At 43.3% G+C, this 113303-nt stretch overlaps 2 protein-coding genes across 3 annotated transcripts; one reads left to right on the top strand and one right to left on the bottom strand.

Annotated features, from left to right (window-relative positions):
• Positions 1-42674: 42674 nt before the first annotated feature.
• LOC147453887 (uncharacterized) lies at positions 42675-102345 on the bottom strand. Of its 2 annotated transcripts, XM_086515952.1 has the most exons (15): positions 101899-102345; positions 100715-101525; positions 100519-100635; positions 99525-99623; positions 99377-99438; positions 99124-99211; positions 98892-99053; positions 98715-98783; positions 78299-78484; positions 49774-49850; positions 49588-49663; positions 49411-49509; positions 43671-43770; positions 43511-43595; positions 42679-43411 (listed from the first exon to the last, which is right to left on the bottom strand). In XM_086515952.1, exons 1-15 carry the CDS (start codon positions 102252-102254, stop codon positions 43213-43215), a joined length of 2586 nt encoding a protein of 861 aa, XP_086372078.1. In that variant the 5' UTR covers positions 102255-102345; the 3' UTR covers positions 42679-43212. The 2 variants fall into 2 exon arrangements, with proteins under 2 accessions (XP_086372080.1, XP_086372078.1); XM_086515954.1 differs by lacking the exon at positions 78299-78484 and having other exon boundaries at positions 42675-43411.
• LOC147453888 (uncharacterized) lies at positions 79388-80275 on the top strand. Its single transcript, XM_086516905.1, has 2 exons — positions 79388-80083; positions 80195-80275. The coding sequence occupies exons 1-2, from the start codon at positions 79388-79390 to the stop codon at positions 80273-80275; spliced, it is 777 nt and encodes a 258-aa protein (XP_086373031.1).
• Positions 102346-113303: the final 10958 nt, after the last annotated feature.

Raw genomic sequence — 113303 nt, forward strand, 5'->3', positions numbered from 1 at the left:
TCTTGGAATTGCAAATAGACATGATTTTTAGACCAATCGTGAACCATTTGTGCTTCCCTCATGAATGGTCGTCCTAAAATCATTTCATATGACATAAGGTGTTTAGAGAAATCCATTACAATGAACATATGTCGTACCTTGTGTCCTAGAACTTTGATCTTAAGATCCTTGAGCATCCCCATAGGTTTGGCTATGGTACCATTTGCCATCTTTACCACAATGTTAGTAACACTGAGGCGGGGTTTTCCCATGGATTCCCAACAATCTTTTGTAACGATGCTAACTCCCGCACCACCATCAAGAATTCCCTTTATAGTTAATCCCTTGGTAGTGATGGGTAGGGTCGCATTAGACTCGTCGCCTTCAAAATACTGCCCTAATTCGTTAATGGGTACCTCGATCACAGACTCGTGTCCATCTAAGTCAAGTGATTGCACATGATTTTCCTCATCAATCATAATCGAGTCAGGCCTATTTGGTTGCGCAAACTGCGGTAATCCCGTTCGTAGCTCTCCGTTAAGGAATGCTCGAAGTGCAAGGAATAACTCAGGATCTCCATACAGCTTTGCTATGATCGTGGTTCGGACCTCAGAAGACATGAAGTCCACTAGTTTGGCAACATTCATTGGCGTTTTGCAGGGTGTAGGTCCTTCACTAGGAACTGGTGAGGATGGAATCTCATATTCCTCAATGGGATCAGGTATTCCTTCGTTAAACATCCTTTCCAACAAGAAGGGTGTATGCTCACTTTCTGATGTCCTGTCCTCACTCCCTTCTTGGATGATACTAGATATGGCTAACGGTCTATGGTTCATGTGAGGTGGATGAACTTGCGTGGGAAACACTGTGTCATGAATTTTGACCTGCATGGGTTCTGGTTCTAGTTTCCTTTGAGTCTCCTCCACTAAACCTCTTAGATGTTTCACCTGCTTCATCTCGTCTACAGGGTTTGGGTACGTCCCAATATTCTTTTTACGATTCTTCCCTTTTTGCCCCTGCGGTTTATCTTGGGGGTCTTGGATTGGATTTGGAAACACTTGTGGTGTTTTCAGAGGCTCTTTATGGTTTTCTCTTATTCGGTTTTCATTTGGTTCCATGTTACGGTTTTCTTTGTCGGTCTTTCCCTTTGTGGTATTGGTTCTAGTCTCCATTGTCTCGACTGAATCTGAATCATCCTCGAGGTCATTCATATACACGGGGTCATCTCCTGTTCCTATGTTTGTTTTGGAACTTGGCTTTGAATTTTCCGTATTCTGCGACTTCTTCCTTCGTGTCTTCTTTTTCTTTGCTTGGATAATTGATGCGGTATCTCTCTCTTCGAGGATATGTCCTGGCTCTTGAAGCATGGACCGTGTAATCGCATAAGCAGGTGCGACGGGTGGTATTGGCGATGTCACACTAGCAATTTCGACCAAATTTAGGGGTGTGATTTTAGGCGCATTTGGGTTATAGGGGCATTGGGCAATCAAGTGATCTATGCCACAACGATTACATGTGAGTATTGGCATTGCAGACGTGCTCCCTTGATTCACTTGCATCTGTGCAGCATTCTTTTGCAGCCTAATAGGGCACTCCGCTACTCGATGTGGTCCACCACACTCGTAGCATTGAAGAGGTGGCCTCCTAGCCTGGGTGTTGATATTTTGACCTCTGGATGCGAGAGCAGCAGCTTGATAAACCGGCTTGACTTGTCCCCAACAATCTTCCATGTAGTATATAGGACACTCTTCCAATGTATCAAGTCCGTAGGCAATACTAGTGTCTATTTCCTCCTCACAGCCATCTGCATAAGCATTAGATGGCTCGCAACCCACTTGGTTCATAGGGGCGACTCTTGGATGCGGGGGCTGCGGTCCTAGCACAGGAGGTGGTAGCGGTGTAGCTTGTACAACATTTTGAGGTCTAGGGACCATGTGTTGCGGTAGTTGCTCAACAGGTGGAGTAGGCATCAATACAGGAGCTCGAGGCGCATCCGTCCAGGCTACAGGTGGTCTATTTGCCATCATACGTTTGATCATTAAACAATCCTTAGCTTGGTGACCATACCTACCACATGCGTTGCAAGTTTCATTAAATTTTACTCTAAACGTAGGGCACTCACTAGTGCTATGTGGACCTAAGCAAATGGAACACCATTGTTGCTCCCTTCTTGGATACATGTGACTATTTTGAGGGGGTCGATTATCCTTAAGAGAATCTTGGATTGCCTTGGTGAGGTCTGTCAAGAATGTCTCAAATACCTTTGGCTCATTGGCAATGGGCTTTGCAGTCATGGGTTCATACTCAATGGCTTGTGAGCTAGTGGATCTCGTGTCAGTAGACACCCTCATGCCTGCTATCATCAAGTTGTCCTCTAGTTGGATTGCATTGGCAGTGACATCTTCCCAGGTTGTGATACCTCTAATCACTAGTCCATTATAGATTCCTTCATTCCTCAACCCTCGAATGAATCGATCAAGCAGTTGGTTATTGTTGAAGCGCTCATTTACAGGGCAGCGAGAGTTTAAGTGCTTTAGACGACTAATGAAGTCCCTTACTGACTCTCCTTCCTTACGTTCGGCCTTCTGTAGCTGAGATGCTACACCCCAAAGCACACCTTCTCGTATGTACTCCTTTAGAAACAACCTTCGAAGGGTAGGGTAGATTGTTTTCTCGTCCACCCTTAGGGTCCTATACCAATCTCCAGCCTTCCCACTTAATGTCAAGCTTAAGGCATTGCACTTATGTAGTTCGTTGCGTTCCCCTAAGGAATCACATACTTGTTCAAACACTTCAATGTGTTTCCTAGCATCTTCGTCCCCATTGAATTTTTGCGTGAGTTTGGCAATTTGTACTGCCTTACTTCTAGGCTCTCTATCAGATGCATGACGCATATTTTCCGCGATAGATCGACCTATGGTTTGAGCAAACGCTGCCAAGTCACCTATGTGAGGAGGTAGGGCCGGTGGAGGTACTCTTGGAATCATATGTGGGAGAGGGACGGGTACCGGTCTTGGCATATGTATAGATGATGCAGGATATAGAACATAACCGGGCATAGGTCCACTCGGATAAGAGCTAGGGAGCGGCACTCGAGGAGCATAAGCAAGTGGTACAATTGGAGGTGTGGGGGCCATGTGTGCATAAGGGGCTAGAGGCACATATGGTCGAGGCCCCATATTAGGTACTACGACACTAGGTAGTGGCACTGCGCTAACCGTATATGTCATCGGTACATTCTCTGTCAGGCTTATCCCTGGAGTGAGCACTGTGTTTTCCTTAATAGAGGGTTGAGCCAAGTTAGGGAAGCTAAAGTTTTCGCTCGGAGGCTCAGATTGCATAGAGACCCCAGGTGAAATGACGTAAGATGGGTCCATGGGGCTCATTAGAGGAGTCTCCATTTGTGATAGAGTAGGCTGTTGAGCCTTGCTCGTATCCAGAAATCTCATGGGGCCAGTTGAGAGTATATTTACCCCTCGGTTTTGCCTTTTCGATTGAATAATGCCATGGATAACATTACAGATCATTTTCTGTTGATCTTCGATGCTCGTGGCACTAGAGGTGGATTGTACAATCTCTATCCATCCTACATGGTAGGCGTGGCCAGAGTGTAGATCCGTCAACACCTCAGTGTGGAGGTCATATGTCCAATGATCATTAATGAACAATCCTTCTAGAGTCGACGTGTTAATGGTTTCTTGTGAGGTAGAAGCAATGTTGCTCCCCGTGGTTTTACTTGTCACCAACGGTACTCTAGAGGGAACTTCTGAAGGAGGCAGCTCAACAAGGCCTTCTTGGTAAGAAGTTGGTAGGATATCCACATGGACACTCTTTGGGGGTGTGGGGTCCTCGTGCGATGTGAAAGGAGATTCCACTTCCCCACCCCCTCGCGTGCTTCATCTGCATCAGGTTCCGAGCGAGTAGCTCTACCTAATGTTTCCATGAAACGGCTAAACATACTAGTACTAGGCTGTGGAGCTTCGGGAGGTGCATGGCCTTCTCTCTCAGTGTTTTGGGTATGGTATGCTTCCATGATTTCTGAGTCGGAGGAGGAATCACTAGCGGCTATTTTAGGGTCTTGGGTGGTGCTACCTTGTGTCCCCGCTGAGGGTCTATAGCTTATCGTGGATGGGTAATGGGTGTCCGTATGACCAGAGGCACCCTCAATATGCTCGTGTTCTAGCACCCGCCCAGAGCGTAAGTGCATGTGCTTTTGATACCCTAAGGTGTCAAAAAGCTGCTTTAGGAGGCCTTGTGACTAGTTTTTAGCGTGTTTTTTGTTTGTTTTTTTGCTAGATTTTTTAGAGCGTGTCGTGGAATGGGCCGTGTGATAGCTCAAAACGAGCGTATCGGTCAGAGGGTCGTGCCGTGCTTTACAGCCCTCCGTTTGGTCACTCTATGCCCTCGAAATCCCTAAAACTGTCAATTTCCAGTAGGGAACTAGGCCTAAACTAGAAAGTCTAAGGGTGCAAGTGGGAAGAGAAAGGAGGAGAGTGGAGGACTTGTCCCACATGCTCTCATTCTCTCTTGAGGGAGTAGGGTATATATATAAGAGTGAGTTTAGTATATATCAGAGGACTGAGGACTGAGGCCTGGGCCTGGGCCTGGGCTTGGGCTTGGGCTTGGGCTTGGGCTTGGGCAAATGATCCCGATCCCGATCTATCTTTTATACAAACCAACCCGTTTTTTATTTTCGAAAAATTTCGCCGCCCGCTCACTCGCGTTTTTTTCCCAATTATTTTTTTTATTTTTTTTTTGTTGATGCAGAAAATACAGAAATTGAAAAAAATGCACAAATTGCAGAAATTGCAGAAAAAACGCAGAAATTGCAGCAAATTGACAGAAATGCAGAAAATTGCAGAAATTGAAAACGCCGAACTTGAAAATGCAGAAATTGCAGAAATTGAAAAAACGCAGACAATAGCAGAAATTGAAACTTGACAGCAATTGCAGAAAACGCAAAAAACAGAAATCTTCCACCCACTCCTTCCCTGCCTTTCCTATGATAGAAATTGCACCACAAGGAAGCGTAAAGTGCTAACCGAGCTTAGTGTAGGGCATATCCCCGGCAGCGGCGCCAAAAATGTGCGCTCCTTGCCGCACTGTCGAAGCAAGGGACTTGCCAATACACCGTATGCGAGCCACAAACGGCTCCAAGCACACAACAAGCCTAAACTAGCAAGCTCAAGAAAACAAAGGGTGTGTCACTCACCGCTCTACGCTCGCCTTCGTGGTGGATTCCTCGCCGCGATGAAGAAGAAGCTGCAGTCGTGCCGCGCTCAACCGCTTCGCCGCCGTCGTGCCTTCGTAATGCTCGATCGCACACACACTCTCCCTCTCTCTCTCTCTCACACACACACACACACACACAAGGAGGTGAAGAAGAAGAAGATAGAGATGGAGCAAGAGCACTCTTCAATTGCACAAATGAGAGAATGAGTAAAAATTAGGTTTAGTTGGCTTTTATAGGAGCTCACCCCATTCACACTTGGGCGCCCATGCTTAACCAACTAATCCCTTGAATGTCCAAGTTAAAGTGCGCCTCTCATCGGCGATCACTCTACCTTTCCCTATTGGTCCGACAAGCCCGGTACCTGACTCTACCAAATACATAATACGCGTCCATCGTAGGTGATGGGTGTCCGTGAGCCGTGAGGGTTAACAATTGCGTAAACACATCACGGTATTTCGCAGCTTTTGGCGTCACCGACCCGCGGCCTAATTTCATCATAACTAGAAATTTACACTTTCAAATCAAAAACTAAGCATAGGGGGGTATTGGGGCATCATTGCTAAGCATTTAGATGCATTCTGGGTCAAAAACAACTAGGTCAAAAATCCACTGCTGTTAATAATCACGATTTTGGAACTTGACCTAAAGTGTTTGAGACCATAAGCATGTGTGCTTAGGTCTTATAAACATGTCCTAGAAGTTTCTTTATGTTTGGATGCCATTTGATGTTGTAACGGATGTGATTTGTTTGTCGATGAGCGATTGGCTTTTGGTGAATTCAGTCACTTGAGTGTAGCTTGAGTTAGATGCAAGTTGTTAGTTGTTTTTCGAGAGATTGACAACCTCTTCTAGTCTCTATGCACTAGTCGAGTCAGTTTCATCCCATGGATTGACAATTTAATTGTGGTTCTCGCTAATATTGCAATAAGATAGGATGGTGAGGTTAGACATGCATCCCACACCTTTTCTGCCTTTGTTTCCTCTCTTCTCTTTTGGAGTGACGAGGAGAAGGACTGTGTGTTGACCATTTCCTCATGGGACGAGTTGGTGATCGTCTAGACCGCCGTCTTCATGGAGCCACATCTTCAGAGGAACTTAGGGATTCATTACTTTCTTGTTCTTTGGATTCCTCCTCTCGTATGGGAGAGAATCTTGTTTTGGGGGTCTCATGAAGAGGCTTCCTAAGCTCTCTCTCCTCTTGGAGAGAAAGGGAAATCCCATAAGCACGAAGTTATTTAGTAACTTCGGCTTGCAAAGAAGGGTTGCCCATATCTTGATGCAACCTAGTAACAAAATAATTGATAAACATGGGGACATCATCATTAGCACCTTCATGTGCTAAATCAAAGTTATCAATGTTCATTCGACTCTCTTGGTTATTGTCAGCCATGCTAATTATACTTATGTGTTTACTTTGGCAATTCAAAACCTTAGTTGCTACTCCTCTTAGCCTTTGAAAATAAACACTTAAGTATCTACATCCATGGCTCGAATTGGTTAATTATAGAGAGTAGTGTGATGGGTCTAGCATAGAATTATCGAGGGATAGCTCCTTTCAGATTTCTTATGGCTCAATAATGGTAAAGCCATAGGCAAGTCTATAAAGACCCCATTGTTAAGACCGAAGCTTGGTGTGCACAATATCCCACATAGTGGGCTCATCAAAATCGATAATAGATCCCAGTCCCACTTACCCTAATATAATTAAAAAAATGAACCATTAATAGGCTACTTAAGGACCTCTCTTCTTAAGCAAGAAAAGAGAAACCAAATTCTCTGATACCAATGTAATGGAACTGGCCTATGAACTTTGAGAATAGCGGAATTAAGAGAATTACAGTGAGCGATTACTTTGAGAACATAGAGGGTTAACTTAATTGATGGTAGCAACATGAACATAGTACTTAATTAACTTGGCATGAACAATACTTTTGCAAGAGAGAGTATTAGAGAACATGACAATAGTTGAGGACCGGATTTACTTGAAGTGTTTGTATTATAGATTCTCCCATCAAGAGAGACTTGTTACAATACAATATTTGTGCTCCTTGTGACCTTGATGATGCTATGAAGATGGAAAGCTTCATGCAGCAGGAGCATAACATAAACTTTGCAAAAAGCATTAACTATCCCAAGCCTCAGTCCCAAGGCCTCAAACACCTTCGAAGGTGGATAGAGCTAGCGGGGAATGAGGGTAGGGAAGAGGAAGAAGAATCATCCATAGGAAAAAGAAATAGTTCCTCACTTATCATCACTCTTCTTGCTTAGCATAGCATAATAACATAGTAATGAAGATGAAAAAGATGGCAAGATGAAGCATTGAAGCATGGCTCTTGGTTGGATTTGCATTCCATAGCCAAGAGTGTTGGTGTAGGCTCTCCACTTCTCAACAAGCTTGGAGAAGGAGATGGAGCTCTTGCACTTTGCACTCCACACAATGAGAGAATGTGTGTGTGTGTGTGTGTGTGTGTGTGTGTGTGTGTGTGTGTGTGTGTGTGTGTATGTGTGTGTGGGGGAGAGTATACCCCCCTCTCATGCTTGGTCCACACCTCTCTCTCTCTCTCTCTCTCTCTCTCTCTCTCGTATCATTTAATTATTTCATTTGAACACATGTCCTCTTTTCCTCTTTGAGAGAAAGAACTTAATTATTTACTTTTTTGTATCTAAATACTCATTGGTTTACCCCTTTAAAACCTATCCAGTACGCATGCAATGAGTCAATGGTATGAACTTGGTCCAATCTGAGCTAAAAGTTAATAATCGTGATTATTAACTTCAGACTTGAAATGAACGGTTTTTTGCAATTTTTTCAAAGACAGTCTTTACATGAGCTATTTTAAGCCTTTGAATCAAGTCAAAACTTAATTTGGCCTAAAATGTCAAGAAAAAATAAATAATCTGAGTTTTGGCCAACTCTTGAAATTTTTACCTCAAAGTGTCCTTGAGCTTACCAACTGGTTCAGACAACTTTTAAGCTTACTCTCCAGTCGGATTGAGTGGTTTCGAGTCTTTTCTTGCTATTTCTAGCCGTAGACCTAAAATTCTGCAACTTCCAGTAACAACTCACAATGATTCTTTGAGACAGAGCAATCTTGTGAATTCTCGGATCCTACTTACCCTACTCCTAGATTCTCATACAATGGAGTTGTGGAAAGTGTCCGCAAACACTCATTTTCTTGTCTTTTATGGTTTTCAATGCATTGATCTTAAGACTTGTCTTGTCTATCAATCATCCTCAAAGTCCTAATCTATTTCTACAATCCTACAATCCTAAAGGCACTCAGCAAGTAGGATTACTTCCAAGCTACCTCTACACAACAAGACGACAATCTTAAGCTATGTGGTTTCTAAAAGAAAGTTTTAAACTTTAGGTGATCCTAGAGGAAGTTAAAGGATAACTTCACAAAACGCTCATGTTTTTCCCTAGTTTAGGTCTCTTCGATCCCCGGTAGCGGCGCTAAATGTGGGACGCATGTCTAACCTCACTATCCTATCTTATTACAGTATTAGTGAGAACCACGATTAAATTGTCAATCCGTGGGATGAAGTTGACTTGACGAGTGCATAGAGGCTACAAGAGGTTGTCAATCTCTCGAAAAACAACTAACAATTTGCATTTAACTCAAGCTACACTCTAGTGACTAAATTCACCAAAAGCCAATCGCTCATCGACAAACAAATCACATCCTTACAGCATCAAATGATATCCAAACGTAACGAAACTTCTAGGACATGTTTATAAGACCTAAGCACACATGCTTATGGTCTCAAACCCCACTTTAGGTCAAGTTCCAAAATCGCAATTATTAACAGCAGTGGATTTTTGACTTAGTCATTTTCGATCCAGAATGCATTCAATTTTGTAGCAATGATGTCCCAATACCCCGCCTATGCTTAGTTTTTGATTTGAAAGTGTCAATTCCTAGTTATGATGAAATTAGGCCGTAGGTCGGGACGCCAAAAGCTACAAAATACCGTGATGTGTTTACATCAATGCGTAGAGCTCTTACTTGCAATGCAACCAATCGCGACTGCAATGTGACAACGAGGGAGGGAGTAGGAAGCGCGAGAAGGAGAGGAGTGAGCGTCGTTAGCTCACGCTGTGTATTTCATTATCCAAAACTTAAAAATAACTTACAAAAATTGGCTTTTATACCTTAGCCAAGGTTTTTGGTGGTCAAAACTAATAATCCGGAAGTTCTACCAAAGATGGGTAATGACAGGTTGATACAATCTGGAAGCTTGTAGCCCCGGCACATTAATTACAGAGTTTATCCAAGAAAATAAGAGTTACAATATTTCCGATTTATCAAAATAATATTTTTTTGACAATGAGAACTCCGAAAAATGGTATCCATGTTAGCTTGCTACTAACAAAAGGTCAAGAAAGAAGTCACCCTCTTCTCCTTCTTCTTCACCTTCTTCCTCTCCCGACGAAAGCTATGGCTATTCTCCTACAGAATACAAGAGGGGAGGACATCGCAAATCATACCTTGCATGGCGAAGATCACAAAAGCTTAAGAAGTTCAAAGAGGGAAGAAAGAGTACCTCTTTTCTCACATATGATGGCACCTTTGGTGCCACCGACAAAGTATTGGCCTTCATCCAGCAATTTGATGTGGCCTTTGGAGACGAGGGCTTCACAGAGTCCTCCAAGCTACACCATGTAGCTATGCACTTCCAAAATTTGGCTCGTCAATGGTGGGCTAGCCTTTGTGGCAACGGTGAAGCCCAAAAGACATGGAAAATACTACGAGTTTCCATCATGAAGCAATTCCTTGCAAGCGATGCAAAGGAAAAAGTACTTACCGAATGGTGCATTTTGAAGCTTCTCTCACATGAGTCTATTCACAAATGTGGACAAGTTTTGGGATTTACATCTCAAGGCTACTGTCTTCCAAAAGATAGAGTTTGCCGAGCAAAAGCAACAATTTTGGGCGGGATTACCTAAAGAAATGGCCGATTATGTCAACTCCCAACGGCCTGGTTCTATCACCAAAGTAATCCACCACACCATGGTTTATTCCCACACCAATTTCCAACAAGGGGCTAGACGGAATATCAAACCCATGGAAAACAAAGACAAAAATGATGCAAAGGGGAAAACCAATGCCCAAAATTCTTTCCAAGGCACTTCCTACAACAACAACAATAGGTCCAATGAGAAGGGAGTTTTACAAAGGTAAAAACAAACTCTCTCATGAAGAGCTTGAAGATTTTTTCAAGGACCATAAGTGTTTCAAGTGTGGGGAGCAAGGACATGGCTATCGTTCTTGTCCCAAGAAAAATGCTCGCAATGAGACTCCTAGGGCTTCCACCATCGAAGCTCCAAAAGAGGATGCTCATTGCAAAGGATCATCCCTCTCCTATGCTTGGGGAAAGGTAGAAAGCATGATACCTTCATCTTGTTTGACCCTGGCTCTACTCACAACTTCACATCAACGGAGTTAACCACCAAGCTGGGCATTCAAGATTTTGAGATGGGAGATATTGTAACGACTGACACAACTTTCAAGGGACAACAGGCCTCCATTACTCCCTTGATTGGGAAGTTGAGGCTTCATGTCCAAAGCTATGTCGACAAAGAAGGCTTTTTCATCTCTCCTCTCTAACATGAGGATGTGATCCTAGGGGCGCCATGGTTTGATCGCATGGCTGCCAACATGAAGTTCCCTGAAAGGAGAATCTACTTTACCTACAGGGGGAAGAACATGTATATAGATACTAATGAGTCTGGTCCTACTATACCACTTGTAAACTCACCAGCTTTTGATAAGTCAATGAAAAACTTGATTTCTATGTACATGATTTTTGTCAAAGAATCCACTAATGATGCTCATGGTTTATCAAATGAAAATGGTGGGAATCAAGAAGAGTTAGACTTGTCTACTTTTCTAAATGGATTCCAAGATGTTTTTATCGATGATATCCCTATGGACTTACCTCCAAAACGAGGGGATGATGACCATCGAATTGAGCTCCTACCGGGAAACTCACCGCCTACCAATCCTCCTTATCGAGTTTCCCAAGCTCAACAAGAGGAGATCATGAGGCAAGTACAAGAATTGGTAGACAAAGGGATGGTGAGGCCTACCTCCTCTCCCATTTGTTCTCCAGTCTTTTTAGTGCAAAAGAAAGATGGTACATACCGTATGTGTGTGGACTATCGAGCACTAAACCATATCACTATCAAAAACAAATTTCATGTGCCTCGGGTAGGTCTGTTTGATAAGCTACAAGGCTCTACCTACTTCAGTAGGATTGACCTAAAAATGGCTATCATCAAATAAGGATAGTGGATAACGATATCCTAAAGACCACGTTTCGTACAATGTTTGGTCTTTATGAATATCTAGTCATGCCTTTTCGCTTGACCAATGCACTAGCCACATTTAATCGTTTGATGGAGAAAATATTGAGACACTACCGCAAGTTCACTGGAGTATTCTTTGATGATATGATCATCTACTCCAAGTCCTTGGAGGAACACAAACAACATCTCCAAGTGATTTTTCAAGCATTGAGGGAGAACAAGCTTTTTCTCAACCAAAAGAAAAATGAGTTTTTCCTTCGAGAGATTCAATACTTAGGTCATATTATCTCTCAAGATGGTATCCGTATGGATCCATCAAAGTTAGAGGTAATAAAAGCATGGCCTAATCCAAGGAATCTACATGAGATAAGAAGCTTTATTGGTATGTGTGCATACTATAGACGGTTCATAGCAAAATTTTCTCAAATAGCAAGACCATTACATGACTTAACAAAGAATGTTAAGTATTCATGGACTGTTAAGGAGAAAAAATCTTTTGACAAGCTCAAAGAGAATCTTACCTCTCAACCAGTCCTCATACTTTTCGGATCTCTAGAAAGAGCTTTTAGTTGTTCTACATGTCCTAGACACATGGAAGCACTATTTATTGGGGAGTCCATTCAAAGTTTTACGAACAGACCACCAAAGTCTCAAGTATTTCATGACGCAAACCAAGCTTTCTGACAAACAAATGAGGTGGGCAAATTTTCTTTCGCAATTTTATTTTCATATTGCTCACATTGCCTGCTAACATTGCCGGTAAGCACAATCAAGTGGCCGATGCACTTTCACGACGACCAAAAGTCAATGCGGTGTCTATAACAACTAACAATGATCTATCTTCTATGATAGATGAGTATGCTATTGACCCTGACTTTAAATATGTAATGTTAGCCCTTGCTTTAGGGAAGAAAAAGGAACCATTCACCTTGTAGGATGGTTATCTTCTCCATGGAAATAGGCTATGTGTTACCCACTCCTTTCGTGAGAAAGTCATGTATGAATCCCATGCTCCTCCCCCTATGCGGGGCATAGAGGCATTCAACCTACTCTTCGAGGAGTAGAGATGTACTTCTATTGGCCTACCATGAAAATGGACATACAAGAGTATGTTTCAAAATGTGTGGTATGCCAAAAAGACTAAGTATGATAGAGGGAAGAAACCTAGATTACTCCAGCCATTGACCATCCCTAATTCACCATGGGAGAGTATATCCATGGATTTTATCTTTGGATTACCCAAGTAAATATGGACAATAGTCGAGAGGTTTAGCAAGCAAGCACACTATATTCCTGTCAAAAAGACTGTTAAGGCACACCAAATGGCAACCATCTTCATATCTCAGATTTTCAAACACCGTGGATTACCAACATCCATCGTGTCAAATAGAGATCCTAGAATGAGCAGTAAGTTTTGGAAAGGTCTCTTTGAAAATCTAGGTACAAGATTGAATTTCTCTTCGGCCTACCACCCACAAACGGATGGCCAAAGTGAAATAGCCAATCTTATGATACTCACTCTAATAAAGACTTATGTTATAGAAGTAGATCAACGATCACAATGGGAGAAGTACTTACCCATTATAGAGTATGGGTACAATAATATTGTCCATCCTACTATAGGAAAAGCACCCTTTGAAATCATAGAGGGAAGACCGAAAAGTCCCTTGCTACTTAAAGTACATGGGAAGATCTTCGTTGCTGATGAGCATAGCCATGACCTACAAGAATCTTTTCAAAAGGTTAAGGAAGCTGTATCTATCTCTCAACAAAGGCAAAAAGCTGTTGATAACAAGCACAAAAGGGCCTTAACATTCAAAGGAAATGATTGGGTCTTACTTAAGTTTCCCAAGGCTCGATTGAGGCAAACGACGAGCAAAAATCCTACGGGCCATCAAAATTATTATGTTAAATTAGCAAAAAGATACTATGGTCCTTTTCAAATCTTGAAGCCAATCAATGACATGGCTTATCAACTCAAGTTGCCCAACCATTTTTGGCTCATACATGATGCTTTTCATGTGAGCCTACTTAAGCCCTACAAAGGAGAGCCACCAATAGAACCAATTATTGAAGACCCTCCAGAAATCAAAGACCAAGAAGAGGTGCTACAATCCGAAGCATCCTTCGGCATGAAGACAAGGTACTATGGCATGGTAAGATTATCTGGCGATATCTTATTAAGTTAAAAAATTATCCATTTGAAGATGCTAGATGGATGCAAGGAATACATCTTAAGGATAGTATGAACCTTGTCAATGCTTACAATGTTACACTAGAGTAAGCAAATTTCTTTCAAAATGAACAATGTTTTTTTCTTATAAAACTAATCCTCTTTTGTGCACAAATTTAAATAGTATGCATGCTTAAAATCATGTTTGTGATGACGAAGTCACTCAAACACCAAGTAGAATTTGTCACTCTACTTTGGGAGTATGATATGGACTAAAGAGCAGACATGCTTGCGACAGCTACATCTCCCAAGCACCAAATGGACTAGTCATCTATTCTAGAATGATGTCGCATGGTGAAAAGGGATCCTCTACCCGCTAAGAAATGTAGACTAATGGACTAAGACTTTATTTCTTCTACCTCATAGTCGAGGAAGACTATGATTTCAAAAGAGATGTAATGTCATAAAATCTAATATCTAACCAACCCAAATGATTTTCTAATATTAAATTGATCATTTAATGTGGGAGAATAAACGGGAACAAGGGTTAGAATATAGACATGTGCTTATGGATCTGTCTCAACACGGAGCCAAGGTTAAAGGGGTCCAAATGAGAGATGGTATGTTAAAGAGCAAGGCTACCTAATGTAGCTTAAAGACCTTAGGGTTATCTTCATTAAAGACCTCCAAAAGTTAGCGTTAAAAAGTCCTTTGATTTTAGGCAAGCTAGGGCAAACCTTGAGGTGGGAATCCTACCCAAGCATGTGGTGCTTATCGGCTTGCTAAGTGTTAGTGGGAACCTTGCTCAAAATCTTAAGGTGCTTCTCACATGCTTAAATAACTAAGGTTCTTGAAGTGTTCAATTCAAAGATAAACTCTCAAGAGGCATCAAAGTTTCCATGCTTGATTGACTAAGTGCTTGAAGTATTCAATTCAAACCAAATGACTTAATAAGCATAAAAGACACATGTTCAAATGATCCTCCACATATGGCCCTCATGATGTGCTTGAATGCTATTGGATAGGTTTTAAACGGGTCCAATGAGAATTTAGATACATAAAAATAAATAATTAAGTTCTTTCTCTCAAAGAGGATAAAGAGGACACATATCCAAATGAAATAATTAAATAATACGAGAGAGAGAGAGAGAGAGAGAGAGAGAGAGAGAGAGAGAGAGAAAGAGAGAGAGAGAGGTGGACCAAGCATGAGAGGGAGGTATACTCTCTCACACACACATACATTCTCTCATTGTGTTCTCCTTCTCCAAGTTTGTTGAGAATTGGAGAGCCTACTCCAACTCTCTTGGCAATGGAATGCAAATCCAACCAACAACCATGCTTCAATGCTTAAGCTTGCCATCTTCTTCATCTTGATTACTATGCTATTATGCTATGCTAATCAAGAAGAGTGATGATAAGTGAGGAAATATTTCTTTCTTCTATGGATGATTCTTCTTCCTCTTCCCCGCTAGCTCTCTCCACCTTCAAAGGTGTTTGAGGCCTTGGGACTGAGGCTTGGGATAGTTAATGCTTTTTGCAAAGTTTATGTTATTCTCCTGATGCATAAAACTTTCCATCTTCATAGCATCACCAAGTTCACAAGGAGCACAAAGATTATATTGTAACAAGTCTCTCTTTAAGGGAGAATCTATAATACAAACGGCTTTTGCAGGGGGGACCAGCTCCAAGTAAATCCGGTCCTCAACTATTGTCATGTTCTCTAATACTCTCTCTCTCTTGAAAAAGTATTGTTCATGCCAAGTTAATTAAGTACCATGTTCATGTTGCTACCATCAATTAAGTTCATCCTCTATGTTCTCAAAGTAATCTCACAAAAATGCTCACTCTAATTCTATTAATTCTGTCATTCTCAAAGTTCATAGGCCATTTCCATTACAGAATTCATGATCTTAGACAAACTTTGAATGCAGTCAAGGTGCTACAAAAAAGTCTAACACTAGAGGATAAAGCCTATAAATGGTGGATGTCACTTAAGGAGAAGGGCATCATACCACATACATGGGAGGCCTTTGAGGATGTGTTTAGAAAAGAATGCATGAGACAAATGCTCTATGCGTGAGCATAAGAGACTGGGTGTATATGTCTTCTAGTAGATGTGTGGGTTCATCGATGGGTTAACACTAGAGCGAAGCACGTCAAAACTCAAGATCCCAGGAAGGTGGAGGAAGCTATAGTGAAAGCACATATCCATAGTGATATGGCTTATAAAATTTCTTTGCCTGTGCACTCTCGTATTCATCCGGTTTTTCATGTAAGTCATTTATGTAAACGCTTGCATAGGGACCACAATGTCATTGCTCGACATATTTTTGTTGATTTCATCGAACCTCCAACCCAGATGCATGAGCTTGAGTGCATTTTAGACTATCATGATTTACGTACTCATCATCAGGTGCATCATCAAGTGCTAGTTAAGTGGAAGACCGACATGAGGAAGGTGACACTTGGAAAACATTGGTGTTCTTAAGAAGAAATATCCCACTTTTGGCTTAAGAAAAAAAACACTTCTCCAAGGGGGAAGTATTGTAAGGACATGGGCTAGTGTGAAGCTAGCTATAGAGGCATATGTTGTTGGGTTTTTATGCCATGATTGTTGTGTCTGACCGTGTGGGAAACACACCTATCGTAGAAACAATTGTAGACCACCCTTTTTTGTGGATTTTTGCATGGTAGAAAGGGTGACTAATAATGTTCGCCATTCTCTATAGTCAAATATAGCGTGTAGTCCTTTTGATCAAAATATTCTCTCGTTGCTTTCCTCTCTGCTTTGCATGCTCTTACCATGGTCTTACTCTGTCACCAATCCCATAGGCACCATCATCCAAAAATGGTATTAGAGCACCAATTCTAAAACTCAATCAAATTTGGTGGCTATCATTGTCTTGCCATGTGGTTTGGAACAACCTCTCAAAATATTGTCGTTTGTGCTCATTGTCAGCAAGTGTTCCATGTGTAGCAACAACATTTTAAAATGCTATCGAAGGTAATCTTCTATGGCACAAACACAATCAGCAAGGTCTCCTAGTTAAGGCATTTAAAAACACTGCCCTTAGAGTACTCCTGCATAGAGCATATTGGAATGCTACCTCCTAGGTGGTAAAGATCTCTTTGCACCTGCGCTTCTAAAACACTGCTAGGAAATGGTGGGCAATAGTTCAACAACGTAGGTTTCTAAATTTCCAATGCAAGTTGGAAATATGTATTGCAGACTCATGACATCGAGTGATGGCATACATGAAGTCTAGAGGCTTGCTAACAAGTGGTGTGACTCTCAACAAGCATGTACTTTCACCTTCTAATAAACAATTCTATCATCATTATGTGAAGCCACATGGTTTGGACCTAGACTTGTTAAAGATTTGGTATAATGAGCGTGAAGCTATGGGCAAAGAGGATGGTTTGAATTTCATCCTGGATTATTCAATGAAGGCTGAAACAATAGAGGCCACAAAACTAAGGTTTATGGCTACATGTACCAAAATCCAAGAAACCCAATGAAGATCAAGAAGGTGATAGTATCATTTATACGGTTATGCATGAAAAATTGATCATGTTCTGGGCCTACAAACTATTCAAGAACAATGAAGGTTTGCTACAACAAGGAGATACATCAGTACATGCAATTTTTCAAAAATTTGTTGTCAACACGATCATCTATTTTATGTCAATGTCTTGTTTTGGCTTACCAATAAATTTGTATGGATATAGACATTGCTACATGAAGAGTGGTAAGACCTCTCAAGTCATTTGTTTTGGTTTCACTTCTAGTTGTTCCCACTCTAATTGTTGTCAGAGTGAAGTACACACACCATGGTGTTGTTGTCATGCGGGGGGGGGGCTTATACTCATTGTTTCAGGTGGTTGAACTCTTCCATGGTTTGTTCTCAGCCCATTTTCAATGGTTTGAGCTTGAGGGGAGATTGTTGGGTTTTCAAGCCCTAGTCATTGTGTCTACCTGTGTGGGAAACACACCCTTGGTAGAAACGTTTGTAGACCACCCTTTTTGTGGAGTTATGCATGGTAGAAAGGGTGGCTAATATTGGTCACAGTTCTCTATATACATGTAAGAGTTTTTAATCAAATATAGCGTGTATATAGTCCCTTTGGTCAAAGTTTGCTCTCTCATTGGTTTCCTTTCTACTTTGCACACTCTCACCATGGTCTTGCTTCGTCCGCATAAGGTGATCCAATTTTAAGTATGCTACACACACTAAGGAGTACTCTGCTAGTCTCTCAAGTTTACTATGAAAGCATGGCCTATGGCAAAGCCTTAAACTTCTGCAAACACTTTGCAGATGATGATGACCATGCACATGAGATGGAAACGATATAGGAGCCTTCCCTCGCAGGACCATTCTCAGAATCAAATGCAACATACATCAGAGCAAATGAAGATGCAAGAGCTAATGTACAGGCAGCACAAGTAGAGAAGGATGACTCCCATCCTCCAACATGGGCTCTATTCTAGTCACGCTCTTCCTGGTGTTTATTCTCCTTTGTACCCGCCCTTTTCCCACGTTATGTTCAATGCAAAATGTTTGACTAAAATAGCGCAGAGAAGGATGACTCCCATCCTCCAACGTGGGCTCTGTTCTAGTCACGCTCTTCCTGGTGTTTATTCTCCTTTGTACCCGCCTTTTTCCCACGTTATGTTCAATGCAAAATTTTTGACTAAAATAGCGGAGAGAGAGAGAGAGAGAGAGAGAGAGAGAGAGAGAGAGAGAGAGAGAGAGAGAGAGAGAGAGAGAGAGAGAGAGAGAGAGAGAGAGCATTCCAAAACAAGGGGAGGTCTCACGATGACCTATTTTGCCCTGTTTTTGCTCATGGGATTCACTTGTTCTTATTGGGAGGATGTCACTTGGATGCAACCATACAAGAAAAACCCCTTATCTACAAACCCCGTAGCACCAACTAACCCCCTATCTACAAATTTTAAGGAAGTCATATACCCCCCTTTCTATAATCGACTTCACCCCCTCTAGAATTTATATACGAGGTGTAGATATTTTCATTATTAAAAATTTTGACCAACTTTCCTCTATATGTTGGCTCTAGTGTCAAAATATTATCAAATAACCATGCCTTCTACGCATTAGTAGGATTCCCACAGAGGACTTAATGCTTCCAAAACTAAAATAAAAACCCAACCTCTACATGCATAAATTGCAAAATATATAAATACTAAGTTCACTTAACAATGCAATTAAGCTCGAAGTTGTATGCTAGTTTTTTTTAAAGGTAAGAGAAGTGAGATGAATCTAATGTGCAACAAAAGGTGATAACTCAAGATTAGTGCTCAGTGCATACGCAAGGTTCCTTTTACTTCATGACAGAGATGTGCAATAGACTAGAGAGATAATGTGAATGAAGGTTCTATGAGTGATAGACAAACAAAGAAGAATTAAACCGGATGGGTCCCAAACCCCCTCCAAGGACCCCCTATCTTATTGCAAGAGAGGTATTTTCTTTAGATTGCACAATTGTTGATATCATGAATCTAGAAGCTGAGATAACAATGGGATCTTGCAGTAGATACTTGGATCTACTATGAGACTAAGGGCTAAAAGTTCAAAACAATACGCTGTCTAAGTTAGATCTACAACTTTGATGAGGCTATAGACTAATCTACTATGGCCAATGTCAAGGATGTTGATGATGGTGAGGAAGTCTAAAAACACTAGCTCGTCTGCAAGATTGGTGTAAATCTAAAAATGTTGGGTTGATCCTTGCGGTGGGTTAGGGTGTTGATACAAAAACTATGGTGCTAGTTGTGGGAAATGCTAGAGAGCTAAGGTGGTTGATGTAGAACTGCAAGGGTGCTTAATGGTACTACGGCATGAAGTGCTCAAAAGGTTCTTATACTGCTATATGATGTCTTAATGGTGACATTCAAGCAAAGAGAATAGCAAGGATTATTCTACATCTTATGGCGAGCAGACAGATTTTGATGAATCTGTGTTGGTAAAAATGAAACAGACTTGTAGTATCTCTGAAGGTATGATCATTGGTAGGGTAAACGAACGGCAAGGGAAGGCATTAGAGCTTGTGAATGGAGAATGCAAGTGAGGCTTCTATGTGGTACCATGCTAATGACTATTCTTGTTAGGGTTACGATAGAATGTGCTACAATGGTGCAACAGGTGCGGAGCTCTTCCTGGAAGGATAGAGTAGCCTTGGCTATGGGAGGAAGTAGGTAGACAAAGTGGTGGTTACTACCGATATACTTTGTGGCTACAGAAAAGTGGACCCTTGTTCAAGTTTAGTGGAGATGGATAGCAATGAGGTGGGGCAAGGTGAGTATACATGCTCCTACGAGGAGAGGGATTTTGTCGATGCTATGCTCTAGGGTGATGCGGTATGGAATGAATCTCTTTCTTCTTTGTATGAGGATGTGGCAGCAGGATAGGTACTTGAAGAACAAGCATGAAGTGGACCTGCATGGTTGGGAGGGAGGGCCAGATATGCACGTGGAACAGGATAGCGGGCATTATGATGCTTGGTTGGACGCCGATTGGGTGCAAGGTGATGCTTGGAGTTGTATGAGGTTCTTGTGTGCCTTTTATATGCATGGGCTGATGTAAGCAAATAGACTTGAAGTTCTTGAATTGTGGTGCATACCCGTCTTTTGGATTGCCAATTGAAGCTTGGATGGCCAAGTTATGGGCAGGTGAAGTTTTTGAAGTGCACGAGCCGGAGCGTGTGTGAGTGTGTGCACCGATGGAGAAGAGAGAAGACCTTGTGTTCGCAGGGGCTAAAACTCACTCTCTACATGTGAGCCCCCTTATTCTATCATGTACATAATGAATAAGTATAGTGGGCGGGCACCTGGCCTAGCCGGCCACATAGGGCTTTACCCCAACAACCTCCCACGTAAAGGCCAATGTGGTCATGAGAGAGAAAAGAAAACTATACAAAACCTGTACAAGGCCATTACACGTATGACCTCACCCAACGCCCACTGGCTCACTGAATGTGTCTACATCCAGCTCTAAGCGTAGAGAAAGTATAGAGTTATCGACACCATACTCCTCACCAAAGCCACACACAACCTGCAGGTATCTCACCATACGCTGCAAGGTATCCCTATGCTCAAGGCCAACGTTAGTCACCACTGAAAATGCACCTACTACAAATGCAATCTTGGGTCTCGAGATCAATATCTTGTACATGAGACTCCCGAATGCTGATGCAATCCTAGCAATATCTGCTTATTTGACCACCTCAGTCAAATCTGGCTCAGAACTCCACTCATGGAAATCACCCTGACACTTGAACTCCGATCCTTGGAATCCATCCTCGTGTCCATCGCATGTCACATGCGCACCAAGATCATCTATCTATCTTGAATCCTATGTGGTAAGAGCAATGCCTAGCTCTAACTCACACGCATCAGCCTATGGCCTAAGCATATCCATGAATGACTGAATCACTGCTGAATCCTCAACACTCAAGTCATCCATATACATCATCCTAGAGCATAGCATCGACATACTCAACATGCTCACAAACTGGAGCATCTGGCATCCACTGTCTCGTAACTGACTCACAGAGATCAAGCTTTGCGTCAAACCTGGCACATGGCGTACATCTCGCAACACATATGATGTACCACTCGGCAACAATAGTCTGACATCTCCTGCAGCAACTATGTCATGCATTGAACCATCAGGTAGACACACATGTCCAAGCATACCACTAGAATATATGCTAAACCACTCACGACTCAGCGTGACATGAAATCTAACATTCACATCTAGTATCCAATGCGAAGGTAACGTGTCGTCTAAAACCAAGATAAGAAAGTCAAGAGTAAACATGGAAGCAAAGGCGACATCTCCATCATGCGTAGCCACATACGCTACATCTGCTCCCATGACATCCAAAGTGATAGCATCCCTCTTGTGTTGTCTCCTACGTTGTCTCATCCGTCGAAAACAATGCCTTCGTACATGCCCTGTATGACCACAATGCCAACACACAACATCTCTATGTTTGCGAGATCGTCCTTTGACTATAGGCATCTCTCTAGACTCATTTGTGCCAAAAGCATTGCACAATCTTTGCCATAACTCTCTAGTTGTACATGCATCCAAACCAATGCGATAGATAGACTCACCAAGGTGTAACATGATCGTCGAACGTGCAAGCTCATCCAAGTCCTCCCACTCATCGTCTATCATAGACGCTGGCCTAGCATCCATGCCCTGTAGTGGCAACACTTAGCCCAACTGAGTCAATGCATCATGCATACCTGCTTTGCAATGCTCAAAGTTTGAACCATCAAACTTTGTATGGAAAAGCACAAACCCTGACAATGATGTACATGCCAAATCCATGGTGATAACCTGTGAACAAGACCGAGCAGAAATCGATCAATTGACAATAGTCAAAGCCTGGCTAACTCATACACCAAATACTGTCAAAATACAACATAAGCTGGCATAAGCTGTCTAAGAGAAGTGTCAACAAATATGGCGATCAATGTAACGAACAAATCAGCAAAACCGCTCAAATGATGCCAAAACACCCGCTCTAATCCAAGAGCACTATGTGGTAATCGATGAAACTATCATCAACAATCTCCCTCCTGAAGAGATTACCACATGTATGTCAAATGACATAATCCGGTGAGCAAACACTCTCACAATGCGATGCCAAACCATTATGGCAAAGCAACCACTGAGTGCCAAATGCAATCAAAACATGATTGCAAACCATGCGCATAAACAAATAAACTCGCAAGAAAAATCCACAAAGTTTCGACAATATTTGGCTATCTAACCATAATAACCATACATGCCAAAACATGCTCAAAACCATGAGCAAATCATGCGCAAAATCTGCACTCAAGCATACATGAGCTACCCCAAAGTCTCAACTCCTTGATCATCAAACACATAAGGCATACATCGTATCCTTTCACTTGTGAGAAAACTTGCAGCCATTACCATTCTCACATCCGAGAGCAAACCATGTGTGGAATCCTCAACACACACAATAAAAAGCTGCTGTTGTAGAAAATTCAAAGGTCAAAATCAATCCAAATGGACATCACCATTGCATTCGGAGTGTACTCTAACCTTGCATAAATCGCATTCCGTATGCAAAAGTTATGCAAAAAACACCGTTTTGGAACCCGAAAAATGACCTGCGGAAATGAAAATCTGCATTCTTCCTGCAAGTATGATTACAAAAAAGCATACACACTTGCAATACACCCTTCTCTCAAGCTTAGGAATGTCCCTCAAGCTTCCATGAGCATAGATCTGGTGGTTGCTCACGGATCTCAAGCTTCCACCGAAAGGGAGCTCACCATAGCCGAAAGCTCACTTCTTTGTAGCACTCCATTTGTCGCGAAGCCAAAGCTCTGAGTGGGAGCGTGTGTGAGTATGTGCAGCAATGGAGAAGAGAGGAGAAGAGGAGACCTTGTGTTTGCAGGGGCTAAAACTCACTCTCTACATGTGAGCCCCCTTATTCTATTATGCACGTTATGAATAAGTATAGTGGGCAGGCACCTCGCCTAACTGGCCACATGGGGCTTTACCCCAACAGTTTTCAAGGGGGCCAGTTCTTGCGTGTTTTGACCACCTCTGTAGGCATGTCGTCAAGAAGCTATTTGGACTTGCCAAGGTTCTCAAAGATATCATGTAGTGTATGGGGCTAGCTGAAATTGATTGCTTGTCAATCGGGATAGTGGGCACGGAGACACCTCCAATCAAAGCTGAGAGCAATTGCTGGAGAAATGGGAGCAGGTATCTTTTGCAAAACTGGTGCTCATTGTTTGAGGTCATGGAGAAGTCGGCATGTCAAACAGGTAATAAGGAGTTGGAGTCCGGGTTGTTAGATTTTGATGGCAATTAACAACCCGAGCATTGGATCACTGAGCACGAAATAGAAGTACCCTAAAGTGGATGGAAAATATTTTTTTTTTGGAAGTTTTATGACAAATTTTCAAGCCCCTATGGGTCCAGTAGCCTTGGTTTCACCACGTGGTAACAAACATTAACCCACATATGCTTGGCAAGCGACAAAAGTCGCACTATATGTATAATACTAAGTCCCCCTCATTTGGTGTCTCAAGGGAGAGAGAGCTCTCTGGCAATGGCTTCTCTTCCCCGTCTCGCGAGTGCTTGCACAAATGGCCTGTTTGCGGTCCGCGCACGGACCTGTGGGCAGTCCTATGGGTGTTGCATGGCGTTTGTGGACGGCCACTCGACAATCTTGGTGGTGTGCTAGCCCTTGCTGGCAGTTAGGTGTTGGTGCTCGTGGGGCGCTTTCATACGATGGGGCCACTAGGCCTCCTCCCAAATTTTTTCATTGAGGATAAGTACTCAAGCACTAATGCTAGCGCTAGTTCCCCTGGCCTCATGAGGATGAGGGAGGGTGTGTTCAAATGTAAAAGAGAAAGACAGAAGTCGACATCAGCTTACCACAGAGGTAGTTTCCAAGCAAAAGCTGCAAATTAATGGCCAGTGATGATGCCATTAATTGGTATCATGTATGGGAGGAGAAACAGGTTAAGGCTTATGTGGACGCCCATTCATAGACATATGGGGATGTCCACACATTGTCTTACATTTGGGGGGATTTCCAGCCTAGTCTCCAATCTTGCTTCATGCCTTTGCAAGGTCAAGTTTGACAGGCATAGGGCACCAGGTCTACTACAACCTCTACCCATACCTTCTCGACCATAGGAAAGCATAGCAATAGACTTTTTTTTTAATCTACCCAAGACTTTGAGTGGGAATGATCGCATTCGGTTGGGCTTGGTGAAAAGAATGCTTGGTGAGTACTAAGTGTGTAGTGATCTACTCACTACCACCTTTTGCAAAGCATTTGGAAATGCTACTTGAGAGGGCTTGGTGAGTACTAATCCACTCACCAAAAAAACATTAACCATTAAAAATTGTGCACATCATTAACCATCAACCATTAACCATTGTAAAAGTGCATACCATTAGCCAGCAATCATAAAACCTTGTCCATTCCTCACATCACAAAACTTCATCATTCACTACAACAACCATCATCAATTGGTTTATAGGATTATGTGCTTCCATCATCTTGCCACCAATTGCATTGACCATTGTATTCCAGCCCGCGTTTAGATTGTGTGGCAACACAACCATTTGTGTCACCATTGACTTTTATAATACAATAGCATTCACTATTGTTGATGTTGCTATCCCGACATTTTTCCTTCCCCAAACCCTTATTGGTCCCTAGCTCCAAACATCCTCCCTTCCCCAAACCCCTCTCCAGCACTAGCCTCCCCCTCTCCACCTTCTATCCCTCTTTTCCTTGTCCAAGGTCTCAGATTGAGCAAATGACTACCAAATAAGTACCTCTTTGGAAAAAACATGTATATTCAAGCATGCATGAAATACCCACAAACATAAATACATGCTATCTTACTATCATCAATAGAACACCATATTAGTGAATTTGGAAGTTTCCCAATTCCCACTTTTAAAAAGAGCTTAAGATTTGACCACAAAGTTGCTTTCTATTTTTTGGCTAAAAATAGAGTTTTGATTTATTGGCATGTCCAAATTGAAAAAAACCAGAAGTTGATTTACAGAGATAGTGAGTAGGCTATGGTGTTATACAATATTTTGAGGATGGAGAACTATAGACTAACATACCTAGAAAAGAACAACTATTCTAAGAATGTGTTATTTGAGGGAATCACAAAGAAGTATCAATATATATTATACGGTGCACCAAACTTCTTAAGGAGCAAAAATAACAATCTTGCCAATCTGAATTTATATCATACAAAGAGTCCGCTTGATCTGCACAAGGATCCCATCCCGATAAGATCATGTTTTGAGTTTGAATCTTGCAAAGAGGGAACTTCTCCAAAAAAACTCTTCTGGCTTCATTGAGCCGGCCATAGTTTTTGGTGCTCGTGATGTTGTATAAGTTTTTTTAAAAGCAAGAGGAAGCCTATATTGCCTAGTTTGGCTCTCTCCCCTTCCCCCTCTCTTTCCCCTGCTCTCATTTGTTTCTGCGATGTTGGTAGTGGATGTGTGTGCCCTCAAACCAACGGTGTTTGTGGGTTGTGTGCATGTTGAGAGGCTTGAGACATACGGTGATGGTGTGTGGGTGCAATGTGGTGATCTTGCTAGACGTGTGTGTGTTGGAGTGTATGAAAATAGTGGTTTGTTAGTGTGATTTGGTTATTTTCAAAGGTGTTTTTTGAGAGGACAAGGGTGTTGTGAATAGTGATTCACTCTGTGTGCGTTTCGGGTGTGTTTCCATTCTCCCTCTCCAACGTCATCATGACATTAAAAAATAATTTCTCTATCTCCTTCACACCTGGTACTCTACTTAAGATACAAGTCATCCCCAATCAATTGGTAAGGTGTGACCTTCTTAACTAGTTTATGTCTTTGTACCTTATTTAAGTGTTTGGAGCACTCACCTGTTTGTAGGAAGACACATCTTGGGTATTGCTATCAAAGAAAATTCCCATCGATCTCTTAGCAGTGGCTAACACAGGCTACACCAATTATGCATCAAGCGGGAGATATGTTATGGATGTGACTAATGTTTCCTACTCACTTTGTATAAGGTCTTGGGCTCATTGGGAGTTTCAAATTTGTATATGCTAGCTAGAGGGGTCAAACATAAACCCATACAAGAAGGGATTGTGGTGCAATCCTTTATAAGGAAGCCTTTATGCAAGGAGGCTTCATTCTTGAGTATCCACGCTTGAGGATCCACTTTTGAGAGCTCTCTCTCTCTTGAGTGTTCACTCTATGGACGGCCTATCCTTGAGCTTAATGCCCATGCTTAAGAGGCTAGTGCTAATCCATTGTAATTAGAAAAGCTTTCTTAATCTAATCTCCATTTTCTCATTCGTTTCAATTGTTCTATTCCATTATGTCATGAAGTAGTTTCACCTTTCTCGTTTTCTAGCTTAGAGTATGTGTGATGACTTCTTACTTATTAACCACTCTTGTCCTTCTATGAGCATTTGATTTGTGATATTTAACATCACTAATTAGGTTGATTAAGTTGGTTCTTAATCTTGTAATTAGTGTGTGTGTCCTATTGTTTGCTTGTGTGTGAATAGGTTTTATGAAACTCTAGCACCATTCACCTTGTGTGTGTAGCTTTTGATGAAGTGCCTTGATTGGCATGTGGTGATTGGAGAGGCCAACACCAATGCAATTAGTATGTGCTTAATTAGTGTGCTTAGAGATTCTAGTCTATGGTAAGTCGAACTTTGGTGGGTTTAACGTGTGTAGGTGATGCTTGATTGATGATGTGATTAGAGTTAGTGATTAACGACTAATCTCTATTGCATTGGATGAGCATACTCTTGAATCCTCTCATTCGATACATCCGATGCTCGTGCTTCCATGCCCTAGCCGGGTTGCCAATCCTAGGATTGATAATTTTGTTGGTCTTGGGTTGATTAGGCTATGATGCGATTGCTCCCAACATTTGGCGCCACTGTCGGGGATCGATAACCTAAGCTAGTGAGTATAGGATGTTTACAATAGATTAATTTCACTACTAATTTCATTGTTTTTTGAGTGTGTGTAAGTCAATTTTGGTTTTAGTTAATTGAAGCTAATTGTAAAGTTATACCCCAAACCCCCAATTGAAGCAAGTAATTGAAGCTAATTGTTAAGTTATGTATATCCCAAACCCCCAATTCACTAATTCCATACTAACCATTCCTAATTTTGCTTCATTTCCATGTTAATTGTACTAATTTCATGCTAATTTTTACTAATTTTTGACTAATTTTGCTAACATTTGATGTGTAATGTATGTTCAATCCCCTTATAAGAGGTGGAATCAACACTTTTATCAAGTTAATTGTGCTAATCCATGCTTAATTTTATGATTTGAGTGTTTGATTTTTGGCCTATAATGGTCAATTTTGGAGCCGATTTGATTGTGCACTGCGTGTGCAATGATGCGTCTTTGTGTGGATAAAAGTAATAGCTTGGAGTGTGATTACGATGTAAGTGCACTCACTTGCTCATGTCAATTCTTGATTGATTAATGTGATTCAATGTGTGCTAATTATTTGCTAAAATTAGGTGTGTAAATCAATTGACCTACACTTTGGACCTAATTTGATTCACTTGGAATGAAATTGATGGTCAAATTTTGATTAATGAACTTTGTGTGTATCAAGATAATGCTTAATTCTCATCAAGAATTCATGTGTGTGCATAAAAATCATTGTGTATGTAATGCACCAAAGAGGGAAAAAACTGCCAAAAAATTCAAGTGTGTGTGTGCACCCAATCTTGAGTGTGTGTGTGCACCCAATCTTGAGTGTGTGCATGCATAGAAATTGATGGAATTTATTGGATATGAGTATGCAATCATGTAATTGATATGTATATTAGGCTAATTCAATCATTCGATAAGCCTAAAAGCCAAAAGATTGGGCAAAAATTGAGTGTGTGTGCCTATCCCAGACCACTTGATTTTCAATGAGTGATGGTCAATTGGGGCACCCAAATGATTTTTGATCATGGAATGTTCATGAAAAGTGTGTGCAATCATTAGGTGTAAGCCTAAATGCATTGCCAAATGAGCCAAATTTGATCATTTGTGCTTTTTTTAGTGTGTACATTGCTTGATTGGGTAAACATAGTGCTCGTTTTTCAGAAATTAAGCATGCATGCATTCACTTATGCTTGATTGAATTTGCAATTTGAGCATTACAATGTGAAATTAATGGAATATTTGCATAAAGGTTTGGCCTAAATTTGGGTGTGTGTGCCTACTCAATGGCATGTGTAATCCAAGGTGTTTGAATGAATAATTGGTATGTTTACCAATTATGATGATTAATTTGGCCGAATAGTTGATGTGAGTGTCACAATTGGCTTTGAAAATTGACATAGATCACTCCACTGGTGCTCATTGTGAAGATTATTAGTGTATTGCTATGCTAATGATGGATCCATTTGATGAACATGGCAAAAATGCATTAGTGTGTGTGCCTAGGCAATGGCATTATCTATACAATTTAACGATGAATGATTGGTGTCCCGTCACTAATCATGATGATTGCAAGACTCAAGAGATTGGTTAGTACATCACTTGGGAATCAATGTAGATTACTCAAGTGATATGCAATGGGGGATGATTATATATGTATTACCATTGAAGTATAGCCAGTTTGATTGGATGTGGTAAGAAACTTTGTGTATTTGCAATTCCATAATAATGACCATATGTAACATTGCGAACCAAATGACAAGTCAAATGGGGTTTGGATGATTTTAAACAACGGAATTGAGCAACTCATATTGCAAAGATTGTTGGACTTGGCAATAAAAGGAGTCCATTAGATCTGCACGCATTGCTGAATTAAAAGAATTTTGAGTCACATTCAAACTTGAATGCGAGTAATGAGCATACATACATTTTAGTTGAAGCAATTCCTAAGAGAGAATGATTGAATATGTAGTGATGCTAGCCTATTTTTTTGATAGCGAATGCCTCATTACATGGAGAGTATGCATGATCGATTGTGTTAAGAATGTATTCAAATGTTCGAAATTATCAAAAAGAGATTGCTTTGTGTGCTGCATGGAAATTGGTTACTCTTTTGACCCCATGAGAGCATCCCCTTAGGAAGAATTTGTTTTAAAAAAAAGCATTAGCTGATTTGTTGATATAACTGTTGTTAGCGACCCCAATGATTGGCCCCACCTTCTAGCCCACACACACACACTATGGGAGTTGAATTGCACCGCTCTCTATCAACCATCTGATTTTTTAGCTCTTGTTGTCCCTACCCACAGACGAAGGCTCACCTTGGCACAATACACACACACACACACACCGTTCTGCTTGGCTCACAGCAGGTGCTCACTCACAGACCCGTCTTCAACTAGCACTGACCCGCCACGACACATACAAGCACCTTGCCCTGTCGTTATGGTGCCTTGGTCTTCAGACCCCACACACACACACTCACTCTTGCACTCTGCTCCACTCCCTCAATTCCTATCTTTGTCAGCTGCAGCAAGCCCTTCAAGGCTTTAGGGATTCACGCATAAAGACTCACAACACACACACATCTACAAATTCCGCAGGCCTGCAACGGCCCGGTATGCTCGCTAAATTGTTGGCCACACCACACACACACACATCCTCCCACATTGCTCTCCCACATCTTCCCACTCTCTCCGCTCTCCCTCGGGCCTCAGTGTGCCGCCACAGTTTTGCCAGCAAAAAATTTAAACAACAAAATAAATATATATATATATATATATATATATAAAGCTTGGCGTTTTTTGAAATTGGAGAGAGTTCCCACTCACAACCCGTACACACATTTCACCACACCATTGCCGAGGCATTCATCTAGCCTCATGATTAAAATAAATGAATGAAAAAAGCATTGCTATTTTACAAGTAGCAATCATTTGAGTGAGTATAGATCAAAGCCCTCTTTTCAAGATGAGGCTATTTTGTTATGTATGCTAAACGATGCATGAGGGAAGGAGCTAATCATTTGGGTGAATGTTTTACCAATGCCACTTTGTCTCTCTTTTCTTGCCTTCGATGTCAAAACTGCTACATAAGAGCATGAGAATTTCCATTGTGATGATTGTTTGTATGGAATTCATAAACAACATGGGGTTTGTTAGTCATGACATTTTTAATACATATTTTGAATGCCAAATGCCTTTATCACTAATGATTGAGCTCTATTTTGAAGGAGTACGGCAAATGGCCTTGCTTGAGCAATTGAGAGAGATAAATGAGTCACTTCATCAATTGATATGTATGCCATATTTTCTACTTAAAGAGCACATATGTTTGCTATGATTGTGTGTGCATCCATTGCGTGATTAAAATTTTTGCAGGGGATGCATTGAAAAGGTTGAGATTGTGAATGAGCATGAGCATGAGCATTAAGGCTTGATCGAAAGTTTGTGCTTAAACTAAGCATTGCTTTTGCAATTTAGTGCTTGATTTTAAGTAAAATCATTGCATAGCACTAAATTGAGCTTCTTGAATGGCCATGAGATAGCATTGAACATGATTTTTAGTGCTTGTATTGTGTTGACCATATGAATATATAGCAGTAATGATTTGAGTTGTTTTGAAGGGATGTGGCAAGGTTAAACTTTCATTGATCCAAGAAGGGGTCATCATTGCAATATATTGCAAAACTTGGCTAATTAGAGCCATTCCAATTCTTTGGATTAAAAGTTGTATACATGCTAGCTCATAGCTTGGTCGAAAATGCAAATGTTTTCATTTGAGTTAGTGTTTACCCAACTTTTTTGAGAGCTTTCAACTACAAAATTTAGCTATTGAGAGTCATTCATTTTCATTTCATCATGTTGCAATCATCTCTAGCTCATAGCTTGGTCAAAAGAGAATTTTTTCATTTGGGCTAGTGTTAGCCAACTTTTTGGAGAGCTTTATATTGTAAAATTTGGCTTTCAAGAGCCACTTCATTTCATCAAAGTGCATTATTCTAGCTCTTGGCTTGTTTTTAATTCCATATTTCATTGAACTAGAAACTAATCAACTTTTTGAATCATGCATGAGAGACTTTAAATTGCAAAATTTGCTTATTTAGAAGCATTTTATCTCTCATTGTTGTTGTGTATGCATAGACTTGCTACTAAAGAGCATCATGTGCATAACCAAAGGCACTATTTCCCTTGGGTTTTTTCCCTTTGGAAAATTCAAGTATGCAATACTTGAATTTTTTCCTTTGGAAAATTCAAGTATGCATAGACTTGCTACTAAAGAGCATCATGTGCATAACCAAAGGCACTATTTCCCTTGGGTTTTTTCCCTTTGGAAAATTCAAGTATGCAATACCCTAGCTTTAGGATTTCAGTAATGTTTTTTGTGTGCTTTTTGGATTTCAATAAAAGGCCTTTGAAGCTTGTGTTTACACTTAGCTTCAATCAGCTTGGATTGTAATAAAAAGATCAAGAGACTTCTCTACCAAGTGGATGCTTGCTCAAGGATTCTCAAAGAGCATGAATAGGTGTAATCCTTCCATGATTTTTCTCTTTTGTTTATCTCTCCATTCTCTATGCTTGGCTTAAGTAATTTTTTGCTTCTAAGCTATGGTTCTTTCATGTTCGAAAGCTAGGCATACTAAATTTTCAACACTTTGCTTTGTGTATATTAACTCATCAAAAAATTTAGTTTTATGTGTGTTAGGTAATTGGCCTTGAGCTTAGGTTAATGTAGGTTCATTTCTCATTAGTCCTAAACTCTTAGTGATAGCCTTAATACTCCATTCATTTTTGACATGACCTACGGCTATGATTAGGCTTTAGTCCTTTAGTCCAATTGCCATTAGCATCTCATATTGGAAGAAATAAAAAAGTGCTAAAAAAATGAAACAATGAAGCAAAAAAGTGTCAAGAAAAAGTAGCAAAAATGCTACTAGACACATGAAAAGAAAGTTTCTATGTTATGTTGTGTCTATGTGCGGCCTAGCGCCTTATTGGCACTTGGTAGACGAGGGGAATCACCTTGGCTCACTTGGTCAAGACCCTAAACCGATGCCCTGGGTTGATAGGGGTTAGCCATTGCCTTGGTAGGCTAGTAGCCTTTTGGAACACCTTCTTGAGGGTTCAAGGAGCCGAGAGTCGTACCTAGACTTGCCTTGGGGTGGTAGCCTTGTATTGTGCTTTACTTTTTTCTATGAATGACAAAATCAAAACTTCCATGAGCTTCAAAAAACACGTGACAATGTACTAATAGATTAGGAGCTTCTTTATAGCCCATAGACATGCTAGACTTGAATGCTTTATTAAGGATTTATCACATAGTTTTTAGGCTAGTAGATTTATGACCTTGCATTAGCCTAGGGTCTTAACTGATTGCTTGTGTTTCATGCATAAAGCTAAAATTTCAAGTGGTTTAATCTTCATGATAATTTGAGTTTTTTTTTTGCTTTATGTTGTTTAGTTTTTTACTATGATTCATCCATGTACTAATAGATTAGGAGCTTCTTTATAGCCCATAGACATGCTAGACTTGAATGCTTTATTAAGGATTTATCACATAGTTTTTAGGCTAGTAGATTTATGACCTTGCATTAGCCTAGGGTCTTAACTGATTGCTTGTGTTTCATGCATAAAGCTAAAATTTCAAGTGGTTTAATCTTCATGATAATTTGAGTTTTTTTTTTGCTTTATGTTGTTTAGTTTTTTACTATGATTCATCCATATTTTAGAGCAAAAAATTCACTTTGAATGATTGTTCATTGTACTTCATTGTTGGCCTTTGATGCTCATTACTTGTTCTTATCTTTTGCAGCTCAACATTTCTTCCATGGACTTGCTTTCTACCATGTCTTCGTGTTTTGCTTCACCAACACACAAGGACGTGCGCCAAATTAGGAAGGGGGGAATGTTAGCAGTGGCTAACACAAGCTACACCGATTATGCATCAAGCGGGAGATATGCTATGGATGTGACTAATGTTTCCCACTCAGTTCGTATAAGGTATTGGGTTCATTGGGAGTTCCAAAGTTGTATATGCTAGCTAGAGGGCTCAAACTTAAACCCATTGTAGAAGAGATTGTGGTGCAAGCCTTTATAAGGAAGCCTTTATGCAAGGAGGCTTCGTTCTTGAGTATCCACTCTTGAGGATCCACTTTTGAGAGCTCTCTCTCTCTCTCTTGAGTGTTCATTCTATGGATGGCTTAGCCTTGAGCTTAATGCCCATGCTTAAGAGGCTAGTCTTAATCCATTGTAATTAGAGAAGCTTTCTTAATCTAATCTCTACTTTCTCATTAGTCTCAATTCTTCTATTCCATTATGTCATGAAGTAGTTTCACCTTTCTCATTATTCTAGATTTGAGTAGGTGTGATGACTTCTTACTTATTAACCACTCTTATCCTTCTATAAGCATTCGATTTGTGATATTTAACATCACTAATTAGGTTGATTAAGTTGGTTCTTAATCTTGTAATTAGTGTGTGTGTCCTATTGTTTGCTTGTGTGTGGATAGGTTTTATGAAAGTCTAGCACCATTCACCTTGTGTATGTAGCTTTTGATGCAGTGCCTTGATTGGCATGTGGTGATTGGAGACGCCAACATCAATGCAATTAGTGTGTGCTTGTCATGAGCGTGCTTAGAGATTCTAGTCTATGGTAAGTCGAACTTTGGTGGGCTTAATGTGTGTATTTGATGCTTGATTGATGGTGTGATTAAAGTTAGTGACTAATGACTAATCTCTATTGCATTGGATGAGCATACTCTTGAATCCTCTCATTTGATACATCCGATGCTTGTGCTTCCATGCCCTTGCCGCCGATCCTAGGATTGATAATTTTGTTAGTCTTGGGTTGATTAGGCTATGCTACGATTGCCCCCAACACCATCACCTCAAAAGAAGACTCCTCTTTAGTGGTTGATGCACTAGTTGATGCTTCCTCAACACTTGTGTAAGGACTCTCCTCACTCTCTTCATCTACCTTAGTTTTGTAGTTGATATTTAGTTGGTTTCCATCTCCAAGCCCTCCCTAGGATAGTGGGATAACCCTCCCCCTTAGTTGACATGACATACATATCCACCTATGCATCTATGTTACATACAAAGACTTTTACATTTTCAATGATCCCCAAACACTTCACACTTGAATTGTTGGCTAGCCTACTTTTTAGAGGACTTTGTAATTTCAAGCCCTAATCTACTAATAGCCTTCTCCGTGATCACATGCATTTGGACTCCATCATCAACATATACATTACACACCTTTTTACCCCTTAGTGTAAGCATCCACAATGAGTTTGACACCTTTCTGTAGCTTTGACGCCACAATCTTAATGGAAACATTTGCTTCCTTCTTTGGAATTTTTGTACTTACCAATTTTGGCCACTGTGCCTTCTGACTTTGGCTGATAGATGTAGAAGTAACAGCCACAAAATTTTGGGCTTTTGGATTTGTAGATCCTTCAAGATGTTGTAGGACTCTAGCTCCTCTCCCAATGGGAAGTCATTGACACCGATTTCCCTTTGCTTTAATCTTTTCTTCTTGTTATTCTTAGCTTCTTCCGTCTTTGACTTCTTCTTCTTCTTCTCCCTCCTAGCCAAATTTGTTCCTTCTTTTCTCATGTCTTCATCCTTATTATGTGCTCTTGTGCGTTTTTCTACCGACATAACATCAAAGTTTAGAGTACTCTCGTTAGTTACCTCCTCTAGCTTTAGGATGTTGACTCCTCTTTCTTCGTCTTCATGTGGGACAGGGGGTATGTTTGGTGGTGGTGGTGGTGGTGGTGGTGGTTGACAAAGAATTTGTGAAGCTTGAGCAAGTTCTTATTGTGCGGTGAGAGGAGGGGCTATAGGGTGGTACATGTCTCCGGGGAGTTGCCTTTGATGTGGGAAATTGTACATGCCGTGGCCCATTTCATTGCAGTTCCAGCATCCCAACTCTTGAGCTTGCCATCGTTGGTTGTCATTCCCTTCTCTTGGATGTCATTGTTCAGGTAGTCCCTGCACTAGATTCAAGGTCATGTTCTCAAACTGTTGAGTTATCCTTTGTAGGAACTCTTGTTGAGAACTATCTCCTATTTGTGAAGATTGTGCAAGAAGGGCCCTAGTTGGTGCTTTCGTGGTTTGTAAAGGCTCCCTCTCAGCCACTTCATTCATGTCCTTTTCTCTATGTGCTTGAAAGTGCAACTTTTATAAACTTGATGATGGCTACCTCACGTTCTTTTTAGAAGGTGGATGCGAATTTTAACTTTACTTTAGCCTTTATAAGTGGATACAAACCAACCATGAATCTTTTCTTTTTTTAAGTTAGGTGCACCACCATGGTATTCTAGTGTAGCCTCCCACCTATCCCATATATTGACAAAGGTTGTCTCATACAAGGGATAGTCCTCAAGTGATACCTGCTTATGTCCAATTAGACATTTGCAAAGTCCTTCTGAAGTATCATCACCTTGCCCAAACTTGGAGAGGAAGGTTGCTTACAATCTCTCATACCATTCTTTAACCTCTGCTTTGAGAACAAGTGGGAAGGCTCGTAGATTCACTTCCTCTTCCTCCCTCCTTGATATGAGATGTGTCATCTCCAAGTTGTTAAGAACTCATGAGCATCTTCTCCATTTCTTGCATAAAAAATGAAAAAAAGCATTATGGTTTGAAACCTAAACTTATTGTAATGATTATGTGAATAAATTGACGAACAATAGTCCTAAAAGGTTCAGGGTTTGAGCTTGATTCATGTGCTACACTTCCTTGTCATTTTGAAGACCTCATTTGCTCTTGAGCACCCCTTCACCATTCCTTGTTCCTGCCATCAAAACAAAGTGAACACGTGAACATCAAAGAAATTTCTATAATCAATGAGTTGGAAGTATGATTGGATTTGGTGATGCCAATATTTTCCTAAGTTTTTATGCACCAAACATTAAAACAATGCTTTTATCGTAACTTTTGACTCGTAGCTCATAATCAAGTGCTATAAAAGGAAAATTTGACCTTCTTAAAGTTATTTATCTAATTTTGGAGTCTTCTACAAGTTTGGTTTGGAGAGTCCAAAATAGCCTAAAACACCTTTTGCCACCACGTCTTCTCGTGGGGGGCCCTTTTAGTATGCATCCAAGGTATATCATACTTTTCAAAAGAGAAGCAAAGCTTAAAAGAAGGAGTGGGGTCTAATAAAAGTTTATTTTCACACAAGATATACATTTGGAGTTTTATGAATTTCTCAACAAAGTAAACAATATATGCAGATTCTAGAAAATATTGGGTCACATGCTTGGAAGGGGTGGCCACAAGGCATATATAGATTATTTTTTGCTAATTAATTACAAGAGGAGGTGTGGTAAGAAGGTGGGAGGCTAGATACTTTTTGACTATATTTCTAATATTACTAAGAGAGGTATGATAAGAAAGAGATATAATATATACAAATATACAAGAAAGGATTTTTTAGGAGAAAAGGTCTATGTATACTAGAAAGGGCTAAAAGAAAGGAAGAGAAGTGCCCTAGATGAACATGTAGGGTGCAAAATATGCATTTGAGAAATAAAATTTTACAAAAAATGGTTACCATTTAACATCACTCAATAATATTCACAATAACAACTTTCTTTTTTATTCGACCAATACGTAAGTTGACTATAGATAGTAAAGATTTTCAAAGATTTTATTCGACCAATACGTAAGTTGACTATAGATAGTAAAGATTTTCATATTTTTGCAGTTGATATTTTAGTTTGTATTCTCTCTCCTCAAAATCGCTTTACTGGATTTCTTGGTAGGCTCAAGGCTAAGCTAAGAAATATTTCTCACACACTTTTTGGTGCATTGATGTGACATGTCACTAGTTTTAGCAAAGGGAATGCATCATCTCAATTATAGGAGGGATACCGTCTCTTAGTCCTTATCAAGGATTGACAAAGGCACTGGGTGTTTAGGTAAAGATTGTGTATGCCATCAAATATTTCTTCATATGTATAAAAGGTAAAGCAATGCAACTTTATTAGCTAGGTGAGCATAAACAAATGTATTTATGCTTCTTGATATTTTGGATTTAGAATACCCCTTTTATAAATTTACTTCTATTGGTATTTATGCCCCTAATGTATAATAAATTATGTAAGGCTCTGGCAAATTTAATACCCTTCCGTTCTTGGGGGGGTCACTATGTATAAATTATGTATATCGTGTGTGTTCAAGGACTATTTCTAAAACTTCTTATCATTAAATTTTTTACAAATAAAACAAACACTTTTCCTATTCAATCTATAAAAATTTTGTCCAATTTCATTTTATGGTACCCTTCTCTCACTGTGAAAATGTGAGAAAAAGTTTAATTTAATAACCCCTTCTTCTGCACTCACGTGATACTCACATAATTGTTAGGTGACCCCCCCCAAGCTTCCGTTCAACCCACATGCTCTCTTACATATTCAATCATGGACACCCAGGGTAGATTCATCATCGGTCTTTACAACCATATAGCATCCATTGTAGTGTTTAAGATTATTTTTTTTTGTTTCTTTAATATATTCACTCACCTATTTTGGTGAGTTTTGCATGAAAAAATCATTGCATGATTCTTAGGCTCCCAAGTAAAGATGATGCTATTTGTTTTTTTTTCATAAGCTATTATATACATGCATTGGTTAGTAGAAAGCAATTACCACTACTAGAAAGCCTATTCAATCGAGTCTCTAATGCTCATAATTGTGGATTTTTTGTTGAAGCGTACAAAAAATAGGTTTCTTATTTTATTGATGTACCCAAACATTCTTTTACCAGCTTTCCAATGGTTGGTGTCTCGCTTCTTCATATACTTGCCATATTAGGAAACTTGATATTGTAAGTCACGCTTTCATAAAGGTATAGACAACATCCAATGGCTCGTTATATTTGCAAGAGTGAAATGGATCTTTGGGGTTTGCTTTCAATTAGTTTTCCCTAAGCCTCCTTTTGGGATCCTAATATGTTTAGCCTTCTCTATGCTCAATCTCTTAAGGATGTTGTGAATATGTTTGGTTTAAAGAAGATATACTCTGACCTGTGTTTACTTGAGCAATCCCAAATTCATGATGTCAAATTTTCCTTTGAGATTGGATCATCATTTGTGATAAGTAGATCATCTACAAAAGTACTGAAATATATTAGAGTTTTCTACCTTGGATATGTATAGCGTCGACTCCAAAGGAATCGACCGTGGAAACTTTATCAAACCACGTACATGCAAACATTGGAGTTGTCTACCTTGGATATGTATAGGGTAGACTCTAAAGGAATTGACTGTGGAAAATTTATCAAAGCACATACATGAAGGGAAGGAGTTTTTTTGGATAATGCATAAGGGTACAAGTTAGGGGTAGACCCTCATTAGATGTCCTTATGAGTTTAAAAATTGGGGAGGGGGTAGGGTATAAAGTTCTAAAAAGAGAAGGAAAATAGGGGAAGAGGGAAGAAGGAAAAACACATATGTGTAATAGAGTTGTTAAATTGTCTAATGCACTCACATTTTTTACTACTAACATGGATGAGGACATCATGGATGGTAATGGTAAAGAATGCTACATATGAAAGCTATAAATGTGCAATGAAACACAATTAAATTGATTCATGTCTTCTTAATGTCACCAATGGAGAGAAGGTAGTGATTGAGGCTAATATTTATGTGTAATACAAGAGGCACTTTGATTTCTTTGCTCTTTGTCATTGCATGGCATAAATAGGAATAAATTTAAAGAAAATGGTTTGTTTCTTGGAAGCATGTACCCTTTATGGATGATAACTGTCTTATTGAAACCATCACAAAACCTTACATCTAAGATAGGGATCAACTAATTTCGCTGCCTCATTGGTCATCTAAGTGAAAAAAGGGTGGTCAGAAATACCTTGTACATGTGATAAATTGGGGTTTTTTCAAGACTCTCTACTCGCACATGGTATGTCTTCTCCTTTGAAGAATGAATGCCCTAGGCTAGAAACTATGTGACTTTTCTTGAATTTTTTGTAGATAAGATAGGTGTGTATCTTATGATACTAACCCTTGGGGGCTTGTTTGAAACCATGGAATGTCTTTTTTATTGTACATATTGTTTTCTTACTTCAAGAAAAATTTTAACATTAATTTTGGTAATTTATGTGATTTTGGGAAACTTGTTAAAATTTGTGATATATTTATGACCGCACTTTACTCTTAATTGTGTGGATTTTTTTATAATTAGTGGCTAATTTTGTACTTTTGACTAATTATTATGCTAAATTATTGATTAGTTAATTGAATTGATTGGTATGCTTTAAGAGAATCGAGTCATAACCTCTCCCACTTGCTCATTTATTGCCACTCCTGCACTCATTCACCCGTTGACATGTATAAGCACACACTACTAACAAGTCTACCATTGCTTTCACACCTACTGCCACTGACACCCTCTTCACCTGCACCAATTCACTCTCTTGTGCACACACACTAGTTTTGTTACCTCTCTATTTTGCAATTTCATTTCCTCTCTCCACTGTGTGTGTGTGTGTGTGTGTGTGTGTGTGTGTGTGTGTGTGTCCATCCAAAGTAATGACATCAAATAAGATCCAAAAAATGTTATCCATTTAGGACAAGGTTGGTCTTTAATCCCACTTTTACAAATGGAAAAGTCCAAGTGTATAAAATGGTCTTTTTTGGGGGACATCCAATAATCATGATCCTAGGGAATATTAGGGCAAAATTACTTTTTGTCGCTTCTTCTGCCCTTTTTCCCATTGTAACAATGAACCTCACCCATCTTTCAATCTAGCCAACTATCTATCTATCTATCTCTCATCCACAGCACGCTTCCTGTGTTTGTGGAATTCTCTAGCCAACTTTGTTATTCCACCCCATGACCTCAAGTTCAGGCCTCCAACCAACACACCCCTATATCAACAAGATACACACACACAAATCCTCATGCAAAAACGAGGATCTCCTCTTATATTTGCCTCCCACTCTCGTTCATTTCCTAACACCAACATGTGGACCCACCAACTACCATGGTGCATTATCTCCTTCTCCTCTCTCTCTCTCTCTCTCTCTCTCTCTCTCTCTCTCTCTCTCTCTCTCTCTCTCTATATATATATATATGTAGTGCTTGCAGGCGGGGAGGTTAGCTTAAGTCTTTGTCTCCCCCCTTGCTAGCACATTCTACACTCCACAACCCGTCATCATTCTTCGTTGGTAGCCCTCTATCCATAGAATCTTGCCCCCAAGTGCACACCTCATAGCTCGGCCATCAAGATTCGTCTTTGTAGAGGCAGGTTATATATGTGCAGGCTTATTAAAATATAAAAATTGTTGGGTTTTCTTGTGTGTCGATCTCTCGATCTCTCTCTCTCCGCTCTTCTGCTCTCACCCTCTCGCATGGCTCACCTCCATCTGCACCCACCATAGCTCCGATCTCAATAATGATATCAGAGTTGAGGGCGTAGTCCTTGGAAGCAAGAAGAAGAGGTTCCCGGTGCTAGGTCCTCCAACCCGTGAGCATCTTGAGAAGCTGTTGTTTGTGCTATTGTTCACATTATTGACGGACCTCTATAAGACATCATTTCACGCAAGCTCTGTGTGCCCTACCTAGTGCCTTGTTTATTTTCTGAAAATGCTGCTAACTCCGCCTACAACATAGGACGAAAGAGCATCTCAAAATGCAGCTCACCACGCACACTAATAGCTCTGTTTGAGAGCGTCTCAAGACGCTACCAGCCGAGTACTATTGATGAATGCGACGCATGCACTAAGAAGAAAACGCACAAAAGTATTGCACATTCTAGAAAAATAAAACAAATGTAAAGGTACATGTGCGGCTTTAAGCAACGGAACCAATTACTAAACACATGCACAAAACAAATCCTTTTAACAAACTCAAGATATTCCTAACAAAATGCTTATTTTCATAGGGTGTTAGTTATTTGGGTTTGGCACATGGAAATCAAGCTCTTTTTGCTTTGATGGAACGGTCATGGCCAAGCAACTCATCCTGTACTAACCATGAACATGACTCCACCTTCTTCCAAGGGATGAAGTGGACTTTTCATCCACCTCTATCTACAAAGAAAACCATCAAACCTTTAACTCCATGGATGTCATTTATTACAAGTTATCTATAGTCGTTTCAATCACACTCTTGGACGACGAATAATCTTAAATAGTTTGCCTTAGAGGGATAAAAGACTTGCAATAGGCAAATGCTCCATCTTCCAACCTTAACACTAGTTTTGTAATCGAAAACTCAAGTGTCTCGAGACACTTATGTGTCCTATTTTTTCAACTTGTCATAATTAGTTTTTTTTAACAAAGTATACATCACATTCATACCTTGAGTGAGTTGTGAGATGAATAACATAACCAAATTTTAATTTTTTTTCAAAATTATTACCAAATTCACATTATGAGGTGATAATTTTTAAGATAGAAAATTTCATAAAAATATAATCCAATTGTAATAAAATTTCCATAAATTGAATATAACTTCTCATTAAAATAAAGTTTTGCTTAGATTTTAGAGTGTATGGATGAGAAAACCCTTATTATAGCAAAAAATAGAGTTGCATACCTTATATATAAGACTAGAAATATGTTATAATCAAAAAACCAAAATCTTAAAACTGCTTACAAAAGAAAATTCTAACCTTTCAAGTCTTTTTTTATTAACATGATGAAGTTATGGGACACAATTTAAAGTCTATAATATATCTACAACTAAGCATTTTTCAAGCTTTCAAACTCACAAGTATCTAACTCATTCAAGAAAAATTTTCGTAGGTTATTTCTTGCAAAAAAAACATTGCTCTAAAAAAAATATTGAAAGTGTATATAAATTCCCCAACTGTGTCCACATCAAGTATTTGTATACAAATAAGTGAAATGAATGAAAAAATACCAAAGTGGACTTTATTTTAAGACTAATCTTTAATAAATAAAGACATAAAATTACATGCATTGCTTTGAGAATGACAAATCACTAGACGTGGCTTGCATAACCATCAAATAGTATCACCTTAAGTAACGGAGTTGTAAGATCTAGTGTATATGCATTATAGGACATTGCCAATATACATGAATTAAATGTTTTGTGGTCGTTAATTAGATTCGTAAACATTGCATATTTGACCAATCACTTTCTACACATAATTCTAGTAACAACGGTTTTTTTTCGCATTAAAATTACAAAAATAATAAACACATAAATAATTTGTTACCAAGGATTATTGCACCCCTATTTTAAAAAAAAAAACTAAAATACGAATTTTAGTGAAACATCTACTACTCTTTTGTTCAAGTGCTTTTCATGGGTGTAGTTTCCATAACTATTGTGTACAAAAGTGACGGATTGAACTACATAGTGACCAATCAAGACAGAGAGCCATGCTAGATCAAGTACTAACTAGGTGGTTGATACACTAAATCAAAATACTTTTGAGACGGTTAAGCTTCTTCAAAAAGAAACTCAAATTGTTCATACAATGCATAACATCAGGAGCTTCTGCTCGAGAGGCACCGCATACCTAGCTAGGTACGATTGGGGGCAAGGTCCCCGCCCTCAATCGTACCTAGCTAGGTATGCAGTGCCTCCCTCACAAAAGCTCATAATGTTGAGGTAAGTCAGAATGTTGGGAATTATTGTGAGAATTTGTCCAAAACTTCTTGTGAATTAAAGGGATTTCCGACTAAAAGTGAGAGCAGCAAGTTTACATCTGAAATTTAGCTTCAGCAACTATCACTATCACTTGTTAAACAAGATGCCTACACTGGTTTTCTTTACTTCAATGAGACAAAACGTCTGAAGGGCATATATGTGTACCTAAACCAAACTGCCGTTTGAACGGTTCAATTAAAAATTAAACCGTTGGAAAGATGGATTTTTGTTGTCACACTCTGATAGCTCATGAGAGTAGAACTCATCAGGCAATCCTCATGTTCTACAACTGGGAGTGCAGCCATTATAACACATGCTCTATTTCGCATCCCATAGTCTTGTTGTGTTTCCAAACACAACAAGTCTCAGTCTAACACATGCTCTATTTCACATCCCATGGTCTGTTCAACGTAGCTACAAATTCTGGCTAACCTTCCCAAGCCTCGCTGTATCTTGCCGATTCTCGACACCATGTCCCTTCGAGTGATGCTACTCTCGCTTTCCGCCAAACCATAAGTTTGAATTTGCACATCAGCAGGATTTTTGTCAAAAGGATAACCACCCCTGCCAACACCACAGTTATACAGAGACATAGCATCTCAATGAGCTCCTTTCACCAACTCTGTAAAATAGAAAGACATGCATTCCTTTCCTTGCACTCACCCTCGCGCACACGCCATGTCGAACATTAGCCTCACACTTATTCCATTTTGGCATTGAAGAAAGGTCACACTTAGCAGGGTGTTGCCTACACATTGCAACACTAATGAGGAAAGCAAGCTCAACATTCAACTCATTTCTTCAGGAGCGCAGCTTGATTTACCATTCACAACTTGAAACTTGCAAGTTATTCCAAAATTGCGTCGACAGAACTTGATCTCCTTAAGCACATCCATCCAGCAACCGGAGATATAATTGCTTCGCTGCATGAAGCCACCCAACTCTCTCTCTCTCTCTCTCTCTCTCTCTCTCTCTCTCTCTCTCTCTCTCTCTCTCTCTCGCGGACCTGCTGCTGTGCTGCTGTGCTACACCAGCGCGCGGACCTGCTGCTGTGCTACATCTCTCGCGGACCTGCTGCTGTGCTGCACCAGCACGCGGACCTGCTGCACCAGCGCCCTCCTCCTGCTCCAGGCACATTACTGCTGTACAGCGCGCTGCTGTGTCACCCCAGCTGCTCAGCGCGCCCACCCCACCTGCACAGCACCCCCAGTACCCGCCTGTTGCTGCCGCTGTTATACCAACCTGCTGCTGCTGCTGAACTGCCCCCCTCCAGCCTCCCCCTCACGCAGCCCCTCCTCGCTCCCGATCACACAGCCATCTCTCTCTCTCTCTCTCTCTCTCTCACACACACACACACGGATACATACCCACACACACACTACACACATACACGCATACACACACGTACTCCCCTTCTCCCCTCTTCTTCACAATATGAAGAGAGGGTAGCTCCGAATACAACTATGTCTTCCCCCATCATCAAGACGCCGAAATCGACAATGAAGACAACCTTCATGCTCACGAACAAGAGGCTTGCACAATTGGAGAAGGACATGAAAAAATGGTGGATGGAGAGAGAGATATGGAGGGAGGAGAAAGCCACCTTCATCAAGCTATGGAACGAAGAAAAAGAGGACATGAGAGCGGAAATCCAAAACCTCAAAGAGGAGAAGGAGAGAAGGGCACGGGAGAACGAGAAGGAGAGGGAGAGATGGAGGAAAGAGCAAGAAGAGATGAAGGCACAAATCGACCTCCTTCATGCTTCCATCACATCCCTCACCCCCGAGGAAGGAGAGATTAAAGAGGAGGCTAAGGAAGCCCTCAAGGAGGAGATCACCAAAGCCCTCACCGCAAGCATTGAGGACAAATTAGAAGCCACCACAGAAGGATGGGTCGAAGTGGTCAAAAAGAATATCAAGAAGGTAGCAAGAGAGGAAGCCCAAAAAGATGAGGTACTCATCGTACACACAACCATCGAGGAGGAGAAAATGCGACAAGCTCGCCGTCTCAATGTGCGAGTGACCGGCATCAAAGAAGAAGAAGGGTCCACACCCGAGAGCGATGGGAAAGCCTTATGCAAGAAAGTGGGATACAAGGAAGAAGAGATCCCTTTCTCCAAAGTTTGGAGAGTCGGCAAAGATCCAAAGAAGAGAGCTCTCATCCTCCAATTCGCCTCCGAGGAGTCTCGAACTTCTTTCCTCCGAAAGAGGGTCATCTTGAGAGGGCTAGAAGGCCCCCCGATTTATCTTGATGATGACCTCACAAAGATGCAACAAGATCACCGCCGCACGTGCATGCCTAGAGTCCACCAAGCCCGCAAAGAAGGGAAGAAGGCAGTATATCGAGATGGTAGGGTTATCATTGATGGCAAGACCATCGCATAGGGACTCGCGGCCTGTGGGACACACGAGGAGATTCATGTCACGGTTTGGAATTGCAATGGAGACCTATGGACACACCCAGAGAGACTTGAGGAGGTGATGAGAGGTCGAGACATCATTCTACTTACAGAGACACACGAGAGCCCAGAGAGAGGGTTACCACGGATACATGGTTTCCAATGGGAGTCTCTACATCGGGGATGTATGCGCCAGCACACCACTCGCGGTTCAGGAGGAGTGGCCATACTCTTTAGACAGGGGCTTCACAGCAGACTACAGATTGTTGCCCGGGACCCACATGCCCGATACATGTGGATTCGCCTCGAGCTCTCACGAGACAGGATCGTCTACATTGCCCTTTGCTACTTTGCTCCCACAGGCTCCAGATTCGCCCCTATTGAGCAGGAGTCACCGTACGCATGCCTCACGGAGGAGATTATGGAGTACTCCACACTGGGTGAAGTCTTCCTTATGGGAGACTTCAATGCTCGTACGCGCAGTGAGCAGTGTGAGGCATATGACCACAACGACCCAGAGGCACTACACACTCTAGATGAGGAGGCTGCTATGAGAGATACAGCAGAAGGAGCTCCAGTCACAGCCTACGGACGACACCTACTTCGACTTGGCTCCCAGCACTGTCTCGTTATTTATAACGGAATGGCCCAGTGGCCCACCTCAGGGCGCCTGACTTGTATGCCACATGGAGTTACAGAGGGAGGGGGGAGTACAGTCGACTATATTCTGGGACCCAGGGAGGCTACACACCTTATCACATCCTTCACCATTCCACCCATACCCATCGGAGCCGACCACACATAACTCTCTTTCTCCATCACCGGAGATACCATCCCACACAGCTCCACAGCACACACTCCACACACCACCATCCATTTCACACATGAGCTAGCCTCTCTTTACTCAGCCGAGGTCGAGCATGGCCTATGCCTCCTCCACCCATCCACACCACTCTCAGTTCTCACATCACATATCTCTTCCGTTCTCCACACTTCAGCTATTAGCTCTTTTCCACACACCACTCACACAGGACGCACTCCCCCCCCCCGGGACTATGCCTCAGAACCGCTGGTATGATGATGAGTGCAGAGAGTTATACCGACGCCTCCGTGCACGGCAAGCCTTAGGAGAGATCACAGAGAGAGAGGCCAGACAAGATATGAAGACGCTGACACGCCAAAAGCGGCGAGCATTCGAAGAGGCACAGGAGCTTGAGCTATACCGCCTATTCATGAGCATAGATAGCGCGACGGCATGGCGCACCCTGCGCGAGCCACGTCCGACCACAGCTATTGAGGATCCACAGATATGGCATGATTATGCAGAGCGCCTCTATGAGGTGCCAGGGCAGCCTCCTATCCCACAGCCACATGAGCCACGCCCCACGTGCTCCTCCTTCTTTACAGCAGAGATGGTAGAGAGGGCCATACGCCGCATGCAGCACAGACGATCAGCTGACCACACTGGATTACAGAGTGAGCACATCATTTATGCGGCCTCCACTATAGCCCCGTTGATTGCACATGTCTTCAACCGGGCTATACGGGAGGGCTTCCCAGAGGAGTGGACACAACACACCATAGTGCCTATCCACAAATCTGGCGACACCGTGGACCCAGGGAACTACAGGACTATCATGATTGGCCACACGATGGCCAAGCTATATGGAGCAGTACTTGAGGCACAGCTCAACTGCTACGCAAAGACCGAGGGTTTACGAGCTCCAGGCCAGGCAGGTTTCAGACGAGCTTTCTCCACCACTGACCACATCTTCGTTCTGCGCTGCCTCATTGATGGGGCAAAGGCGCGGAAGAAGAGGCTTTACTGCTGCTTTGTGGATTTCCGCAAGGCCTTTGACACAGTCCCACGCGAGAGACTCTTCCAGCGCCTTCACAGCATTGGGGTACCGACAGAGATGATTTGGGCCATATATACTCTCTACGAGAGGGTGACGGGTCGAGTTCGTTGCCCAGGCAGCTTTTCAGAGACCATTGCTAGCACCATTGGTGTTAAGCAAGGATGCCCACTCTCCCCGACACTCTTTGGGCTCTACATCGACGAGATCTCCAACTACATACTACGAGCAGGGGGAGAGGGGAGCGACTTGGCAGGTACTCCGGTCCACATCATGTTATATGCTGATGATATTGTGTTGACTTCAGAGTCACCCGAGGGCTTGCAACGCCATCTTGAGGCCTTGGACGAATTCAGCACACACAAGGGGTTGACTGTGAACCTTGGCAAAACCAAGGTCATGATCTTTCACACATCCAGTGCAGTGAGGAGCGCTGCCACCTTCACAGCAGCAGGAGGACAGGTTGATGTAGTCACCTCCTATGTCTACCTTGGCATCACATTCACCAGCCTACCAGGACCCTTCACTATGAGGCAGGCTGCTGCTGACAGGCTCACCCGAGGATATGCAGCTCTGACCATGCTAGAGCGGAGATGCCACCAGGCACACTTTCAGGAGCCCCGCACGAAGGGGTGGCTTTTCGACACCTTAGTCACCCCGGCCCTGATGTACTCGGCGGCAGTATGGGCACCAGGATTGACAGCTGACCAGTGGACACAGCTTGAGAGGCCACAGGTATGTATGATCTCACGCTTGCTCCGCAGCAAGAAGACAGTGCCACATGACATTATTAGAGCCGAGCTCACCACACCACCTATGGTTGTAGAGGCATTATTCCAGACAGTCTGCTTCATCCAGAGGATGAGAGAGCTACCTCCTGACAGACTTACTCGTAGAGCATTTGAGGCAGCTATACAGCTATCAGAGAGTGGGCATGAGAGAGCTTGGTACTCACAGGTCAGAGCATGGTTTGAGGGACACGGTCTTGACATGGAGAGCCTACCACCATTCCAGTACGACCCCCACTCACCATCTGTTCACCTCTCTCGCAGTGAGAGAAACTTGGTATTGAGACAGGATCTGTGGCAGCTATACACTAGGAGAGTCTGGGAGTCACCTGGCTTGGGGACGAGGATGTCAGATTACAGAGACCAGTTTCTCACCATATTGTCTGGGGGGTTCATACAGAGACCACGCTATATGGACACATATATGCCACATAGCTCACGGGTGGCGATTGGTCAGCTGAGAGTGGCTTCACACAGGTTAGAGATTGAGATCGGGAGACATACTGGTGTTCCCAGGGAGGAGCGAGTTTGCAGAGCCTGCACAGAGGAGGTGGAGAGTGAGGAGCACTTTGTATGTAGATGCAGAGCATACACTGAGATCAGAGGCAGGTATGAGGCCTTACTCAGAGGACAACCCACTCTCCGAGAGATCATGGACTCTCGAGATCAGAGACAGCTCGGACGTTTCTTACTAGAGATACAGAGCCATCGGGACACACTACTACAGCCACGCACAGCTACACAGACAGAGGGGAGACAGTCGCAACTCACAGACTTCTTTCAGAGGATTGCCACCCCTACCTCACCAGATACTCAAAGAGGAGTGACACTCCCACAGGCGGAGGTGAACCGAGCTAGACGACGACCACGAGTCACAGGCTACAGGGGCGTGAGCTCCCACCACCGACAGATCGAGGAGATCCGAGCCCGGGAGCACCGTGCCACTGAGGAGCGAGTAGCTCAGATGAGGGCCGACCCGACAGCTTTCATCCGGGTAGCCTTGGCACCAGCCCCCCCCATGTACCACATCTTACATCCCCCCATTTGTACAGGATGGAGCTAGATAGCTTGATACATTCTCATGATTGTACTACCTTGAGCATATAGACATGCATATACCCCTAGAGATAGAGCTCCATCCCTCCTCAGATACTCCATTACCTACATTCAGTTCAGTTTTGTATCAGTTTTGTTTCATTTGTCTTTCCGATAGACGGATGACATACACACCATGTACATTTGATTTGTCTCATAGGCCGATTTCGGCCTGACATAGACGTTAAAAATCTTTCTTTCTTTCTTTCTTTCTTTCTTTCTCTCTCTCTCTCTCAAACTCTCAAACTCTCCAGGGCGAACTTCTTGCAGCAAAAAGTGGGCGGATCGAAGAAGGAGAAATTTAACCATTCATGATGGAAGAATTGAATACCATGAGAGAAGAGCTAACCGTAATGACAAACTCTACCGAAATTCTATGGAATCATGCATCCTCTTAAAAGCAGTGACAAAAATTGGAAAGCTTACTTGAATAATTCTGTAGAGGTGTTGAAGTTCCATACAGCCCCAGCAATGATCACTACTCGAGTATTGAAAGAACAAAAAAGCCTCCACGCATGGGAAGGCCTAGAAATAAGGAGGCCACAGAATTGGTTACAAGACCAGTATGGCAATTAGAAATCTTTAGTGTATTCATAAATATACCTTCTCTATTTCCTCTGGGTGCAAGCTTTTAGAAATTTGAACTTTAGCCGACGGATTATCACCTTCAAACTGGAAGCTGATGGAATCAGTCAAAACACATAAGCACCTAAAAGCAAGGTAACACCCAGAATACAAGATGCATACAACCTTTAGACTAACAAATACAGAAAGAAAAAAAATGTTCACCTTAGCAAATACATTCCTCTCAATGACAGATCAATCACTGAATATCTTCCACTATTTTTGGCCTTCAAGTGCATGACCTACAAAAGGGAAAGTCTACTTTAAAGCAAGAATTTGATAGGATCAGAGAGCATGAAGATTAGGATGATTAACTATCCTTTAATCACAAATCACCACCTTTTCCATGGTTACATTGGCATTCAATACATATTACATTGACATTCGATACACATATATCCATCACATATCTAAATTATTTCAAACAGGAAAAGTTAAAGATTGATAAATCTGTACATAGAAGAGTAAAACAAGGGAAATTGGCCTCCAATAATGCTTAAAATAAAATTTCTCTTAGACTGTCTTGACTGAATTGAACCGAGGACTTGAACAAAGGTCCTGATAGCTACACAGAAGGTGACACCAATACATGTACAGGCAGCAGAACACCAAGGACAGCGCAGTTAAGCTATACCAAAACAAAGCAATTGCACAAGAGGATTAAGGTGGCAAGTTTGTGTGTCAGGCTCAAGATGCACTTGAAAGCAGGCTACAGGAAAACACTTTATATCCTGATTTCATACGAGCAAGGAGAAAATTCTAGGATCAAATATGATCGGACGTGTGCAAAAATCTATACTATAATTTAAGTGGATCTGGAGGGGAGTATAAAACAACTTGCAAGCAGAAGTCTATGCAACATTTAAAAGGGAATATGCAGACCCTTTTGAGAACAAAGATAAATGTATTAGAGACTGCTTTATAATAGAAAGGATAAGACACTTGCCGGCCTTAAATCATGGAAAGCTAGAGTGGACAAATGTGTGGCAGATCTCCAACATTCCGGAATAACGGGCCACATGTACAAGGAACTTGACACAAAGAATATAGCTCCAGACAGTAGAATCAGGCAGTGGATCAGAAAATAAAAGACCTAAGATCACAGCTAGTGAAAGAAATGCAATCATTTTGCTGATGTTGCCAACAAGAAGATAAAAATTGTAGAACTAATGGAGCAAAATGCCTACTGGATCGAGATGGTCAAAAAGTTCAAATGGTGCTGGAAAATTAAGTTGAGATTATGAGCACAACGCTTGAATAAAAAGCCAAACAAAAATTCCCTTGTTTCCGTTTCATGTAGTGGGTTGATTGAAGAGGGAAGCCCACAAGAAGATACCTCAGCCTTGATTACAAAGATGGAATGAAAGAAGTGCCCATTTTGAATGCTTGAAGAATTGAAAACGGAACCCATAAGAGGGCGCACTCTATAGCTGAAATAAGAGGAAATGGAGAAGAAAAAAGGCTTTCCTTGTAAAACATGGAGCTCTCATAAGAAAGAAAATGTTCCTCGATGAAGACCTCACACCGGCACAACTGGAACAAATGAAGGCTAGCATGTCAAAGGTATTGGAGGCATGCTTGGAGGAGGAAATATGCAGTCTACAGAAATGGTAGGGCAGTCATTGCAGGAGTGGACCATGGATAGCAGTATGTGGCCTATGAGACACTCAAATCCAAGTATGGAATTGCAATGGGGCACTTTGTTTGGCTGATGAGTACTGTGACGATTGCTTCAGAATGTTCATATAGCCACGTACACATAAGCACACACAGCAATGCAAGGGGTGCAGACTGCAACAGGTGCGACAATACAGATTAGGGAGTGCATTTGGTCCATACGCCAAGAGGCCAAGACTCGAAATGCACTACCTGGTTTTCTGGCCGTATTTTTTTGGGAGAGATGTAGTTAGGGATGTTGTACATCTGATGGACAAAAAAGATGATTCACTATATATGTCGGTCAGAATACATACAGAAATGAAATGAAATGAAATGATATATTAACGTCTACAAGAGGCCAAAATGACCTATGAGACCAACAGATTACAATGATGAGTCTAGTACCAAGTCTGGGTACAAACAAGAAAACTACAAACAAAGAAATGATAGGAGTGCTACCGACTCCTATGGGTGGCTGGTAGGCTGAGCAATGGTATCACTATAAAGGTACAAAGTGGGGATAAGTGTCACCATGATACAATATAGCAGTAGCATGAAGCCTATCCCCATCGACATTCTGGGTGTCGTGCTAGAATCCTGTGGATCCTCTGCCGCAATCTCCGCCGGTGCTGCGTGGCTCCCCTCCTCAGTCGCGGTCGTCTCGATCTCCCTAACTCTGTAGCTCGATCAATGAGAGTACCGCTGATGTGTGTATGGGTGGGAACCGAGCTCTCTGGTGGTGGTGTCCCCTCTGACTCTGTGGTACTCAGACTGAAGAAATCTAAGATGCGTCTCTAGGACTGTCTCTGTCTTTGCCCATTCAATAGAGCGTCTCTATGTCTCTGAATCTCAAGTAGGAATAATCCGAGACATCTTTGATCCTGATATCTCATGACTCTGTCTAACGAGTCAAAACCATCTCTGAATAGACAATGAAAGCGTCCCCGTATCTCATAGTAGACTGTGCAGCGACATATGTAGTGAAACTCTGTCTCTGGCTCTGCATGGCATAACTGACATATCCTACTGTCTGCTGGTATGCCTCTGAATCTACCTGTCTCAATCCCAAGCTGGTGTGAAGATGTGCGAATCTGGCCAATAGCACATCGTAACCTATGAGATAGATGTGTGTCCATGTAACTGGGCCGTGTGACAAAACCGTCTGTCGTGAGTTGAAGAAGATGTTCTCTATAGAAAACCCTCTTCGTACCCAACTCCCGTGATGGTTCTATCCATGTCCTCTTGCTATCAAGCTGGATAAGATCCTGCCGAATGAGTCTAGTAGTCTCCATCCGTGTAAGAGCCAAGGATGGTGCATCAAGAGAATACTGGAAAGGGGGCAGCCTGTCCATGCTGAAACCATGCCTCTGAAACCATGAGCTCATCTGTGCATACCAACATGATGTATCTCCCTGTAATGCCAGCTGTCTGGATGACTCGAGAGCAAGCCTGGCATACCTGTCCCTGGTGGTGTCCCATAAGCTGTGTACAAATGATACTGATCTGGTGAGTGCCTCAACCTCCATAGGTGGGGCAGCCAACTCCGCTCATATGATGTCATGTGGGACTGAGGCCTTGGCTCTAATCAGCCTAGAAATCATAGATATCAGGGGTCTCTCCATATTAGTCCATCCAGCACTGTCAATAGACGGTCCCCAAACCTGAACCGCGTAGTGCATAACTGAAGCGACCAAAGTATCGAAAAGCCAGAGCTTTGTTCGAGGTTCCTGGAACTGAACTTGCGAACAAATCCTCTCTAAACCACCTAGGGCTGCATAGGCACGAGTCAATCTAGTGTCTGCTGCCACTTTCAGTGTGAACCTCGGTCCACTAAAGACCACCCCAAGATATGTGTATGCATCAGTGTACTCCATACTGTCCTGTCCATATGTGAAAGTAGGTGCTGATCTCCTAACCCACTGTGGCGTGGTATTAAATACCATGACCTTGGTTTTACCAAGGTTGACAGACAATCCACTATCCTCTGCAAAACTATGCAATGCGTCCAAATGTCTCTGCATACCCTCTGGCGATTCTGATATCAACACGATATCGTCAGCATACAATAAAAGAGGGATCCATGTCCCTGCAAGCTGAGCACCTCTATCTCCTCCTCTGTCAATATAATCAGAGACCCCATCAACATACATACCAAATAAAGTAGAGGACAGTGGGCATCCCTGTTTCACTCCGATGGTGGAGTGAACTATGTCGGATATCCCCTCTGATGTGCGTACATGACCCATCACTGAACTGTACAATGCCATGATCCCCCACATCAGCTCTGTGGGTACCCCCAATTCCATAAGCCGGTGCATCAATCTGGCCCTCGGCACTGTGTCAAACGCTTTGCGAAAATCCACAAAGCTGCAGTATATCCGTCTACCATGTGCTCGACCCTCCTCCATGATAGCTCTGAGTGTAAAGACATGATCTAGTGTGGAGAAACCCCTTCTGAAACCAGCCTGCCCAGGTGCTCGTATGCCCATAATCTCTGCCCAACTGCTCAGCCTATGCTCGAGGATGGATGCATATAACCGTGCCAATGTGTGTCCTACCATGATAGTACGGTAATTCCCCGGCACTGTGGGGTCACCTGTCTTGAAGATAGGTACAATAGTAGATAATCTCCAAGACTCAGGGAGACCCTCACACATGACACGGTTGAATAGCCGTGCAAGCATCTCTGCCAACAAATCCCCAGCATGTATAATGTGCTCTGCTACCAAACCCTCATGATCCTGTGCCCGTCTGGTCTTCATCCTGTCAATGGCCTCCTTTACCATCTCAGTGGTAAAGAAGGTGCTCGTAGCCGGACATGGCTGTGGTGGGTCTGGTAATGGTGGTTGTCCAAGTACAGTGTATAAAGATGTTGCATACTGCCCCCAAATCTCTGTAGAAGTAATCACTGGTGGGGGAGACTTCTCATGGAATAGACGCCAAGCCTCTCCTGAATCTCTACTAAGGAAGAGCTGATATAAATCTTGCTCCATCTGGACCAAGAAAGCTCGCTTCTTCCGCCGCACTAGTCGTCGTGTAGCAATGCGAGACTGTCTATAGGTGATCACTCCCAATGTAAGGTCCCGTTGTATCTGAGCTCTCCTTTGTCTACACTCCTCATCATACCAGTTGTTCTGAGGCATGTGCCCAGAAAGACGTCTCTGCCCCGGCTGAGTGTGTGGATATGCCTCTGTCGCTGCCCCATGTAATGTCACTGTCAGCATAGATGTGATCTCCTCCACTGTGTATACTGGCTCTGATGTGCATAAAAGCCTACGTATCTCCTCTACATAGACTGAGTCAGTCTCTGGTGTAAAAGTATAGCGTGTATGTCCACCACCCCGTGAGGCCTGAGATGTATTGTACTCAAAGGAGACTGATAATGTTAAAAGTGCATGATCTACTGCTATCCCAACTGGCCTGGGCCCCACTGTGAAATCCTGAATGTGAGAGATAAAGCTCGGATGTGTCAGAACATAGTCTACAGTGCTGGACCCATGTCTATGTGGAAAACAAGTAAAACCTGTAGACAATGGGAAAGTCGTTAAGCCATTCAGTATGGCTAAACTGTGAGTAGTCGTCATCTCTCTCAGGTATCTCCCATACTCTGTATGCTCTCTGTCGTGTGAGCATCTCTCAAGTCCCAACTCCTCTGGCTCTAGCTCTCTAAGCATCTCCTCTGATGTGTCATAGAAGACTGTCTGTGAGCTGCCTGTACGGGCATTGAAATCCCCCAAGAGTATGATGTCTCCATCTCTGGAGAACTCCCAGATATCATCATCAAGTGCAGAGTAAGGAGACTGTCCTCTGGGTGAAGCATATACTGAAGTGCTGGGAGGAAAATAGCATATGGTGATGTACAAGAAACGTCCAGTCTCTGCCCTCAACCTCACCCACAAGTATCTGGCCTGATCATCTCTCCGAACTATGTGCAAAAGTGGTTGGAGCTCCTCTCTGAAAAGAACTGCTACACCTCCTGATCCTCTAGTCCCATGTGCAGTTCTGGTGCATTTCCTACAAGCTGTCTCCCATCTGTATCCTGATATGTGCGGCATCAACTGTCCTGGAGCCTGATGAGTCTCTGAGTAGAAAACAATGTCTCTGTCTCTGAAGCTATCCTCAAAGGCCCCCACATCAAGTCTATACGAACCATTACAGTTCCAAACTGCCATCCTGAGAGTGGTCCCATAGGTCTCGCACCGTCATGTAGAGCGGTGCTCTGTAATCACTACTCGTCCATTTCTGTAGGAACGTAATATGTGCACTGCAATATGCTACTTTCCTCCCATGACAGGTTCCAAAGTTAGTGTGCTAGTAACATCAAGCTTACTTTGTGAACACCAAGAAGCTTCCATAGCTCCACCAGAGATAAATTGTTGTTTGATGCATTGTATGAGGATATGATGACATATGCCACCAGTATTGTAGATGTCATGCTGTTGGCGGAAGACTTAAATACACCGACAGGAAACAAATAGTGTTCTTTTTCAATGCATAATGATGCCACATTAGACAGCTGACATAGATGAGGTGGGCATGGGTAAGAACGCCCAACAGACAAGGAAGCACTCATGCTTATGGGACAATTTTCTATTATTGGTAAATGCACATGGGCTAGGTATTTTAATTGGCAGAGATCAGATGTTTTGACATGTTAGAATCACAAAGAGTGCCAGAAAAGTTAGGCAAGGTCACGTTCATTGGAGCAAGTATAATGAAATGCTTGATAAGAGTCGCAATCAGCAATAACGGATGTCCACAGTTTCGAGATATCTAAGAGACCAATTGGCATAGCAACGGACCATGCTATTATGACTTTTCAAGTGTCTTGTGGGCAAATGAATGATAAATCTCAATGCATCCCCAAGCACCCTTATTACCACATCACAGAAGACACCTCACACATACACATTGGCTTTGTGCACATAATTTTCAAATGATAGACAAGAGCAAGCCTTTGGAAGATCATTAGTTGCCCAAAACCGTTCCGGAACAGCGAAACGATTCGGGCCGTTTTCACATTTCCATAACGTGTTTCAGAGCCTTTGAACCCTTTTTGGGCCGAATTCTGCCCTGTTATATGTTTTGCAAGTTGCCCCTTTTGTTTATACTATGGGTCTGTTGCAAAAGACATCTTGCACACTGCATTACCCCCCCCAACCCCCCCCCTCCTTCTTCCCAGCACGCGCGCGCGCACAAACATTCACTTTTTTTTGTTGATCATTTAATTGATTTACTAGTGGGAAACCTCGAGGCAAGGAAAACCCACGGAAAAGATCATATACAAAGGAAAGAACACAAAAGTGTTTGGCTGTGAAATAGGGCTAAAAGCATTCATAAGAAAGCTGATGTATCTTTGTGGTGATATCACCAACTTCCAAGGCAAAATTGTAAAGATTGCCCAAGGGAAACCTTGAAGAATGGCAAAGGATCTGCGTCAAAGCGGTGGAACATGTAGCCATTACGTTGGCGCCACAAGGTCAAATGAGCCCAATATCTAACCCACATAAAGACCTAGACCGCAAATTGTTGTAAGGTGGGCGGAAGAACGCCAAAAGGCCAAAACCGTTTGTGGAAGACTATAGCTGGGAAACGGGGCCCCGTACAAGGCAAAGAAAATCCCTAGTAATGCAACAATCCCAAAGCAGGTGACAAACAGTCTCTTCCGAAGTCAAGCAACGGACACAACGAGAAGAGCGGAAATGACATGCACTGAGAAAAGCGCCCACCCGAAGAACTCCAAGCAAGCAACGCCAGAGAAACAATCGCTCCTTCAAAGGCAAGCGGCTTTTCCACAAGGCAGAGAGAGGCTTCCTCCACCAGATATCAGACTAGTGCATGTACCAGAGGGCATTCCAATGGTCAATAAACCAAGGCCGCGATAGCAGAAGAGCATAAACTCGACTAGCACAAATGGCCTCAAAAGGCGTTTTCCGAAATTTCCATTCAGACATGTGACTACCATCAGCCAAAGGTGAACTGGATAAAAAGTCAACCAGCATGTGTTGAAGCTCTCTCCAAAGCTGATGGTAATGGATACCCAATCCAAAACAGCGAGCGGCAAGGGGAAACCCAAAAGTGTAGCCGGCCTCATCAACCACATCATCAACCACACGAATGCCACGACAAGAGAGGGAGTATGCCTGACGAGTCGAGCGGTCAACCAAAGTGAGAAAGAATGCCAAACTCCAATGAAGATTCTCCAAACAAAGCAAACTCCCTTCCCACCAAGCATGCCATGATAAATGATATGTACCCTCTTTCCAAGCAAAAATTAATGTGGAAGTAAGAGGTCATCCAAGAATGTACCCTTCCATCTTGCCAAATACAACCTCCCAGAGAGATGATTGCCAATGACCAAATGAGGAAGTAGCAACATGCTGACACATGTAAGCAAACATAAGAGTCCAACGCTAAGTTTGTTGCACAAGGGTAGGCAACAACATAGCTTCCTAGCAAGAACATGCATGCACATGTTCAAGATATTGAGACTACCAAAATGCTTAGAAGTACAAAGTTTTTCCATCAACATCAAGCGCAAGCCTTTCTTTTTAGCATGAGTTTTCCACACAAAATGCCTAACATAAGAGAAGCGAGACAATGACGAGGCTAATGCATCAGTGGCAAATAGATCTGAACGTGAGACATCAAGATACTTTAAACGATTCGAAGGCGAACAGGCAATGGCCATGTGGATAATTTCTAGTAATGCAATTTGACATTTAAACGTTGCATAACCCAATCCACTTTTTGAGTGAGTGACATTCCATCCAATTGGGTACCCCAAATGCCTGGCAAGCACATTCGGAGGAACATCCTCACATGGCCACAACAAACTATGGCACTCACAAAAATTAAGTGGCAGAAGCTTCGATTTGTGAAAGTTAACTCTTAAGGCCATCAGACTGCTGATTGCGAGGAATAAACAATGAGTCATCTGCATAAGCTTGCCCAATAATGTTCTCACCGAAGAGTAACTGCAAACCATGAAGACGATCAACGGAGGTCAAATGATCAAGATACATCAACAAGGGGTGAGTGACAATAGCATACAACAAAGCACTAAGGGGGCAACCATGCCTAACTGAACAGCCAAGATTCCGTCAATTCATCTTCAAGGATCCCTGAAGACGTACTGCAAGCATACAAGAAATAACCTATATTGGCTAAATAAACTATATTGAGTAACTTAGTACCGAATCCTAGACATCGCATCGTAGTAGCACAGTAGTCCACATCTTGTTGTGTTTTTTTTGGATATTCCATGACAATCAAAACATTAGCCGAGTTTTCCATGATTTGACGATGTGGAATGAAACCATACTTTTTTGTTTTGTTCTAGGAGTCGGGTAGGGCACGCCCGGCCGCTCCCCTCCTACACCAAAAAAGTGTACAAGAAGAACGACCAGGACTATGCACGCAAAAACCGAAGGCAGACGCTTTTGTCACTAGTTTCCTTTGAACTACGAGAGTCCAGAATTATCTACACTCTTAGGGCCATGACTAATCGCTTGAGAGACCCATTTCGCCAACTTGATTTGGACGTGACAGCGACCAAGTACCTCTGTTCAGAGGCCGAGGTACTGCAGGACTTGCTTCGGTCTTCCCTTTCGAGTTGCCTCCTCCAGGTAACTTATCGCTCACCTCACTAAACTACCTTTGACACCCGACGGTTTTCCCTAGGAAATGCCATACCCGCTTGGAAGGGCGTCGGCTCACAGGTGGCGTCTGTTGAGGTTGGTGGTGTCTCCCTTTTGCACCTCCCAACCCCTTTTAGGTGAAGTTGACCCTTAGCTTGGGGAGAATTACATCATTTCCCTCGGAAGGGTGTAGCGCAGATAGTGTGTCGTGCTCTCTACAGTGGGTACTCCTCAGTGGAATGTGCGTGACAATCTCACTCAAAACAAACTGAAAACAAGAAACAATAGACAACGCAGTAGACCACAACAAATGACTCGACTATCTCAAAGAACTGATACAGACTCTGGTGTGGCAGCACACTCAGCTCCACCCCAGGACTCTCAGGTACAATGGGGTGTCGAGCCTCAGATGCGCACGGATGGTGAAGATGTGCTGTGTGTATCGACTCACTCTAGACGACTACGTAAAAGATGATCCTGACCAAACCGCTACTACTCATATATACAACCATAAAGAGCCACCAACGACTCATAAATGACAGCATCTAAGTCTATCTCCACTGAGTGGTGGTGGTGACCTGGCCACGATGTCCACTAGACCATCGTATCCTTGCCACGTGTCACTGGCAAGCGAGATCGTCCAATGTGAACCGACCAGACCAAAGACCAACTGTAAAGTCCAAACTATACTAACTGTCCTATGAAGTGACACTGTAGCATCCTACAGGTTGCCCGCCACAAGACCGCTCCCCGTCCCGGAGAGCGAAAACTGAAGAACTGAAAGATCTGCAACCAGGTCTACTATTGGTAAAAACTCCAAAAGGTGATATATCTATTGGTGGTCGGATGATGGAGGAGGGCAAGGCTGGTAGAAAGGTGGATAAGGAGATGAAGGCCATGTGTATGGTGGGGGATAGTGTCCATGAGGAGGGTACATTGGATATGGAGTGGCCACCACATGAGCAGCAACAGACTGAGTAGGGGCAGGTGGAAACCCAGAAAAAGACTAAGTAGACTGAGAAGGTGGGACAGGTGCAAACCCAGGAAAAGATTGAGTAGGCTGAGAAGGTGGGACAATTGGTGGGAAACCAGGAAAGCTGTAGAAGGACGGAGGGAAAGAGGTGGATTGGGAGGGGGAGCCAGAGAGGGTCCATGAAACTGTGAGGACGCCGATCCTGCTGGCTTAGACTCCATAGTAGTAGGATTTGTTTTCTCAGCTGCTTGAGAATCCCTTGAATGAGCTTTGGAAACGTCCGTCTGTAGTGCCATAGCAGGAACTTGCGAAGAACTCGGAGTTGTAGCTGTAGCTGTTTGTGAAATGGCTATAGCTTGATATTTGGCACATGAGGGACACACTACATGTACCACAAGAGAAAGTTCCTGAACTGCGGCCATATCATTTGCCTCTTTTAATTGTACGTGTTGAGTAAGAATCTTTATGCGATCTTGAGCCTGAGCAATTAACATGTCCCTATCCATCAATTGTTGAAGGTGGCTGCGCACTTCTCTTTGCATAATGTCATAGACAGCGCGATGTAGACCGTTAGTACCTTTCAATGAGATGGCTGCATCTATAATCATTGAAATTGCTCTTCCGTCTGCATCTAAAAGTCTGTGGGCTTGAGACGCAAAATTGGCAAACATGTCAGGTTGCCCAGAGCTAGATGCCCCTGCAGTATCCTTATGTACCCCTGCACTAGGAGTAGTAGTAGTAGGTGGTACTGCCGACACCAGTGGAGAGTGTGTTTGGATGCCTGCAACACTACTCACAAGAGGTGGTGTAAGAGTAGAGGAGGCCGCAAAAGTAGTCATGCTCACTCTTGGGTTTGCGGTATTGACGTCAAAGATTTTAACCTGTGATTCAGGGAAGGGTAGTGTTGCTAGCTCCGTTGTCGAATCCTTTTGTACTTTTGCCCTCTTGCATAAAGTGCCTTTCCCTTTGGCCATTTTGGAACGGCCTTTGTTCTTTCGCATCATCTTGCAAAGTCAGAACAGCCGTTGCATTTGCTTTTTGATGCATAATTTGCACTACCCAATACATCATAGGGGCTGCATAGCAATTGAACCTCTTTGCTTTTCCTTTACATTGAGTCCCAAATCTTTTTGCCATGTCCTGTAGCGCCTTCAACAACAGATGGTGAAACGGATACGGCAAGCAATGACAGAGACAAAAAAATGCATCGCATATTCCTGGAGAAGCTGGAGAAGATGAAACTATTGCTCTTTCTGGTGCACGCAGTAAAAAATAATACTGTAAAATTGAGTACAGCTGTTGATTCCTGTGATAATCTCCATGTGAGTGGAGCGACAGTTCTTCGCACGCATTTGCAATGTCTTCGTGGGAGAGATTCGAGAAGGTTTTTGTGGCGGGCGGAGATTCCAGCACATTCAATATCCCCATAGCATGTCTGATATCCTCCACAATAAGGGTAATTCCATTTAGTTTTGGAAAAGTAAGCAAGAGGACACTCAGCTTGGCGCTGGAAATTGTGCAGGACAAATCGGCCTGAGCCAAATTTTGGAGACCCAGGTGTATCATTTGCTGCTAAGAGAACACATCTTTGAGTGCCGGGTTTGGCGCCTGTAAATGATAGATCATTAGTAAGGGTACCTTCGAGATGGCACCAGAAGGGCAAGGCACCTTGAGAGTGGTGACCATGCCAGCAATGACTGGTTGGGGTAAATCTTCCTCTGAAGATTCTCCGGACAATTGCTCTGAACTCAGGGTATAGTCTGATTTTTCAGTGCTATCCCCCGAAGAGGCAAAGGACTCTTCCTCCGACTGGAGGTGCTTCTCTCGATTCCGAGTACGAACCATATTGATACAATATACCAAAGAATCTTTTGGACTGAATCTGCAATTGATGAATCTTTAAAAACCTGTAAAACCTATGTTCTTAAGTTCTCACCTGATACATACACCACTATTTTCCGCAATTGAGGAGAGTTGCACCCTAAACCATACTGAGATACATGTTCTCTAAACCACACTAAGATACATGTTTTCGACCACAACCAAATACATCTAGCAAGGTCAAGGTCAAGCTGCCATCTTCAAGTACTATCCAGGGTATGGGTGGCCAAGGAGCACAGAGAGAGGAACGCCTGGCGATGGAGAGAGGAACCCAGCGAGGGAAGAGGAAGTTGCCTGGCTGAAAACGCTTGCAGAGAATCCTTGCTGAAACGCTTGCAAAGAATTCATGCTGCGCTGATTTTATGTTTATTAAACTGAGGCTGATTTTCGCTGAGTTGGAAAATAAAGCCAGGTAAGTATATGCTTTTAATTTTTTATGTGACTTACGTAGAGACAGTTGAAGCCGAGGGCGAGGGCGAGGGCGAGGCCTGCAGTGACGAGGGCGAGAGGCAGCATGGGCAAAGGCGAGGCCCAAGGCCAACAGGGCGAGGGTGATTTCCTAGGGCGAGGCCCACCATGGCGAAGGCGAGGGCGAGGCCAGAGGCGAGGGTGAGGGCGAGGCCCGCAGGCAGCCGCGAGGGCGAGGCCACAGGCGTGGGGAGGGCGAGGTCTTCAATCGAAGGCGAGGGCGAGGGCGAGGGCGAGGCAGGGGAGGGTAGTGCCCAACAAGGACAAGGTCCAACACGGCCCAACAAGGACAAGGTCCAACACGGCATACCAGGGCGAGCCAAGGGCGAGAGGCGAGGTTGGCAGACGAGGTCAAGGCCAACAGAGGCAGGTCGAGAATGAGTTCGACGACGAGTTCGAGACAAGGCTAAGAGCAGATCAGAAGTCTTGGTAAGTCCTACTGCTTGAAAGAGATAAAATGCGAAATTTAAATTGCTACTAAACAATTAAATGGCACACCCACAAGAGACCCCACTAGAGAAAGCAGACCTCTATAATAGCAAAATTAATTTAGTGCCATGTTAGGAGCACTAGAGATGATCAGATGCTTTAATAAAGCATTAAACAACTGAGATAGTGGGTAAGCCAAATCAAAGTCCAATAAGCAAGCAGAGTGAAGCGAGCAGTGTTAATCAAGAAATACCAACGAAAATCAACGAAAATTGATGACTCAAAGTGAACATCAACAAGAGTGAGAACTCTAATATCCTCAAAGAAGGAGTCCTACAAAATTTATAACCACGTTCATTAGAGTGGCGAAGGACCAGAGAAAGAGAGGGTATAAGAGATACCTACAGAGAGTGGTTTTTTCCAAATTGTAGAAGCATGCCCATGCAACGAAGGACAAGAGAAAGAGAGGGTACAAGAGATACCTACAGAGAGTGGTTTTTTCCAAATTTTAGAAGCATGCCCATGCAAGCAGTAGAAACGGGAGAAGTAGAGGGTGTATGAGATAGTGATGGGGAACATGAAGATCCAGTTTAGGGTTGAGGAGTCGACGAAGATCGACAGTTGATTTTTGACACTTGACCGTCCGCATGCAGTATGATAGCTTTTGCTCCTAGATCCGTTGACTAAAGACAAAGGAACTCCTTCAAGGGTGACTAATTGTACGACCCCTTGGGTAGAATCTCCATTACCATGTATAGTCCTTGCCAAGCTGGAACCAACTTCTTTGCTTTTTTCAAGTATTTCGCTTGATACAGTAACACAGGGAACCTTGCGTTAGTTTCGGCTTTCTGAGATGGCGATCATGCCACACTTTGCGACGAAGTTGCTCAGCTTGGAGGGCATGTGAAGCTAAGATCCTGCTTTCTTCTCTTGTTGAGAGACAAGAGAGGTTTGCGGAAGCAATCCCCGCTGTGACACGAACACTTCCCACTCTTGTTGAACCTAAGTTGAACTCATATGGTGCAATTGCTTCTAGACCGAAAGTTAGCTAAAATGGGGTGTAGTTGGTGGTGGCCTTGAAAGAGGTGCGATAAGCCCAAATTGTGCCGAGGATAGCCTAAGCCCAAGATGTTGAATGTAGGTGACAAGCTTTCCTGAGAAGCACGACCAACACTTTGTTAGTGCTCTCAACTTGCCCATTTGCTCTAGGCTAGTACGAGCAAGATTTGCGATGAAAAATCTTGTAGTTTGTGAGGAGTGTGGAAATCAGGTCGTTGACGAAATGACTACCTCGATCACTGGTGATTTCCAGAGGACACCGAAACCTGCAAAAAATATTTTCATACAAAAATTTTGCGACAGTGACAGTTGTACAATCGATGGTAGCCAACACTTCGGCCCACTTTGTTCCATAATCCGTTGCTACCAGGAGATACTTACGATTGCCTGGTTGAGCAGGTGGAGCAACTGGACCAACAAAGTCCAAGCCCCATCGCTCAAAGGACAACCACGCCATAGATACTTGCAGAGGGCGATTGGATTGCTTGCTAGGCTTGGACGCACATCACTGACAGACATCACAAATCTTGACATGAGCAATAGCATCTCGAAATATATAGGGCCATCACAAGCCCGTCTGTAAGATTTTCTGGGCCGTGATGTGACCAAGGTAGTGGCCACATGTAGGACCACTGTGTGCATCCTCCAGAATGTGGTCTACCTCATGAGACGCATCTGCGCAGCACACCATCTGGCCCAGATTTATAGAGTTGTCCGCCAATCAAAGAGAAGGGTCTAGACTTCAACAATAGTGTTCTTTTTTGCAAGGGAGAAGCATTCTCAAGATATAGGCAAGTAGAGAGCAGATGTAACACATCTCCATACCATTCTGGAGTCGTGTCGACCTTAAAGAGATGACTATTCGGAAAGTCATCCTCAACCCCAATATCAGGCTCACCTGTATGTATGCGAGAGAGATGGTTAGCCATGAGATGCCGCTTGCCTAGACTCAGAACTCCTACGAAATCGAATTCCTGGAATATCAGTAGCCACCTTTAGACTCTTCCTGCAACTTGGGGTTTATTCAAAAGATAGCGTAGCGCATGATGATTCGTGATGATAGTGAACTTAACCCCTAACAAGTAATGACCAAACTTCTGTAAAGAATACACCATAGCCAAAGCTTCTCTTTCTGTGGTGTTGTAGTTGCGCTCTGCTTTGGTGAGCAAGCGACTTGCATAGTGAACAGGGCGATCCAGATTGTACTCCTTACTAGGCTGAGTCAGCACGGCCCCCACAGCCAGTTGACTGGCATCAGTATGCACATGAAAAGGGAGAGACAAATCTGGAGCCACTAAAATAGGGTGCTTCAGTGAGGTGCTTTTTGAGGTATTCAAATGCTTCAACCTCAGGTTTTAACCATTTAAAGGGTACTATAGCACTAGTGAGTCAGGTCAATGGTTGAGCCACCTGTGCATACATTCGTATGAACCTACCATGATAGCCTGTGTGGCCTAAAAAGCTCTGAACACCTTTCGGGTTGATGGGAGGTGGTAACTTCAAGATTGCCACGATCTTCTCTGGGTCAGGGTGCTAAACCTTTGGCAGACACCACATGGCCTAGAAGTGTGCCCTCAGTGACCAAAAAGTGACATTTCTTAGGATTGAGCTTTAGTCGTGCCTCTCTGCACCTGAGGAAGACAACAAAGAGCTAAGCGAGGTGCTCCTCATGATTTTCCACTGGGGTTGAACATTGGGCACCTAAAAATCGTCCATGAAGATGCGAAGATGATCCGTAAGTAAAGGACAGAATATAAGATATACTGCTCGATTGAAGGAAGGTGGAGGGTTTTTCAACCCAAACGACATCCTAGTGTAGATAAAAATACCCAACGAGTCACAAAGGCCGTTTTAAGCTGATCACCCAGATGGATGCCCAACTGATTGTATCCACTAAACCCATCCATGAAACTGTACAATACATGCCCTGCTACATCTTCTAGCACACGCTCAGTGATAGGTGTGGAAAAACCATCTGAGAGAGTTACCTTGTTGAGAGCGCGGTAATCCACGCACATAGATTTTATTGGACTGCTTCTAAGGTGCTATCACCATGGGTGATAACCACTCAGAGTGCTCCACAGGTACAATGATCCCCGTCTCTTGTATTTTTTCTAGCTCTAACTTGATAGTCTCAGCATACTTTGGGTTGAGCTTATAAGCTAGGTCTCTTACAGGCTTAGCCCCTTCAACCAGAGGGATAGTGTGGAGACCCAATTTTGGTGGGATCCCTTCCAAATCCTTGTAGGACCAAGCAAAAACATCCTTAAAAGAGTATATAAAAGAAACTACCTAAACAAGTAATGCGCGATGCTCCCATAACCAAGCTGCTAAGAGGACATGCTGAGGGTTGTCAGGGTCACCCAGGTTGACTTTTTTGATCGGGTCAGGAGATGTAACTGTGAAGGGTACTTCAGAAGTTGAGAAGTGGGCTGCCTCTTGGCGCTTGGAGACATCATGTGCTGGTGTTTGATCGATTGGAAACTCTGCATACTCTACTTGTAACCATCCTGGTGGAAGCTCCTCGAAGGATAAATGTTCAAACACAGACATAGTAGGGTGCTTTTGAGGGGGTGTGACGTCCAACCTGGGAGATGTTACAAGAAGGGGGAAATCATTGGCGAGTTCATGCAGGGGAGATTTCTTCCCCCTTCGGTGATGTGTTATAGGTTCACGAAGGCCGACGGCTTCCATTAGAGGAACATTTGAATCATGGGAATCAGAGACTACCACACTTACTTCTTCGACTTGCACACTTTTTGCTGTAGGGCTTCAGACATTGGTGTCCGCCTGAGGAGCTGGGAGAGAGAGTGTTACCAGCACATGTGGGTTTTGAATCGAGACCACATAGCATGGCATCGAGGTGGTAGCTTCCAACCACTGCAGCAGGTCTTCATCAGACCAGTCAAGTGGGATGGGTTGCTCAGGGTCGAGGTTGGACTGTACTGACAATGAGCTGTGATGAACCATTGGATCCATATCTCCTTTGAGCCGAATTGGTTGCATGGGGGAGCCAAGAGTATGTATCCACATGCCGTCATTTCCCCAATCATGAAGTGCCTTAGTATGCCGCAACCATGGTCTACCAATCAGCAAAGGAAATCCTCACTCCACCTGAGGAAGACTGACCACCACAAAATCCAAGCTAAATGTGAAGTCTTGTACCATCAGAGGCACCTTCTCTACTATGCCCACCGGGTAGACTGTTCTCTGGTCTACCAATGTAACAGTGAATGGAGCAAGGCGAGTAGGCTACAGACCTAAGGCCAACATAGTAAATTTTGCCATCAAATTGATCCCAGATCCACCATCCACTATCACGCCTGAGAATTGATGCCCAAGAATAGACACAGTGAGACAAGGACTTTTGTAGTCGGTGAGGGGAGCAGCTGGATATGAAATCATGTAGGACTCCAAGGCTGCACAGGTAGGTGCACGTCACTAGGCCATGCACCAGGGAACAGAGACTGGATGATGGAAAGGGTGTCACTTCTAAAATTTGCATCAAGTCGAAGCATGTCGTGTAGTGACACTTGCTGAAAGGTGTTTTTCAAGATGGACTCTATTGTAGGCTTGTCTCCTTTAATCAGATCTTGCTCTGGTATCTTAAGCTTCTGCAAGTCCTCTATTGCTTCCGTGAAAGCACCATCAATATCTGATAGAAGAGAGGTAGGTTGGCTCTTGCACTACTTGCTGGTTTGTCAGTTACTAAGGGAGTTTGACTCATTTGTGTGACTAGAGATAAAAAAATTGGACCGCCAGGGAGGCTGAGACCAAGAGCAGCTCTTTGTGCCCGTGTGAGCACACCAATCGGCTCTTCCACTTGCTTCAACCCATCTAGAGAGGCAACTACAAGAGTGGAACGCGGGGCATGTGGAATGGTGCTTACTGTAATGAGGTTAAGCTTTGGGAATGTAAACTCCTGATGGTTCTGGCTTGTGCTTGCAGGTGTGGATGCTCGTTGTTTTGGGCAGTCCTTAATATAGTGATCCTTAGCTTCAGGACAATGTCGGCAAGGAGGAGACCCTGCTGGCAACGGACATTTGCTTTGATAATGTCCATACTCCCCGCACCTGTAGCACAAAATTGGCCTATTGGAGGGGCGAGGCGGTCTCGACCCTTGCTACATGGGACCGGATGCTGACGTGTACAAGCTTTGGGGAACTGAAGGAGTACTAGCATGATAAAAGCTAGGGGATGCAAAGTTGGTGTGCATACCTTGCATAGGAGGTGTTGTCAACAGAGGTGGCATCGGGTTCTGATGATGGCTATAGGGTGACACCATGTTGGATGCAGGTGCTAACCCTTGTTGAAGAGAAGGACCTAGACTTTATTGTATTTGCCGTAATCCCTTTATATAGTAGCAATCCTTGTCTTCATGCCCAGACTTCTCACAGAAGTGGCAATAAGCCCGAAGGGGACAGTCTTGTGGAGGGTGTCCTGGAGAGCGACACGAGCTGCACCATACCATAGCCTTAGTCTCCTGCTAAGACCGAAGCTCTTCTAGCTCTCACTTCATTTGATCCAAAGCATCAAGATGTGGTGGTTTCTCCTGGCGAAGAGAGATTCATTTCTCCTCTTGAAGAGCACATTGTAGTTTTAGGGCTTCAAGTTCTCTACGTAAAGAAGTCAATGGATCAGCAGGACTTTCCGAAGCCACAGAGGAGGTCTCTATGTGAGGGGAGTTGTTGAACAGGAGTTGTTGAACAGCTTCCTAGCCCCCTCTATCCTAGTAGCAGTTGCGATGAACTCCTCCAGAGTGGCGTCAGTTCGGAGACTCTTTCGGAGTTTTTGCTGAGAAGTTTTGGGAAGCACCTTCTCCACCCACTTCTTAACCATAAATTCACTGGGTTGTTGGGGAAGCCTGGCAGCCAGAGACTTGGTTTTAGTCATAAGCTCTGCAAAAATCTCCTCTGGCTGGAGCACCATGTTGGCCAACTCATCCAAAACCTTCTCCTGGTATTCAACTGGCTTGAATGTTGCACAGAACTGTTGTCTTAAGGCTGCCCAAGTTGCAAAATGGTTCTTTGTAAACTGGCTATACCATTTGTCTGCGAAGCCAACCAAGGTAGATGGAAAGAGTACCAAATAAGCATCTTCTCTGTTAAGACCACGACCCCTACAGAGAAATACAAACCTCCTTGCATGGTCGTCAGCATCTTCTAAAGAGAGTCCTTTGAAGGTAGGGAACTTGATGTTACCTTGGCCAAAACACTAGCCAACACCTCCATGGCCCCTTGCTCAGGAGCCCGTTGCTCAATAGCCTGTTGTAACAGAATAGGAGAGAGCTTAACGGGGGAAGGTGATCGGGAAGATGTTGAACCGGATGGAGGAATGGATGAGGCTGTATGTGGAGGTATGGGTGATGAGGTTGGTGGACTTCTACCAGGTACCAAGGGTTGACGCCTTCCGTTGTAGTACTTTAGAGGGCTTAGTAGTGCGCTTTGATGCTCAAATGACCGCCTTGTATGTGTCATGCATCACCACACAACCCACCAAACTTTGAGCAAGAAGACCCTCAACTGTGGCCGAGAATGAACACAGTGAACACACGTCTGTCTCGGGACAAGTGACTAGACCACTTGGTCGAGGACCAAGGCAAGTGACTAGACCACCTAGTTGGACCAGGGACGAGGGACCAGGACTCAGTTAGACGAGGACTTGGTTGGACGAAGGCGAGAGAGGACGAGGGATGAGGAAGGCTAGACCAAGGACGAGGACTTGGTTGGAGGAAGGCGAGAGAGCTCAACAGAGAGTAAGACTTCAGTTGAGGTCCCACCGTGATCGCCAAAATGAGAGCACCTGTAGCGCAGATAGTGTGTCGTGCTCTCTATAGTGGGTGCTCTTCAATGCAATGTACGTGACAATCTCACTCAAGAGTCAAAACAGACTGAAAACAAGAAACAATAGACAACGCATTAGACCACAACAAATGACTCGACTATCTCAAAGAACTGATACAGACTCTGGCGTGGCAGCACACTCAGCTCCAGTCCACGACTCTCAGGTGCAATGGGGTGTCGAGGCTCAGATGTGCAGGGATGGTGAAGACGTGTTGTGTGTATCGACTCACTCTAGACGACTACGTAAAAGATGATCCTGACCAAACCGCTACTACTCATATATACAACCATAAAGAGCCACCAACGGCTCATAAGTGACAGCATCTAAGTCTATCTCCACTGAGTGGTGGTAGTGACCTGGCCATGATGTCCACTACACCACCGTATCCCTGCCACGTGTCACTGCCCAACGAGACCGTCCAGTGTGAACCGACCAGACCAACAACTGTAAAGTCCAAACTGTACTAATTGTCCTGTGAAGTGACATTGTAGCCTGCTACAAAGGGATCGGATTCAAAATAACATCATAGGAAGGGGAGCATTATCTCCCCATCCGCCTATGCAAAGCACCCAAATACTGGGGTACAACTTCAACGAGGAACTTCGCCACAAGCACGTGCCCTGCGGTTCCGTCCCTCGAATGCTGATCACGGGGTACCCATAACGACATCCGCTTCTCGCGAGCCTCCCCACCAAGGAGGATAACGGTCCTTTCTTCAGGTCCGATTACGTTGAAGGTGGAGTTGAATCGGTCCAGCCACCTCCCCCTGGCTTCATCAACTGCCGAACAGTTCATCAGCAAATGCAAGAGCGAACGACCCTCTAGCTGGGAGCAAAGCGTGCAAATGCTGTGTCCGCGCATGTAGCTATCCACTAGTTTGAGCCCACCTACTCTTGCGAGAGTCAGCATTCTCTCCTCCTTCCTATTCACTATAGTGCTCCTATTGAGCTGCAGCAGGTATCCACATGTTTGTTCAAAGCCGGCCTCCTTATAGGGCTCCAAAGCCAGGCACAAATGCCTCTCGTCCCACTTGTCCCATGCGTGGTAGCAAACTGAGCTAAAGTCAGCCGTTGGGATATACTTATTCATCGAGTTCTGGGTTCTTGTCGTCCAAGTCCACTTCTTGAACGGTTGGTTCTTAGGCTTCTTGTTTACCCAGGAGCCTATCCCGGTAGATGAAACCGCGGTACTTGTCAGGCTAGAATCCATACGTACATACGATACCATTCCGTACGGTACAGTACGTACCGTACGATACAATACAGCATAAAAAAAATTTGGGCATTTTTTGCTCGGACAAATTCCGCTAGGGAGCCCTTTCAGTTGGGCTTATTAGTGTGAAGGGGGGGAAGCCTTAGGCTTTTTTAATCGACCACTATAGCAAAAGAGTCTCTGTTCTGTTACAGAGAAGTCTGCAGAGCAATGCACATGCACTCCATGCACTCCGTACTCTTCTCGCACTCCGTACTCCTCATGTGTGTGCACTCTTTTGCATTTGCAATGTGCAGGATTCATTATGCCGCGTAAAACCAACCCCAACTGGTCGCTCCACACCAATGTTTTGAGCATCATCACGTCCACTTCTTAGCAAGGTTCTGGCAGACGCTTATGGCAATGCAAGTATTGTGGGGACCAATACACCAACACTATTATGCGAGTCAAAAAGCACTTGACGAGCATCGGGTGCACTGATCAGATTGGTGCATGTGAGAAAATACCACCACCTTTGAGGAAGCAGCTTATTCAAGAGTATTTTCCTGTTGGTGCTCTTGCTTTGAGAGGTGCTCCCAACACACAAGATGCTTTACATATGCTTTTGTTGGAGAGCTGGAGTCTTTAGGTGCGGAGACAGAGGTTGGAGGAGGTTCGGCCTCCATGCAACCCCCTACTTCCAGGAAGAGAGCACGTGTTGGTGGTGAAGGTGAGGATTCCTTGCCACGTGAAAAAGGTACATCCGAAACACCAACGCAGACCACTTTGCCTAGTCGCATCTCTTCTCTGGCTTGGGTGAAAGAGCGTCAGAGGATGGCAGAGATGGAGATATGTCGTTCTCTTATAGAGTGCAACATATCTTTCAATGTTTTGCGCACAGATCAGTGGAAAAGAATGGTAAAAGCCATTGCACAGGTGGGGCCTACTGAGACATGGACAAGTCTTGATTACACAAAGATGCGCACCACTATGTTAGATGAACAAAAGGCCTTAATTGACAAGGCACTTACGCCTGTGAAAGCTGGATGGAAGGAGTTTGGATGCACCATTATCTCAGATGGTTGGGCAGACATACGCAGACGACACATAATCAATATCCTTGTGTCTTCTGCTTTGGGCACCTATTTCTTGCGTGCTGTGGATGCAGGAAAAGCAGGGGAAAAGATCACGGCTGAGTTTATTTTTTGTCACATCAAAACAACCATAGAGGAGGTTGGCAAGGAGAATGTTGTGCAGGTGGTGACAGATAATGCAGCTAATTGCAAGGCAATGGGATTTATGGTGGAGCAACAGTTTCCTGGCATAGTGTGGACTCCATGTGCTGCACATTGTTTGGATTTGCTCATGGAGGATATTGGCAAACTTTCATGGGTGCAGCCCATAGTTGCAGATGTAGTCAAGGTCACCACATTCTTTCGCAAGAAACATCAAGCTCTTGCTATCTTCCGCAGCCATAGCACTTTGGATATGGTTCGACCTTCAAAAACCAGGTTTGCCTACATTTACTTCGTTTTACAGAGGCTCTACAAACTTAGAGATCCACTACTCCAGACAGTGGTGGATCCAAAATGACGAGGCATGTCAAGATCGCAGGATGAATCTACAAAATACTTGCAAAGGCGGATCCTTGATGAGAGCTTTTGGCAGGAAGTGCACGCTCTTTCAGTGGCACTCAAGCAAGTCTACGTCCTCCTTTGTTTGACGGATATGGAGGGATCGCCTTGGGACTAGTCTATCATCTGTTTATGCAGACGAAAGACCACGTTTCCAAATGCAATCTGTTGACTATTGATCGGTAAGGGTTCCTCATGTTCTAATGGTTGTCTGTTTTAATCATCAAGTCTTAAGTTATAACTTGTATTGACAAGTTGTTTTGATATTTCAGCCGATCAGATTTATTGGGATGTGTTGAGAGCCGTTGGACTTTCATAAGCCGTCCCATACATGCGATGGCTGCCATGCTTCATCCTCTCTACAGGTCGCCAGAGCTATGGAGTGATACCTTGCTTAGCACAAAACAATCAGAGTATGTTGGGCTCATGTTTTCAGACGATGATCAGCTTGGGATAGACAAGGAATTCACCAACTACATGAATGGCATTGGAGCTTCTTTCACGAGAGCGGTTTCTTTTAGGAAGGAAGCCCCAGCGTATCCTTTGACGTGGTGGCACTCGTATGGGAGAGTTGGTCTTCCCAACCTCTCACACATTGCTCTTCGTATCCTTTCTCAGGTTAGGAAACTGCCATCCATGATTACATTGTATATATCATTTTAAACTTCTAACTTCATCTTTATATTACTTGACACTTGTCACTCTCTTGCTGATGATTGCGTTCTTGCTTGAGCACTGAGCAGGATTGCTCGGCTGGAGCATGTAAGCGCAATTGGAGTGCTTACTCTCTCATACACACGAAGATTCGAAATCGCCTTAGCACTTCTCAGTTGGAGAAGTTGGTGTATTGCAGAGCCAACATGAGGCTCGTGCGGAGTTACAATTCTTTGGGGCAACCCAAACAGGTAATTATCTTGATGTTGGCCACTGTAAACTCAACCTGCAAGCATATGCCATAAATAAGTCAGTTTAACTTTATTTTACTCTTCAACAGGTTGATGCGACAAAGCTGAAAATGGTAGATGATCCTAGACCAGAGGAGGTGGACCGACAGATTAGAGAAGAGCAGGAGTAGATTCTCAGAGAGCTGCATAGAGAGCTCGAGAGCGTGGATCGTCGTGTCACTAGATCACGTGCACGAGCTCTTAGCCTTCCTCTACGCACAGTGGGAGGAGATCCAGACACTGTGAGACGAGAGAGTATTCGCAGGGGGAAGCTTCCTATTCGCTCCATTCGGAGGCGAGCGAATGAAGCTGTCCGGCTCATCCATGCAAAGATTGCTGATATGCCTGAGGAGGCTTCTGGTGCAGAGGTGCTTGTACCAGAGTTGACATATGCTGAGCCTGACCCTGAGTTTGATGAGGAGGGCAATGTCCTTGATGATGGGGGCTTGCTCTCTACCGACGATTCATCTTCCGCATTTGACACAGACTTTTGAGGCCGCACGTCTTAGTGCACACTGGTGACTGCATGCTTTGGAGGACAGGCTGCAACAGACTTTTATTGTTATTATGGCATTGTAGTATTTCACAGTACTTTGTTTTGGATCTTGATTCAGTTTGTATGGTATATGCCGACTTGTGGCTGATGCCATGGACATGATGTTTGTAGTTATTTGGTTTTATGATTTATGGTCATTGGTTTTCTCATTGAGTATTGAGTCTTGAGTCATTAAGTTTTTTGATCAATATGTTCATTTTAAGCATTGCATTGTTAATGAGGCTGAATTTTGAAAGGTCTATGAACTTAAATTTAGTGTAATTGTCTTTTTTTACAAATGGTACGTACCTAAAGGTTGGTTCAGTACGGAAGTACGTTCAGTACGTACCTAAACCGTACCGTACACTACGTACCTTTCCACCTTGGTACTTGTCGAAAGCCCTTGCTCGTTGTCCCCCACAAAAGGCAGGTACGGGTGGTATGTTAAACTCGTGATGGAGAGTTGTCGTCCCTACAAAGGTTCACCTTGCTCCCTTTCCGAGTAACATTCGCATCCCAGTGGCGACAAGGCGCTGCAGGGAGTGAAGGACACGCTGATCGTGGGCCCCCATAATTTCCGTGCCATAACAAATCACTCGATATACGCACATCTTAAAAACAGTCAATTGAGACCATATAGGCACAAGTATCATAGTAACTGGCTGCCAGTGAGAGAATTGCTCGCAAAGTCCTTGCTTAGGCAACAATTTGAGCAAACTCTCTTTCCAAGATAATAGAAAATCTTGTTTCTCCCATGCCGCATTTAGCATGAAAAGCAAGGGCTTATTAATCTGCCAAAAGGAAAGGAAGAACTCCACAGTACGCCCATCCCAGCTAGGACATCGCCAACAACCCAATGCAAGCAACGAACAATGCAATTCAAAATTAGTGAACAATTCCTCAAGGCATTGTGCATCTTGCGAAGAAAGGATCACATGTACATAAGAGAGCAACAATTGTCGTGCTTGACGAGCGACTGTAGATGGTTGAGAAGGAACAGCAAATACATATCGATAATGTGAGACCATGACATCGACAAGTTTTTGTTTTGATGATTTCCAAAAACCTGAACGAAGCATAACACCTTTAACGTCTTGGGAAACCCAACGATGCAGATGCTTAAAAAATGTTTCGAAGCATAGTCTTTAACCATAAAAACCCGTTGACGAGCACACATTTGCCATTTATCAATTTTCGGTTGTCATTATGGTGGATACATACACAATCTTCACACAACTCTGACATTTTTTATTGAAACAAAGGCCGCGAGTCAACCGGTACCTGCAACCGTTGACAAACGTGTCTCGCAACCTTAACATCCCCCGAGTGCAATGCATCTAATGTTTACCATAGTCCTCAATTACACTTTGCACCCGAATAGCAAAGCGATACCAGGCAACATCAAGATCAAGATGCATTTGGGCAAGCAATGGGAGAATAAGTTCAAAAATCATATCTCAAAACGCCATGATTAAGATAAGCATTGTTTATATGCAGTAGACGTTTCCAAGAAAGAGGTCGATCACAAAGGGATTGCCCAAAGTACAAAGTCAACAAAATAGAGTGATGATTTGATAGGTGCAAGGTGTAATCAATCTTCATGTTGCATATAAAATTACTATTGTAAATTAAGCACGTTCCAACAATCCAAACGTACGCGATAGGAGGAAGGAGCAACATGCTAAAAAGAATGCAGATACCGCCATAAATCAATCATTTATGCTGAAGCCAAAAGATGATCCCATCCTTGCCTCTCGCAAGCAACATGTGTGAATAGCCTCATACACGCGCGCAGAGGGATTGATGAATTAAGATCAATCGAAATCTACAACGGTTTGCCACCATGATGAAAGACAATGCATGGAGTCATGTATGTGCTATAGGCTATAGCTAACATCTCTTTATAATATATTATCTAGTTTGTCTATATATTTTATTATATTCTCGTTTCGTGTTTCCTCATTTCCTCTCGAGCCCTGAATTCCATTTCTCCTACTTCAAGTCAATTCCGTTTTCTTGTTTTCTAAACTCCTGGCAACTATGTGGAAGATGTACTACACCCTTTAGACAATATCAATATCTACACACTTGGCATCCATTTGGTGCCCGGCCCCGAGGCACAGGTAAGTATGCTCTAGCAAGTCTAACGCAGTCTAACAAGGCGATTGCTCTAGCACGACACATACAAGACGGTCTAAAGACCATTTCACTCCTCTCAAGAGCCCTCTACAATACTACCATAGAAAGCATCAACCCTGCTTCGCACCAAGGCAGTCTAAAGACCATTTCACTCCTCTCAAGAGCCCTCTAAAGTACTACCACAAAAAGCATCAACCCTACTCCGCACTAAGGCAGTTTAAAGACCCTTTCACTCCTCTCAAGAGCCCTCTACAGTACTACCATAGAAAGCATCAACCCTGCTCCGCACTAAGGAGCACCCACATTAGAAACCACGACATAGTTTTCCTACTACTCTCCACGTGTGAGCTACAACACAAAGGCATCAAGACCCATAAGAGCTCCTCTACCTCTTACAGCTATAGTAAACTATCTGACATACACATGCACACACATTCCAAGCTAACAAGGACTTGTGGCTTGTTACACCTTTGTTCATTGCACATGAACAGATTGTTACCTATGGCTTGCCATTAAGCTGTGTGGTTCTAAAGTTGACAGCTTTTATAACGCAATGGGCTTGAAAGCTAATTTGATAAACCTATATATAACTATTATCAAAATGCTTGGCTCTAATCAATGTTCCAAAAATCTCACTCTTGGTTGAGCAAGATAGAATTGTTTGGATTGAACTCGCCTCCACTTTCATCATAATAAGTCAAGCTTTGAGTAATGATCTTTTCCAGAGCTATAAACACAATAGTCATCAATAGGACACTTCACAAACTTGTCAAGAGAGAAAGAGAACACCTTATTGACCCGCTTATGATACCAAGCAAGGCCATTTATGAAACCAAAAGGAAGCCTATGACAACAAAAGCATCCGCATGATGTGATAAGGGTGTTCTTGTTCTGATCCGGTTGAATTAAAGCTTAAAATATCAAACAAACCATCACATACATTAAATCTTTCATAAGCTGCAACTGGATCTCATAAGAAAGGAAGAGGGTATGAATTCCTCTTAATGTCCATTTAGAGGCTTATGATCAACACGAAATTCTCCAATTTCCATCTTTCTTGGTGCACTCAAGGAAGATGGAAATATGGAAATTCGTAGTGCTCACAAGATAGATGAAGCGAGCTTTAAGACAGTTGTCTACTTCCTCCTCTAAGGCATTTAATTGCACCTCCCCATCCTTCTTAACTTTTGGCAAACAGGCTAAGCTCCTTTAACTAGAATTTTGATCTCTTCTCCCTTGAAGCCTCTTTTCTCAATAAATCTTACGATAATAGTACACTTACATACTCTTTGGCACTAAAATGCTTTCATCATTTTGGAGTAATCAGCACTTCACTTCATGGGCAAACTACTAGTGCTAAGCATCAAAAGAGAGACTCCAATGCCTAAGGGGGGGAGGTTATTGAGTATAGATATGGTTGGAACATGCAAAAGTCTTCTTATTCACCTTTCCTCCTCTTCTTTCTATTCCACATCTACAAGAGCTTGCAAACACGTCACCACCCTCAGCAATGGCAACATAAACATTCTGACATTCAAACACTTGAAGACATCTATCTCCACTTAGTTAAAACCATGATGGGAAATTCCTCAGCTCCTTCTTGTCACTTTGATTTGGGTGAGCCCTTGGTGAGTCAAATATAGTATTTGTATCATACTCCATTTCTCCCAACGTTTGGCAGACTATGGTATTTTTACCGATACGAGTCTGGAAAACTGTGTTGCCTCCTTGTATAATCACCCATCACTACTCAAAAATTACTTGCATTCAGCAGATCATCCATTCAAGTTGAGGAATTATTATAGACTAAATTGGCAATCTCTCCAACATGCACCGAGTGTATTCTAGGGTAATAGTGTAGTTATTACATTGTATCCACAATTGGGCCATCGATCCTTGATCGGCTCCTAAAACTCAAAATATTCTGTATTTGATGTAATTTTGGGCCAACAATCTTGTGCTCTCTAGGTGGCACTTGCAAACTAAGATGACTTCCTTTTCCCACCCCTTTTTCTTTTTTCTCATCTGTAATCATGTTTCCCACCCTTTCCCATGTTAGTATGCAATTCATGTACCCATCACACACTTTTTTATTCTCGCGCTAGTCGCTTCTGTGTTTTCACCACCTCTATATATATTTGTCTCATAAGCCAGTTTTCACAGGCCTTCAGAAGAAGCTAAAATAATGCTTGTATGTGTATGTGCACGTGCACATTCACACTTCACTTTAAATGTTCATGTGCATATACATTGTAAGTCCTTGAAAACTATAAAACAGAAAACGAATTACTCGCCTGCTGTTGCTGAAGTAAGCTGTTTGTAAAGGCTAGCTTCCTTATTGACGCCTTCAGATCATTCTCAAATGAAACCTCATCCTTATCAGATTGTAGCCTTTGACTATGTACAGACACTACACTTTGAACCTTGATCTGAATTTTATGCCACTCGCTTCTCAAGTGGCTTAACTGATCGCATGCCTCCTACGCAGATACAAAACAGTTGATTATAAACACAATTTATACGTCTTTCTATAGCACTATGAAGTCATGCACAAGATAAATTCCACCTATCTCCACTACTAAGTTGCAAAAACACCCACAGCCTCTCTTAATGAGAAAATCTTGTATTCTTTTTGTGCACCATCGCATAAGGTGCTCTCTCTCTCTCTCTCTCTCTCTCTCTCTCTCTCTCTCAGAAAAAGGCGGACGAGGCTGAAAAATGGATCGAGGTCGCCAAGAAAGGGAAAGGTCAAGAAACTCCTTGTACACCGACGCTTATTAACATGACTCTCGAGGAGGAACAAAGAAGGCGGATGCGAGCACTGCATGTGAGAGTGACCGGTCTCAAGGACATAAACAACGTGGAGAAAGAGGTCAAAAGCCTTACATCCATGATGGGGATGGAAAAGCCTTTGCACACAAAGGCATGGAGGGTAGGTAAGAAAAGTGATGGCCCAGGAGAGTCTTCAAAGGGGAGAGCTCTCATACTACGCTTCCCCTCGTCGGAAGAGAAGAAGGAATTCTTGAGGAAGAGGCCTACTCTCAAAAAGACAGGTATTTTCCTCGGTGATGACCTGACCCTCTCACAGCTCGCACATATGAGAGAGGTAATGCCAGAGATTACAGCGGCAAGGGAGACGGGAAAGATAGCCTTATACAGAGATGGACGGGTGGTGATTTTAGAGCGGCGTACTGCATGACGGTGTGAGACCTATGGGCATAGTAACAGGGGACGCCCTTTTTCGGGCTTCCCGTCCCCACTTTTCCGTCCCCACTTGCCGTCCCGCTCTCTTTTTTACACTAAAAATCCATTTCAGCCCCGTCCCCCGTTCCCCCGTCCCGGAATGCGTCCCTTGTGACTATGCCTATGGGACCACACTGAAGATGGCTACATGGAACTGTAATGGGTCTATGAGGTTGGACGTGGGTGCATTTGAGGAGAGTTTCAAAGACAAGGGTATTGTGTTCTTCTCAGAGACTCATCAGGCCCCTGGACAGGTAATGCCACATGTGGTGGGATACAGATGGGAAACAGCTCACAGGACAAATGCGAGATCTGAGCACGGGACTAGAGGTTCAGGAGGAGTAGCAGTGCTATTCAGAGAGGAACTACAACCATTACTGCATATTGTACGAAGAGATGATCATGCTAGATATATGTGGGTGAGACTGAGACCTGACACAAGTCGATTCCTATATATTGCCATATGTTACTTTCCTCCCAGTACATCAATGTATGCCGCATCCAGAGGGCAATCACCTTTCTCTATCCTAGATGATGACATTTGGGAGTTTTCAAGGGATGGTGATATCATTCTCCTAGGGGACTTCAATGCCCGAAAGGGCAACTCGCAGACAGTCTTCTACGACACCTCAGATGAGGTGCTTCGAGAGCTGGATGTGGGTGAGTTGGGGCTTGACAGATGCTCAGATGACAGAGAGCAAACGGAGTATGGGAGATACCTCATGGAAATGACGACTACACATGGATTAGCCATACTTAATGGCTTACAGCGATTTCCTGGAGCAGCCGGTTTCACATGCTTTCCACATAGACATGGGGCCAGTACAGTGGATTATGTTATGACACAACCGAGCTTTATCCCCTGCATTCAGGATTTCACAGTGGCAGCCAGGCCAGTGGGCATAGCAGTAGATCATGCTCTATTGACACTGTCCGTTAAATTTCAGTATAGTACAACCCAGACACCAGGAGGCAGGCCACACACCCGCTATACATTTACACGAGAGATTGATTTCGTTTATACATAGGAGATCTGGGACCGTCTATTGGAAGGCACAGCTGGCAAAAATGGTACAGGCCTCTCAGTGGAGGAGTGCACCAATATACTGACTGAGACACTGCATGGGGCTGCATCAGTGGCATATCCACACACTCAGCCGGGTAAGAGACGACATGCTGGGAGCATGCCACAGAATAGTTGGTATGATGAGGAATGCAGAGAGATGAGGGCACAGCTTCAGAGGGATCTTCTGTTAGGAGTCATCACTTACAAATAGTCTCGGATTGCTTTCAAACGCCTTGTGCAACGGAAGAAGCGAGCTTACCTAGCTCAGATGGAGCGAGACTTATATCAGATGTTCTTGAGTAGGGACTCCGGAGAGGCATGGCGACTCTTCCATGAGCACTCTCCTCCCCAGTGATTACTTCACCTGATGTGTGGGGCCAATATGCGACATCATTATATACAGTTCCAGGACAGGAACCCCTTCCAGACCCTACCAAGCCTTGCCCAACTACGAGCACTTTCTTTACGCCTGAGATGGTACGAAGGGCCATCGACAGGATGAGGACCGGGTAGGCATATGATCATGACGGTCTAGTAGCGGAGCACTTTATACATGCCAAGGATATGCTGATGGAAGTTCTCGCAGTGTTGTTCAATCGTGCCATGTGTGAGGGATTACCTGAGACCTGGAGGTTGTCTAATATTGTGCCCATCTTCAAGGCTGGTGACCCTACAGAGCCTGGGAATTACCGCACTATTATGGTTGGACACACATTGGCACGACTGTATGCATCTATTCTGGAGCAACACTTGAGTAGCTGGGCAGAGGGCGAGGGTGTACGAGCAAAGGGTCAGGCCGGCTTCAGGAGGGGTTTCTCCACTCTTGATCATATTCTGACACTCAGGGCCATCATTGAGGAGGGTAGAGCACATGGGAGACGCATCTATTGTAGCTTTGTGGATTTTCACAAAGCATTTGACATGGTACCAAGGGCTCGATTGATGCGCAGACTGCAAGAGATGGGGGTGCCCATAGAGGTAATTTGGGGGATAATGGCTTTGTACAAATCAGTGGTGGGACATGTACGCACTCCAGAAGAGGTATCTGATTTAGTTCACTCTACTATTGGAGTGAAACAAGGTTGCCCATTGTCTCCTACTCTATTCGGTATGTATGTGGATGAGGTGTCTGATTACATTGACAGAAAGGGTGACAGGGGTGCCCAACTGGCAGGGACGTGGATCCCATTGTTGCTTTATGCTGATGATATTGTACTGATATCTGACTCACCAGAAGGTATGCAACGACATCTGGACGCACTACGCAGTTTTGCAGAGGATAGTGGCCTGGGTGTAAACCTAGGTAAAACAAAGGTTATGGTGTTTAACACCACACCGCAATGGGTCAGGAGATCAGTACCTACTTTCAAATATGGTCAGGAGATTGTGGAGTATACAGATGCATACACTTACCTGGGGGTAGTCTTCACGGGGCCGAGTTTTTCTTTGAGAAGAGCAGCAGAGACTAGACTAACTAGAGCCGGTGCGGCTCTGGGAGGAATGGAGAGGATGTGTTCACAAGTTCAGTTCCAGGAACCTAGGACAAAGTTATGGCTCTTTGATACTTTGGTAGCCTCTACTATGTTATATGGGGTGCAGGTTTGGGGACCTTCTATAGGCCAGGATGGGTAGAGGCGTATGGAGAAGCCCCTAGTATCTATGATCTCTCGGCTGATTAGAGCCAAGGTTTCTGTACCGCATGATATCATTCGAGCGGAATTAGCTGCCCCCCCTATGGAGATTGAGGCGCTCACAAGATCAGTCTCCTTTGTACACAGTCTATGGGATACTACCAGAGACAGATATGCCAGGGTGGCTCTAGAGTCCTCCAGACAATTAGCTTTTAATGGGGACACATCATGCTGGTATGCTCAGATGACATCATGGTTTCAGACACATGGTTTCACCATGGATAGGTTGCCTCCTTTTCAATACTCTCTTCAGGCACCCTTGAGGTCTCTGACACGGGTAGAGATTAATAGACTCATCCGTCAGGATTTGATCCAGCTGGACACGAGAAGGACATGGATAGAGCCGTTACAAGAGTTGGGCACAAAGATGGCTTTCTATAGAGAGCATCTTCTCCACCTCACGGGGGATGGGTTTGTGATTCGACCTAGCTATATGGACACGCATCTTTCGCATGGTTTGCGTTGTGCCATTGGCCAGATACGCACATCCTCACATCAGCTCGAGATTGAGATTGGCAGATTCAGAGGGACACCGGCAAATAACAGAATATGCCCCTTATGCCATCTAGAGCCAGAGACAGAAGTACATTACATATGTCATTGCACAGTATACTATGAGATACGAGGTCGTTTTCATTGTCTATTCAGAGAAGGTTTTGGGCCTCTATCTAGGGTCATGAGTTACGAGGATCAAAGATGTCTTGGGCTTTATCTACTTGATTTACACAAGCATAGAGGAACCTTACTGAGGAGAGGTGAAGAGAGACATCCCCAGAGACAGATCACAGATTTCTTTACACTAGATACTGTACACCCAGAAGAACAGACAGAGAAGCAACCAGCGAGGGTGGAGAGGTCTACCCGCACTACTGGCATTCTCATAGATCGAGCATTGGAGCTAGGGAGATCTAGACGACCCCGAGGGAGGAGAGGAGCTACACAATTTCGAAGGAGGCTACGGCAAAGGATTCAAGCCATACTCTTTCGTCGTCCAGAGTGCAGATGAAGATGGATCTCTACTCCCCTCCCATATTGTCTTCACATTGTACTGCTTAGTTTAGGACCCCGCAATATTTATATTTTGTTATCCTAGTTTAATTTATTTTGTTAATCTGACTTTGTATCAGATACACCGCATTGTAACTTTCTGGTCTCATAGGTCACTTTGGCCTTTTGAAGACGTTAATATATCATTTCATTTCATCTCTCTCTCTCTCTCTCTCTCTCTCTCTCTCTCTCTCTCTCTCTCTCTCTCTCTCTCTCTCTCTCTCTCTCTCTCTCTCTCTCTCTCTCTCTCTCTCTCTCTCTCTCTCTCTCAGCCATCATTGAGGAGGGTAGATCGCGTGGGAGACGGATCTATTGTAGCTTTGTGGATTTCCGCAAAGCATTTGACACAGTGCCCAAAGCTAGATTGATGCGCAGATTACAGCAGATGGGAGTACCCACAGAGCTCATTTGGGGGGTCATGGCATTATACAAGTCAGTAGTGGGGCATGTACGCACCCCAGAGGGTCTATCCACATTGGTTTACTCCACTATTGGGGTGAAGCAGGGCTGCCCGCTCTCTCCTACTCTATTTGGTATGTATGTGGATGAGGTTTCTAACTACATTGAGAGAGATGGTGATAGAGGTGCACAGCTGGCAAGGACATGGATTCCACTATTGTTATATGCTGATGATATTGTGTTGATCTCCAACTCTCTGGAGGGGATGCAGCGTCACTTGGATGCTTTGCATAGGTTTGCCCAGGAAAGTGGTTTGTCCGTCAACCTTGGTAAAACCAAGGTCATGGTATTTAATACCACCCCACAGTGGATCAGGAGGTCAACGCCCGCATTCACATACGGCCAAGAGAAGGTGGAGTATACAGATGCTTACACTTACCTTGGAGTGGTTTTTAGTGGGCCAGCATTTTCATTGAGGAGGCCAGCAGAGACTAGATTGACCAGAGCCCATGGAGCATTGGGCAAATTGGAAAGGATGTGTTCACAGGTTCAGTTTCAGGAGCCTCGGACGAAGCTTTGGCTCTTTGACACTTTGGTGGCTTTTGCATTGCTTTATGGAGCTGCGATTTGGGGACCCTCGCTGGATCATCACGGAAGGACAGGCTGCAGTGATGGATGGGGGGACATGGAGAAGGCTCTGGTCTCTATGATCTCGCGGCTCATTAGAGCCAAGGCTTCAGTACCATGTGCTATTGTACGAGCAGAGCTGGCTGCCCCCCCACTAGTGGTTGAGGCGCTCACCAGATCTGTCTTCTTCATACACCGCATGTGGGAACTTCCCAGAGACAGATATGCACGCCTTGCACTTGAGTCCTCTCTACAGTTAGCCATGCAGGGAGATACAGCATGTTGGTATGGGGAGATGACATCATGGTTTCAGGCGCATGGGTTCAACATAGACAGATTGCCTCCTTCCAATACTCACTGATTGCGCCCTCTCTGACTCTTACATAGTCCAAGATCACCAGGCTTATTCGCCAGGACTTGACTCAGCTAGACACCAAGAGGACATGGATACAACCAGTACAGGAGCTGGGCACGAAGATGGCTTTCTACAAAAAGCATCTCCTCCAGCTTACGGAGGATGGTTTTGTGACGAGGCCCAGATACATGGACACCCACTTGTCTCATGGGATACGATGTGCTATTGGCCAGATACGCACATCTTCACACTAGCTGCGGATCGAGACTGGGGAATATAGCAGAGTACCAACAAAGACCAGGACATGCTCCCTGTGTGACATCGAGCCGGAGACAGAGTTGCACTACACATGCCACTGCCCCGTCTACTACGAGATATGAGGCCGCTTCCATTGCTTGTTCAGAGAGGGCTTTGGACCATTCTCTAGAGTCATGCGGTACGAGGATCAGAAATGCATGGGTTTGTTTTTGCTCGAGCTGCGCAGACACAGAGAGAGCCTGATGAGAGGAAAGACTAGCCAGTCTCAGAGACAGATCACAGACTTCTTTAGAGCTACCACTAGACACCCCGAGGAGTTACTACCACAACAGAGCTCGTCGCCTTACACGAGAAGCACACTGATCGACCGAACGACTGAGTTGGGGAGATCCAGACGCCCACGACTATGGAGGACTACATAGCATCGACGGAGGTTCCATCAGAGGATTCGGATCACTTTGGCTCGACATGCACGACACCCGGTCAAACTACTAACCATGGAGGAGATTGAAGAGATCTGCCGACGAACCTAGCTATCCCAACTAGCTGTTTAGCTGCTTAGTTCACACCTAGGAGTTTAGGATTCCATAGTATTTTATTTTGTCATTTTGTCATTCTGTCATCTTGTTACTTGTTACTCTGACTTTGTATCAGATCCACCACATTGTAACTTTCTGGTCCCATAGGTCACTTTGGCCTTTTGAAGACGTTAATAGAACATTTCATTTCATTTCATCTCTCTCTCTCTCTCTCTCTCTCTCTCTCTCTCTCTCTCTCTCTCTCTCTCTCTCTCTCTCTCTCTCTCTCTCTCTCTCTCTCTCTCTCTCTCTCTCTCTCTCTCTCTCTCTCTCTCTCAGAGCTGGACACAAGGAGGACATGGATAGAGCCGATACAGGAGTTGGGCACAAAGAAGGCTTTCTATAGAGAGCATTTTCTCCACCTCACAAGGGATGGGTTTGTGATTCGACCTAGTTATATGGACAAGCATCTTTCTCATGGTGTCCGATGTGTCATTGGCCAGATACGCACGTCCTCACATCAGCTCGAGATTGAGACTGGCAGATTCAGAGGGACACCAGCAGATAGCAGGATATGCCGCTTATGCCTTCTAGAGCCAGAGACAGAGGTACATTACATATGTCATTGCACAGTGTACTATGAGATACGAGGCCGTTTTCATTGTATATTCAGAGAAGGTTTCGGGCCACTATCTGAGGATCAGAGATGTCTTGGGCTTTATCTACTTGAGCTACACAGGCATAGAGAAACTTTACTAAGGAGAGCTGAAGAGAGACAACCCCAGAGACAGATCACAGATTTCTTTACACTAGATATTGAACACCCAAAAGAACAGACAGAGGAGCAACCAACAGTGGAGAGGTCTACCCGCACTACTGGCATTCTCATAGACCGTGCATTTGAGCTAGGGAGATCTAGACGACCCCGATGGAGAAGAGGAGCTACACAGTTTCGAAGGAGGCTACAGCAAAGGATTCGAGCCATACTTTTTCCTCGTCCAGAGTGCAGATGAAGATGGATCTCTATGCAGATAGATCTCTACTTCCCTCCCAAATTGTCTACACATTGTATAGCTCAGTTCACACGTTTCACGCCTCTCGCCTTCCACACCTATCCGCTTAGTTTAGGATTCCGCAATATTTATATTTTGTTATCCCTAGTCTAGTTTAATTTATTTTGTTAATCTGACTTGATATCAGATACACCGCATTGTAACTTCCTGGTCTCATAGGTCACTTTGGCCTTTTGAAGACGTTAATATAACATTTCATCTCTCTCTCTCTCTCTCTCTCTCTCTCTCTCTCTCTCTCTCTCTCTCTCTCTCTCTCTCTCTCTCTCTCTCTCTCTCTCTCTCTCTCTCTCTCTCTCTCTCTCTCTCTCTCTCTCTCTCTCAGGATGACGTATCTGCTTGCGGAAGGACGGTAAGCGAGGGCGAGCAACTGGACGAGGGCGAGGACGAGCAGCCTGAGGCGAGGGCGAGCAGCTCGACGAGGGCGAGGGCTAGCAGCCTGAGGCGAGCAGCTGGACGAGGGCGAGCAGCCTGAGGCGAGCAGCTTGACCAGGGCGAGCAGACTGAGGAGGGTGAGCATTTTGTGGCGAGCAGGCTGACGAGGACGAGATGTCTGAGGGGAGGAGACTGAGGTGAAGGCGAGCAGGCTGAGTCAAACCCTCTCGCGCTGCCTTGCTGGACGAAGGACGAGCTCGTCGAGCTCTCTCTCTGTTGGACGAGGGACGAGAGCGAGCTGCTGGTCGAAGGCGGGGCGAGCTGCTGGACCTGGTCGAGGGCGAGCAAGTGGACCTGGTCGAGTTGCTGGTCTTGTGTCAAGGGGGCGAGCAGCTTGCCAAGGGCGAGGACGAGGGCCCTAACCTCTGAAGGACGAGGGCGAGCTGTGCCAAGTGCGAGAGCTAGCTGCCTACCAAGGAAGAGGGCTAGAAGAGCCAAGGGAGACCAGACGAGACCAGTGCCAGGGCGAGGACGAGAGTAGTCAAGTCAGCCAGGACGAGGGCTAGGACTTGGTGACGAGGGCAAGGCCAACCAGGGCGGAGGCCAGACCTCAGCTGGTGAGGGCCTTGACTCAGTGCTCTCTTTATTCTTCTCTCTCGGATGGACCAACCAGTCGAGGATGGTGATGCAAGTGGCTTCACCACGCCACAAAAAATGAAAGCGACATTCAAGCGGAGGAACAGAGATAGCATACTCTCGCCAAGCTCATTGCGGGCAGGGAAAACCGTCAGAATCCAAGATGATTTAATGATGGAGAGGGTTCAAGTGATGATTAAATCTGAGCTCAACTTTATCAGAGATGACATCAGGAAAGAGATGTACGCAAACGCAGAGAGTTATAAGAATTCTATGTATGCAGATATGAGGAAAGAATTCGATAAAGCGATGCTTGGTAGGCATGATGAGATGTATCTATCTGTGAAAGGGGAGATGCAGGCTCTAATGCGGGCAGAAGTGAATGTAATGGAATGTATTATGCAAAAAAAGTTGGATGAGGCAATTGCAAGCTTTGAATCTTGGAAAACCAATGTGGAAAAGTGCATGAAGGAAAAAGATGCAGTGATTGAAGAGCTTAAAGGGGAACTTGCAGCGTGCAAAATTATGCCCAAAACGGAAGGGGGAAATCAGCCCTCGATGTTAAAGGAGCTCGAAGATATTAAGGAGCAGGTGAAAACTCTGCGCGAAGGGGAAGAACTAAACTCGAAAGAGACTTCCTGATGGGCGGAGCGCCTTTCTAAAACACAGGATAAAGTTGACGAAGCAAAAAAATGGATTGAAGGTGCAAAGAAAGGAAAGGCCCGGATGCCAGAAGCCGCACAGACTTCTACCATCATCAATATGACCATTGAGGAGGAACAGAAGAGGAGGACTAGAGCCCTCCATGTGCGTATTACTGGTATCAAAGACACCGAAAATGTAGAAGACGAAGTGAAGGAACTCTTGCAGCGCATGGGCATCCCGAAACCTATGCACACAGGTGCTTGGAGAGTAGGAAAGAAGGGAGTGGATGAGAAGGGAAACGTCAAAGAGAAAGCACTTATTTTGCGTTTCCCGACTTTGGAAACAAGGAAGGAATTCCTGAAGAAGAGACCAGCACTTAAGAAAATTGGAATATTTATGGGGGATGACCTTACTTTAGCACAAATAACACATATGCAAGAGTTGATGCCAGAGATCAAGGCAACAAGGGAGAAGGGAAAAATTGCCTTCTACAGAGGAGGGAAAGTAGTGGTTTTGGAAAAACGCACAGCATGACGGTGCGAGACATATGGGACCACACTCCGGATGGCGGCATGGAATTGTAATGGATCATATAGGCTGGATGTGGGTGCCTTTGAAGATAGCTTCAGAGATAGAGACATTGTCTTTTACTCGAAGACACATCAAAAATCTGGACAGTTGATGTCAAGTGTGACTGGCTATTTATGGGAGACCGCTTGTCGGCCAGACGCTAGATCCCAGCATGGAAGTCGAGGTTCAGGAGGGGTAGCAGTCTTATTCAAGGAAGAGTTGCAGCCGCTATTACAGATTGTCCGGAGAGATGACCAGGCAAGATACATGTGGGTGAGACTGAGAGCTGAGACAGGCAGATTCTTATACATTGCTATATGTTACTTTCCCCCTAGCACATCAGTCTATACCTCACCTAGAGGGCAATCCCCTTTCTCTATACTTGATAATGACATATGGGAGTTCTCTAGAGATGGAGATATCATTCTCTTGGGAGACTTTAATGCCAGGACGGCCAACTCCCAAACGGTATTTTATGATACCTCGGAGGAGATGCTTAGAGAGATGGATATATCGAAGATGGGACTTGACAAACACTCATAGGATAAAGAGCACACAGAGTATGGGAGATATCTCATGGAGATGACAACTACGCATGGTCTGGCCATACTTAATGGTCTAGAGATTTTTCCTTCGTCTGGGGGATTCACATGCTTTCCACACAGACATGGGGCCAGTACAGTGGACTATGTCATGACTTCACCGAGCTTCATCTCTCATATTCAAGATCTCAGTGTGGGCCCTAGGCCTGTTGGAGTAGCAGTGGACCATGCTCTCCTTGGTTACCACAACAGTGAGTGTTTGATGGGCGAATGTAAGAAATGAGGTGTGAAAAAGCTGGAAACATGCTGCTTAGAGACACAAAGCCCAGGTAATAATATCTTGGTAAAATCGTTTGCATATGTGGAGGCAACAGGTAAGCACGGAGACAAAAAAAAGAGAAAATTTCTTGTGACTAAAGAAATGTAATGCTGGGAGTTTCTTCAAGTCTTATAGACCAAGCTGAAGGTTTTTATCAAACATAATCATATCGCTCGATGGCAAGCAAAACAATTCAAGGATTGTATTCTTAGATTTCTTGACGATGTGGTTGTAGACTTTGCAAAAAACTATGCATTCAAGGAGCAAAATGAGATTCAATCCATGCATTGGCACTCAAGTCAAAGTAACCAGTTTTGTGCACATAACATACTACCGCAAGGAAGGGGAAGTAGTCAAGACAATCCACTTCTTCATATCAGATGACAAAGTGCATGACACATTGTTTGTCCAACTTTATTTTATGTTGCATTGTGGCTGGTTACAGAGAGAAGAGTCACTCCAAAACGTCACTAGGTCTGGTCAGATGGTGCTGCCTCACAGTTTAAGGCTGCTAGGCCTTTCTATTTTGTTGCAAGGTATGTTGGACTGACAGGAATGGAGATGAGCTGGTTCTTCTTTGGATCAAGACAATCGGTGTTTGAGAAGGCTTTTCTCTTACCCGAGCTCGACTCTTCCCTACGGGCGCACCCCTTGGTGGCTTTGCGATCATACTTTTCCCACCTCACGTCGATTGACCGGCCGCTAAGTGCACTGTCCGCTCTCAATGAGTGAAAAGAGGAACAAGGGGAGGCTGGACAAGCCCTTCTTTCTTGGGTTACCTGTCACTCTTCAAAAACACGATTAGGAATCGACACACCCAAGTGGACTTGGGTTATGTGCGACTACAAGAAGCAAAAAATTTCTTGTGGTTCTTTCCTTGAGTGATACAGAACATTGCCAAAAATCTCTGATACCAATGTAAGGTGCAATGGAAGTGAATGTTGATATTGCTCAAATGAGTGCTCCAAACTGTCCTCAAAGGTTCCTTTTACTTACGGAAGGAAGAGCCTTCGGTTCCTTTAGAGAGAGAATGCAATGATCACAAACAAAGTGAATGCTACTGTGAATGAAGATGTTAAGACTCTGAGAGAGAGAGAGAGAGAGAGAGAGAAGAATACGACACCAGATGGTTCTCAAACCCTCCTCCAAGGGCCCTCCTCTCTATGGCGAGAGAGGTCTATGCTATAGATTGCACAAATCTGGTACAATGGTCTAGATTCAATGGACTTGCCGACAATGTCGACGACAACGATGATGACGACGAGGACGGGCTGAAAACTGAAAACGCTAGGACTGAACTGCTGAAATCTGCAAAACGCTCACTTTCTGTTGAATACTGACACTGCATTGGCGAGGACGGTGATGGCAATGACGCGACGACGATGCGCTGAAACGCAGATGCTAAAATCTGCATACAGCAGGCTGAATCTGAAAACGTTGGCTGACTCGACGATACGAGAAGGACCTGCTGCGGGTAGGTGAGATTTGCGAGGCTAGGGACTGAATCTACGATGTCTAAGTGCTGAAAACATTAAACGCTGATGTGCTGGGCTGATCTCACGCTGGAATCTGCAAACGCTAGGCTGAATCTACAAACTGAAAACATCAGGTTGATCTATAGCAAAAACGCTAGGAAATCTGCATTCCAAAAACACTATCTGCTCTGTTGGGGGCTGAAAAACGCTAGGGCCTCTTGCCGGTCTTGATGAGGATGTGCACTGCAACTTGCTCTGGAACTTCTATTGCCTCTTCTGCCAGAAAAGTGCCAGCGCTAGGTTTCTTTTAAAGTAGCTTAGCAAATTTGCCCTACTCACTTTTCCAACAAAGTCACTTATTAAATAATAAGTGAAAAATGAGCAAATAGGAAAAATGGATTCTATGCACTGTAAAATGCTCGTAATGGGTATTGAATGTCAAGCCGATGATCATGTTGTGTGCAACCAGTAGATATGCAACTACTCTAAGTGCCTAGACATGCACGGCCTGCGCACAGGCTCACAAAGGTGCCATAACACTTCCTAAGATGACCTGAACCCTAGACCTGAAGTAGCTTGTCCACATGCACATAGGGTTAGACGTGACGTGACAAAAACAGTGACAACCACCTCAACATCTCTAACTAAGAGCTGATCAGTGATCGCCAAGCTTGAGGCCGAGGGGGAGGCTTGGCAAAAAGAAGGAGCCAAGGGAGAGGTCACATCCCTACGTGAGTACCCCAAATATCATTCTTTCTTCACACATACATACATACCTCTACTACTACTACTACTACTACTACTACTAGGTCAAAATTAGAAAGACATAATCAATGTCTATAACAGTTGTGTTTGTCACTTTCATATTTTGGAACATTGTATTCGTTGCCTGCTTCTTCAAGGTTGCTTTTTATTGTTTTTTGGAATTTTCTTTCAACAGTTTGAAGTAAACAGCCAATTCCATTACAACTTAGGAGTCAACCTAAGTAGTCAATAAGACCTCCAACTTGGATTGAAAGACCATGTACTGCGTGAATTGACTCCACATGCGTGAAAGCAAGTGTCAACAATCTATTGTTGCAGCTCCTTAAATCAAGTCTCATAGTCTATGTGCAAACCCTTATGGCAACAACAAAAAGTTTTTTAGAGTGGTCGTTGTAACAAACTTGGTTCACTCCAAGTCAAGAATCAATCGCGACAACACCAAAAAACCACTTCAAACAATTCACAGATCACAATAGATTTGCACTGGCCCGACGGAGTTCCGTCCCTAGAGATATTGGCCCCAAAGACTGGCGCCCCTTTCGGTATTTCTTTTTGTATTAATCAATCATCAAAGTACAAGAGAGCGGTTAGGGTTTCACTCTCAGACTCTACGTCCAGATGCTCTGAGAAGTGAGACCCTCACCACTTATTTAAAGGTTACAAGGGATGCCCATAAGCAGAGCCCCAAAACTTGAAAGCAAAAGCAGATTCTCTCTCTCTCAATGAGAGCCAATAAAAAGCAAGTTCTCTTTTTCCCAAATCATAGCAAAAAGCTGAGATTTGCGTCGCTCAAAATTTCTACCAAAAAAAAAATAATTCACTTTTGCGATTTTCGGAAATTAGGGTTTTTGGCAAAAATTAGGGTTTGCAAGAATTTTAGGGTTTCTGGCAGAAATTAGGATTTCTGCTGTCGATAGCCACATCATCACTTTGTGACATACCCCCCTCTTGAAAGCATTGTAATCGACCGCGATTACGCCTGCAAAACCGACAAAAGCTATAAACCGTCTTAGTAGACATTGACTGTTAGTACCTACGTACTAGGAACACACATCTAGCATATGTACAAAATAGACAAGTCACATCTCACGACGTCACCAGACATCACATGACATTCAACATTCATTCGGATCTTAGACCATGATTTATCGGCAATGTAGCTAGCAATCACATCTAGGTCCAATCGGGACCTCATCGATGTCCGATTGACTAACCCCTATTGCAACCATGTCTATTCGAGATCAAGTAGACCAAAATGCTGCAATCATTTCGTCTATCAGTTCCTGCACTCAAAAGAAGTGAAGAAACAAATCAGTATCATTATCAGGACTTCCATTTCATAAAGTCATCCAGCAGAATACTGTCAGCTCTCAGTATCCCTGAAGCTCAAAGAGACATCAGTGACTTTAGTATCAAAATCCAGGCATTTGTTGACAAAGGAGCGGAGTGACTCCCCTCTTGTGCATCCTACTGCACCAGATCTCCGGCCAAACTGAATTCTGGGTTCCGTTTCGAGTAGACTATGCTAAACCAAAACATCGAGGTAAAGTTTCACAATCCGAGGAGTATCTGCTAGGTCCTCCTCCTCCATCCATCAAATGCAAGAAAGTTCTTGAACTTAACCAAGAACCGCCTTCGGACTTTACCTTTCTTTGTATCATTATGTGCCAAAATCTGTTCAGGAACAAGGACCTCTTCGTTTTCTTCCACTTCGGGTTGCTCATCATGCTCCCCATCATCAGGCACATCACCCTTAACAGGTTTCAAGAGGCTCACATGCAATGCATTGTGAATACTCCAAGTATCTGGCAGTTTCAATCGGAAGGAGCCATCATTTATCTTTTTAGTGATCTGGAAAGGTCTGTAGTGTCGCATACTAAGCTTTGGAAAAGGCCTCTCCTTTCCCTTTTTCTTTCGTAGGCGTGCCTTCTCAAAACGTAAGAGCACCCAATCAACTTCCTTCAATTTCAAATCGCGACGATGGCGATCCGTTGTCTTTTTCTGTCGTTCTGGAGACTCCTGCAAAGTCTCGCAAACCTTGGCAAAAGCCGTATCCAAATCTCACGAATATTCATCCATTTCAAATATCTAATCTTTCGTGCTCAGGAAGAATGGAACCTTCGCAAAACTTTCAACAATCTCACATGGCGTCTTCCCCGTCGAAGAGTATATCGTGTTATTGTAGGCAAATTCCACCAAAGGTAAGTTCTTTTCCCAGTGAGTCTTCTGATTCGAGATACAAGACTTCAATGAATCTAAAATCACTGAATTGGCAATGTTGGATTGCCGGTCTGTCTGCAAGTGGAACAATGACGAGAACAGCAACCGCGTGCCAATGTTCTCCCAAAGTGCCTTCCAAAACAAACTCATAAATCTGGGGTCTCTATCGGAGACAATCGTCTCAGACGTGCCATGTAATCGGAAAATCATTGTGATCATTCTGTGTTCTCGGGAGATCAAAAATGAAATCCATTTCAATACTTTCCCAGGGGCGGGTGGGTATGGGTAAAGGCTTTAACAATCCCTGTGCCTTATGCCTGTCAAAATTGACCTTCTAGCATACTAAGCACTTACGCACAAACTCTTCCACATCCTTTTTAAGTCTCGGCAAAGAGAAGTATCTCTCTACCCCCTTCATGGTGGTAGCAATGCCGCGGTGACTCGTAAAAGGTGGACAGTGGCATTCAGTCATAACCTTTTCCCTCAACGGTTGTGTAACGCACAACATAGTCTTTTTCATTAAGTAGCCTTCCTGAAGGGAGTATCCAGCTACTGTCTCCCCATCCCGTATCCGTGTGAAAATATCTGCAAAATCTGTATCTATGGCATACTGATCGACAACATCCTCGAAGCTCCTATGATGTATCGCGGAAATAGCCAGAACCAACGGCTTTCGAGACAAAGCATATGCCACCACATTCTTCTGTCCCTGCACATGGACAATCTGGAAGTGAAAGTGTGACAAGATGTTCGCCCACCGCATCTACTTTTCCGAAAGCTGCTTCTGTGACAAGAAGTAGCGCAAACTCTGATGGTCTGTAAAGACAGTAAAATCCGCTCCGAGTAGGTAATGCCACCACTGAGTAAGAGCATGGATAAGTACCAAAAGCTCTTTCTCATAAATCTGTTGTTATCTCCGGCCTAGAGAACAATCGGCTCTCGTAAGCAATGACATGGCATTCTTGCATCAAGACCGCACCCAGACTACGACCATAAGCATCACAAAATACTTCAAATGACTTTTGCAAGTCCCGCAAAGTCAAATCTGGTCCTGTAGTCAATTTCTCTTTCAATGTCTGAAAGGCAGTCACCTCTGTGGATCCCCACGAGAAAGGTACTCCTTTCTATGTCAAGATATGCAAAGGGGAAGCAACCTCTGCAAACTTTCGTATGAACCGCCTGTAGTACGAACACAATCCCAAGAAGCTTCTAAGTTCATGGACATTCCTCAAAACGGGCCAATCACAGATAGTCTCTATCTTGGCCGGGTCCATTTGCACTCCTGTCTGCTGACACAATGTGTCCCAAAAAGGGTATCTCTGGTAGGAAAAATTCAATTTTCTTTGCATTAATCACTAATGTGTGATCTCGTAATGCCTAAAAGACTTGAAGCAGATGATCTCTGTGTTCTGCCTCATTCTTGGAGAAAACAATGATGTCGTCAAAGAAAGTGCTAACAAATAGCCTGTACTCTCGAAAAATCCTGTCCATCATCCGATTAAATGTCACAGGAGCATTGGTTAAGCCAAAAGACATCACCAAAACCTCAAATAACCCAAAAGTCGTCCGAATAGCTATCTTGTAGACATCTCCTGGCGCTATCCTGATCTGACGATATCCACTCTTCAAGTCAATCCTGCTAAAGCACGAGGATCCCTGTAACCTGTCGAGTATATCATCGATCCTAGGAATCGGAAATCTGTTCTTGATGGTGATTTCGTTGAGAGCGCTATAATCGATGCACATTCTCCAAGATCCGTCTTTCTTCAAAAGCAAAAACACTGGAGAGCAATACGGTGAAGTACTAGGCTAGACAAGACCCTTTTCCAAGAAGTCTTTCACTGGGTTCACAATCTTTTCATTTTGTACTCGGCTCACACGATAAGGTGGCTGATTCGGTGGCGTGCTTCCAGGTATCAGATCAATGGTTTGATCTTGAGGCCCTCTGAAAAGCAATCGGCATGAGTGTGGAGAAAAATCTTGGCGTTCTTTTGATCAGGTCAAAACATATTCAACCTTTATCCATCGTTCAATTCTCTCCCAAAAGAATGAGTAAGAAACTGAAGTTCATCAAGTACAATCTCTAAGCCCTTCATTTATCAAAGTCGCTTTCTCGGCCCGATAGTCAACCACGGCGTAGTTCTTGTGGTACCAAGGGATCCTGAGTAGAACGTCACTCGTGTGCCTTGAACACCCCTATCATTGCAAACGAAGTTTGCCAATGCTCGGTGTAATGGCAACATCCCATTCGGATGCCAGTCAAACTACCTCCACCTGTGGCGTCAGTCTGTCGGGCGTAATTCCAAATCGAGCCGCCAATTCCAAGTGAAAAGAAGTTGGCCTTGGCTCCTTCAAAAGAGCTTCATGATCCTTCACTTTGCCCCAAAAGCGGCAAAGTTTGTACTTTCATTCATTTAATTCGGTTCAGGTCCAACGCCATGTGGTACCAGTTCTGCTTTTTATCTACCTTTTCTGCCACGTTCCTCAGCTGCTCTCGAACTCTCAGGCCTGTCGTCGTTCTTATCATTCTATTCTTTCGGTGCCTGTTTAGGACACTTCGCGGAGATATGTCCATGTTCCCCGCATCCAAAGCACTTTCCCTCTCTGATGAAGCGAGCTCTCTCCTCAGGAGTAAGCTTGGGTCGTGCATCCTTTTTCTCTGGGTTGCTCTTTTTTCTTTCTACTTTCATTCCCAGAAGTCTGTTCGGCTCATAGTGTCATGGTCTCATTTGTGGGGTAGGTCAAACTGCCAGAGTGAATAAGCAGTGATCTCGGATCTTTGTAGGTAGACCCAAGGTAAACCGCTCAATCTGGTCTCTAAACGAGATCTTCTTGAATGAAGAGGCGGGTACAAAAAAACTCCAGAATCTTTCACAATAAGCATTGATTGTGTCTTTCTTGGTCATTCGAAGATGGTTCCAAGCAGCTCATACATCTCGTTCATATTCTTGCGTCAACCAAGAAGAAATAAAAAGCTTCTTAAATTTCAGTCATTTAACTGGCGCAGTCTTGTTTAAGAGAAGAGTGGACCACCAAGTACAAGCATTCCCCTTAAGAGTAAGAGGTAGCTCTCCGAATCTTGAAGTGCTTTGAATAGCGTCCTCCCGGGAAAGCGATGTCAAACTGCTGTATAAAAGACAAAGCCTTCGAAGCATCTGAGTATCTTGAGAAAGTATCAAACTTGATCGAGTGGCCAACTTCCTTAAACTCTCGGACTTTCTTGCTTTTATCTTCGAGAAAGTCATACTGGTTGGCTTTATAAAAATTCTTCTTGTTCTCATAAAAGTTTCCGTCATCAGAATCTGAGCTGTCTGTAGACGAGTCCTCAGTAGAACTCTCAGTCTCTGGGCGAGATTTAGCCTTCTTTGCCTTTCTCTTGTCCTTTCAGAAGCGTTGCTTCTTGCTTCGCTTTTTACCTTTTTTGTCTTCGCTCGAATCCGAAGAGCTAGAAGAACTGTCAGAAGAAGAAGAAGAACTGGGTAAGCCTTCAAACTTGATACGCTTTTTTTGTTTCTTTGCCTTGTCGAATGTCGACCGACAACCCAAATATCCCGGGAAGTCAGTGCCTTTCTTCTGCTTTTTGCCGTGCTTTTTGTCTTTCTTTTGCACGTCGAAAAACTGAGCAATTCGTGCATCAACCACGTTCTCCAGTTCCTTCTCCGTATATTTCTTGGAGGCAGAAGGTTTCTTGAGAGCGGGTTTCGGGAGTGGTGTTGTGGTTCTCTGCCACTCTGCCTGTACCTCTTCCAGAGAGGTCTGATTCATATATTTTGCCATGTTCGGGTCCTTGGCAAAATTGAGCATCATCTTCGTTGCATCGCCGATCAACTGGTGACGCTCCATCTCTTGCCGCTCCGCCTGAGTAGGCCGAGGCGGGCCATACTCTTTGCCGGAATCTTCTTTGTGATCCCTGCCCGCATCTCCAGATGCAGAGGGAGTCGACTGATCCTTGCATGAAGCCATACGTGCCGCGGAAAAAAAAAATTGGGGATCGGATTTCCCGTAGAAGAGAAATCGGTCGTGCTCTGATACCATTGCAACAGACTTGGACACTCCAAGTCAAGAATCAATCACGACAACACCAAAAAACCACTTCAAACAATTCACAAATCACAATAGATTTGCACTGGCCCGGCGGAGTTCCGTGCCTAGAGATATTGGCCCCAAAGACTGGCGCCCCTTTTGGTATTTCTTTTTGTATTAATCAATCATCAAAGTACAAGAGAGCGGTTAGGGTTTCACTCTTAGACTCTGTGTCCAGATGCTCTGAGAAGTGAAACCCTCACCACTTATTTAAAGGTTACAAGGGATGCCCAAAAGCAGAGCCCCAAGAGCTTGAAAGCAAAAGCAGATTCTCTCTCTCTCAATGAGAGCCAGTAAAAAGCAAGTTCTCTTTTTCCCAAATCATAGCAAAAAGCTGAGATTTGCGTCGCTCAAAATCTCAACAAAAATTATTTTATTTCTTTAAATTCACTTCCGCGATTTCCGGAAATTAGGGTTTTTGGCAGAAATTAGGGTTTGCAGGAATTTTAGGGTTTCTGGCAGAAATTAGGGTTTCTGCTGTCGATAGCCACGTCATCACTTTGTGACAGTCGTTTGATCATTAAATGCAAGAATCAGCTTCACTACCGCCAAAATATCGCACGCAATCGACTATGCAAATTTTGTTGGCCGATGTGTGAGGGAATGCAAGAGATCTGTAAATTCATGGGTCAAACAAAGAGAGATGTTTGGTATAGGAACAAAAGGCTAATTAGGCACAATAATCCTACAGGTCAAAGATAGAAAACATACGGGTTTAACCCATCAAACCGTTCAAAGGCATTGCTGAATTCACCTGATATACGAGTTTTACCCATCAAACCATTCAAAAGCATTGCTGAATTCACCTGATATAGATGATGACGATCCTTTAATTCATTGGACTGAGAAAAGGCTCCTCCCGCTTTCTCCTCCCCCTGGTATAAGATTTAGTCTTAACATAATGAGTTGTTTTGCATGGAGAAAAGCCTCTCCTAGTCAATGTCAAGAGCTTGACAAGAGGAATTTGAACCTTAACAGCAAACCTGACGTAGTGTGAAAGGCTGAGCTGCTTCCTTTGCTGCAGGAAACTTGTCAACTGCCTCACGTTTAGCCTTGTCAAGCTCCACCATGGCAACCATTTGAGAGTATGCTTCTATTAAATGCCTAACTTTCTGATCCATCATTTTAGCAGCCTCTACTTCTTTCTATAGAGCAGAAATGACTAAATTAGTAACAAAAGATATTGGAATTAAGCATGGGATTAAAGGAGATTACCATAAGGTTCACTTTGCTCTCTCGAAGCAATGAAAAGACCTGTTTTTGCGCATTTACCCTCCATAAAATCCATCTTTTCTTGGCCAGGCTATCAAAAAGGCAGAGTTGAAAAGAGGTCTTGCATGTAAAGGAAAATAAAATTGATTTCTGTCAAAATCTTCCATTGTCTAGCTTATATAAAATATACAGAAAGTAATTGCCCTGTATCTGATAACCCATTTACTCTTCTAGGTGAGGAAATCTCGTAAGATACCTCTGTGTACTGGCAAGCTTGGATTTGAGGGCATAAAAAGACTCCTCTGAAAGCTTCTGAAACTGTTTTAAGATAGATAGACCTTATAATTTTAAGTTGACCGTAGGAACCTCCTTCAGAAAACATTGGTCAGACTCACTGATAATACCTGAGCAGATAAACTACAAGACATCACTTCGATGTTTCTCTTCTTAGCATTCAGAAGCTTGACTTCCAACTCTTGTATGTGCTCACTCAGCCAGTCCACCTAGAGAAAGTTATTCAATTAGTAACACCTTATACTCGCAAACGATGTCTAGTGCATAAGTCATATCAATAAATTTCACGCAAAGCATACCATGGATTTTTCCCATCCTGATAGAAAAGTGGCAATAGAGGTCATCATAGTAAAATACAGGCATTGTCGAAATACATTTCTCTAAGAAACAGTCAAGGTGCATTTGAAGCACTCGCATTAGAAATCACATCCGTGAATATGAACTACATATACATTTAAAAGGAGGAGGTTAACCTGGCAACCATAGTCCTCAGTTTTCTTCCTTGCTTTCAGCTTAGGAGACGTGTGAAAACAAGCTTGGCAATCAAGTTACCGAGGCATGTGCCTCCATATAAAGTACAAAGAGAGAAAATGTGCTACTTTGATCAGTGAAGTAGGTCGGATGGTAAGCTAGTTCGCCTTCCATGTTGTATTTGGCCTTGGTCTTTTAGTTTGAGCATGTTGATTTATTTTTGCTATTAAAGTTGAGTGCAACTTGCAAGCCTTACAGGATGTACACCTTCAGTAGTGATGTATCCAGTATTAGTGTTGGGTTTTTGGGTTCCAAGCCCAAGTTTGGTTCAGTGGTATCAACCCGTGCGAAAATCTCCCAAAGGCATGCAGTTAACAGAGTCAGTTTGCATGGAAGGTTTACTCTATATTACTCTATATATGTAGCTTTTTTCAAGCAATATGATATAGCATCTCTCTCTCTCTCTCTCTCTCTCTCTCTCTCTCTCTCTCTCTCTCTCTCTCTCTCTCTCTCTCTCATATCTGCTGCTCGCTTCCTCTCTTGCCATGGCCTCTGCACGCCACCATCCACCCTAACCTCCCCATCAATTAGTTCCATACAAAAGGACACCCTAGTAATTAGGCAGATTATCACCTGAGGCTGCGTGTTGCAAGTGAACTCCAGATAATCACTCAAGGTATGCAGCTTTGTAGGATGTGGTTGAACCATAAACTCTTCATCAGCTTGGTTGACTTTGATGTAGGATGCATTCTGCCATACAAAAAATTATGTTGTTTACTGCTACAGTTATTGTTATGATAAGCTACAAGTCTAAGCTTTAAATCCTCACCTTTAGATGGTGAAGGATGTCTTCTAAAGAACGAGTTGCTCTGAGGTTTGGATGAAATGAAGTGCCCCCAGCTTGGCCAACACTTGCAAACGTTCTGCTTGTTGTAGCACTCCTGGTATCCTCTGACAATGCTACCTTTGCAATACTTAGTGGCCGAAGGGGCGTTCTGTCTTCTACAAGACTATCTCTTGATATTTGTTTGGCCTTGGTTTTGGACTCTTCCAGGGAAATTCGGGCCTTGTCTTCAAACACCCTTAACCTTTTATTTTGGCTTCTGGGTTCAGCCGAGAGGGGGGTACCATCCTGTAAATTGTGAGGGGCAAGATTTTCTTTTTCCTTAATAAAAGAATGGGTGGATCTACCAGTAATCCCTGGTAAAGAGTGTTCTGCTGCATTTGAAACAGAAAGCTTGTGTTCCGTTGAAAGATTTCCTCTCTTTTGTGGTCTGGTTCTGTCTGGTCCTGTTGCTAAGCTCATGTCGCTCTTGTCATCATCTGCATGAATGGAGACATCCTGCGGGTTAATAAGAGCCCGATGCGGGGGCCCTGTTTTTGTAAGAGCCATTGAATTCTCCTCACTTAGTACATCACAGTCCTCCGTTATCTTTGCTACTTCTCCTGAATGACCCGCTTCTTGCAAATCAAAAGTTGTACCAGATTTCAGAAAATGGGACAAATTTCTGGAAAAGGCTGTGGCATCCATTGTCATGTCATCATTGAACACCTCGTTAACAATTGAATCATCATCTTCTAGTTGTGAGATATGTCTGAGGTGTACAAAACAGCCACTTTCATCTTCCGATCCATCAGCACTGCCAGCCAGCTATGGAAATTCAGAGTCTCATAAAGTTAATCTGTTTCTGACCAAATTGCAAAACCTGTCACTTGATAGTGTGCTTTTTCTAGATCTCAAATTGTCAAATCGACACTAATACTAATTAGCATTGTAGTTAGAGCAAACTTTATATCTGAATACTGATTAAGAATACACCTTGTGTATAAAAATATATTGTTGTTAGAGATGGATTGAGATTTGAGAAAAATGCCCTTACTTGCACTTTGTCAATGCGTCGCCCTTCATGAGACATGTAGCACAGACACTAGGGATACAGCATCCTTAGCAACTCAATCTGCGCTTACACACCCTAGACTTAATTAAGCTGGAGAGCAGAGTTAAGCAATGACCTGTCACAATGAGCCGGGAAGTCATCATCAGTCCAACTTCCATTGTCGGTGTCCATGTCAGAAGTGAAATGGCTGAAATCCATAGAGTTTTCATGCGAAGGATGCTCGTGAGCTGCAGATTGTTGTTCTGCAGAAACCCTAGAAGCGGGAGAAAACGCGTTGCTATTGCTGGGCAGAAGATCCGAGTTGAGAAGAGGAGGAGTTTCCATGTCATCGTGGCGGGGAATGACGTGAATGGTCTGTGTTTGAGCGAAGCTGACCCTCCTCTTCTTCTTCGAAATCACAGAGCTTAGATCGTCCTCCAGAGCAAAATTTGCTTCCACCTCTTTGGTATCCTCGTAAACAAGAACCTCCATAACTGCTGTTCACAGCCACTAGGCTAGCCTTGCCCGCAGGCTGAGAGAAAATGGTGGGAGATTCAAATTCAAGTCATGCATAAAACGGGCCTGTCTGAAGTAAATATTTTTCCAAAAACCTTTATTTGGGGGCAGTTTTAGGGAAAAACCGGGTCGATTGTATATTTTAACCGGCTGAAGTTGTAAAATCCCGGTTAGATTTTGAGCTTGCCTTTAAGAAAACCGGAAAGATTATTGTAATTACCGACAAAAGCTTCAAATTTTGACCTGAAAACAAGGAGAATTTCAAGTTTGCCCTTATTTTCACTTGTTAGGGAAAATGTATTTTTCTAGTCCTGTTTTGGGGGGGGGGGGGATGAATTTTGGCCCAAAATTTAAAATACACTAAAAAAATTTGTTACCTTCAAGGTTTACTTTTTAAGGTAATTTTCAAAATTTGAAGGCGGGATTACACTAAACGTAGGTTTTTTCAAGCACTAGGACTCGGCCCTCAAAATAAAATTCTTGGCGTGGATTATTTTGAAGGATGGTTGCCATACAAATATATATATACATCATAAAGTATGGTGGAAGGATTTCAAGCACTTGGTCAATGTGCTATGTGTACTCATATATAGAGTGTCGAGGATAGAAAGGGTGAGAGCACAACGTAGCTCATGAGTCGATAGCTCTCGAACACGATGGTCAGTCGCACTCCGAACTTCTAGACTCCGCCTTCGTTGGAACTCAAGAGTGCTACGGATTTTGCTAGTCCCATACTGCAAAGGTCACCTAGTTCAAGTCATGCTGAGAAATGGGCTTCCAATGTTTCGCTTACACAACCACCTTTTTATATCTATTCTCCTCCATCACCCTTTTTCCTCGATAGCTACCATTGCTTACTACGTTACCACCTCTAGCAAAAGACGTACCATGTCCTCGCTCCAACTCAAAGTGACATCAATCTTGAACACTGATAAGTTCAATACGGACCGAGATCACTCAGCTCATCAGACAGGACTTGATTCAGTTAGACACTAGGAGGACATGGATACAGCCTATGCATGTGCTTGGTACGAAGATGGCTTTCTATAGAGAGCATCTCCTTGAGCTTACAGAGGATGGTTTTGTGACGAGACCCGTCTACATGGACCCTCATCTATCCCATGGATTACGACGTGTTATTGGACAGATGCGCATATCATCACATCAGTTAGAGATTGAGGCTGGCAGATTTATTGCCTCTTTTGGACCATTGGCCAAAAGTTATGAGATATTAGGATCACATATGCCTTGGGCTATTTTTATTGGAGTTGCACAGACACAAGGAGAGCCTCTTGAAGAGACTAGACAGTAGGAGACACTCACAGAGGGAGATCACTGATTTCTTCATACTACATACGCAAAATTCAAATAAGCAGGCATCACAACAGACTTCAGAGTTCACCTGTACCAGGGGTACATTGACTGACAGGGCCATTGAGCTTGAAAGATCCAGACACCCACAACAACGAGGGTCATCGAGACATCGATGCAAGCTGCATCAGAGGGTCCGGATTGTTTTGGCACGACATGGGAGACACCCAGTCAGAGTACTCACTGAGGAGGACATTGATGAGCTTCGCCAACGATCGATTGTGGATATCATAGGATAGGATCTTGATTCCAGCATTTCAACCTTTCATTTCATTTCACTTTAGCTCAGTTCGGCCTCAATTTTCAGTCTTTAACACAGAGATCGTATCAAAATCACCATTTATAAACTCTTTTGTCTCATAGGTCACACTCATAGGTCACTTTGGCCTTTTCGAAGACGTTAATATATCATCTCTCTCTCTCTCTCTCTCTCTCTCTCTCTCTCTCACACACACACACACACACACACACACACACACACACACACACACACACACTTACACTTTGAGGTTATGGGTATGGAGATAGTGGAGTACATGCCTCAACTTTAAGTGCCACGAGGTCCCAACCATTGGATCAAGGGCTCTTGTGCGGAATCAAAGGAGCTCACAGATTTTGTTCATCAACTGGTAAAAACTAAACTGGGGACCCCAAGATTAGTTTTTATGGTGGGGTCACAAAAAGTAAACTCGAGATCCTGAGATTAGTTTCTAAGTCGAGATCTATTGTTTTAACTTTAACTTTATGGAGAATCACATTTATTTCAAGAAAGCGCACACGGGAATGATGGTTAAGGCCCCTGCTGCTCAAGCTAGTGGTGAGGGTTCAAATCCCGGTTGGGGAAGCGAGGGCATCCCGAGATTAGGGCCTCGTGTGGCTAGCCTCACGAAATTAGTTTTGAAAATTCTAAAACCAGGATCCCGAGTTTAGGTTGAGTAGATCGATCACCTAGATCGATAATTGTTTCACCTTTTACTTAGGACCATTGATCCCATGGTTAAGACCATGTGGTACTTAAAGAGGAGGGAGTACATGATTGACATGCTAAAAAACCCTTCGCATCAACTTCCGAGGATAACATGGGAAGCAAGTATAAAAATCCAAAAGACACACAAAAGCAGAATATTAACTTCAAGATGGATGCAAGACATCGAGAAGTGGTTGGGAGGGATCAATGAACAAGGGAACCACACCCACCCTTAGATGCCCTAGCCCATCCCCTCGAGTGTAATATGCACAATCAACTCTATCCAGCTCAGCTCTCATTCTCCAAGACACAAAATGCCAACATTGATCTTAATATACCAAAAGTTGTGGCGACAACAAGTAAGCATTTAATTTTGCCTTGGTAGTTAATAGTAAGCAGCTTTTGATTTCGAGTACTTGTACTGTTTTGACCTACGCTTGTGGTATATTTCTTGGTATGTAAAGGCCAAGCGCATGACCATGTATCTACTATAGATCACAATCCATCCTCCGAGACCTTTTAGAACAAGAATTTGTGAGATTTCTTTGTGTGCCTTTAACTTTGCTTTAGGGTGATAATATTGGGTTTTTAAGGTTGCAACAAAGGTCTTGGCAGTGGTATCAGACATGGCCATAGTCAAACCCTCATACGCAGAGATAACCTCGAGAGCAAAGGTTAAGTGCGACTCAATAGGGTCGGTCAACTCATACATCAAAGCGGGGGGGAAGGGATCAAACACCCCATCTGTCGGTGGGTTAGAGAGAAAAGACTCTTCAATCAGGAAGTTGGCGAAGGTAAGAGAGCAAAAAGCACATATGGAATTGGAAATTACAGCTATCTAGATTATGCTTGCACAAGGCGATTCTGAACCAAACAAGAGATCATTCGAGGAGGCAATTGTATCGTCTACAATCATGGACATATCCAAAGGCGAGAAGGCCTTCCAGACACTAAAGAAGACCCTGCCTCACAGAGTGGAGGCTAAAAATGCATGCACATTGGTGGTCCCCCAAGCATTGATCAAGAGGTAGTTAGTTGATTTGGCTAGTTTGATGCTTGGATTTGGATGCATGGGCAAGGTATCGACCAAAGCTGAAGTCATCAATTGGAGATACTGGCTCAATAGATTTCATATAGTATCTGGCACAATGGTCCTTCACATTCGGGCGACCCCAATATAGTGGCAAAAGTCATGGCCTAAAGGTTGCTCTTCTTCAATTGATTTCCGATCTATGTGCTCCCACGGGATCCATCCTTTGAAACTCCACACACTTTTAAGAACTTATGTCCGGTATGGGTGGAATTTGTCAAGCTTCCATTATGGCTATGTGGAGATCTGAAAGATCTTGCCATAGCACACTAGGAACCCCAATTTTCATCCCATTCAGCAGAAAGCTTGATAACATGGCAAACAAGGTCTACATTTGTTGGGACACTTGAAAGACACAACCAAAATTTATGATCATAAATGTGGGGCCGGCCTCAAGATGATCTACTTAACTTCACACATTTTTTCGTGCATGCTTTAAATGCAATGGCTTTGAGCACTTTGCAAGAACTTGCCCAAATAGCTTGCCTAGACCAGCAGATCTTCTTAAGAGAGGTGAGAAAGCTCCAACAAAACCTGATCATGCAATTAGGGAAGTTGAAAACTCCCCACAGGAGGCAAGTGACTATTCGGAATAGGATGGACAAGCTAGCGACAATCAGGCTCTAGAAGTAACCCTAAAATCACAAGAGCATGTGGTCAAGACAATCCAAGCTTGTGATATCTGCAAAAAGGCTAACCCCAGTTTTTGATTCACCTCTTCTTCTCACCAAAAAACACAAATCCCACTAATTCAAAAGATTTATCTCTTGCTTGCCTTTAGAATGGAAGATGATCGGTGGCAAAAAGTAAACATATCATGTAAACATTCTAAATGGCAAGCCCGGGCCATTGGGCACCATAAAGAGAATCCACGAACAACACAGAGGCTCCGATTCAATATGAGAACCTATTTGAAGAGCTTCAAGATGCAAATCGTGAGGACCCTAGGATCACAAAGACAACTACTTCCTAGATTGGGATAGCAATAAAAGACCTCAAGGGAGGGGATTTCGATCTCATGGAGGACGTCAATCAAAATAGGGTCTCGAAGGCAATCCACCTTGAGGTGGAGTAATTTGAAGCTATTTGAAGTGCTCTAGGATGCAAATCCTGAGGACCCCAGGATCACAAAGACAACTACTTCCTAGATTGGGATAGCAATTTATGACCTCAAGGGAGGGGATTTCAATCTCATGGAGGACGTCAATCAAAATAGAGATTTGAAGGAAGACACCTTGAGGTGGAGTAATTTGTGCTACTCTCTCAATGACAAAGGATCCAAGAGTGTAGTCATGGAATCCGGTAAAAATCATGCCCTTTTTTGGAATGTGATAAGGAATGATAGAAACGTCAATTGCTAGTAGGCTATCCAAGAGAATCTATTCTATATATTAAGCAGAGAGATATTCAAGGGGCCACGTGGCGCAATTTCCTTTATCCGGTAGTGTGGCCCTGCATCTCCAACTACAGTGCACACGCGGGGGGGAGAGAGAGAAAGAGAGAGGCGGCCGAAGGCTGCCAGCCACACTAGTCACTTAGATGCCACAAATAAAAGGAAACACACTTTTGGAAGGGAGTTGGTATTCTATGGAGAAGGAATTAGTGATGGATTCATTGGCATTCTTGCCATTGTAGATAAAGATCTTGAGCCTTAGATGGCCTTGAATTACACTTCTAGGAGAGTCCTAGGTGTGAAGATCAAATGGGCAGAGTAGCCATTGACCATTGTCAATCTTTATGGTCCTTGCAATGCCAAGAAGAGAGACAAGGGATCTTAGGACTCCTCAATAGAGGGGGATTGGTGTGTTGTCGAGGATTTCAATATGGTTGAGTCCATAAGAGACAAGACAGGCCTACCTAGCCTCTTGACAAGATCAAAGAAAGTAAACAGGAAAGCCTATGCAAGAAGTGGGCAATGGTGGACCTATGGTCTATAGGTCCGTGGATGGCACACCAAGCTACACTTACACAAGCCATCAATATGCTAACATAGCCTCTAGGCTAGACAGATGTGACTGCTCCCATCAAGCTGGCGGGCTGTCATTCTTAGTAAACATGAAGGTGGATTCCTCCCACGGCTTATCTAGTTGCTTTCCAATATCAATCCAATTGGTATGGATCAAAGGTGAAGTGCACTACCCTGAAAGGTAAAAGAAGAAACTAGTCACGGGAAAACACCTATTCAAGGAGCCTCGGTTTAGAAGCATGGTCAAAACAACAATTATCAACCTCAAAAGGGATGTGAATGCTGATAATCCAAGGGCTTGGGACATTCTGTCTTAGAGTCTCCAAATTGCAATAAAAAGAGCCAGGCCGAGGATGAAGAAGGCTTGTGATGTCAAGCTCCAAAAACTTAAGAAGAAGTGGAGATGCTAATTATACAAAAACAAGAAGGTACATCTGCCTAGGCAAAGCACGGGGGATCTTCAATATAAAAAGGAGATGAAGAGTGAGGTTTTAATTCCTTACTTTCAAAATTCCATTTCTATTGTCCAGACCTCTTTAAAGGTTCTTTTTTACTCTCTTTTTCTTATTCTTTGTTGAGTTTTCAACAATTTAGGTTCACCTTCAACCTCAACTTTCTAGTTAGGACACAAAACAAACATGCAATGAAGAGTTCCCAATGCTTCTGACCCCTCAGAATGACAAGATTTCCCTTCTCGATTAACCATGACCATTTCCAAAGGTGGTCATGTAACCCAATTCGTGAAGCTGGCCAATAGATATCAAACTCTTCACTAACTTTGGAGTATGTCTGAAATAATTGATGATGAATTCCACACCATTATGCGTGACTAGCTTAATGCCTCCAACACCATGTATCTCAAGCTCATACAAATCATCGAGCTCCAATTTTCCCCACGAGTATGTGCATATGTAGAGAGCCATTCTCTATGAGGTGTCACATGGAAACAGACTCCAAAGTCTATGACCCAATTTTGATAAAAGCTAGCATTTTGTGCGATAAGAGAATCTAGACTAAGATGTGTTGTAAATGCTAGAAAATTTGAGGAATTCTGGACGTCAGACACATTACTCTAGTACATTGAGCTCCTTAGCTTTTCCTTTGCCATCATTGTCAGGCTTCTTGCTTTCTTGAGACTTTTTATTGTCTCTTTGCCATGCGTGACAATCTTCCTTTAAATGTCCTTTTTTGTGGCAATGATTGCACTAAACATTGCACAAAGAACTATCAAAGTTGACGATGTGGAAGCGTAGGGAAGAGAGAGAGAGAGAGAGAGAGAGAGAGAGAGAGAGAGAGAGAGAGAGAGAGAGAGAGAGGTCTCTTGAACCAATCAACCTTGGCAATGAACAATGCGGGCAAGGGGTCACATATATACCCACCTCAGTAAATTGCCCTACCCAGACTTTGAAAAAGAAGAAAAAATTACATCACGTCCAAAATACTCCAAGATAATGAACTTTGAAACACATCCTATCCATAGTTGGACCAACAACAATGGATTGTTGTACTCATTGTGTTTTAGACACGTCTGATCGATTCCTTGCCAAATGCATTTGCCTTGAATTTCGATCCACGGGTTCAAAACATCGATAACTTGAACTCCAAGACAAGGGTCCAAATTACTTATTTGGAGCACTATTTGGCCCTCACAAGCCTCTCTCTGGCTGAAGCTAGTGGCGACAACTACCCTCTGACTAGAAATCTAGTATCCTGGCGACTGTGGTTGCCATCACATGTGCCATGCCGATTTCCTTTGTCAAATTTTTATGATTGTTACCTTTGTCCAACTACCCTTTACCTTTGTCTCGTTGTGAGTTCCTACTTTTTGTCTTTGGCTTCAAACTCTCGAGCCAAACAAAGCATCATGTCACATGTATAACATCGGTTTTCAAACCTCATGGGTACCGGGGAAACTAACTGAGTATTGGTAATGTTGTCCTTGTTAAGCTTGCCTTTGTCGTTGCCTTCTACCGAACTCGTACATTTGCATTTGGCTTCATAATCCCAAGCCAAACAATTTGTCGATTTCCTTGAGAACTTTGCACGTGCATAGGTTGCTATGTGGATGGTGGTCGATATGCTATCCATAGCCTTTTTGTTGGTTTTGGTCAATCTTGTTGGCACTCGCGCAAGGGGGGGGCATATTCAAGTTGCAAGCTCTGGAATTTGCAAGTCCTTCACGCACTCCAAAGGCAGATGTCCCTATTACTGGCATTTCAAAACACTGGCAGTGGGCTGTCTATGGTGGCCGTGTGAGGACAAGGGAGGGGGCAATGGTGCCAATATCTACTGCATTTTAAAATGCAAGGGAAAGGGAGCAATGGAATAAAGACACTGACACTGCCACACATTTTGAGATGCCATCAGGTAGAGAGGTATGGACACTGCTGGCAAAGGGAGGTTCTCCACACCTTCTCTGAACAAAGACGCCTTGCTCCACCAAGGCTCTGATAAATAATGGATCACTTTGTGTAGTTCACTTGAGATGCCAAAACTCTAACAAGAACCTCTAGGTTTGCTTCCAAAATTCTCATGATCCTTACTTCTGGCACGGTTATGAGTACGACCTCTTTGATCTTTGCCATTGGTAACATATGCATCACCTTGCTTTGTAGGCTCCATAGACTTCCTGTGTATCTCTATACTTAGTAGATTAGAAAGTACAACACCATAGGCCAACTTGCCCTCAAATGTAGATTTGATAATTTATATGCAACATATGTCTCATAATGAGGGTAAAGAGCACAATAATTAAGAAGATGGACCACACTTCATCATCAACTCCAATCCCTATGATGTCATTCGACTGAAAAGTACATTGAACGTATTCGAGTGCTCAAAAACTATCATCTTCTTTCATACAAAGCTCAAAAAGATCCTTCATCAAATAAACTTCGTTACTTGTACTTTTGATCTCATGTATTGTGTAGCTTGTCCCATAAGGATTTAGTAGTAGCTTCACACACTATGGTGAAATACACAGATTTGGCCAAGTGCAAGGCAATAGTGGATCTACCTTTTGCATCCAGCATCTTTCCGTCTAGTCATCTCGTTTGCACACTCACAGATTGACGCTAATTGATCTTTTTGGGTTGGATTTTCTCTTTCCACATAGAAAAGTTTGGGCTATTGAAGTTTCTAACATTGTAAATGTCCTTCTCAATAGAAGAGACCATTTTTGCAAGAGTTTTAGAATGCTATGGCAAGAATACCAAAAGTTATGGTGAGAAAACTTGGTGAGATTTTGATAGAACCTCCTTTGTAACAAGAGCAAAATCTCAAGCCAAAAAGATGCTCAAAGTGTCATAAAACGCATAGGTAGAGTCGTTGTAAAAATCAACAAAATCTCCTTTGTATGGGGAGTGAAAACTTGACCCTAATGATGCATAAAATGCCTAAGATCAATGCAAAAGCTCAAATTTAGGCATAAAATGTCAACTATCACTGACAAACAACTGCTATATACGATGCCAAGCAAAATTTCCCATAAGATACATGACCTATGGTGAGGATATCATAATGAAAAAGTCCGACAACCTATATCATTGAAGGTATCTCAATATTCAAGAATACCCATCTCAAAAGACCCTTCAAAAGGCTAAGCAGACATAAGACACTAGCCACGGTTTTAAAAAGGGATCTTTCGGTCCAGGTCCCTAAAACAACCGAGATTGCAAAAAATGCCAAGAAATGGCTCCGCATGAAGTATAGTGCACAATATTTGCAACTCAACATGCATGAGTAATAACCCCGCAAAAGTATGTGCCAAAAAATGATGCAAGCAGTAGGCAAGATCCTTGAGAGGTTATTTGCTCTCAAAAAAGCTTAATGGCACTTTAAGTGCTAAAAAAAAAGCATTTTTTGATGCATAACATCCCACAACAAGACTCTGTCAAAAAGTTGCCAAAAGTGCATGTAAAAGTGTTGTACATGTATCCAAAAAACCTACAATCCTTATGTCCAAAGTAGCGGACAAATTGGAGGAAATTCTATGTCCCAAAAACAATCAAAAGTGTCATACATGCTGCCAATATGCATATGGCAAGCCGTAACCTCTTTGAAAAATGTAGAGAGTTTGAAAACACCTATGAATTCCAAAAGGGACGTATGCTTGGGCTATGTGTCCCATGTAAACCTGTTATGCGCCTATTAGAAATCTGTACGTAGATGTAGATCCGAAGTCGATGCCATCTTGCCGATGCTCAAAAACCAAAACGCCAAAGGCAATGCCCTCACTGAACGAGTGCCGAAAGCATCTGAAAAGGGTGTCGAATGCCGTGTGTTGGATTTTGGATGCCGCAAAGAAACTATCTCTCTATGTTACCAGGAAAAAACTAAAATTGGGTATCGATGGTAGGACAGGGAAACCCTCCGATGTCAAAGACATCCCATATAAATTTCATTTTTTTTGCATTATGAGTAGGGCAAGTAAGCATCCCTTTGAGGTGTGAACCACCCTTAACTCCATTCATAATCACCAAGTTTAGCCAAAGTAAATTTCAAAGAGTTACTTAGGAATTGGCTTTTGTGTTGTGATGTATTTTGATTGCTTGCAAATTTGGGTCAAAATAGAGGTACAAAATCCCCGTTGCATAAAAGCACAAAAACTAAGGTTTCCAACTTTTACACTATGGTCTAGTATCTTGATATTGGATTTTAGGGCCAAGGCAAAGAGTTGATCTCACACGCTGAAAAACACAAACATATCAAGAAATTTAAAAAGTTGCAAAATCAACTTCAAATTGCACGTGCAAAGAATACAATTAGACTCACAAAGTATACCAATTTGGTCAAAATCTGGAACAAACATCCAACCTTACGATACTAGACTTGGGACCTAAGTTTGACTTTTTCACCAAGTGTTGGATACAAGAGTATACACATGCTTAAAATAGCCCACAGGTGAATTCAAAACAAAACTTGGATATCTTGACCACGTATAGAGATGAGAAATTGAAACCAAGCACTCTACCAGGTTGAAATTTGGACTTTTTGATCAACCTAAAGCGATCCAGATTTTACCTTACTTTGCCAACGTAGTGCATACTTACATTTGGGACAAGTTTGTCATGTCAAAACACACATAAGGTCTAGAATTCCAAGGTGATACATGGCTGCTATTCATAAGGGGGTATTTGACTTGATAGGCTTGTAGGTACACTTGAGTACTTTTTAGACCTTCAAGATTGGGTCAAAAATATCCAAGCAAAACTCAATTATAGCCAAAACAAGGTTCTAGGTCCAGAAAGGGCCTTTTGTAGATTTCAAACCTTGAATTGAGGAACTCTTGCCCAAAAATAGGTCCTATGTAGAGTGTAAATACAAAACAATCTTTCAAGAAGACTTTGTGTTATACTTTGAGAGTAGTTCTAAAATGGCCTCCCAATCAACTAAATCTAGACTTGAGATGTTCATTAGGTTTTTAAGTGGACTTCAACTTTATATGCAGAATGAGCATGGAGCTCAAACTCATATAGACCCTTTGGATGAGTATGTGGTCATAATTGATGACCATGATCTTGAGTTTCACCCGCATTTGCTAACTCAAAAACAAGGGGACTACTACATGGATCCTAAGGGTCCGACATTCCTCAAGATAAAGGACCACAAGAATGTCAATGTTTGGGGATT

Source organism: Adiantum capillus-veneris, chromosome 7 (assembly GCF_014529385.1).
Source record: "Adiantum capillus-veneris isolate H3 chromosome 7, ASM1452938v2, whole genome shotgun sequence".
Classification (NCBI taxonomy): Eukaryota; Viridiplantae; Streptophyta; class Polypodiopsida; order Polypodiales; family Pteridaceae; genus Adiantum; species Adiantum capillus-veneris.

Excerpts from the sequence above, each read along its gene's own strand:
- LOC147453887 (XM_086515952.1), bottom strand. The coding sequence starts at position 102,254 with ATGGAGGTTCTTGTTTACGAGGATACCAAAGAGGTGGAAGCAAATTTT. Across the intron at positions 99,624-100,518 it reads CTTGCAACACGCAGCCTCAG|GTGGACTGGCTGAGTGAGCA; the intron begins GTGATAATCTGC and ends AACTTTCTCTAG. Across the intron at positions 49,664-49,773 it reads AGAGGAATGTATTTGCTAAG|CTTCCAGTTTGAAGGTGATA; the intron begins GTGAACATTTTT and ends TGATTCCATCAG.
- LOC147453888 (XM_086516905.1), top strand. The coding sequence starts at position 79,388 with ATGGCTACATGGAACTGTAATGGGTCTATGAGGTTGGACGTGGGTGCA. Across the intron at positions 80,084-80,194 it reads GGGCCAGTACAGTGGATTAT|TATAGTACAACCCAGACACC; the intron begins GTTATGACACAA and ends GTTAAATTTCAG.